The sequence below is a fragment of the Candoia aspera genome, chromosome 1, assembly GCF_035149785.1.
Source record: "Candoia aspera isolate rCanAsp1 chromosome 1, rCanAsp1.hap2, whole genome shotgun sequence".
Taxonomy (NCBI): domain Eukaryota; kingdom Metazoa; phylum Chordata; class Lepidosauria; order Squamata; family Boidae; genus Candoia; species Candoia aspera.
Window position 1 is genome coordinate 295,723,772 of NC_086153.1, and position 144,179 is coordinate 295,867,950.

At 38.5% G+C, this 144,179-nt stretch overlaps 6 protein-coding genes and 1 long non-coding RNA gene across 10 annotated transcripts; 3 read left to right on the plus strand and 4 right to left on the minus strand.

Annotated features, from left to right (window-relative positions):
• Positions 1 to 6,286: 6,286 nt before the first annotated feature.
• EIF2B2 (eukaryotic translation initiation factor 2B subunit beta) lies at positions 6,287 to 16,754 on the plus strand. The gene is made up of 8 exons (XM_063290117.1): positions 6,287 to 6,517; positions 9,204 to 9,324; positions 10,041 to 10,189; positions 11,298 to 11,461; positions 11,775 to 11,870; positions 14,662 to 14,799; positions 15,534 to 15,600; positions 16,486 to 16,754. The coding sequence occupies exons 1-8, from the start codon at positions 6,352 to 6,354 to the stop codon at positions 16,641 to 16,643; spliced, it is 1,059 nt and encodes a 352-aa protein (XP_063146187.1). The 5' UTR covers positions 6,287 to 6,351; the 3' UTR covers positions 16,644 to 16,754.
• MLH3 (mutL homolog 3) lies at positions 16,649 to 42,953 on the minus strand. 3 transcript variants are annotated; one of them, XM_063290115.1, is made up of 13 exons: positions 42,764 to 42,953; positions 38,699 to 41,976; positions 37,301 to 37,399; positions 36,583 to 36,653; positions 31,959 to 32,063; positions 31,641 to 31,713; positions 30,898 to 30,969; positions 30,061 to 30,169; positions 29,524 to 29,683; positions 28,792 to 28,815; positions 27,758 to 27,836; positions 22,209 to 22,360; positions 16,649 to 17,769 (listed from the first exon to the last, which is right to left on the minus strand). In XM_063290115.1, exons 2-13 carry the CDS (start codon positions 41,904 to 41,906, stop codon positions 17,665 to 17,667), a joined length of 4,257 nt encoding a protein of 1,418 aa, XP_063146185.1. In that variant the 5' UTR covers positions 41,907 to 41,976; positions 42,764 to 42,953; the 3' UTR covers positions 16,649 to 17,664. The 3 variants fall into 3 exon arrangements, 2 of the variants coding, with proteins under 2 accessions (XP_063146185.1, XP_063146186.1); XM_063290116.1 differs by lacking the exon at positions 37,301 to 37,399; XR_010066922.1 differs by lacking the exons at positions 16,649 to 17,769; positions 22,209 to 22,360; positions 27,758 to 27,836; ... (1 more) ...; positions 29,524 to 29,683; positions 31,641 to 31,713 and having other exon boundaries at positions 30,065 to 30,169.
• A 3,508-nt stretch (positions 42,954 to 46,461) lies between these two features.
• ACYP1 (acylphosphatase 1) lies at positions 46,462 to 48,285 on the minus strand. Of its 2 annotated transcripts, XM_063290119.1 has the most exons (3): positions 48,025 to 48,285; positions 47,669 to 47,764; positions 46,462 to 47,220 (listed from the first exon to the last, which is right to left on the minus strand). In XM_063290119.1, exons 2-3 carry the CDS (start codon positions 47,750 to 47,752, stop codon positions 47,005 to 47,007), a joined length of 300 nt encoding a protein of 99 aa, XP_063146189.1. In that variant the 5' UTR covers positions 47,753 to 47,764; positions 48,025 to 48,285; the 3' UTR covers positions 46,462 to 47,004. The 2 variants fall into 2 exon arrangements, with proteins under 2 accessions (XP_063146189.1, XP_063146188.1); XM_063290118.1 differs by lacking the exon at positions 48,025 to 48,285 and having other exon boundaries at positions 47,669 to 47,957.
• A 1,722-nt stretch (positions 48,286 to 50,007) lies between these two features.
• On the plus strand, positions 50,008 to 53,131 carry ZC2HC1C (zinc finger C2HC-type containing 1C). The gene is made up of 2 exons (XM_063293640.1): positions 50,008 to 51,331; positions 52,286 to 53,131. Exons 1-2 carry the CDS (start codon positions 50,084 to 50,086, stop codon positions 52,595 to 52,597), a joined length of 1,560 nt encoding a protein of 519 aa, XP_063149710.1. The 5' UTR covers positions 50,008 to 50,083; the 3' UTR covers positions 52,598 to 53,131.
• A 2,866-nt stretch (positions 53,132 to 55,997) lies between these two features.
• On the minus strand, positions 55,998 to 90,006 carry NEK9 (NIMA related kinase 9). The gene is made up of 22 exons (XM_063290120.1): positions 89,583 to 90,006; positions 85,226 to 85,403; positions 84,513 to 84,568; positions 82,610 to 82,680; positions 81,437 to 81,542; positions 78,111 to 78,242; positions 77,603 to 77,713; positions 75,597 to 75,661; positions 72,257 to 72,307; positions 70,774 to 70,966; positions 69,061 to 69,205; positions 68,342 to 68,542; positions 68,044 to 68,090; positions 67,139 to 67,294; positions 66,680 to 66,788; positions 64,407 to 64,568; positions 63,902 to 64,072; positions 63,423 to 63,485; positions 60,800 to 60,990; positions 59,899 to 60,063; positions 59,056 to 59,265; positions 55,998 to 58,079 (listed from the first exon to the last, which is right to left on the minus strand). The coding sequence occupies exons 1-22, from the start codon at positions 89,769 to 89,771 to the stop codon at positions 57,957 to 57,959; spliced, it is 2,895 nt and encodes a 964-aa protein (XP_063146190.1). The 5' UTR covers positions 89,772 to 90,006; the 3' UTR covers positions 55,998 to 57,956.
• On the plus strand, positions 61,993 to 65,452 carry LOC134487967 (uncharacterized). Its single transcript, XR_010066923.1, has 3 exons — positions 61,993 to 62,165; positions 64,360 to 64,549; positions 65,315 to 65,452. It is a non-coding gene; the product is annotated as an uncharacterized LOC134487967 (long non-coding RNA).
• Positions 90,007 to 94,828: 4,822 nt separating the features above from the next.
• Positions 94,829 to 112,012, minus strand: TMED10 (transmembrane p24 trafficking protein 10). The gene is made up of 5 exons (XM_063290137.1): positions 111,728 to 112,012; positions 107,858 to 107,978; positions 102,397 to 102,470; positions 99,088 to 99,214; positions 94,829 to 95,212 (listed from the first exon to the last, which is right to left on the minus strand). Exons 1-5 carry the CDS (start codon positions 111,956 to 111,958, stop codon positions 95,091 to 95,093), a joined length of 675 nt encoding a protein of 224 aa, XP_063146207.1. The 5' UTR covers positions 111,959 to 112,012; the 3' UTR covers positions 94,829 to 95,090.
• Between the last annotated feature and the right edge of the window lie 32,167 nt (positions 112,013 to 144,179).

Below are 144,179 nucleotides of genomic sequence, written 5' to 3' on the forward strand. Positions count from 1 at the left end.
TAATTTTATTACCAATTTTTAAGCAAAAAGATTTTTTGAGCAAGATTTCCATTTAATTTCCAGGACCTGCTTCTTTCTATCTATCTATATGCCGTTCAATCACGTCCAATCCTTGGTGACTGCCTGGACTAGCCCCTGCAGTTTTCTTGGCAAGATTTCAGAAGTTTGCCATTGCCTCCCTCCTAGGCTGAGAGAGAGTGACTTGCCCAAGGCCACCCAGCTGGCTTCACACCTAAGGTGGGATTAGAACTCACAGTCTCCTGGTGTCTAGCCTATTGCCTTAGCCATACTGGCTCTCTTCCTAATATTAGGACAGCATAAATATGTCCCTGTTAAAAGATTCGTAGGATAATTTTTTAGGCATAAATTCTCGAGGCATAAATTTGCACAATCAGTTGCCAATATCAGAAAGAGTTACACTAGGAATGTTGCTATTATTTTTTTTATAGTTGAATGCATGATTGTGCCTCTGTGGATCAATCTAAAATTATTACTTTTACATAAGAAAAGCTGTGGTACTTCAGACCAAAGATGTATCTGATCCATTAGGTAAGGAGATGCATAAATATAAGACATTAGTGATAGAGCTGCCTTCTGTATTTGTACAGAAACTTATATACAGAGACATATTGATCTTGATAGTAGTAAGAAGTCATTATGAGTAATGGTCAATATTCTGATCTACTGTATATTTGAATAATCCATTTTTCTAAACTAATATAAATACACTTCATCCTAGACAATTCCATAATTTAAGTATGTGCTGTAAGAACAGATACTTCAGCTTCACTGAATGATCCCCCAGATTCTGGAATTACAAGAGAGAAAATCCTTTCTCTACATTTTTTCATATCATACATATGTTATACATTTTGGTTGTACTCTTTTAAAAAAATTAAACTTCAGAAACATTTAAATTAATATTCATTAAAAATATTATAGTATTGTATACTTATATAACAACACTTAAAGTATTGTTTAGAAACAAAATAGCAATATAACTATATAATTATATTACTGTTATATAAAAATTATATACAGGTAGTCCTCACTTACCGACTGCACTTGGGACCAACAACTCTTGTTAAGAGACGTGTTCGTACAGTGAAACAGCATGTGACTGTGCTTAACTTATGACAGCAGTTTGTCATTTCCAGCTGCGGTTGTGAAGCGAATCACCACAGGTCGTTAAGCATGATGTCACGTGACCATGACTTGCAACTTCCTGCCAGGTTCCTCCCTTGACTTTGCTTGTCGGAAGCCAGCTGTGAAGGTCACAAATTGCAATCACATGACCGTGGGATGCTTCAATTGTTGTAAATGCACAGTTTGCCAAGCACCCAAATCATGATCACATGACCATGGGGAAACTGCAACTGCCACAACTTTGAGGACCACTCATAAGTCCCCTTTTTAAGTGCTGTCTTAACTTTGAATGGTTGCTGAATGAATGGTCAGTAAGCGAGGACTACCTGTAGCTTCAAAAATAAAGTTAACAAAATATTTATACAAAAGTAGAATTATATAATACAATTATACAAAAGAAACTATACAATGAAGAAAAAAGAAGAAAAGAAAAAAAAGTAAGAGCACTATATTAAACTACCTAGAGAAGAGTGCAAAAAGAAAAAGAAAAAAAAACCCTAGGAAATGGGAGAGATAGTGAAAAAAGAAAAGCAACTAAACAGACAAAAAAAATCTAAACTGTCCTTAATTCTCTCTCTCCCCAACCCCCCAAAAAATCATGAATTGCTGTTCTTTGTCATGTTTTGCAGTTCATCAGCAGTTCAGATATTTCAAAACTAATAAACCAAGCAAATCTCTAGTGCCCTGGAATAAAATAAAGATATTTGTTTTGTTCAGTAACATAGGCTATTGCAAGGATAATTTGGAAAGCGTGGGATGAGTCTTGAGTTGTATCTCCCACCCATAGCTTCATCTTGGCAATTCTCAGGAACTTTGTTTTTTTTTACCCATAAGTCTGTTTGGTGTTCCTTGATCCAGACAGCAACAATCCCACGATTTCTCATTTGAATTAGATTTTTGGAGGTCATGCTGCTTCCTTCGCATGTCCATGGAAAGCTTCTTGTACATCTTCTGGTTATCTAGAACCTGATGCTGATTGGTAGGATTTGCCCTGTCTAAGCTGCTTTATTCATTTTCCTTGACCTTACAAATAGGATGCCACTTTGACTGTCTCAGATCTGGACTCCACATTCTAAATTTGTCTTGCACCTAGCGTCTTCCCTAATGGTTGCAATATCAATGTTTGGGTCTGAGAGAGTTGTTATTTTACCTGAGGGAGGCAGCTTGAGTGTGAATTTTATTTCAAAGTATCTGGGGTAGTCCCAGGGAAGTTTTTTTCAGCAATGGCACCAAGTCTTATTTAGAAACGAAAGGATTGTGATGAGGCAGTGAGAAGCAGTACATTGTTCTTAGACTTGATTTCAGATTACTCAAACTGAAATCATAAATGCAATGAGAAAAAGTTAGCCATAATTTACTTGTCCCACTCATTTTGATGGGTTTCCTCAAGGTATTATTTAAGTCAGGAACCAGTATGTCATTTTAGATAAGGACAAGGGCAGTTTGTTCCAGACACTTATCACTATAGTTATAATTTCGCTCTTCATTATGCTTAAGTAACAAACTTAAATTAGCTTCGCTAATTTATTTACTTATTGTATCTCTATCTGCTTACCATTCTCCCCCATACTTGTTGTTTATTCGTTTAGTCGCTTCCGACTCTTCGTGACTTCATGGACCAGCCCACGCCAGAGCTTCCTGTCGGTCGTCAACACCCCCAGCTCCCCCAGGGACGAGTCCGTCACCTCCAGAATATCATCAATCCATCTTGCCCTTGGTCGGCCCCTCTTCCTTTTGCCCTCCACTCTCCCTAGCATCAGCATCTTCTCCAGGGTGTCCTGTCTTCTCATTATGTGGCCAAAGTATTTCAGTTTTGCCTTGAATATCATTCCCTCAAGTGAGCAGTCTGGCTTTATTTCCAGGAGGATGGACTGGTTTGATCTTCTTGCAGTCCAAGGCACTCTCAGAATTTTCCTCCAACACCACAGTTCAAAAGCATCGATCTTCCTTCTCTCAGCCTTCCTTATGGTCCAGCTCTCGCAGCCATATGTTACTACGGGGAACACCATTGCTTTAACTATGCGGACCTTTGTTGTCAGTGTGATGTCTCTGCTCTTAACTATTTTATCGAGATTTGTCATTGCTCTTCTCCCAAGGATTAAGCGTCTTCTGATTTCCTGACTGCAGTCAGCATCTGCAGTAATCTTCGCACCTAGAAATACAAAGTCTTTCACTGCTTCTACATTTTCTCCCTCTATTTGCCAGTTATCAGTCAAGCTGGTTGCCATAATCTTGGTTTTTTTGAGGTTTAGCTGCAAGCCAGCTTTTGCACTTCCTTCTTTCACCTTCATCATAAGGCTCCTCAGTTCCTCTTCGCTTTCAGCCATCAAAGTGGTATCATCTGGATATCTGAGATTATTAATGCTTCTTCCAGCGATTTTAACTCCAGCCTTGGATTCCTCAAGCCCAGCATGTCGCATGATGTGTTCTGCGTACAAGTTGAATAGGTAGGGTGAGAGTATACAGCCCTGCCGTACTCCTTTCCCAATCTTAAACCAGTCCGTTGTTCCGTGGTCTGTTCTTACTGTTGCTACTTGGTCGTTATACAGATTCTTCAGGAGGCAGACAAGATGACTTGGTATCCCCATACCACTAAGAACTTGCCACAATTTGTTATGGTCCACACAGTCAAAGGCTTTAGAACAGTCAATAAAACAGAAATAGATGTTTTTCTGAAACTGCCTGGCTTTTTCCATTATCCAGCGGATATTGGCAATTTGGTCCCTAGTTCCTCTGCCTTTTCTAAACCCAGCTTGTACATCTGGCAATTCTCGCTCCATGAATTGCTGAAGTCTACCTTGCAGGATCTTGAGCATTACCTTACTGGCATGTGAAATGAGTGCCACTGTTTGATTGTTTGAACATTCTTTAATGTTTCCCTTTTTTGGTATGGGGATATAAGTTGATTTTTTCCAGTCTGATGGTGTCATGACCTCGTTGCAAGGCACAAAAGAGCCTCACAACATAGATCATGATCATTAAGGAATAGAGGAAGAAGATAATTAAACCAGGGATTAAAACAAGCACCCAAAGCACCCACACCCATGGACCCATGGACCCATAGATGGCTGAAAAGGAGGACATCGGACGAGCAGAGATAAGCCGCACCTGGTGCCCTCGAGGACACTCCCGATTCGAGGGGACAAAGGAAGACACCGGGAAAACGCCCATGCAGCCATCAAGGATCCCATCAAGAGGGATTGGGACAATGAAGGGTGGAGGAGCCCGGGGCCCTACGAGAGGGTATAAAAGGGGCACCTCCACACCACAACCCCCGTTCCCGTTTTTCGTTCTGTCAGCCATCATTCCAATAAACCAGAAATCCTTAATACCCATTAAGTGAGTCTGTGTCTTATTGCGAAGCGAGACTGACCCTGACAGATGGCCATTCCTGTGTTTTCCAAATTTGCTGGCATATAGCATGCATTACCTTGACAGCATCATCTTGCAAGATTTTGAACAGTTCAGCTGGGATGCCTTCATCTCCTGCTGCCTTGTTATTAGCAATGCTTCTTAAGGCCCATTCAACCTCACTCTTCAGGATGTCTGGCTCTAGCTCACTGACCACACCGTCAAAGCTATCCCCAATATTGTTATCCTTCCTATACAGGTCTTCTGTATGTTCTTGCCACCTTTTCTTGATCTCTTCTTCTTGTTAGTTCCTTGCCATCTTTGTTGCCACTAAACTCAAGGGGTCATTTGTACATGGGTATCGAGGTAGAATATAATGTGATGCTCATGAGTGCCAATGTTCCCGATAATATTTCATTTAGTACCTGACCATGTCCAATTTTATTTTATATTATTTTAATGACAAATAAACAAACAAACGAGAAACTACAATTTCATAAAGCAAATGAATCATCTTTTTTCCAAGAATGCCTGGGTCCCTCATAAAACTGCTGAAGGCATTTATAGAAAGTAAAAATGGATGGCTGCAGGCCAGTGCTTTGGCTGGAAACAGCTCTTTCACAGAAAAAGGCAGAAGTGATCCAGAGGCTAGACAGTAAGAAGGATATCATCTTCATCTGTTTCACTTATTAAAAAAACTTATGGTGAATATAATAATATATTCTAAAATTCCAGATGTATCCCCTGGCAAAAAAGTTTGAAGATCCCTAGAATATAAGATTTTACATGTATTGCTATTAATTATAATTGAAGTAGTAAAATTTCAAATAGAAATAGTTGCTGCTAAGTTGTGAGTTCCTTCTTTAAAAAATTGCTTTCTTTGGGAAAATTGTATCAAATATGCCGAGAGCTTTCAGAGCAAATAAGAACAAAAATACAGTCTAAATGTATTGTTTAAATACACAGTCTTTCACTCTGCTGCCAATTCCTGCACAGGTTCTTTGACCTTACCTTTACCATTATCCATGCGTGCTTCGATAGATGCTTACTTACATCCACTGTTCCATAAGAGAGCAGTGTGGAACCCATAAAATGGCTGTACTGTTCTTCAGTGACTGTGCTCTCCCAGTGACTGTACTGTATGGTTTTTTAATTGTTTTAACGTTTTGTATTGTATGTATAGTTGCTTTATTTGTTTGATACTATTAATGTTTTAATTGTAATCAGCCCAGAGTCACGAATGTGAGATGGGCAGCTATAAAAATGGAAAAAAAATATTTTTTTTTAAATTAAAAGCCCCCGTTTCATCCTTGTTGTCCAATACAAATTCTATCAGAACGAGGACGGGGGGAGTCAACACGGTGTAAGGGGGGTAAGAGGGAAGGTTGAGATAACACGCAACTGCAGTTTTTCCATCATCTGTCACATAGATCTTGACAAGCTGCAGCTGTCAACATCTCTTCAGATTCACAAGGTTTGAAAACTGATGGCGCCCCACCTTTGGAACCGACGAGGAGGTGATTGGCTCTTTCCGTGTTTAAGTATTCAGGAGCAAGCAAAGTTGTACTGTGGTCATAAGAGGCTTAAAGAGAAGCCACCCCGTAATCAGAACTTTTGGGGCACGATCTCACGAAATTAGAACTCCCCCACCTCTTCAACTGATGTTTAATTTCCGATTGGGCATGAACTACGTCTAAAAGGGCGGGGCCAACCAGTTCTTCTGTCCAATGGCTGCCCACCTCCCCGGAAAGGCGTCCTATGCTCTGTGAAAGTCCGGTCTGCAACAAAAGCCCCTTTTTTCGTTCCCCGTTGAGATCGTTATTCTCCCTTCAGCTTTCATCTTAAATTGCGGGGATGTCGGCCGTGACAACCAAGAAGGAGTCCGAACTTTCCGGCCAGATCGAAGACTTCGTGATGCTCCTGAAACGGGGTGGAAAGTTGCCTCGTTCAGGGGAGGTGGCCCGTCGGACGGTGGGGCTGCTGCGGAAGATCGTGGCGAACTGGCGCTGGGACAATGCTGGTGAGGAAGCGGGGTAGGCACAGGTTTATCTGCCCTCACATGGCCCACACAGGCTGCTGGATTCAGTCTTTTCCCCTTCGATCCGGCTTTACCCCCGGCCCGGCATAAAACGAAAAGCAAGGCTAATTAATTTCCAAGACAGAAAAAGTGAAAATACTTCTTAGGTCTCAATTCGGTCTGTTCCTTTGATACTTCTCCAATAATAGGTTACATCAGCGAAGCATACTATTGTTTTAGTCTACTTCACGACGTATATTCTTCTTTCCGCCTAGAATACCCAGTTGCGATGGAAGTCTGCTCTGTAGAAGGACTAATCGTAGAATTCCGGCGTTTATTTTCTTTTTCCAATCCCTAGGTGACAAAATGCAGTTGTCAAAATATTCTCTAGTATTTGGAGCTGATGCTCTGAAGATGGAGGAGTTATCTGTGATTTCATTGGCATGGACAGATCCTTTTCTAATGAATTTCAGACTATGTGCTAATATCACCCTTTGCAGAGATGGGGATGGACAGCTTAAAGTGGCCCACCCCAGGCACCTGATGGATCCCAGTGTTTTCCTGAATGTGCTTGGGAAGTTTCCTTCCCCCTTTATTGAAGCATGGAACAGATGGTGTTCTTAACCATAGTTTACCAAATTAATCTAGTTGCTTGGATTTGTATTACACACTGAATCATAAACTAATCATATGGGCTGGGCTAGGTTAAATCTAATGTAGCTGGCTAATTTGTGATTAAAGATATTATGTGAATATAGTGACTCCCAAATGCCCTCTCCATCTTATTTTAAGAGGGAGGTGAGGGAAAAGAAACTGAAGAAATGATAAAATCTCAAAACAAAGTATATTGAACATAAGCTAGAATTCAGTTAAAGACCTACTCCCAGGTAGTGAGGGTAGCAAAGAAAGCTTGTTCTTTTACCATCATAATGACTACGTAGAATAAATTAGAAATTATGTTTTTAAATATTTTGAGTCTTTTGACATCCTCCTGATCTCCATGAAGTTTCTAGGAGAGATAATTCATAGTGAGAAGCCATTAATTTTATCTAATGTTAAAGAAAAAAACTGATATGGAAGTTTGCCAAAGTTGAATAAAACTCTTGCTAGGGCTGTCTTGTGATAGATGCTGCCAGGCAAGATGAAGAAGTTGGTGGTCAGTAGAAAACTGGTTTGGATATTTGAATTCAGCTCAATCTGAAAGTAGTTCTGCTTTCACTTAAAGATCAGCTTCATAGCTTGGAGTGCTCCTGAACTCTTTGCTGCCCCTTGCCTCAGTGTGGCAATGGGAAGGACTGCATGCTCCTGATTACATTTAAGACAACAGGTAAAATTTGATTTAGCAGCAATTGTGCTTAGGTTACCTCATATGTAAAATACTGCAATACAAGCTCTACATAGGGCTACTCTTGAAAAGAATATGGAATTTTCAGTTACTGCTACATATTACCCCAATATTGACAACCTTTCATAATTGCCAGTTGTCTTATTTGCTCAGTTCAAGATTAGGGGCTGGTTATTTAAGGAACTACTTGTCACATTAAATTAATGACTGCATTAATAATTATATTAATGTCTGGCTATTAAAATCTGCAGCAGAAGACTCTCTGAAGGACATGCTGTAATGGTATGTGGGAAAGACCTTGGGGAGGTATGGGGAGAAGAGATGCTGCCTAGGGAACTGTCAGATAAGAGACAGCATAGCCCGCAGTTGGATAGCAGGTGGGGCAAGAGGCTCAAAAGGGACCCACCCTAGTTTCTTGGGCTGTAAAGAAGACGGTGGGAGAACTGCACTTTCAGACTTGCAAGATTCTGTTAACACAGCTTGACAATAAAGTAGAATTAGTTTATCTGGTCATGCTTCTTGTCTGGTCTACCTCGTAAGGCTGACATGTGTGCTCTTTTGTTCATAAATGAGAAATATTATCTTTTAAGTACAATGATTGTACCAACTCTTGTGGTTTGTAGAAAAGATGTTAAGACTGTCCTCTATAAAGTTTTGTTTTTGGTTTTTATTTATAAATATTTATTGAACATTGCTTGTAGTAGCATTTTAACAGAAATACAGTATAAAGGTAATGCTTAAAGGGTACAGAAGTCCAGTCTTCCACTGTATTTGGTCACCTTCTCATTCATTCATTCATTCATCATATTTATATAGCCACCCATTTCACAAAATGTGACTCTGGGCAGCGCACAGTAAAAAAATTAAAAAACAATACCATAAAAACAATCAACAATTTAAAAATTAATATTACAATTTTAAAAAAGGCAAGGAAAGAGCAACACATAACAACAGTGGAGCCACGTCAACAACTCTCCATTCCCTTGGGGCCCTTAAGCCTGATGACATAGCCAAATCTTGAGGGGCTTGTGAAAAACTAACAGGGAAGGAGCCAGCCTGATCTCTCATTATGCCGCTCAACATATAAACTTACCTTGATTGATTAGAATTAGCAGGAACAGTGTCTGGTTTAAAACAATTGAGCCATATATGGACACTCCTATTTAGCTAATTGCACATACCTAATGCCATAAACACTACTACAACTCCAGTTTAAAGATGAAAGGTCCTGCTAACTGAGAAGATAGAGGAATCAAATATATTTTAAATATGTACTTGGGGGAAGAGGTAGATAGATCTGTAGGTATATAATGAATTATCAGAAGTATCTCCCTCTCATTTCAGGAGAGCTAATGAACCTGATTCGTAAGGAAGGTAAGAGAATGAGTACAGCCCAACCATCTGAGACCACTGTAGGTAACATGGTGAGACGAGTGTTGAAGATAATTCGTGAAGAATACAGCAGGTGAGTCTGCTTTAGCTTGTCATATTTGCCGTTTTGGCATCCTCTGAGAAGATATTTTCTGTGTAACATTAATTTTGAAGAATCAAAATCAGCCCAACCTCCACTTATTTTTCCTAATATTTTTTAACTTTGATGTTGCAAAAGAACCATCCACATTTCTTTATAGGAAGGCTTTTGCAACAGGTATCCTTGTAGGCTGTTAAACCTTCAGGTTATGTCCTAACAAGCAGGAACCACGCCGAGACGAGGAATAGGTCTCTAGTGTTTTATTACTGCTACATTAGACAGAAAATCCTAACAAACTGAAGAAGCGTGAAAAAACCCAGACAGATAAACCCCGAAAGTCAAGGCGGGCCTGTTCTGTGTCTCTCTGAATGACGGCTCAAATTCTCACTACCTATGCATGCGTTTTCCCCCCTAGATAGGGGCCCCCTCCTGCTCACCCTCAGTGCTCATGACAGGTTACTTAGGAATGCACTGCTTCCATATGGCTCCTCCTCTACTAAAGCTGTTCTCTTAAGCACATTTTGTTTGCTCAATATTCTCTTACCGTTTAGCTTGAGCAACGTTCCTCCCAGAGATAATGACTTTTAAAGGTATATCTAAATGTCCTTAAATCCTTCTCTGAAGGAACCACACGTCCAGCAGATAGTGTAGTCTTCCATCAGGATTACATTTTCTCTGCTTTGCCTGGATTGAAATGATTTGTTCCATAGGCTCCGAGGACGTAGCGAAGAGAGTGACCAGCAAGAATCCCTGCACAAACTTCTGACCTCAGGAGGTCTCAGTGAGGATTTCAACATCTGCTATCAGCCACTAAGGGCCAATATTATTGATGCTATTAGAGAACTGTTGCTTGAACTGGGTAAGAGAAGCCAGTGGGAGAACAGAAGGAATTGGAAATTAGATAATTTCTGGTAAAATAAGATTTTTGAACTTACATCCTAAATCACAGCATGGACCTGTCTTCCGATCAGTAGGAAGATCTCTTCCATTCAGATGGGAATGCTGTAGGAAGACTTTAGTGCTAGTTACATTTTAAACAATGCAGAGGCAGCGTAGCCTGATTTTTGAACTGGACAATACTAAGAAATAATTGCCTTGTATGGAACAACACTTAAATATTTTGTCTATGTAATCTGAAGGAATTAAGCAGATTGTACATAATAGCCTCTTCTCCAGTTTTAATTGCAAAGGCAAATCAAGTTGGGCAATCTAATGTGTATGTATCCATTAAAAACTACCAGGTTCTCTCTTGATTTTAAGTAAGATGTTGGCATATTGCAAAACAAATTATCAGCCTCCAAATTTTTCATCATTTCCAAGAATGTTCCATAGTCATTCTTAGGAAATAAACTATGGAATTCTGGTCAGCTGGGAATTCTGGGAGTTGCAGTCCACACATCTTAAAGTTGCTGAGGTTGAGAAATACTGGTATAGAGCAATCCAGAGGTAGGGTGGATGGATAGTAAGATGCCATGAAACTGCCTTCATAATGTGTCTACAGGTCAAAATACGTTTTGTGATTGGCCATGCTCAATGGGATGAGTTTTTAAAATGTGCAATACAGCCAGCAGCTATTCTTTAAGAAAGCCCACATCTTAATCTCAAGACTCTCTTGTGCCCATCAATGCCAAAATGTTGCCTATCCCTATCTTACACATTCTGTCAATGAGTACCTAGGTGGTCTTTTTTTAAACTTCTTTGCAACATTCTACTTCAGCCTTTTCCAATCACTTTTAAACACTTTATTCCAGTTATTCATGACTATTGATTCTGTCAATTGAGAATTCTAGGAAACATAGTTGCAAAACAGGATATTCTGTTAGGCAAATCTTTATAACCATTTCAGTTAGAATTAGTCAATGTAGAGATTTATGTATGGGAAATTATGAGCAATGTTGAATGATGTCTTCCAGGGAAATTTGTATCGGGCCTCTCTTCTCCCATGACTAGATTTCTTTTCCTTGCAGAGAGCACTACTGAAAATATTTCCACCCAGGCTCTGGAGCACATCCATTCCAATGAGGTGATTATGACTATTGGTTATTCGTGCACAGTGGAGGCTTTTCTGAAAGAGGCAGCACGTAAAAGGAAATTTCATGTCATTGTGGCTGAATGCGCACCCTTTTGCCAGGTAAAAGCCTGTTCTGTGGGCTGCACTTGTTTGGTGTTGATGTTTAACACAGAACATTATTTTAAATAAAAATATGCTATGATAAAAAGTGTAGACTTTGTGACGTGGAAATACATTGCAGCTTACCCCATAAAAATTACTCTATCAAGATATCTCACTGCAACTTCCTTCTGCTGAACTTACTGGAATTGTTTGTGTGGCCTAGCTTGATAATATGCATTCAAGAAGCTTCATAATATGTAGCTCACAATGTTTGCTTGTTATATCTCCCCAAATACTAATCTTCCCACATCCTTTTTTTTTTCTTTTGCAGGGCCATGAAATGGCTGTCAGTTTGTCTAAAGAGAATATAGAAACCACTGTCATGAGCGATGCAGCCATCTTTGCTGTTATGTCTCGAGTCAACAAGGTGGGCTTGGTGGGGTTGAATTTTCCTCTTCAAGGCTAACATGTTTTCTTGTAGCTGGTAGAACACCAGATCATAGATTTACATACAGAAAAAAACCAGAAACCACATATATGTATTTGGCAGTTGTCTTGTTGCTGGTGATACAGTATCATACCAATTGTATCTTTACTCAGCTTCCTTTTTACTTCTGCTCATCAACTATGGCTTCAGAATCCTCATTCCTCAAATTATTATGCAGCCTCTCTTTACATTTCCTCCAAGAATGGATCTTTTCCTTTTCAACCTTGTTTTGATGCTCTCAATATCTAGCTTGATGCAAGAACGTGCTGCTGTATTTACATGTCCCATAATGATCTTACTCCAATCCTTGGGCCTTGTGTTTTTTTCTTGTGTCCCTCATTATTTCTCCCTTCCCGTTAGCAGTATTTTTTTTCTCTCCTTTTTTCTTTTTTTTTTTTTATTCCTTTTTTATTTTAATGGATATTTAATAGCAAAACCATGAAGAAGGAAAAAGGGAACCAAAAAGAAATACATTTTGCATACTGTCTAAAATTGAACAAGAATTTTCAAAATAACATTAAATACTACATATAAAGTAATTTTGTTATTGGAATTGGATCAAAGTTCAAAATGAGCAAAAGTAGCCAATATAATAAGAATCATCAATCAGAATAAACAATAAAAAATTCTATCAAATTAAAAAAAATCTCTTTATTATGACAAAACTGAAGATGACCCTGAGAGATAGGCCTCATCTGTTACCAAATGATTAGGGGAAAAATATAGCTTAAGCCCAAAACAAGCAAAAAAGTATGCAGAAATGGCTTGGACATGGGTATAAGAAGTGGAAGAGGTATAGCACAATCAGACTTGCAAGAGTCTATTACTGCAGTTTCTCAACCTTGGCAACTTAAAGCATGGCTGGCTGAGGAATTCTGGGAGTTGAAGTCCACACATCTTCAAGTTGTCAAGGTTGAGAAACACTGTGTTGTTACAACCACTCTCAATAAAAGTAGTCTTAGCCTTCCTGTGGAGTTAATTCCTGCCCTGGTCTACCTGATGGGGCTGACAATCTTGCAAGCCTCATTGTGCTGTACCTCTTCCCTTTCTTATACCCATCTGAATTAGGGAGGTGTCTCTCTGAGCCATTTCCTCATACTTCCTGCTTATTCTGGACTTAAGCTATGTTTTTCCCCTCGTTGCTTTAGTAACGGATCTGGCCTATCTCTGTCAAGGTCATCTTCCTTGCTCTCTACAAAAACAGATACGGTATTTTAAAACCTTAACAGAAACCCAAATTTCAGCTTTTGTACAAGTCTGTGTGCCAAATTATAATCCATATATATAATTTCCAAGTAAAGTTAAATTCCGTATCAGACTTCTGTCTTTTTAAAATTGTTTTTGATATTGATGCATGCTCCCACAACTTAGTACACTGTTCTTCTAGAGAAGGAATTTTGTGTGATTTCCAGTAAAAAGCATAAAATATCCTGGCAGCTATTATCATATACAAAGCCAACACTCTATACTTTGTAGGGCTATAGGATTTGATGATGTTTAACAGAAAAGCAACTGAAAAATAGGCAGGAAAGAAAATTAAATCTTTAAGATTTGTTTCATTCTGTAATGAATCATCTTCCAAAATTGTTGAGCTTTATAAGATCACCACTTAATATGCAAAAATGATCTGAACTGATTATTGCATGTCCAGCAATTTTTGGAATATGAATTATCTAATTTGGCAGTCAATACTGGGTTAATATAATACCAGCATAACATATTTTGTATCATTTTTCTCTAATATCTGCAGTAAACTTAATATTTGTCTTCTATTGATTTTCCCATTGTCACATATCAATTGTCCTGTTTAAATTCTGCATCCATTTGATCATACAGGCATCGACTTGTTCAATTTCTGAAGCACATTTCAGTAACAATTTACAAATAAGCCCCAATAATTGTTCTGAATTCTGTCTTAGAATGTTTTCAAATTCAGTCAAGTCTCTAAGAATTCCTCTTCGATTTTGTAATTTCTTTTGAATTATTTGAAGATATTGAAGATATTGAAACCAATGAGATGGTTCTGATCATTCCAGGGAGAGAATCTCAAAAAAATTTAACTTTATTTTGAAAGTTTTCTGTCACTGTGTTCTTCCCCATTGTGCAAGACTTAAACTCTTTTTCTTTGCAAGCTTTAGGTCTAGTCCCAGCCTAAAATCTCAAAGAAATGTAACCTTTTAGTTCCTGAACCATAGTCTCAATTGAGGTTTCTTGAGGTTTCTCCATGGATCTTTTTCAAATTAAGAATTGAAAAAGATTAAAGTATCTTCTCCTATTTACTTACAGGACCATGTAGAAAGATGGAAAGATGTGATACAAAAAGAAAGGACTTGCAAGCTAAGAGGAATTTTGATATTTACATATGATGACTCCCAAAATATGTTGGGTGAAACAAAGGCATAGAGCAAAGGGAAATTACAGAGTAGTTAAACATATTCCAAACGATAGACCTTTTGTATTTAGTTCCACCTTTTGCAGAGGTAAATATATCCTAGCTTGGCCTATAATAAAGAGAAATTGACTGGGTATACACCTCACACTAACCAAAAAGAAACAACCTATATTATAGCATAGTGTGACATTTAAACTTAGCTGTTTTCTTAGTCACTATGAATAAATATAACTCTTTTTATTATAAATAATTAGGAATACTAATCATAAGATTAGAAATATTTTTTATTTAAATCCTTGTTATGATGACTAGTTGTCATTATCCACTTGTATTTTGCAGGTTATCATTGGAACAAAAACCATCTTGGCCAATGGGGCATTGTTAGCTGTCAGTGGAACTCATACTCTGGCATTAGCAGCCAAACACCATTCCACCCCTCTCATTGTCTGTGCACCTATGTTCAAACTCACACCACAGGCAAGTGCAGTGATTTTTGTACTATATCTTTGGTGGGGAGAAATACAAAAGAGCCACTGTGGCAGCGTAAAAATAAATAAGGATGCATTGCAAAAAATGGAATCCTGCTAATGCTCTGCAAACAAGCAGTGTACCTTTCAGAGAAGAATCTCTACCTTTGTCACTGATGAGCCGCATGATGCATTTTTCTGACAAAACTTATGGCATACAGCAGGGATTCTCAAACGGTGGCTGTGATCTCCCCTCCACCCCTCACCCCCAACCCCACCCCCGAGGGTTGCTAGCAACTTACATGGTGGGATTGCTACATTTTAAAAGGCCGATCAGGCCTGGGCAAGCAAAGCGGGAGTGCTGTTAGAACTTTCTTCAGCTTCAGCTGTGCAAAGTGACAGTGTGCTTGTTTAGGCAAAGTGAGGGGTAAATTCCTGGGTGAGTTCTGAGAAATGGCTAAATCTTTGGATCGAGCCATTTATCAAAAAACCGGTGCACAATTAGAACAGGTTTTTGAATTCATTTCTTTTGTTAGTTTTATTCATCACAAAAAGTCATCTCTCATTTCACGGAATTGTGGTATAATGAGGTTTGAGGTCCTCTGGCATATACTACAGACAGGGGAATATTGAGTAGTCTGAGATTATGTCTAATTAATTGTTGTTTTTAAAAATGTAGGCTTGAAAATGTGTATGTGAAAGTACAGGCAATCCATCTCTGTCTCTCGCTGTTTTTACTTTCAGTTTCTAAATGAAGATGATTCATTCCACAAGTTTGTCTCCCCACAGGAAGTGCTGCCTTTTACAGAAGGTAAATTCCTTTGTTAATTAAGAGGTATGGAGAAATTAGTTTATAGGTCCCTTTTCGTAACTCAGGAATCCCAATAGTCCAATCCTGCATTTTAAATTTTTAAAAAAGTAGTATTACTGTGTTAATGGGTTTTTTTTCCTAAACATGCAAAGGATTACATTCTGACATAGAGTTGCATGTTACAGGCACCAGTCTTATCCCTTAAGATCCTACAAAATGGGGATCCCGACCCTGTCCAATTTTTCCAAGTGTGATCCTCAGTATATTGTGCAAAACTGGTGCAGCCTTCAAGGCACTTGCTTACTCTGGTTTCCAGCCTGGACTTTTGAATTATTATCTTAGGATATGTAGCATCCAACCTTTTCTAATGGGAATCCTCATCATGGAGCCACTCTGGAAGCTGGACTACTACATAAACAAAACTAGCTAGATGGAACCACCAGTGACAATGTATTCACTGGTGTTTATGCCCCAACACTTGATGTTTCCTGCTGTAAATCAGTGGGAGGGAAAGTACTTCTGCTAGTCTGAGGGGCTGTTAGATATTCCATCCATTCCCAAAGCCTCAAGGCAAATAGAAGCTTTAGATCAGCAGCCTCCCTCCTCATAGCAATGCCTTGTTTTAAGGCAGAATACCAGTGCACATAGCTTTATGCCTGTAACTAAGTTCTCAATTAGTTGAATGTATTTACATTGAAATCAGGAGGGCTTTAATGAATCGTGACTACTTTTTCAGTGATTCCAGTGGGATCTAAGTGCAAATAATTTACTCTAAATTATATGAGGCCAAATTGCTTTTTGCTCTGGGTTGCCACGTCGCCTGTCACCCATCTCTCTTTCTGTGCTATTGGTCATTTTTCAATCACATAAAACTTTTTCTTTCAGGAGAGATTCTATCAAAGGTCAATGTTTACTGCCCAGTGTTTGACTACGTTCCTCCAGAACTTATCACACTCTTCATTTCAAACATTGGAGGCAATGCTCCTTCCTATATCTATCGTCTCATGAGTGAACTTTATCATCCTGATGATCATGAACTTTGAAACTCTGAGCTGTGGACTTAATTTATTCCAGCATAAATGGGTGATATAACAAATGCCAACCTTTTCATTGAGGAAATAGTAACTAAATCAAATAAACTACATAAAATGAAAGTGCTATCTCCAGAAGCAATTTTCTTTGACCTGTGCTTTCTCCGTAAGCATGAGCACTCCTTGTGTTCTAGATGTGTTCCAACAACTTTATTAGTAATACCCCACAACCTCCTAAATACATCATAATCCAATGACATACTAATTCAAGAGTAGCCAACTTGATGCCCTCCAGGTACTTTGGATTTCAGTTCCCATAAACCTTAGCCTTTATGGTCAGTGACAAGAAATTGTGAGGACTGTAGTCTATAAAACATTTGGAGGACACCAGAATTTCTTATCTTTGACCTCAGCAAAGAAGGAATTGCTCTTAAATTGTTGAAAAACGTTCTCTATAATGCATAGAAAAAGCTTCAAAAAGGAGAATAAAATAAAAAACTGACAGGAATTGTAACATGGAAGTTACTTTGCTTCTTAACCAATAAAGTAGTACCTTATTCCCACTTTCGTTTTATCTAAAGGTAATAATACTTCAAGAAAGTTATGGTAATACATGCTGCATGTTAGCAATAACAAAAAGGTGGAGGGCTGTTTTTAAATAGCAATTCATTAAAAATTATAGCCTGTACTAGAAATCAGTACCTAAATTTAGCTCACTTTATGAATTGATACGAAAACACCAGAATTGTTGTCTAAGTCAGAGTTTTGCTGAACTTACTGCACATATGTGAAACTGTTTTAGTAAGAAGAGGCAAGGATGCAATGCTTTTTAAAAAAAAAATTAAAAATAAGTAAACTACTAAGACAGGTCCAGTGCACATGAAATGTTCCCCAGGAGAACAAATCTTTGATTCTGGCTCCAATATAGATGATCCAAAGTATTAGAATCCTTCTTTCAAATTACTGAATTTTCATCTTCCATAACACCAGGGAGTTCGTAGTACAAAAACTATTGGTTACATAGCACCAGTATTCATAGAACTGCTGAGGCTTCATCTTTCAGAGCAGATTCTTTTTCTTTCCCAAAGAGTTTCCAGGCTTTAACTATTTTTCTTAGTTTTGCCAGATTAGGTTTCAGCTGCAGGGGAAAAATGCCAATGATTTAGTGACAATAGTTAATTAAGACAATGACCCAGTCAATCCTCTATTACTAACTGGCATTCAGATTAACAATTTTTTCAAATTTGTGGCATATTAAATTATTTTGGCAGGTAATACACCAATCAACTTGCAGGCTGCATATGCCCCTCCTAAGCCTTTTTATGGTTTCTCCAGAATTTACTCTTAAATCACTGTCTAGTCCACAAGGTCCATAATGTAGTTTGCTACTGAATTTTGATGGCAAACAAAAACTGCATGGTTGAAAAACTTTTAAATTGTAAAGGAATCCTCCCAAAAGTTTAAATTAATTTCCCCAAACCAGAAAATACCCTTTGAAAATTATTCCTTTTAGCAATGCAGCTATATCTATTCTGTAACAATAACTACTGGACAGATAGAGATGGAAATAGAGATACCCAGTGCAGATTATTTTAAAGTGAGTGTTAATGCTCTGTTATTGATGACAGTAATTAGTGATAATGATACCAATATTTATTGATTATGTGCCATCAAGTCAATGTTGACTCTTAGCAATTCTATGACGATCTGTCCCTAACCTGGTTCTTCAGATCTTTCAACAGCACACCCATCACCACTGTAACTGAGTCCATTCACCTTAATGCTCGTTATCCTATTCTCTTTTCTTCCACTTTTCCCAGCATTAGAGACTTCTCCAGAAAGCTGTCTTCACATGTGTCTGAAGTAGAGTAATTTGAGCTTGGTCATTTGTGCCTCAAGTGAGAAGTCTGGGTTCATTTGTTCAGTGATCCATTGGTATCTTTTCTTGGCTGTCCATGGTATTCTCAGGAGTTTCTCCAACACCAAAAGCATCAATAGATTTTCTATCCTGCTTCTTCAAAGTCCAACTTTTCCTTCAGAAAGTGTCACATGGAATACTGTTGTTTGCACTATTCTGATCTTTGTAGGTATAGACGCACCCAGCATCTGAGTATCTTTTCCAAGGCCTTCATTGCTATTCTAACAAGTGCTAGTCTGCAGCATATTCCTTGACTGCTGTTCCTTTACTGTTAATAGTTGATCCTAAAAGGCAAAAGCTATCTACAATATCTTCACTGTCAGTTCTAAGGCTAGTTATTGTACCTAGTTTGGTCTTCTTTAGTCCCATTTTTAGTCCCATTTTTCACTGTGTTCCTTGACTTTTATTACTAGAGCTTGCAGATCATGTGCATTTGCAGCTATCAGAGTAGTGTCATCAGCATAGTGCAGATTATTTATGTTCTTTCATCCAGTTTTAACACCATGTTCATTTTCTTCCAATCCAGTTCCCTTAATATATATTCAGCATATAAGTGATATAAATAATGATGATAATAGTCAGGATTGTCTTCAGGGGGTTCAACAGCATCAAAATGGCAGGTATGACTGGGGCAATCAAAGCCCCATCCCTTTTTAACATGCAGTGCAGGCACCAAAAGCATGTAAAAAAGGGGAGAGTTTATCACCTTATTTGCACCCACCATTTTGATACTGTTGACCACTGCCGCTGTACTGGTATGTGGGAAAGACCTTGGGAGACGGGGGGAAGAGAGGCTGCCTAGGGAACAATCAGGTAAGAGAGGGCATAGCCCGCAGCTGCATAATGGGCAGAGAGAGAGAGACAGGAAGGATCTTCCCTAACTTCTCAAACTGTAAAAGAAATGGCAGGAGATTTCAGACTTGCAAGATCCTATTAATGTAGCCTTACAATAAAGTAGTACTAGTTCATCTGGTTGTGTTTCCTGTCTGGTCTGCCTGGGAAGACAGACAGCCGCAGACACCCCTGATAAGAATAACCAAAGGAATGAAACTTACAGAAGTAAGGATAACAAGGAAATTAATATCTACATTGTTTTGCTATGCATATAGCCTTGTTGCTTGCTAGCACTTAATACCAATTCTTAAGAGTAATGTGTTTGCTCCTTGTTTAATTTCAATTTCCCTTTTATTCCTTTACAGGAATTATACAAAAAGAAGCTTGAGTTTGTATAGTCCCACATAAATGCATACACAAATAATAATGATACTGAATAATGATACTGGGTCAATTGTCCTAATTCTCAAATGAGGCCCTAGTACTTTCACCATTATTCTTAAGTTTTTTGTTCTGCACCAATTATGTTCGTTTGTTTATTAAATTTATATCACCGCCCAACTCCCCAAATGGGGGACTCTGGGCGGTTTACAATAAAATAACACTAAAAACATAACCACCTAAAATTATCATTAAAATATAAATAAAAACAAATGTAAAATCCAAGTGGAGATGGAACACAATCACTAAGAGGTGCTATGGCGCCAGCCATCCCCAGGTGTAGCTATCACTCTCCCCCTCCCAAGCAAGGCGGCAGAACCAGGTCTTCAGTTTCTTCCGGAAGTCCGAGAGCGAGGAAACCCGTCTCAGCTCCGGGGCAAGATGTTCCAAAGGGCGGGCACCACTGCAGAGAAGGCTTGCCTCCTGGACCCCGCTAGATGAAATTCCTTTACTGATGGGGTCTGTAGCATGCCCTCCCTGCCTAACCAGGTGGGACGGGTCGATGTTAAGGGGATGAGATGGTCCCTCAGATACCCTGGTCCCATGCCATGTAGGGCTTTAAAGGTGATAACCAACACCTTGAATTGGACCCAGAAGCAATCTGGCACCCAATGCAGCTCGCGTAACAGTGGTGTCACATGGGCTGATTTTACAGCCCCAATAACTGTCCGCGCAGCCGCATTCTGGACCAGCTGAAGCTTCTGGATGCTCTTCAAGGGTAGCCCCATGTAGAGCACATTGCAGTAGTCTATATTGGAGATGACAGGGGCATGAGTGACTGTTCGGAGGGCATCTCGGTCCAGGAATGGGCGCAGCTGGCGCACCACCCAAAGATGTGCAAAGGCCCTCCTGGCCGCGACTGCCACCTGCTCTTTGAGCAGGAGTCACGAGTCCAGGAGGACCCCCAGGTTCCGCACTGGCTTCGAATGGGGAAGTGCCACCCCATCCAGAACCAAAGAAGACAACTTCCTGGAAACTGAGGGGCCATCAATCCATAGCCACTCTGTCTTACCAGGGTTCAGTTGAAGCCTGTTGTTCCCCATCCAGGCTCCCACAGCCCCCAGGCACCTGGAAAGGGTGGAGACCGCATCACTTACTTCACCCTGGATGGAGATATATAACTGAGTATCATCGGCATATTGATGATACCTCATCCCATGGTGACGAATGATCTCACCCAGCGGTTTCATGTAGATGTTGAATAGGAGAGGAGAGAGGACTGAACCCTGTGGCACCCCACAACGGTGGGGTCGAGGGCCGTCTCTCTCCTCTCTTATCACCACCGATTGGGAATGGCCCTGGAGGAAGGAGGTGAACCAGCACAAAACTACACTGCCCACCCCCAACCCCCTGAGCCGCCCCAGAAGGATACCATGGTTGATGGTATTGAAAGCCGCTGAGAGATCCAAGAGAGCCAGGATGGATGCACTCTCCCCTTTTTTACATGCTTTTGGTGCCTGCACTGCATGTTGAATTAATCCTCGTTCTTAATTAAGAGATTATCAAAATTGTACTTTTATGGGTATTCTGGCATTTTCCTTAGTTGATTTTGCATGCAAAACCTGAATATTAGTTCACTATAGTCCCATTTTATACTCAGCATAGGATAGGTATATGGTGTACAAAGCACTATTCAATGAATCAATATTATTTTTAGCTTTTCATTCCCGGACATCCGTATCTAGCTCAAAAGTCTTATTATAGAATTAATCTTGACTCTTCTACTTAAATATATACTGTACTATGAAAAATAAGAAGGATATATTGTTATGCCTCAGCAGGTGGCAACACCTAGCCAAAGTTGGCTGATCTCAAGCTATACAGGGTTAGCCCTGGTTAGTACTTGGATGGAGGCTACCTGGAATTCCCATGCTGTTGGCTAAACTGCCAAGGGAATTTGAAAAAATCATTTCAGAAGAAAGCAGTGGCAAATCACTTCTATAACTCTTACAGGAAAACTTAATGGATATACTCACTAAGAATGGAGTTTGAGTTAAGGGCCTTTTTACCTTTACATTTTCACATGACGCAGGCATAAAAATAGGAAAAACAGCTATCTACTGACATGGACCACACTGTATTTCCTACACATACAGTCCCTCAGAACACAAGCTCTTTGGGCAATATCATACTTTGGCATCCTTTCAATTGCATCTTACAGGTAAAAAGAACAAAGCAAAGATCTTCAGCTAACATTAAATACATTAGAACATTCAACTCAAATAAGGGATTTTATTCATTTTTATGTACTTATTAAACAATTTCTATTGTTACCCATCTCACAGCTGTAATTCTGTTTTACAAAGGCCCACTATAGGTGAGACTGACATACATGTAGCAGAGTAACAGTCAATAGTGTGCATCTTATGTGCTCTGTGGCTTACCTGACTTTCCTGCTGCAAATGATCCACATCTGCAAGAGGCAACATGGAGGGTCTCCCATGTGCACACTGGAAAGGCAGCTGACAACATGACAAAGAAGCCATAAGATGGCAACTTTCCTCTAAAGTCAAACTGTCATTGAACTTAACAGCACCTGAAAAGAAAGAAGAGTATGAGAGTTTTGCTGTAAAATACTTATTTCCTCTTTTTTCCCAAACAAATCAGGTGGTTCACAGCATTAAATCAAGTATAGAAAGCAATAATCAGCAGAAAGAAGACAGAAAATTAAAAAAAGTTTGCAACTAATAGCAATTGTAACAAAGCACACAATGTTTCACCTTATTTATATCACAGAGGTATACGCTGTATGCAATACTCTTCACTCTGTTTCTACATTCACCCTTTTCTAGTCTGCACAATATACAGTCATACTCCAAATGGACTAGTTCACATAAAATACTGCACTGCAAAAACAAAGTTTAAAAACAACCAAATATTGCATGTGCAAATGCATCTGCTAGGTCCTTAACTAATCCGGTTGTATGTACACAGCCACCGGGAACTAGGATATCTTCGCAACCTGCTAAAACTATAATATATACTCTAGGACTGGCCTAGGTTTCCTCCCATACTGGGGACAGACAGAGGGCAGCCATGGAGTGCTTGGTACTCTCTGAGCCTTGTTGTTTTCTTGCAGATGTTTCATTGCCAGGCTAGGCAACATCTTCATTGCAAAGAGGGAGTGGGCCTTGCTCTCAGTTTATATACAGTGGCTTGCCCTGCTTGTGTTGGTGGGGGTGTTACTCTCTCCTTGGGAGTTCCTTGATTGGGCTGTTGTTTGCTGCTGGGTTGATTGACTGAGTTAATGGTTCCTTGATTATGGTATATTGTGCTGTTTGATTGTTCATCTGGTGTTAATCCTAGTGTTGATCTTTGCAAAGATTGCCCTTTGATATGACAACTATCCAAGTTTATGCTCCAATCACTGATGCAGAAGAAAAAGAGGTGATGAGTTTTATGGTCAAGTTCAAATTTAAGTCAACAGAACATGCAAGCACAATATGCTGCTTATGGCTGGAGACTGGAATGCCAAAATTAGAAATATTAAAGAGAAAATGTAGTTGGAATGTATGGCCTAGAAAACTGAAATGAAGCAGCAGAATGAATTATCGATTTCTGTCAATACAATGTTTTTTTTATTGCTAACCCAGTTTTAAAACAACCAAAACAATGCGAAACAATATGGACATCACCAAATGGAATCTACAGAAATCAAATTAACCATCTTCTTGGTAGAAAGAGGTGGAAGAGCTCAGTTATAGCATCAAAGTCATGGCCAGGTGCTGACTGTGGAACAGATCGCAAATTGCTCAGATGCAAGTTCCAAGTAAGGCAGAGGAAGAAAGCCAACCAGTTTCCATGATATGATCTTGAGCATATACCAATCATTTTCAAGGAGAATATCAGGAAGTCCTGAACTTCATTGATTGGGATGGGAACCAGAGGAATTGTGGAATAAAATGAAATAAGTTGTTATGGATGAATGTGAAAAAGACTCCCAAGACCAAGAAACAAGAAAACAAACTGGATGCCAGAATAAATTGTGAAAATTGCCAAAAAGAGAAGCCAAAGCCAAAATAGATAAGGACCTCAAGAAGGAACTTAACAATTTCAGACAGCTGTTATAAGATACAAGCAGTATTACAACATCAATAAAGACTTCAAAGATGGAGACAGACATGGAAAAACAAGGGGAAAAAAATCTCTGAAATCAAGAGGAGGTTCCAACCTCAAATTGGTATGCTAAAGGATGCCAGTGAACAAATAGTAACTGATTCCAATAAGATCACACAAAGATGGAAGGAGTATACTGAAATTCTGTATCAACGAGAGCCAGTTTGGTGTAGTGATTAAGGCATCAGGCTGGAAACCAGGAGACTGTGAGTTCTAGTCCTGCCATAGGCACAATACCAGCTGGGTGACCTTGGGCCAGTCACTCTCTCTCAGCCCTAGGAAGGAGGCAATGGCAAACCACTTCTGAAAAACCTTGCCAAGAAAACTGCAGGGACTTGTCCAGGAAGTCACCAGGAGTCAAAAGCTGACTTGAAGACACTCACACACAAAGAGATCAACATTCAAGTTACCTTAAAAGATATTCTCTACTTACAAGAACGTCTAATATTAGAAGATGAAGTTAATCAGCACTCTGGTCCTTACCAAGTTGGAAGGCTATAGGAATTGATGGAAGATCTACAGAAATATAGCAAGCAACAGAGGAAGAATCTGTAAAGACTGTAATCAAACTATGCCAGCAAATCTGGAGGATGACACAGTGGCCAAGAGATGGGAAGAGGTCAGTCTACATACCAATGCCAAAGAAAGGGGACTTACAGTGTGCAAACTATTGTACAAGATCCTTAATTTTACATGCTAGTAAAATAATGCTTAGGATCATCCGACACAGAGTAGAACCCAACATGGAAAGGGAGATGCCAGATATTCAAGCTGGCATTAGAAAGGGCTGAGCAACATGAGACATTATTGCTGATGCATGCCAGATAATTGAAAAAGCTGAAGAATGAAAAAAAAACCCCACCCCAATATGTGCTTCATTTATTATAGAAAGGCTGTGTTGACCATGTCAAGCATTGGAATGTCCTTAGGAAAATGGGAATCTCAGAATATACTTTCCCCTTATTTATTCAACCTATACGCTGAACATATATTGAGGGAAGTTGGATTGGAAGAAGATGAGGAACTGAATAATGAACATGTATAACATGTATAACCTGTGCTATGCTGATGAAACTGCTCTGAAAGCTGAAAATGCAAATGATCTGCAGGCTCTAGTAATGAAAGTCAAGGAGCACAATTAAAAGATTAAATATAGATTAAATATAAAGAATACCAAGCTAATGACATCATATATAGAAACCAGCTGACAGTGAAAATACTGATTTTTCTATATACCATGGCTGTGTGAATATGTATGTGAAAACTACCAAACAGGTAGGAGTTCCAAAAGAGGCCCCAACAAGCTCTAGAAAAAGAACAATGAACAATGTGGAGAGAGTTAATTGACTGGAAGAAGGTGACTTAAGACTCAAACAGAACTGTCTTAAAGGTTTAATCTAACACTTTAAGTGGATCATTTTGCAGACTGAAGGTATATGATATACTGACATCATGATCTAATTAACATGCAAATATGGTCATTTATGATTAAAAAAAACTTCTAGAAAAAACTAATTTAGCCATTTGAATCATTTATGAATTTCTTAACTGGGTGCTTCTCATTAAAAAAAATCCTAAAGTTGTTTAGAGTTACCACAAACCAATACCAGGTAGGCTAAAATCAGCTTCAAACAGAGTAAAGCAAGTATTTTTCTAATCCTCTAATCCTTCCTTGGCTTCTGTCATGGGTTTTTGTGAATGTACAGGATATGATGCAAAACACAGTACAAAATGCCTCTTGCACATTTTTTCTCTTTTATTAAGACACCCAACAGCATTATTTTAGGTTTTCACAGTCTTTTGTGACAAGAGTTGTGTTACAACTAGGTAACTGTATTCACCCTCTGCTTGGCTGATAATCTGCTGTGGGTTGACTTTTAAAATGGATTAGGGATTTATTTTCCTACTGAAATAGTATGCAACGTAAGTGTTCTCTACCTGTATTGTACGCATTAACACACACGCACACAAACACACACACCTCCCCACCTATTTTCTATTTAGGGACAAGAAAGGGTAAACATACTGGCTAACATCTGCTGTCTCTCAGGCTGACATCAACACCTTTTGGCTGGTAGAACATGATCTCCCCACATTCCTGGGCAGTTTTGTCCCATGGTAGTTCCCGATTCTTTAGTGGGTGTTCAGTTCACCCTACTTATGAACACTTCAAGGGTCGTGCCCTGGGCCCTCCTCAAGCCAACAATTCTTCAGTATTGCCTTGCCCAATCTAACTCAGGATCATTAGCCATCATTGCTCTTTACTAAGGTAAAGGTAAAGGTTTCCCTTGACGTAAAGTCCAGTCGTGTCCGACTCTAGGGGGCGGTGCTCATCTCCGTTTCAAAGCCTTGGAGCCGGCGTTGTCCATAGGACACTTCCGGGTCATGTGGCCAGCATGACTCACGGAACGCCGTTACCTTCCCGCCGAAGCGGTACCAATTAATCTACTCACATTTGCATGTTTTCGAACTGCTTGGTGTGCAGGAGCTGGGACGAGCAACGGGAGCTCACCCCGCCGCGCGGTTTCGAACCGCCGACCTTCCGATCGACAGCTCAGCGGTTTAACCCGCAGCGCCACCGCGTCCCTCTTTAGTTCCCGATTCTTTAGTGGGTGTTCAGTTCACCCTACTTATGAACACTTCAAGGGTCGTGCCCTGGGCCCTCCTCAAGCCAACAATTCTTCAGTATTGCCTTGCCCAATCTAACTCAGGATCATTAGCCATCATTGCTCTTTACTAAGGTAAAGGTAAAGGTTTCCCTTGACGTAAAGTCCAGTCGTGTCCGACTCTAGGGGGCGGTGCTCATCTCCGTTTCAAAGCCTTGGAGCCGGCGTTGTCCATAGGACACTTCCGGGTCATGTGGCCAGCATGACTCACGGAACGCCGTTACCTTCCCGCCGAAGCGGTACCAATTAATCTACTCACATTTGCATGTTTTCGAACTGCTTGGTGTGCAGGAGCTGGGACGAGCAACGGGAGCTCACCCCGCCGCGCGGTTTCGAACCGCCGACCTTCCGATCGACAGCTCAGCGGTTTAACCCGCAGCGCCACCGCGTCCCTCGCTCTTTACTAAAGCAAGTCATAAATACTCAACAACCAATGTTTTCTAGAACCATTTAGAATTGCCATCCATCACACCTCTTCCCAGTTCTTTATTTCTCCTCAGAAAGTTCTTCTTCACAGCAGACCCCTTGTTGTTGTTTTTTAAGTTCCTATTGCCTTTTGTCAGTCCAGCAGTCACCCCTCCCTTTCTCCAATAAGAAAGATCTTCTATGGAAAATAAAATCACCTTTTATACTCTCAGGTTCTACGTAGCAGTTACAAAAGACCAGAGGTCTGTTTGGGTGCTTGTATGGATATGTGGCAGTCTTGCAGGAAGGCATGAATTCCTGCAGGCTATCACAGTTTCACTTCTTCCTCCAAAGACACTGAAACAGAACAGGGGTGCCTCCAGAATATGCTATTTTTGTGCCATCACCTTATCTCCTCTTAAAATTTTACAGATTGTGTGGGCTCAGATGATACTGTCTTCTACTGTGTTTCTGCACTGTAGCCTTTCACTGAGGAATATAGTAATTATGGGCTGTCATGAACAAGATATAATGTGTAATGGTGATTCTGTTTGCCTCCTGATTCAGAGTTATTCAGAGCATTGTCACACGTCTAAAGCACAACCACAGTGTAAATTATGTTCAAAATTCTTCAGCAAGAAGAATAATGGATCCCAGCTGTTCTCTTTTAATGAAGTTACTGCTGACTTTTCAGTGATAGCATGTTTGCTTCAGAACAAAAAGGCATGAGACAATCTGTTCCTTACCGTGGCAGGCCTGGGAAGCTAGCACTTTCAGAATGGTTAATGGTAATGTTGCTTGTGTCCCACCAGTTGCCTGTAGTAACTGAAAACAGAAGGATATTATCTGACTTTCTAAAAATGATTAAGAATGAAAAGTCCTAGTAGTTAGATATAATGAGAAGCTACAAGCTCAGAACAATACAACCTGTGATCTTTGAAAACCTTAGCTATGGTGCCAGAGCTCCTCCAAAAGCTGCTGCTGAATTTTAGTTTTTCACATGATAGAGAAAATAATAATAAAAAATAATAAATATATGGGAAGTATTTAATTAAACTGGAGTTAACTGTATTTAATTTGAGTTTAATAACATCAATTATAATTTTAATGTACCTACATTAAATTTATAGAATTTGTTTGTCCTGGATCTATCAACTTGTTTCCAGCATGTTAGTCAGAGGCCCTTGATCTAAAAAAGTTGCATGCATGCATTAAAGTCACTGATCTGGAATCATGTTCAACACCAGCCAACAAGTAAATTTGATATATCTCTTTATGCCCGATGCTGGTTTTGTAATTGTTTTCTCTCATAATTATTCATATTATAAAATGAGAATCAACTCTCATTCACTGATTACTTTTTTAATGAAGAAATATATAAATTTAAGTCCATTTTGGAATCCTCCACAATAAAATAATGATCCATGTGGACCATGGCATGCTTTTTTGACTTGCTTACAGAAATTTCCTTTGATGGCTAATATAGAGGGATTCCCTAATGAAATAATTTTATTGAACTATTCTGGAAAGTTCCTGCTTTCTGGATTTATGCTCTTTTAAAACTAGAGAATATTTTTTTTATAGTGAGCAACATAATGAATAGCCTAATTCGAGTGCCTAAATGCTGCTTTGCCTATTTTGGCTACTGATGAAAAAAGGAACCTACCCAGGACTTTGAAATGTATAGGTGGAAAATCAAATACAGTACATATTCTCATTTTAAATTTAATATGTAAAATATCTCCATTTCACAGCTCTTTTAAAAATACAAAGACCGTACCTCAACTTGTTCTTGAATGAGCTCCTAAAAAAAAAAATACAAAAATTATAAGGTAAGTGAAAATTCAGTTTCTTCACAATGAATTTTTTTCTTCCACAAAAGGATTATCAGAAGTATCAGAATACAATGATACATACTTTTAGGATAAACTTTGACAGGTACAAGTTCTAAGTGGATTCTTTGTAAAGCCACTGTCAGGGTTAGAAACTGATTATACTCTTCTTCCAAAGTAAACACACAAATTCTGTGCCAATATACACATAAACCAAATCGTTAATAGGGTGCTTAACTATATGGATACTTGTGAGTTGGTGCTTATTGTACTCTTTCTAATAAAGAAGTGAGGTATGAATAGTTAAGCACCCTATTAACAATTAAGACTTCAAGACAATTCTTGAAAGTGCTTTCTTTTTTCATCTGGTAAACGAAAAACCTAAAATTCAAATGATTGCACAGCTTTTTCAACGATCAGATATGCTACATGAGAACATCTGATTTCCACATACCGTACTGGTCCAGAACTGCCAGTCATAACTTTACTCGAAAAAAAAACTAATTAAAAGCATGGGCTTTCTCACTCTATATGTTATTTTCCATTTTCAGGATTTCACCCAGACTTCTGGCATAATAGTAAAATACTGAACAACAGCAAGATAATTTTTTATGTAGATAGAAATTCCAAACTGTCTGATCAGTGAATCAGGACAGGCAATACCTGCATCCACACCTCACCTGCACAATTCTCTTAGTCACAGTATGTCTTCCACGCCGCAACTCATTAGCCTCTCTCTCCACAAAACACAGTGGCACTTTCCCAACAAGAATCTGAGAGGGATTGTTCTTTGGAAACGTCAATTCAAGGCCCAAGTTCTCTAGACTTTTATGACAGCACCTGCAAAATTAAATGAAAAGTCTGAAGTGGAAGATCAGCCTCAGATATTCTAGTTCTCCTCCAGTGTTGAAACTCCTGAGCTACAAATTACTTCAAATTTTCAAACAGATGTGAGAGCTAGTAAAAAATGTTCCCAATCACTTCTTGAGTTAAAGTTTGTGGAGGATCTACTACAGACTGTTTACTCATTGGTCAGTTCAGCAAGAAAAATACGTTTTTTATTTTATTGGATCTTATCCAATCCAGAATATTTTTTTAAAATTCAATTCAGCAGAATAAGTATTAATATAATGATTTCACAATAAAAGTCTAATCTGAAAGCATCCTTATTTTTTGAAAGAACAGTCAATATGTTGGGCACCCTGACTAGTACCAACCACAAGAGTCTTCTCTGATCCTCTGTTATTTCAATCTCCAATGGGGGACACAAAGTGGAAGCCAGTAATTTCTTCTTGCCCAATGCTTCATGCTGCTTGTCATAGGAATCTGATAATAGATCAACAAATGCACTATTCTTTATGTTTGGAAGACAGTATGTATTCAGTAAGAAATTAAATATTATTTCACCCAACAACTGATGGGAGACTTATACTACAGTAAGAAATATTATTTATCCTTGGCAGCAGTCTTGTTAATGTTACAATGTAATTGCCAATATTAACCATGGCCATCCTAAGAGGCATCAATTATTATAACAATTCCATCAACAAATGATCATCTCTGAAATAACAGAGCATACTGTTGTAAGTATAAATGACTCCATTTAAAACCTTCAATAAACACTTTTTACAGTCCCAGAGATTTTTTCACATTCTTGGCCAATTTTTGCTGCCAGGCTACAACCAGCAAAGTTTCTCTTGGACTCTTCCCTTTAGGAAATTCATAGCTCTTGTTTACATGGAGGTCAATGAACTATTATAGATAAAAAGATTTGCTGCTATGTTTTAGAATTATGGCCAGATTTTTGTAATGCTCAAAAAAGTCGTATTCTGTGCTAGACAAAATGGAAATTATTCATATTCTGCTAAAATATTTACAGAACCCCCCAATAAAATCTATATAGTAATTGCTAATCATCAGTGACAATCAAACTAATGTCATATATTTATTCTCAATTATTAATGTACGTTTGTATCTCAACAAGTTTGAACTTACAGCTTTCAGCTTACTTTAACAGCTGTAAAAAAAATTTCTTTGACCATCTGAACCTATACCTGTGATAAGTTGCTCAAGACGGACACGCTCATGGGCTGCATGCTGATCCACTAGCACAAGAAGATTCCCATCTAGATCCAAAAAAAATAGAGTCTTCATCATCATAACAAATAACACAAGTTCTAAATTTAATCTCACTTTATCCTCATCTTGTGAGGTAGGTTAGAATGTGAGACAGCAATTTGGTCAAGCTTATATGAGAAACTTCGAATGAATGGAAATCTGAACTGGAAATCTTTCAGTTTAGCTTCTTTCTTCCATTGAGGGAATAGAACAACTGCAGGAAAATATTTTGGCGCTCACCTAATTATGTTATTTGATGTAAGACTGAAATTTATGAATCAATATTACCAATGGAGTCAAATTATATAAGTTGTTCTGCATTTCATCACAAGCCACTGTGCACAGTTATCTTCCAATTAGCATTGTACTGAATAGATACATACTGTATGCATATTAAGAGGTTGCAATTTCATAGTAAAATACATTCTCTCTCTATAAAAGAGTTGCTGGGAGTTGGGTGACATGTAAGTTTAGTAAATTATTATTATGAAAAGGTTCCAGTTTTATTTTTTAAAAACTCTATTCAGTGAATAAATTGGGATGAATTAAAATGGTTAGGAAATAACATAAGCAACATTTTGTTAAATTGATTTTTTTTCTAGCAGCTATGGAATTATCTCATGTATAGTTAAGTTTTACAAAATCTTTTAAACTTTACAAGAAGAAATAGCATTTTTACCTGCACGTTCACTCTCATCTGCCCTAGTGTTGATTAAACAAGCAATAAATTTATTGTCCACTTGATTAAGGACCTGTAAATTATTCAAAAATAGTAATTTAGTTTTTAAAAACTGAATAATTCCATAGTATAAATGAAAATACGTGATTTCATTAGATTTTGACATTGTTAACATGTACCTGTACTGTAAATTATTATTTGCTAACAGCAGCACTCATTACTATATATATTGTTACAGCCCAAAATAAATGTATACAAGTGTTCTCTTTCAAGTGATAGTTGCAACACTGCTATTTACATAAATACTAACACATTTACCTGCAAAGAATCAATCATCTTTTTAGTGAACCGATAAGGATAGAGGATGTTATGTATTTTCACAGCAAGAGTATCGGCCTGCCCACTGCTGACATCCAGGGCAACCTATAAAATAAATAACCATTCCTTAGGTTGTTACTAGATAAACAAATGGCAGACTATAAAATCATATTGATACTTAAAATAATTTAAATGATACTGCATTCCCATTCAATCTTGTCAACCTCAATGGAAAGCTGAATATTAGAAGGGTAGAATGCTCACCAAATGGAAGGCAGAAATGATTTTTGATAGCAATCACAACAGAACAAAATGGAAATATGTCTGATGTTTAAGAAAAAATGCAATAATTTGTTGTGTGCATAACTCATGGTTCTGGATATGGAACTTTCCATTTTACTTCCAGACCACCCAATTCCAGCTATTCTGGGGCTGATTTTGCACATCCTCACTGGTAACCAACTTTAGTATCAATATGTTTGATATGAAGAACAAGTAAACCATATTGTAATTAGTTATCACTCTATAAATAGATTGTGCAGAGATTCTCAACTGGCTCTGAGGGCCAGAATTAATGATCCTGAAATAGCCCAATTATCCAGGCTCAAGCCAATGGTGCTCATCCCAATTTATTCCTGGTTCTGGAGTGTGTTTTGGGTAATGAGGTCCACTCTTGCTGGGAAGATTCTCCTTGTAATCATTTAAAAAATAACTTCCCTCTCAGAAGTATATGTTTCCTTTTTTAATGGCAAAACTGGTTGGGATTCAGCCACTGCAGTTTTGCTAAGCTTCTCTTTTCTCCCTCCTGGATGCTCAACTACTTAAAATTTCTCTTGGAAAGATAAATTTTAGATGCACAATCTATGGCCATTTTGTGGCTTTTCAGCATATCTTCTGAAGGGCACAGAGAATCAGAAGAATTACAAAAAAATTGGAGGCAGTTGTTGTTTTGGGGAAATTTAATGGATGAAATGAATGTCTCAAGTATTGCAGTCTTTTAGGCATACACTTCACTCTTTAAAGGGCTACACCCAAAAACAATGGGTCAATTTTTCCCATGGGGGGGGGGGAATTAGAGGACAAAATGAATACCTTAGTAGCCATTTTATTATTTAACCCTTCCTTCAATAAAGCAGCACCAAAAACTGGGCGGAAAAGTTTGATCATACACAGTCCAATAATGTTTTTAATTATATGGCCCTAGGCTGCAAGAATCCCCACTAAAGCATCCCCACTTTAGAAGAACTCTGTATAGACAGGCTCAAGGCTAAGGTAAGCCTCTCTAGGCTACCTGTACAGCATGCATAGTGCCTATTAGAAGGGAGGGAGGGAGGGGCTACATTCATCTCCCACAGATCTATCTTGATCACTTCCAATCACTTTTTCTGGGGATTGCCAACTCCAAACTGACGTATCTTCCAAACTGTATTGCAACTCTTGGTCTGAGTCTAGCACAATTTATTATTGGCATTTCATACTGAACTTTGTTTTGTTTTTTGACTACAAAAAACATTTGCTGAAACTACTATAGCATTCCGAAAACTTCCAGGAGTCTTTTATTACTGCAATTTAACTATGATCTGCTCTTATCCACCCTTAACAACTTTGGTGATCATCCCGAACTGCCTAGTCTTCCCCAGACTAGGGGACCCTCTGTCTGAGAGGGTCTGTCCCATAATTTTGCAGTTTAAAAGGCCAAATGGGGGTGACCAGTGGTAGATGTACTCATAAGAGTTATTTGTGACTGAGGACATATTTGTCACTCACTGAATTCAACACAGTCTCCTTTTAGTCAAACATGACTGCTGGTCAGTTCATAGATATGTCTATGCAATTTTCTTGCCAATAATATTTTTATATAATTTTTACTAAAATTTTTGATAGTAATAAAAACTAATACAAACTAAAATTAAAGAAAGAGAAGACAATAGGAAGAAATAATAAAAAGTGCAAGAAGAAAAGAAGAAAAAGTGAGAATATAATAAAGAGAAAAGAAATATATAAAGAAGTGACTTCCAACCTTCACTGCAACAAGTATAAACAAATTTGGTAGTCCTCCACCCCTATAAAGTTACAAAAAAATAGCCTATATCCTATCCCTTATCTATAGACAAATCCAGAAAACATCATCTTTTCAGTCCTGGTGTCAGTAGAAAGTCCATAAAGGGTTGCCAGAAAACATATCTTGTTTTAACCTTGATCAAATAAACCAACTTTATAGTCCTTCCTTTTAGACCTAACAGTCTTAATCTTTAGTTCATTCAAATACATCACACAGAGTTCTTCAAGTCTTTAACAAGCCTCTTTTGTAAATCCAATATGAAAAAATTATCACTTTCTTGATTTATCATTTGTATTTCCCTTTCCATTTTTAAAACATCAGCCAGTTTCTTTTGTACATCCAGTGAGACATCCTTTTCCAAGCTGTTCTTTTGGCCTGTCATTTGTAGATCCATTTTTGGTACCATCTCTATCTTGTCAGATAAAATTTGTTCTACATCTGTAATTTCTTCAATAATACCTTTTGGACATAGTCTGTCTATAGAGGCAGACATCATTACTGACACTGATGATATTGGGGCTACTAATTTCTGGCTCCATTCTTCAAAAGTCTCCTTTAATATTTTCAACGTTATAGTGTTGTGTATCATTTTGTTAAATCCCAGTAAATAAAAGCAGGCTTGTATTTTTTTTCCCTCTGCTTAGGAACTTTAATCCCCTCTAGTGTCCAGTTTCTAAAATCATAAAATTACTTACCTTTGTTATGTCTTACAATAACTGAAACAAATCTGCTTCCCATGAGAAGCTGTTTATTCTTTACAATTAATTCCAAAATCTTATAGTAAAAGTCAATATTGAAAATTTATCTGGACCCTTAATCCATTTAAAACTTTCTTAGATCAACATCTTATTTAGCTTTTTGCTGTTTATTTCAAATTGTTTAAGTTCTTAAGCTTATAATTAATTTTTCTTTTGTTCAGAGTTGAAGGTTTTTTTTTTTAATCGTATGGCATAGCAGTTCAGTATTCATGCTGCTTTTTCTTGCTGGCAAATCCTTGTGAGGTCCAGCAGCCAGATTCGTAGACTATTTATCCCTGACATGTTGCCCGGGGTGCACCACGAGGAGGCTAGTCTACATTGCACCGAGTTGGGCTGAGAGAAAGTGACTGGCCCAAGGTCACCCAGCCAGCTTTCATGCCTAAGGCGGGACTAGAACTCAGAGACCCCTGGTTTCTAGCCCAGAAGCTTAATCACTAGACTAAACTGGCTCTCAGAGTTGAAGATAAACTCACCCGATGAAGACTTTTCAAACTTGTCATTCCGAAGGTCTCTAATAGCTTTAACAGAGTTAAACAGAGTTAACACTTCCGAAAGTGATTAGAAAGTGAGGTTTGTGAACCTAATGTCCTTTAAAAGGCTCCGCTGTGGTTGCAAGCAAGATGGCTGATCTCGTCATCTCCTGGCACTCAAACCCATGGAAAACCAGTGTCCTGCAGTCTCCTTGTGAAGAGCAGCCATCCAGAGTGCATGTTGGCAATCCCCCACTGTCTTTAGCCAGAAGGATTCCAAGGAACTGGTCTACTCACCAGTTCCTTAGTCTTTGCCACAGTCGTCAGCTCCACTTTCACAGAGACGTCTTCAGTTCACCATACCTCCCCTGGAAGTCACAATTTTCTTGCCAATAATATGAAAATGGTTTGACACTGCCTTCTTCCAGGATTCTTTTCCCCCCTGAATTCCCAGTTTAGCCTACAGCCCTGGGATTTCCTGGTGGGTCTCCCAGGTCCAGCCCTCTGTTTTTTTTTATCTCAGCCAGGTTCAGCTAGGAAGTAATATACCTTTACAATATGTGCTTAGCCCTACAGAATTAGCATACAGCCATACAGTTTCCATACACAGCTAGGGAGCATACCATTTAATTGCCAGGATGGATTGAAAAGGTTTTTAGGGGACAGGGCTCCACAGTTATTTTAGATACAAATGGGTCCTATAATAATAGTCTAGTTATCAAGTACATTGGGGGAATACATTTGGAAAATTATGAGTAAAAGTAGTATAAATGGCAAAATGGCAGACTACAACAAAATAACGTATCATAGATGCAATAGTAAAAAAAAAGTCTGGGGTTTTATCTCTGAGCATAGGTTACATACAACTTCCCCCCACTTTTGGATTGCTTTGAACAATGAATATATGGTTTAAAACCTGCATCAGTAAATAAAATAATAGCAGGGATAAGTTTCATCAGTTCTAAAATTATGATGTAACATAAAATCCTGAACAAATAATAGTATTATGGAATGTGTCTCTGAAGAGGGAGGTGATGTGGTAGATTTCAGTAATGCTGCTGGTTCTTAGGAAGGAGGAAGCATATTCCAAGGAGGAGGGCAAGATAAAACACAGTCCGGGGGTGGGATGTGGGAAGACTAAGAGGTTCAGGCTAGCCCTGCCCTAGAGCCTTCCCAGATTATTTCCCCTTAGGTTAGGTAGAGTAGCTTTAGTCTGGCAAGATTCTGTCCATACAGTGTGAGCAAATAAAGAACTGAAGTTTGACTGGATTGATTCTTTGTCATTCTTGGGCTGGGCCTGACAATAATACCATATAATACATAATACCACCTACCTCTGGACATTGAGCAAACACAGGATTGTCCCACTCTGAAAGCAGGTCCTGAAGAGATTCTTCTTGTGTATCTAAGGGAAAAGATACATGCAATCTTGAAACTATAAGAACTATGTCATGTATGACATGTTTACATTAAAATAAATTATTCCACGTGAAAACAGTCTCCAAGAGAAAAAACCACGCCTGCTGCCAAGGATCAAGTACAACATGAGATTGTATATATTTTTTACAAATACCCAGATTAGAATCTTACACTGTGTGTTAAACAGATTCTGAATCTTTTTCCAATCCAGTGTACATTTTAGTACACAATACAAGTACTCCGTTATTAAATAATGTTTGAAGTCATTCCATGTTCTATTTTAACTGGAAAAACACATAGCAGAACAATGATTCAGTATTTTGTGGTTGATAAAGATCTGAAAAATTAAACCTGCTGTTTCTAGAATGAAACAATTAAAAGGGACTGAATCATTCTTTTTCAAACCACTGATATTGTTTACATAGAATTGAACACTTCATATTATCCAAAGTAATACTGCAGCTGACTTTGATCCTAGAAGAGCTGTTTCCATTTCTACACATCATGTAATTCATACAAGTTTCATTGTTAATAGATCTCAAATTGCACCAAGTTTCTGTTGGGACAGTTGCAGAATTATTTATTTTGTTATTATTTAACATAATATTTTATGCCCTGGTAAACTGGGCCTACCTCTGAAATCCTGGCTTTCCAAACTCCTCTCTTTCTGTGCTTTTGGAAGGAAGGGCACAATAAGCTCACTTCGAAACGGATGACACCTGCACTGAAACCCTAAATATTTAACAGATTACTTTGGTATATACTCTTATAATTACCTCTGTATATGCTCCTACATGTTGTTACAATGCCCAGTCATTCCATATTATTAAAAGTTCACAGGGAAATCATACTATAAAACTAAGCAGAATTACATCTTGTTCAGTATCTTCAAATAACGAAACACAGACTAATGTACACAAATAGACATTAGTAAGGAGAATAAATATGTGGTTTTCAAACAGCATTGTAGCCTTTTTGCAGTAAAGCACTAGAAACCTGGGAAAAGCACAACAGTTTAGGAAAGAAAATATCCTAAGCAAGCAGAGCCAAAGATACTTTTCTTTCAATTGCAGATGTTTTGTGATGGAAAGTATATAATGAAGTAGGAACCCGTAACTTCTATATGCAGAATTTCCATTTAAGTACATTTCTAATTATGCAGACAATTGGACTATCTTCTGTAACAATATCCACAATTTTGATACAGTAAACTGCACTGTTATTAAAGCAGCATTGACAAATCAATTTAATGGAAGCTTATTGTTTTAAATAATTCTTAAGTACAGAATGAAGCCAGAACTATGTTCAGGCAATTCAAGAGTATTAGAAAATCATTGCCTTAATTGCTTATTGGGCAATCAAATTTACATGAATTCTATAAATTCATTTAACATTTCTACCTATATATGCTATGTTAAGTCCCATAGAGGTGGGCAAGATTAAAGAAGCAAGTACTATACAGATTTCAGGAAGGTATATTTAATATTAGTCTGAGCTAAATACATAATCTTGGAAACAGTAAGATGAATTTCTTACCCTTGTTTATAGTGAGTTAATTAAGATGGAGTCTCTTTGAATAATATATTTGCACTTCTATCCCACTGCAGTCTGACAGCTCTTAGCAGCTTACACAATATAAGGACATTATTAAAACATCTACGGTACATTTAAAATTCCTATTAAACAACTAAATCAGAAAACCCATTAACAGCATATCAAGCAATAAGACTAAGAGAAATTAAAGTACAAAAATATAAAAGACACCACAGTACATATGATTTGAAATGCTTCTTCTCATATTTATTTTCACCTGGGCTGATCTCTCATTTATGAGATAAGCTGTCAACTGACTTATCTGCTCTCTTGATGGTTAACATCTGCTCTCTCTTCCATTCCTTTTCCAGCCTCTCCATAATTTTTTAAAGTGTATTGAGGCTATTGCTATGAATTATTATTTAAGATTTAACTCTTGATACAGCCATCCTCTCCATGCTATATTGGCAGTGAAAAAGTTATACACCACGTACTTACCATTCTCTATGACGTTTACAGCTATTGTGCTTAGATCTTGAGTACAAGCTACAGGAGCTTCTTCAGGAGGAGCTCTATAGGAACTCAACCCACTCATTTTGTTGATGTATACCATTCTGCCCAATGATGCATCAAACTGATAAAACCACTTAGAGGGACTGGGTTTTGGTTGTTCACTCTCACTTACGCTTGAATCATCTGTGGCATCTTCCATATTTCTGGGCAAGTTTACACTCTGAAGCTCATAGCCTTTCACAGTTTGCTTTGTAAATTCACCCATAATGCTTGCATCTTCACAAGAAATGTCAGTATCCACTTCTTCGTTGCACAGAACTGATTGTTTATTTTGGGAGATCATGTATTCTCCATCAGTGTCAATGAAACAATGACTAGCGCTCTCGTCCACATCCGCTCTTGCACTTGATGTTCCCATGGAATTACCTTGCTCATCAGAGGCTGAAGCAAAACAATTATTTTCTACCCCTTCTTCTCTTAGGGAAGGGCAATATTGAGGTTTTTCATAGGTACTTTGCAAATGAGTATTTCTAGATGTGAGATGCTGTACATTTTTATCTTTGGGATCTGAACACACTTGAGTTTGAGCTAAAGATTTCTCTATGGGTTTTGTACTTATAGCATCCTTACCACAGTCTTTCATTCTTGACACTTTAGAGGCAAGTGTCCTTGTAAATTTAGATCCAGATAGAGATTTCCTTATTATTTGAGAATATTCTGTAGTGGGACTTGTATTAAAACCTTTTCTGATTGACAGAGTTTCTTCTGGGGAATGCTGAGACTTTTCTAAGAGGAGGCAAGTACAGCTACTATTATTAGACACAAAGTATTCTTTTGTTGGAGTTTCACAAATATTACAATTCTGGAGATCTGTTTTCTCGCCAGCCATAGATCTGGAACAGACCAGTTCTTCATTACTATTTTTTATTTCTGTATCTCTTATTGATGCATTCCTTTTTAAATTCCCGTAATATTTCCTAAATCTATCTAGTGATCCCAGCTTTGGATGGCAACTTAATTTTGTTGAGCCACAGTATTGAAGCCTAACAGAAAACTCATTTATTTGTCTACTGCTGTTTGTACCACCTAGATGATAAGCTGTATCTGCAGGAACCCCATACATACATTTTTTCACATGTGATATTACAGAATCCACAGTACTGTCTGCAGGAAGTGAGGCTGATACATTCTTTTTCTCTCGCCATTCCTTTGTATTTCCTGTATGTATTATATGGGTTTTTCTCATATATTCTTGAGAACTTGCAATCTGCTCTGAAAACTCTAGCTGTTTTTCAAACATATCCTTGGCACTTACTGGACCCAGTTTAGCCTGTCTGTTTAATAAATTATTAGTTTCTGTTGTTTTATATGGTGGCTGATTTTGCAGTAAGTGTGTTATAATGCTTGTGGAACCCAGTTTCAAAGGACTGTGTTTTACTATCAGTCCTCTAGTAGTATTTAACTCAGTAGAGGATTCTCTGCCCTTTTTTTCTGACTCATATTTTCCCATCAAACTATGTCCAACAACACATTTATTTTTAAATTCATCAATATGCTCTACAGTTTCAGTGCATCCCACAGTGGTTGAATCAGGACTTCTTTCCTGGCCTCCTGTATCTTGTTGACTATTTACATCTTTCCCATGCTTCTCAGTACAAAGCAAAGTACCAGAATCCTGGTCTGTTTCTGAAACAATTGATTTGCCTTGGATGCCAAGTTCTTCTGGGCATTTGGAATTTGTATTCTCAGTGTGTGGTTCTGACTCCTCAGGGAGTTTATTAAATTTTAGAAAATCAGAAACAATGTCATTTTTATCAGGCAGAAGATGCTGTTCTTTACTATTTCTCAACTCATGAACAGGTTCAAAACCAATTACATCTGAGTAAACACCTACTTCTGTCACACTGTTAATAGGTTCTATATTATCTGATGTCTTCTTTGTCAGAGTTACTTTCCTTCTGACAGATTTTGATTGCAGATTAAATCTTTCATAGGAATCCACAATATTATCACAAGCTGTTTTAAAACTCTCCTGCACATCCTTCTCTTTGGGGAGAGAAGGCTTTAAAGCTATTATGTTACCTAAACAAAAGCCATTATTTTCATTAAATTCTGTAGTATCTTCACCGCACAACTCAATAAATAGGTGTTCTTGCTTTAAAAATGCTTTTACTCCTTCTTCAAAGCAGGTTAGGACTGCATCCCATCTGCGAAATTCTATTAAAGTTTTTGCAGGTTCCAAACATATATCATACTCATCATGTCGACATTTCACATTGATAATAAACACTCCATAGAGTTCTGAGCCAGAACGATAGCGAGAGGGACTTGATATCAAAGACCCAGTTTTTGTTTTACATATAAGACTCTGTTTCCTCAATAGAAAATCAATAAGCTTATGCAATTTTGTTTTTAATATCAGTCTATTATTTACATACAAAAACTGAATATTCTTATTGTAATGTCCTTCAGAACTGATAAAGCCCATTATTTCAAATCCTCCAGACATATAGTTTATACCTCGTAATTTCTGGGATTTACCTAGACCATAAATCTGAGAAAACCGTGAGCACATATCTTTTGTCTTGGGTAGCTGAAGCACCATTGAACAGGAAGCTTCATTCCGTAAAGAAAAAGAGACACATGGGTGAACAAGTGATAGAGCCTCTACCTTATGTCTCACTCTCTCAAATTCCAGTGTGGAATCCATGCATTTTCTCCTCACAGGTAACTGATGGTACAAGTTGTACAAAGTCACTGTTGTTCCAAGACTTGGCCTATTCAATCCTGCTTCTGAGACTTCAAGACCTTTTCCATTGTGAAACAGTTTCAAGAAGGTTTTTGCTATCTTACTTCTCTTGGATGATATTTCCAATATACTGGCCATATTTGCAATGCTTGCCAAAGCCTCTCCACGGAAGCCATAAAACTTGAGATTTTCTAAGTCTTCCAATGAATAACATTTACTAGTAAAGTATCTATTGCCTACTTTGTTGAGGTCTTCTCTTCCCATCCCACAGCCATTGTCCACCACCTGGACTTTAAAGGTATCCAAATCCACTCTAATGGCAATACATGTAGCTTTTGCATCTATGCTATTAAGGATAAGCTCCTCAACACAATGTCCCACTGAGTTAATGGCCACTCCAGAGCGCAGACTGGTTTGTACTTCTTCAGGCAAGCATTTGATCATTGTAAGAGCAAGATGACTGAAACCTCAGACTACTGGTTATGCATTGCCACTTTCTTTTTCTCTAAGTGTCCTGTTAAAAAAAAACAGACAGAGAATCCAATGCTCATTTAACTTTTTTAGCCAGATACTTCACAAATCCCTTAATATTTTCCCTAGTGTGTCCCATGGTCGTTTTGTATTTTAATTAACAAAATCCAATTCCATTTAGAAACATATTTATTTTGTTTAAGTTCAACCTAGATATGTTTAGCTAGATTGACTGTAGTTCAAATTGCATGCTGGAACTATCAGGAGGAGTGATGTTAAAGCTGCTTTCCCTGTGCCTCCCCCATAAAAATGGCTCCCTTCTTCGTGGGGATTTAAAAAGTTAAATCCTGATTCTCAGTACCCAATTAATAATTGATCAGGTGGGTAGTGGAGAACTTGGACAACCTATTTGCAAACTACACCAGTGAAAATATTAGGAAAAACTGGCAACCATGAGCTAACTCACCATTCTTCGATTAATGCTATTGTAACTTTTACTATGATAACATATTATATTTATAAGTAAACTGGTGCAATAGTTAACATTCTTAAATTTGTAACACCACTCATTTTCGACTTCCACTGTGTTGACATTCAATCTGTCACACACACACCTAAGCTATTTCACAAGACTGTTGTGAGGATAAAATGTGGTAAATGCCTTCCACATACGCTAATCGGGGTAAATACTGTACCCAGAGCAGCTTGGAAGAGTAGAAAATAAGATATAAAACAGGTAAAAGAATTTTACAATGCACGTTTCGATAGAAATACTGCACTGCTGAGTCTATTTTAGTAATGGACGGTAGTGAAATCGGAAGAAGTCCCACCTTTCTGCCAGATTTAAGGAGGGAACTTTTGGCTTCAGGGTGACTGATGACACGCGGGAAAGAGGGAGGAGGAGGGTACTGCCGTCCTCATCAAGCAGTTTCTGGATGTTGGTCGGTAGTTCCGTTTTCTTCCCACCGCCTGTCCGCTAAGTAATTACGGTCTCTGTATCCTCCTTTCTTTCATTCCAGGCGTAGTCAGAGCAGCCCCGTTTCTCTTCCGTGTGCTTCTTCCCAGCCAGAGAAAATCACCTCAGTGGGACCCGACCCAACTCTCACATTCCGCCCCTCCAGTTAGCTTTATTGCCAATCACCTTAAAACAGCTCGGTGCCGAGGAAGGAAGGGGGCCTGCTCAAGTGCCTCATATGAGAACTTAGGTTCCCAGCGTACATCGAAATATATTGCAATGCATTCTGGGAGCTGTAGTATTTTCGTGATCTTTACTTACAAGGCTGGTCGAAGTTTTCTGTTAGCTGCCCAAATCACTGTACTGTAACTCCAAACAGATTTGCTGTTGATCCTCGTTGGACTTCCTATGATCACCTATTTCTAAACAAACTTTCCGGGGTAAAACAGCTGCAAAATAAATATTTTTGGCCAACGGGACAAGTGGCGCAGGAAAAATAGTGTTTAAATGTAGATGGATACAAATCTTCGACTTAAAGTTTGAGCTGTAATAACGATGTACATCAGAAATATCGAATTAGATGACCCTTGAAGCACTGGATTTATGAGTTTTGATCATTTGATAACACAGCACTCAAAGACTCAATTACAGGGGCCTGAAAATAAATGCTGGTCATTATTTCCCCTAAAATAAAGGTAGTGACCCATACCACTTCGGGCATTGTTCATTTTGAATTACATACAGCAAAATGAAGATGCTATCAGTTGAGAAACATGCATTCCTTCTATTGCTTTTATTCAATGAAGTCAAGAGTTTATAAATTGTATCTTAATACATCATCGGCTGAAATCAAAGCAGGGCATGAATACTGAATTTGAAACATGCACAGATTGTGTTGATACATATTATAGATTGGAGTCTTTTTATACTGTCCATTGCCACTGAGGAAGCAACAGAAGTCCTCTTGTGGAGGCTATTGGGGTCTAGATGGAAAAAAAAACAGAGACTGAATCCTGCAGGATGGAGGTGCTGTTTGTACAGAAACAATTTGACAGTTCACATGCTGTAGTGATAACTCAAAATGAAGAGGCACTTCCCTCAAAGGAGAGGTCTGTATCCTGGGGATCTACCAAGGCTGACAGATACTTCTGGATAGGCAGGTGAAGGCTCTATCTAGCTGGGTTTTCGCCTAGCCTCAACTAGTGTCCCAGTTACAGTCCTTCCTGGAACATGATGCCTTGATAATGGTTACTGACATCCTGATAATCTTTCAGTTTGACTAGTGCAATCTAATTCAAAATGGGGCTACCTTCAAAAATTACCAGGAAGCTGCAATGGTTGCAGAATGCGGCAACATGCTTACTGTTGGGTGTGGTAACAATCAGTGCCACATCACACTGCTTTTGCAGGCACTGCATTGGCCTCCAATAGGCTTCTGAGTACAATTCAAAGTTTTGGTTTTAACCTAACCTGTAGAGATCTTTAGGGCTTGATAACTAGGTATCTGCAGGATTTCCTGCTTCAGGTAGATCTGAGCTCTCCAATTTGTTCATCCCAGAAGGTTCTGTTGAGAATCCCCCCCCAAGTGAAATCAGAGGACAGGGGTAGAGTATGATTAGTTTCAAATTATGCCCATACCAATACTTACTTCCAGAGTTTCAGATGGTACCCTCTGTCAGAAGTTTCTAGAGAGCAGTCAAGATGGAGTTTTTTTGTAGAAATGTTTACTGTTAAGAAATATAGAAGTCACTCTTGATGCCAGTAAAGCCAGACTGCTCGCTTGAGGGAATGATATTAAAGGCAAAACTGAAATACTTTGGCCACATAATGAGAAGACAGGACACCCTGGAGAAGATGCTGATGCTAGGGAGAGTGGAAGGCAAAAGGAAGAGGGGCCGACCAAGGGCAAGGTGGATGGATGATATTCTAGCGGTGACGGACTCGTCCCTGGGGGAGCTGGGGGTGTTGACGACCGACAGGAAGCTCTGGTGTGGGCTGGTCCATGAAGTCATGAAGAGTCGGAAGCGACTAAACGAATAAACAACAACAACGTGATGCCAGAGTTTGTTTTGTTACGGGTGAGAGTTTTTAAATGAGTCTGCTGGGAGTCTGATGTTGATGGTATAGAAATACCATAAATAAGTGCCCAATTACAGTTTATAGATCGGCTGAAAAAAAGGAAGATACAAAAGGCAAATGTTATGTTCCAGCTAAACCACAAGTGGTGCTGGTCTGCCACAATAAGCCTACAGTATTCTAACTACATTCAGACATTCTGCATTAATGGCTCTACATCAAGTTGGACACCAGAGTCCCCCGTATGAGGGAGACGGGCGGTGATAAAAATATGATAAATCAATCAATCAATCAGTAGCCAATGTGATCCCCCAGGGATCTGATCTTGGGGCCAGTAGCATTCAGCATTTTTATTAATGATCTGGATAATGGGATTTATGGGCTGCTTATTCCATTTGCAGATGATACAAAATTGGGAGTTCTGGCCAACATCCAGAAAGACAGAATGATATTGCAATCTATTCTAGGTAGTTTGGAAGAGTGGGCTGAGAGGAATAAGTTGTCCTTCAAGAGCGTGAAATATAAGATATTACATTCAGGGAGGAGAAATATAGGGCATACATACAAAAGTATATGGCATTCACACAAAATGGCTGCCAAAAAAAGGGCTTAACTATTCTCAAAATGGTTGTCATTATGAGCATAGGTAAATACAAAATACCTATTTAGCAAAAGACAAAATTGTAAGATTGGTCCATGTCATCCTCTACTCCTTTTTTCTTGACAGGGGAACTTTGTTCCAAACAAAGTACTACTGGGCTACATTCACCCACCTTTATTTCCTAAGAATGCCTGTGGAAGTTATATTAAGCCCATATTGCATGCCACTTTTTAAAAAATTGCATTTAAAAATTAGAAAGCTGTGGCCAGGAGCCTAGAAGGTACCAAATTGTATTTGGCAGAGACGTAACTTAAATGCAGTAAACAAGTGGGAAAATTAACAGGAGGCAGAAGTATGGGCAAGAGTGAGCTGGGGTGTGCAAAGAAATAGGGCCAGTTGGAAAGCTTTAAAAAAAACCCTGATAGGAATACTTCAGGTTGCCGAGGAGATAAAAGGAATATTGTTGCTAAACTAAGAATATGCTGAAAGTTAAAAAAGACATGATACAAACAGCATCTGGACAGGTTCTGAGAAATATGCTGAGCAACACTTTTAAAGCTGTGGCTAAACAGCTACAGCTCTTTTGATGAGATCTATCATATTCCAAGGAAAAGGAGTATGTGCTATATGAGAGACTATGTATGAATATAAGTGGGGACTACAATTTGTTTAATAAAACTGAAGGATGTACTAAATTTAGGTATTTGTCTCATGCTTGGGTTTAATATCCTGCAGTACAGGATTGATCACTCTTACTTGTATAGTGAAGTATCGGTTAAAGAGAACTGGTCCTTAATTATGTGCATAACAGTTCAATGAACAACACTATGACCCCCACGCTGCTACTGTATTCCCAGCTGTTTATCTTCATGGTTTGTTTCTTGATCATACTGAAGTATAGAACAGTAAAAATTATTTTAATATATATTTTGCACACTACAGCATAACTCTCAATAAGAAAAATAGTCGTTTATACTCCTTAAAAATAAATATTTCCTTTTCTTTTTTGTGTATATTTACCCTTCATATCAAATTATTTTACGATTTATGAAATTTTAAAAACCCTAAAAACAAACTTTCATTTAATAAAAATTTCCAGTGGAATTCTCTAATTTATATGCTGTGGGAATTAAAAATGTGCAAACTAGTTCTTTCACTTGCAACCTTTCAATATGTTAATCTCATTTTTGCACATAGCTCTGGTTATGATGCAGCAACCATGCCTTTATTAACAATCAAAATATTAGGACATCACAGTCTCAATCCAGGAAACTTTTATCTTAAAACATTTAATAGTTGCTTCATAAATAAATAATAATTACAATGGAAGGAATATGCATGTGACCAATTACTAGAGAATGAAAACTGAATGAATGGCTTTCTTCTAGATGAGTCCATCGTTGACTTTATAAATCCAGTGCTTTCTCTTCCTCAAGCTGTTATTTGATTATGCAAAAGTCACTATGCTCTAAATGAGCAATTTTCTTTTCATTGCGGAATTCAGCTCTGTCAATGCGAGACTTGGGACTTCCTGTTTTCTGAAGCCATTCCTGAAGGTGTCGCACTTTGACAAGAGGGCCTTGGATTTGTCCTTGCACAGTGCCATAATTAGTATTCTGGACCCAGCCAACTACACCCAACTTTTTTCCTTGTGCCTAAAAATAACAATGCACATGCACATTTTAAAAAAATCACGCACGCAGGCACAAATACGATTAATCTGAATTATATTAAAACCTTTAGAATTCCTAATATACCCCCACTAAATTACTGCTGTTTAATCCAAACTTCTTAATCCAAAGGTAAACCAAGACTAATTGGAAATATATTGTAGTTAAAAACAGATGATAATATAAAGGGCAATGGCATCTTATAATAATAGAGGCAAATACAGCCTGCACCTGTCTATTCTACTGACTTCAATGGTATAACTTCATTCAGGTTAGGACTGCTCAGCAGCCCAAGCAAAGCTTCCACAGCCCTCACAACTGCATGTTCACCAGTCTGGAGCCAAGTACAGCAGAGAAATGGGGGAAAGGGTGACAAAAATTGCCAGTTTAATCTATTATTTGCCTCGGGGAATTACAGCCTGAGCCCACTCACCTGGGTATGTTTGCGGAAAAACACCCCTTGCACTTTCCCAAACACCTCATAGTCCACCGAAACGAGGCCGCCTCCCTCAGCCATGGTCGGGGGTGCCTGGACCAAAAGCAGAATTGCAGTCAGATACGAAAGGAGAGGCAGGTGCCATACCTGCAGGGACAATGTCCCCCGAGCAGCCTCCAACGACTGCATTGTCGAAGCAGCCCACCTTCCGGCGCCCTATACAGTATAGCTAAATTAACCTGACTCCCACTTCCCTCCCCTTCGTCCTGCAGGGGAAGTTGGAGGGCACCGCTCCGACAGGCCCCTCCCTTTTTTGCATCCCGATGGACATGAAAGACAGAAGCGCCTGAGACCTGCCGGGTCAGGTTTTGCCCCGCAGCCAGGAGCTTCAGCTGCCAGCTTCGCAGATGGCTGACAAAAGGGACCCTCCCCCTACAGCCGAACGGATGCGGCCGCACCAACGGCTACTAACGACGAACACAACTCGCGAGACAGGCCTCAGTGCGTAGGACCGAAGTGAAATTAATAAAGGAATTAATAGTCGAGCACTGCTGCCTTTTATGGCTAACAGCAGATAGGCTTGAGCCATAGCGGCGAAGATGCCAGCTACTAAAACACAATTACGAAAAGGTGGTAGGATTCTCACAGTCTCACCCACCGAAAGCCGCTAGAGCGGAATCGGATGTAGCGGGCGCGCTGTCGTTGCTAGGCAACAGCACTAAACCGCCGCCCTAGAGTCTGGTGGAGCCGGTAAGAGAAAACAGGCAGGCGGGCGCGGCGCGTGGTTGTATTTCTGGAGCAGGTGGGCAGGCTACTTTGGTAGGTGCGTGAATTCAAGTTGTAGTAGCGACAGAAACCCCATTGGTATCCTCTTCCCTGAATTGTATCAAATTTCGAACCGGCATTATTCTTTGGAAATGCACTGGAGGCAAACAGGAGATTCTGAAGGATATGGTCAAAAGAATCATAATGGCCGCCACAAAATAAAGCTCAGCCCATTTTTTATGTGCATTGTACATACTCCACACTTTAAAAACAGGTGGAGCTTCAGTCACACCATCTTGGCCACCATATTGATTTTTTTTTTAACCTATGGAGGCAGAAAGTGAGCAACTTGTTTCTTCCAGTGTTATGGAGGAGACCTTAAAAAGAACTTGTCTGATCTGTCTAGAGAGTTCTTATACTTGTGTTCCAGTTCTGGTTTCTCCTATTCATTTTTCTCAGCTCACTAGTAACCCAAAGGGTTATTTGGCTCTGCAAGGGTTATGGTGTTAATCACTTAGGCCATCTCCATATTCTACAGATCATCCAGTGCTTCAGCTGTATGGCTGACAGACAAGGTTGGGAATTCTTCCAAGTACATTCAGGAAACTATTGGACCATAATCCTTGGTCATACCGTTTTAATTGATCTTCCCTTCCTGCAGAGGATTATACTGACCATCAGTCTAAAATTGACTAGGCAGTGATCTCTCTATGACAATTGAGTAACAGAAGGATTTCCCATTTTCAGATTGCCAGTCATTCAGAATATTATTATTAAATCCTGAGTGTGCCCTTTTACATATGTGGGTCAGATACGAATTGGAACAGACCTATAGTAATCAAGGGAGTCATGAGATCTTGAGGTGCTTTTTACTGGGCAGCTTCAGCATGGACATTGAAATCCCACAGGACATGGAGCCAAGGATAGTCTAGTACTACACCTGAGATCATCCACAAGAAGAGAAGCAGCAGGGAAGTTGGTACAGTAATAGTATTATCCCCACATTGTCCCAGCCATGTAAGTGCAGGGTATGAATTCAGCACTGATAGACTGATGATGCGCACAGGGTTAGCAAGTTGGAATTCATATAGACCAAGTCCAGTGCACCTCCCCACTGACTAATCCAACTTGCTGTATCATGGAGTAGCCAGTTGGGCAGTGCTGAAAAACATGAATGCATCCCTTTCCTCTGGGAATCATGTTTCTATGATACCCAAGCAAACACTTTCATCCAGGATTAAATCCTGCATATAGACTTGGCATGGAAGAGCAAGACCTTTAGGTTGTGTACGGTACATTTTTTCCTACAAAAGTAGCTGTGTTTTCTACTATTCTGGGGAATCTAATAACAGTCCTGCATAAGATTGGTGAGTGAGGGCAGCTTTTATGCTTTCCACATTCAGATTGTGTGGGATAAACTGTGTGGTACAGTACTGGTAAGATAGGCTTTTATTTGTGTACTTTTTAGTGATCATGGCTGAAATCTTATGCTGATTTTGTGGGAGGACAGCATCCACTTAGGACATTTACTTGCAATCAGAGCATATATTCTCCATCATAATAAAGGAACAGAATTCTAGAATGAGAGCTAAAATTATAGCATGTATATAATTTGTTGCATTTCCTCAGATTTAGTGGAAATGCTGGATGGCTCAATTGCAGCTGGCTGTGTGTTCACATATGGATCCAATAGCATCCAATTCCAGTCTTCCTGCAACAAGCCAGGAAAGATGTCATCCTGAAGTTCTTAAAGAACAGTCCCAGTTAGAACACCTGAGGAATAATATCCAGCAGCAACTTGTGTGCTGCAAAGATAAGAAACTGAAAGATCTTCATGTTTCCAAAGAGCGGAGCTCTTCCTGTATTCAGCCTGCAGAAAATAGTCAGCTGGTCTTAGAGAAAGCAGGTTTTTATTCTGCTGGCCCCCATAACTGGTGTTTCAAAAGTCAGGCCACCACTGTGCCTTCCCACTGGAGAACTAAGCGGAGAGAAGGTGTGGACAGAGCATATCCACTTAAGCCAGTCTTTCACCAGAAATCTGGGAATGGTCTCTTACCCAGTTCTTGGCAAGTTGGAAATGCACCAGCTAGAGAGATTCCTTCCTGTGGCATTAGCTCAGAGAAAATAAAAGTGTCACATGCAGTGAAGGCTCGGCCTGTAGGGGTGCATTCTCCTTTTTCTGTACAACCATCTAATAGAGCAACTTCTCATTCACAAAGAGCAGACTCAGGCTATATTCAAAAACTGGAGGCTGCTGGGCGAAATTTGGAGGAGGAGATCCAGCGAAAGGAGGCTCTCCTTAGGGAGAAACTAAGGAAAACAGAAGAAGAGCTCCGTAAAATCCAGTGGAAAAGACAGCAGGCTGAGGCAGAAGCAAGAAGAGAGCAAGGAGGATTATGGATGCCTCAGAAGAAAATGACAGCCATTTCTCAAGATTGTGATTCCAAATCTATAGCACAACTACATGATGTTGATCAAAAAGTGCCAGAGACTGTGATAGCTTCAATTGGGACTGCCCTGCTTCCACAGACGCTTCATATGGAAAGGCTCAAAAAGCAACGATTGATAGCTAGCAACAATAAAATTCGAGAAAACCTCTCCAATATTTCTTCCACTTGTAGCCTAGAACCGGCATCTATACACAACCAGTCTTGTTCCCCAACAGACTCAGTGCCAGCAGAATCATCATATATAGAGGTTCCAAGCAATGTAGAAGATTGGGGAGAGTGCAATTTTTGTGGACGGAGACTTTACTGTTCCAGACTGGAGAAACACATAAATATTTGCAGCAGGAATCATGGATCCAAGAGAAAAGTATTTGATTCAAGCAAAGCTAGAGCAAAAGGCACTGAATTAGAGACATATCATCTCTTGAAGGGCTCGGATATTTCACAGGTGATGTGCATACTAATTTATTGTATATATCCTACTTGTTCTTTGGTTTATATTGTGGTTCTTAAGGCATTTTCTAACTCATACGCTTTCCAGCCTTAAGCCTGTTGAGTAGCATCTGGCTAGGATACAGTTCAGTCTTTTTCTCCTGAAATTTCCTTAAAAACAGATGTATTTCTAAATAACAATTGATGAGCCATAATTAGCCTTTAACTTCCACTCCATCATTTGAATGCAGCAATAGATATGATGAGTGCTGAAAACAATGCTAGGAAGAGACCAAAAAATAAGGTGAAACATCCATTAATGTTTATTTAAGATAGTGGTACTTGGCCTAGAAAATAAGAGCAAGTTTAACATTATTTTGTTATCTTTATTATTCATGAACAAGGAGGCAATGAGAATGTGAAAACAGATGGTCAAAACTGTCATATTACAGAATCCATAACCAGTGTTCAAAAGTCACTGCACCAAACAGAATGACAGTTGGTTCTAGAGGAAACCATAATGATGAAGGAACAATGTATATTTAAAATGATGAAGGATCATAATGTAGTAGGATCAAAAATTGCCTTATTTCACAGTATGTATCCAATTTCACTGAGTTAACCTTATAACATCCTTGCTGGTGCAGTAAATTTCATTCACAATCCAGTTACAGAATTGAGACAATTTAATGCTGGCTTGGATTAAATATGTGATGTTATCAGTCTGAAATGAGCACAGGAGGAAGGGGAAATGACTTTAAAAAATTAATGAAGTTTGTCCTTTATATACACTTTATAGTTCCAGATACCTAACTTTATTTAAAAGATTCAAAATGTATGGCATTAGAAATAACTTACTCATACATATGACAACTTAATTTCCATTTAAAAAATAGTTACAGGATTGATCACAATATGAGCTAACAAAGTTGCATTAATGATTCTTTCCTGCTTCCCCTTGTTCCTACAGAAAAAAACTTCCAGCCAAAGTTCTGAGGCTTCCAAGCAAAGCAGTGCTATATCCAAACAAAGCAATTGGAGACAGAAGCATGACTCTTTCATCAAGACATTGCGCAGGGCCCGTGAAGTGCAGCGGATAATCTCCAAAGGGGGAAAAGCCTCAGATCTTCCCCCGGCACCAGCCATGGAAAACCCAGACTACAAATTGTGCCCATATTGTACTCGTCAGTTTGCACCTAAGGTTGCTGAGAGACATATTCCCAAGTGCAAGAACATTAAGAACAGACCACCACCACCACCACAGCAAAAAAAGCGTTGCTAGTAAATGGACAAGATGACAGCTGCAACTGGTGTAATCATAATTAGGTTTCTTGCTATTTTTCTCAGTTTGATGCTACAGAATAGCAGCTTCAGTATAAAACTAATGAGAAATCCACAAACTATAAATGGATCATTAACCCCTTTATACTACAGGTTAGGGTCAGGCACCTAGATGGGCAAAAAGTAGCTTTGCCTTCATCATCTTGAAACTTGGTAGTCTGTAAAAATGCTTCACTGGGATTCCTTGCATATTTTGCAGTGGAATTTTTGTCTGTTTCTTAGAACGTGGAAGAAGGGCGTTGCAACAAGGCCCTTTAAAAAAACGGAAGAAAATATGATATTTTTATAAATCATGACTCTATGCTTGTGACTCTTTGATGGCACCCAAGATCAGCTTTTTCTTGTATGAGCTGCCAAATAACTGAGCTCTCATGAAATAAAGTTCTCAGGCTATGCAAATTCCCATTCCTATGTTGAGTTCCATAACAAAAAGTACCCATATTCTATAAAAATCACATTTTTAAATTTTAGAATGATAGCTACTTCATTGTATCACATCTAGCTGGGAAAAGCTTTAGTTTTATTTCCTATTCTCTAGTACTGCATACTAGTTAGTCTTTCCCACCTCAAAGTAACCTGCAAAAAATTGCTGTAAAAGAAAAAAGAAAGTTGTGGATGGATTGTACTGTATAGCATAATTGTAATAGCTCTTGATTTTCAACTCTATGCAACTTTAAGATCAGTGAAAGGGAACTGAGATAGTTATCTGGAAGTGGGCATTTGGTTAGCTCTGCCTATGCTAACAAATTAATGATTACAATATCTGGGAATAGGTCAACCAGAACAGACAATCATCAAACAAATGGAATAAATATCTTTATATGCAAACTAGCTGGCATATGCTGATATGTGCAGTCTTCCGGCAACAAACTTGGTCTATAATAAAATATGCAGAACGTAATTTGCTTGCTGTGGCGAAACTGTTATTTACTGAAAGTGGAAATGTGTGGATGAATGTATTTTTTGGCAAATATCAATCTCATATAGTGCACTGTTTACAGTATGTGATTCACAAAAATTCCTAGATTTCATCTGAGCCCCAAATCTTCAACAATCTGGTGCTGATTTAATACTCCAAGAGAACTGAAAAGCTTGGTTTTGCAAAAGTACAGGGCTTGAAATTTAGACTTTCATTCATTTGGTATGAAAAAATAATTGTTGCCCATGCTCCTGATTTTGTTTTACTAACAAAATGTCAAATGGATTTAAGCTGGAAACTTGGCTTTCACCAACTTCTTGTTTTCTACTCAGCTTCAGCAAGGAAGGTTTTTAATAACTCTTTTGCACCATACATAGATTTAAATTATTAAAAATGACAGAAAATTGAGGTCCTATTTCTTGAGTAATAGCAATTTATATTATTAAATCAAGTTTTATTAGAAGTGGATGAGGTAAAAATACATCACACTTAATCAGTGCTGAATTTTGTGCTTATATTTTACTTTTGGAGACGTTTGCACAAAGAATGATAAATTTGTCATTAATCCTGGTTTGCTATGAATTGGTGCTAGTGTATGCAGGTCATTTATTTTTGAAAAACGAAAATTGTTTAGTACACTACCTGAACTTGCAATTCCGACTTGTGGCTCACATTCAAACAAGACAATAAACACAGTTTGTTGGTTTACAAATCTTAGCTTGTTTGTATAAGCAAGAGTACTGTGTTAGGATATCATGGTAAGTGAACAAGTTGCTTGTATTAGTAGGAGAACCCAATGATTGCTTTTTATGTTTATGGTTCTGTACAATGCAGCTGTATACTGTTGTCTTCATATCTGTTGGGGAGAAGACAGTGGTTAACTTTATTTTTCTTGAACCATGTCCTTGTCTTTTAGAAAGTTGTCCTGTAGTTTCAATTTGGGTAAGTCTAATGTGTATAGTGACAAAAAATATTCTGCATGAAGATCTGTTTTGTATATATTCTAAGACTAAGCTGAACTTTAAAATGTCTTTTAAAGTGATACACCATCTCTGATTGCACGTATGTGTTATATGTATATTCGCAACTATTCAATAAATAGGCAATCTTTTTAAAGGTATATTTTTTATAAGATGGCACAGGTTGGTAATAAAAAAAGTCATTAGCAGTGGTGCTTCATAATTCTAGCATGTGTTGTATGAACTCTTTGATAAATTGTATTGAGAGCTTTTCTCCTATTCCACATTAATTTTCATGTTCTCTGTTTTCTGGAGTCGCTGAAAACAAATTATTTACTCATTAACATGTAAATTTCAGTACAAAAATAGCCACTGAGCTAAATGCAGCATTATATTGTATTGGATTAATGAGCCATGTAGTTTAATACTGGTAATATTGTGGGAATTCCTTCCCAGTTTTACTTGGAGATGCAGCAATTGAATTCTGAGATCCTTGCCTGCAAAGCAGGTGCTTTGTTGTTCTCCACTGTTTGTATTTTACATATGCCCTAGTAAGAAATCCTATTTTAAAGTTACTCTTTCTTGCTTAGATTCATGACTTCAAGATATTCTCTAAAGTCATAGGAATGTGCAAGAAACTTTCCCAAGGAAATTGTGTTCTGTCTTTTCGCTATGACCAAAACTAATATGCAGATGCATCAAACTATTCTGATTACTATATTTTCCTCAAAGGTGTATTTCAGCAATGCTTGACTACTACTGGTTTTTCTAGTTTTTACTAAGCTTGTATATCCAATAGCCGGGAACCAAAAAGTGATATGTACTCCTCTTACCAATCATCTGAATACGATTTCCTTCTTTTTCAAGATACAGTATTATATAAAAGAAAGGTGCTCATATCACTATTCTTTGTTCAAGCCATAATGCTATAGATGATCCCATCAACACCAAATGAATATAGCAATTCTTATTGATGTGTGTTTTCATCTTGAACATTATTGTATAATTGATATTCTTGATATATGTAGTCCTTGGTTATCGATGGTAATAGGGACTGGAATCTTCCATTGCTAAGCAATGCTGCTGTAAAGTGTGACATCATGTGACATCACTTAGTGACAATTCCAGCACTCCCTGTTACCTTTAAGTGAGGATCGCGGGTCATTAAGCAAGGCCCTGGTGGCTCACAAGCAGGCAGGTAAGTGGCTGTGGCCAGGTGGAAGGTGCGTGGGTGGCTGGCATAATAAGTAAGGATTTTCATATCTTGCAGTAGAATTTCTAAAAAGTTAAGCAATGCTGATTATTGAAAGGATTCCAAAAATAGTAACAGCAGCAGGAAAAAGGTAAATGTTGGACTAAGTTTAGTGTGTCTGATCATGGCAAACGTAGAACAAAGTAAAAATGTTTTCCTTGACTTACAAGTATCATCAATTTCTATTAGAATTAATCGGGCCAGAAGCAAATGAGTGTCAAAGTTTATTTAAACAGAAAACATCAAACCATTCCACTACTGAATCTTAGAAAGATAGATAATGACAAACTAGTTTTCATATGTTGTATCTCACGATAATAGATCAACAGCAATGCTAGCATGTGACTGTCATCTACAGCGCTAGCACTGCTGAAAAAGGGAGAAGGGAAATGGACTTCTCAAAGGCACTCCGGCCTTTTCCCTTCATTCTTTAGGTGGGACAAAATCTGTGCTTTGGTTGCATAGCAGGGCTGGGGCATATATCAAGGTCTGTAACAGGCACAGCTTGGACAGTGTTATCTTTAAAGGCACATGTATTGCTGAGTGATCACCACTCAGTATAGTGATCAGTACTTCATTCAACTGTAGAGCACGGAGGAATAAAAACAGTGCGCTGCAAAATAGCAATTCTTATCGGCTCCATGATTTCTTACTGGATGTGGCCCCATCATAGTGGTTCTTTATAACAAGACCACCTCTGTTGATGAAACAGTATTTTTGTATGGGGGAAAGCAAACTTCAGTAATTTTTGGAGGGCAGGAAATCAACCAAATGGCACAATGATCTATTAAACATTTTAACAGACCAAATATTTGGTTTAACATTCTCCCCCTTCTTCTTTTCTCAGCCTGATAAAATTGTAGAATGCATAAGGGATGTCAGAGATAGATATATGAGAGGTTGAAATTAAAATCAAGGTCTACCAAATAAAATAATAGACACAAGCATACAGAGCAATTTTTCTAAAAGTTAGGGTTAAGCTGTAATAAAATTCCAATCTACTATAAAGAGAAATGCAGAAATAATTCTTAAGAAATTTTATCTATGCCAAAGGTGTAGGATAGTGAGGTAATCCAATTAGCAAAACTATCAATTTCATTTTTAAATGTGAAAAATAGAGCATCATACCTCCAAAATTCTTTCATACACAGTTTAGGATTAATACTACAGTAGAAGTTCTGAAGTGATGTATGGTAATTGATTGCAGCAATTATATTTGATGCACGTACTTCGTTAAAACCAATATTAAGTCCAGTTTCATGAAGTATTGAAAGAAAGCAAAAACATTGATTTAGGGGATAAAGAAAGAGGTTTTCCACAGCTCTTATTGGAATTTGGGCCAATAACTGAGTAAGAGGAGTCAAGTCATAAATGCGTTTCTGATTTCAAATTCCAATCACTACTTGTATGACTTCAAAAGCAGTAACTGAATTCTACAGCTAGAGATTTGGAGTAGCTGAAAGAGTTCAGCCAGTTCTTTTGCATTTGAACAGTGCCTGGTGGGAATGAAAAGAAAAGGGTGCTTGATGTCCTTCCCCAACATCCCTAAAATTATAAATAAGTTATCTGCAGGCTGAAGAATATATGACTAGAAATGAATCTAAATAGAAACTTTTTTTTCCTGTTTGGGATCCTTTCATCCACTTTCAGAAACTTTGTTTTCTGCATTTCCCCTTCTTCAAACTTCTTTCTTAGAAGCTGAGATGCTTCTCCTTTAACTTTATAAGCTAAAAGTAACTCAGAGCATTTCAATTTGACTGTCAATGTTGGTGTTTGCTTGTTTTCTTTCAATAATTTTTTGTCTTTGAATTGCCTGAAGATGACATGAACACTGTTGCAGATGCAATGCTGTTCTTTGAAAGTTGGAAAATAAATGAAGGAAGTGCTGCTGCTGGAAACATTCCTATGGTGGTGTTACCTGACTCAACAGTACACTGAGAGAACTCACCACTGTTGTATCTGCACAGACACTGGTTTGAATTTAGGGCTCTGTCTCTCTCTAAATTCCCTCTTAGTTTCATAGCTTAAGGCAGTACAGGAATACTTGCATACATGGAGGCTATGGAGATTCTGACTTCCTTGTTCACAAAGGACCTGAATCTAGGAAAGCTGTTCTCTGCATTTGGTTAATGCTGTGTGAAATTGGATAGGCTCCAGCAGATATGAAAGACTACAGGCTAAAGCGGCATGAGTCAGTTCCAAGGAGACACCAGGAGTCAGAATCCAAGTCAGGCTTTGGATCTGGTTCCATCTCTTCTTTGGATGTTTGTGTAGCTTTGGAATGAGATTCCAGCTGTTCAGATTAAAAAAAACAACATACAGATATTCACAACTGAACAAAGCTACAGGTGATAACTATAACATGAAGTGTGTTCAACTGGATATTCTGTTTAACCACAATTGCTTTCTAAACTCTCATTCCACACATGTACTAAGAATAAAATGGCGGTGCAAGGACTAACAGCCATTTGCTCAGACTGCCAAGGAAGTATTATTGAAACATCTGCTTCCCATAAACCTGCTGAGTTGGAACTTATTTTTGAAGTAGTGTCTCTCTTAACATTAGCTATCTATTCTATGATTTAAGGGTCTGAAAAGGAGCAGAAAGGGGAAAAAAGCAAGTATGTTTTCTTAATTAAAACATCATCCTGACTATCAGCATCCAGGCTGTTTCAGCAGGGAAAAAGAAATGAATGTGATGTAAAGGAAGTCCCACTTGCTTCCAATTAGGCTGAATAAGCATCCAAGCCTTGTTTAAAGTAACCTGGGACCTTCTGGGGAGACCTGGTTCAGAGGATTACTTGCAAGGTCTGTCAGACAAAGCATCTGTCAGATAAAGTTGGTCAGATTTGCTGCAAGTTGAACTCCAGCCTTGAAGTAGGTCCTATGGAGGTGACTGAGGCTCAATCTGACTTGGTTATCTAGGAGGAGTCTGATCCTGTTAATCCTGATGAAGTGGACAGAGTTCTTGGGACTACTATGTATAGTATACTCTATATAGTATATAAAGTATAATATATATAGTATAGCCATGGCGAGGAGGGGTTTTGCACAACTTTTGTGTTGTGTGCCAATCTGTTTCCAGTCACTTGTGCCTTAGTCACCTCCTGAATGGGCTACTGCAACATGCTTTACATGGGACTGCCCTTGAAGAGCATCTGGAAGTTTCAGCTAGTTAGGGTGGTTGGAGCCCCATCAAATTTGCTTGGAGGTGTAGGTATTGTTACTCCAGAATGTAATCTGTTACCTTCTCCCAGTGAAAAACTTACCTGGTGTGTTCCTTCTCTCTTAGAGAGAACTTGCAACTGGGCATTAAGACGGGTAGTTTCTTGCTGTAATTTTTCCTGATCTGCCAAGCACTTTGATATTAAACTACTCAGACGCTCCACTTCAGCCTGCAGGAAACTGCATTTACATGCAGATGGTTCCACAGGCAATTTCTCTCTATTACAGGATTCTACTGAATCCAAGACTAGCTGCTGTAAAAAAAAAAAAAGCGTGTATAAAAAATTCAAAATCAATGCTTTTCCAAGTCACTATAGGTAACCATAGCTGGAAGATGAGATTAAAGCTACTAAAAGCATAATAGATCAAAATACTAGTAAAAGGAACTGAATTCTAGAATAATTAGCTACCACAGAAATCCCTGCCAATGTTCTAGCTATAAACCTGGCATATATATATATTCCTTGGGAATAAGGAAGACTTCATCATTTTTGTTACCCTTTCTGTTTCTTTTAGTGCTGTTTTCCATTTTTTTTGTCTTCCCATTTTTAATCAGAGTTTGTGAAACAGTGACTAGGTAAGAGTAGAATGAAATGCTCCCTAACTATTAATGGCCTTACAGAATTCTTAGAAAACTTTACTCATAGTTTTGAAGGGGTGGTTTCTATCATCCAACCTTAGAAGCTTACACACTCTCACACACACCAGTTTGAATTTTCTTTCTCAATTTTGTAGATCCTCTTAGTCTAATAATTTCATGTATCTCTTCCTTCTCTGTCCTTAGATGAACATTCTTTAAGTCTTTCATTTTGCACTTTATTCATTTCTCCAACCCAGATCCCAAACTACAGAGACAGTTTCCATATATTTATAGAAGTTTACATTACCCAAGACCCTGACTTGGATTCGTTAACGTCAACTGGTGTGGGCGAAGGCATATGGAGTCCTTTCAGTTCATTGTAGGGAAAAGTTTCTTTGTCAGATCCAGAAGAGGCTAAGCTTCCAAGAGAAGGGGTTTTGGGCATTGGGATGAACTCTGCATTCTCCAGCTCCTATCCCACAAAGAGAGCAAGCAAGCAAGAATATGAAGATATCTAACTTGCCTACGTTGGATGTCACAAAAGAAATAAGAATGAGAGACGTACTTTAATTATTAAGAACGTAAACATTTTCCTTTAGCTCTGTCTAATATGCTGAGGCTAGTGAATGTAATTGCTAATGATGTATTAGATATATTGGCACAGTTATTAAGAGCACATTCTTTGAGATGTATTCTGAATGCAATGGAATTCAATATCCCTTTCCTTTTAAAAGAAATACAGCCTACAATGAATATTTCATGATTATAAACACATCTAATCTACATAAACAAATACTGTACACAATAGTATTAACTTGCTTCAGTTTTTCCTCAAAAATTAGAGAAATTTTAAAAAATGCCTGTATCTCCTTCAATATTAGTTTTTAGGGTAGTTTAAAAATTTTAAATTACAAGCAACTATCAAACATAGTATTAAAATTGTTTTATTCTAATGATTTAGTTCAAGCACACATTTGGATTTGTTGCCTTCCAAAGAATTAAGATGCCCATTCTGACCCTTATTTCATTGAAAAATTGTGAAAAAAATCTGCTGTCAAAAATGGAAATTCACTGCTAAATTTTTCATTATGGTTTTTAAAAATGCCAACTGAGGCCATTCATGTTTTGGAAGAAACCAACAATTCTAAGACAGCTATTAGAGAAAGTTTTATTTTTCCTTTTCTCTAACCATAGCAACAGTGAGTTACCTTGCGCAGCCAACTAGGACAGGAGCTGCTAGCGGCACTGCTATCTGCAGCTACTTCTGTTGTGCTGATCTGATCCCCCATTCTACAATCTGCTTCCATGGTTCTCCGGAAGCCTCTGCTGTTATCAGGGCTCTCAGAATCCTGCTCAGTTTCTTCTTCCTCACTTGGTTCAGCTGTAGAGCCCTGGGCCACTAACAGAAAAGAGTAGGGAATTAAAAACCTTAAATATTTGCTCATTTCAAGAAAATCTGAAGTTCTTGGAAATGCATACATTGTCAGAATTCAGAATGGAGATGATGTGAAAAGAAGAAAGTATCCTAAGGACAGAATGCATAATAAGAAACCATTGACTCAGGCATACAGGTAGTCCTTGCTTAATGACTATTAGTTCAGGACAGTTTGAAGTTGTTATGGTGCTGAACAAAGGGACTTACAACTGGTCCTCAAACTTCTGGTCATTGCAGTGCTCCTAGAGCCACGTGAGCAAAATTTGGGCCCACCTCCATAACTGACTGCCCCCCTGCTGGCCCTCCCAGCCCCAGCTGACCATCTTTGCCTGCCTCCCCTCCACTGGGCTCACCATCCCGGCCATGCATGGGAGAGGCGCCATGGAAATGTCCTGCAGACCGATGGGTACGTGTTGCACTGCAACCAGCCAGGGCTTCCTCCAGACATACATTTCTTGTATTCTACCAAAATCCTAATACTCTCATATGTTAATGTTATATTAACTGCTTTTCCTGTTTTTTAGTTTAAAATCATCATTCCTTTCTATACCAAATTGGGTTGACTTGTAAGGGGTAAGAAAGAAGGCTGCCACAGATAAAATAGAAGTTCTGTGAATTTGCTGAAAGCCATTGAAATGTATAGAAAAAAAATTAGCTTGTCTTTAAGAAGATGGGAAAAACAAATCCAACATATCGGCCTGATGAGAATAATAGTAATAATTTATTAAACTTGTGTGCATGATCAAAGTTCTCTCACAAGAACAGTATATTAGAAACTATTAAAAATTCTGAGAAAAATAGCATGCGTTTGTGTGCGTGTGTGTGTGCAGGAGGAATGGAATAAAGACAATTTCTCTGAGAAATTGAGAGAGGAGGATGGAGAGAGGAGGAGGATGGAGAACATTTATCCTAAAACCTCTTCCTTTCACATTTGAACAAAGCGCTTGCTCAGACAATACTGGGAGAACAGTGGGCCAAAGCTACAGCCAGCCTAGCACTGTTAAATCACTCTTCCATTGCTGTTCTGCTCAGGTTCTTGACCACTGTCATCCTCCCTCAAGAAACAGTTGAATTGAGAAGAGACTGAACTTCCTTGCAATGTCATACTGGGCAATGATGCTGCACTTTCTCAGCACCAGGTAGCAGGTACTTGCATACAGACAACCACCCAACCTTAATTAAATACTCGTAAGCCACCAGAAACAACAGGAAGATGATGCTAACATGGGGACCAACCCCTGCAACAAACCTAGATTTTTATGCTGTCTCCATATTTACACCAACAGCATTATCACAGGCCCCAGCAACTTTACACTCAAGATTACAGGCACCTTTATATGCTCTTCCTCTAATGTGATATATGTCATCAGCTGCTAGAAATGCTATGTTGGATTCCATGTAGGACAAACAGGCCCCAGGTTTTGTGCAAAAGAATTAATGGACCACAAGTGTGACATCAAGATTAGAACAAAGAGAAAATAATAGAGCATTTAACCCCTCAGGGCATTCTATTACAGATTTCAAAGAAATGAAGAAACAGCAGCACTATTGAGCAAGAGTCTACTGAACACACATAAATCAAAAGATTTCAGGCTATCTCAGAAGGTCTTAAATACAATGGGTTTTTAACACATTACAATTGTTAAGTGATAATGTAGTCTCTCCCATGTTTGACCTGTATCTGTATAATTAACCTGTCTTTCCCTCCCTTCCCCCCACCTTATCCCACTTTAAATCCTGCATCAGTTTAGCTACTTTGTGCAACTGATGGAGTTAGCTATAGCTCATGAAAGTTTATGCCTTTAATAAAATTTGTTAGTCTGAAAGAGAGCTACCAGACTCCTAATTTTGAAGATCCTTGCAAATGACTGTGTGACCTATAGTATTATAATGGCTAGTTTCTCAAAATGTCAGTTGTCTTCCAAGAGCTGATGGCCTGCTACTCAAATCTGGCCCTATTCTTCCCAGCAAATTGGACTTGCTTAAATGCAGCTTAATGCGATCACAGCGTTGGCATCATATCTGACATACTGTATTATTACACCAGATTAGTCAATGAGGAAAGGCCTTCCAATTGTACTATTTCATTTACTTTCCAATGAATGAAATGAAGGCAAAGAACAAGCTGCTAAAGTGAAGAGATTTATCAGAATAAATTCTGTGCCTTGTATAGTAAGGCCTTTGGTCCATCTAGCAGTTGTATCTTAGCTCATTACAGTCCACACTGTGATAATAGTGACTCACTGTGATAACAGTGACTTTCAAAGCAACATCTTTCCCAGCTGTCCAGGCCAGAGATTGAACTTGATACATTTTTATGCAAAGGATATGCTGTTCTTCTGAATACTTTCTACTCCAATAGAGAATTATGTAGTACTAATAATCTGATTACTTACCAGCCCCAATGGACAGGCCACTGCTACTGGAGCGAAGGATGGTTTTAGAATTTATAACTTTTTCTGGAGAGAAAAAAGAAACATTTTCTCAGTTCAAGATTTAAAGAATATGGGAAATCTGATACATGCTCAGATATGACCCACTCTTCCATGTGAATCTGTCCTAACAGCCAGGAAACACGCTGAGACAAGGAACTGGTCTCTTATTGCTAGTACTTAACAGGAATCCTAACAAACTGAAGAAGCGTGGGAAAACCCAGACATATAAACCCCAAAGGTTAAGGTGGTCCCGATCTGTGTCTCTTTGAATGGCTGACCAATTCCTCAGTGCTACGCATGCGCTTGACAGTCTGGATGGGAGCCCCCTGCTCGCCATCCTTACTCATGACAGAATCCAAGTAATGCATTGTTACAGTTAACAGTTAGAAAAAAAGACGAATTAATGATCTACCTTCAGACCCCAGCATTTTTATACTCACCAACAATTATTATAGTATGCCATCCACGGCAAGATAAGTCTGGGACATAATGCAGGGAGCCAAAAATGGGGCGAGGCCATGATGTACAAATATCAGAACTGTGAGCTCTCTCTGTTGGTGTCATTGCTAAACGGCCATTCCCTCCATTACCCCATGCAAATATATGGTTATCTGGGAAATAAAAACGTTTATCAGCTTAAAGTCAAGAACCCCACACTGCCTTTGAAGGATTTCCAAAAGATTACATTTATTTCTACTTAAAGATCTAACAATCAAGACCAAAATAACACTTTAAGTGAGTCCTATAGGAATATGGTGTTTTGTGAGGCTTTATTATATATTGTTAGCACAAAAAAGTACTTCTTGTCTAGTAATATATGTATTGTGTGCCTTCAAGTCAGACTGGTTTTTTTTTTCCTATTATCATCTCTAAGCAAACCATTTCTGATTCCTTGCAGACCCAGTTTAAAGAAATTCACACCAACCCACTAATGCCTATCCTTACCATCAGTAGCAGCTATGGTGAACTCATCACCGCAGGAAACTCTGATGACCTGTTTTCCCCCAAGAGGCCCTCCTAGCAGATTAATGCCCAGGTGCTTCTTATAGTCCCCAACACCCAACTGTCCACACTTATTGGAGCCAAAGGTAAGCAGACGACCTCGCTCTGAAACAAAAACAATGATGTCATTAGGGACTAATAACTCAGAAAGCTGACAAACACTGTTGAAAAATGTGCTGTGAGCTGTAATGCAGGACATCTTTATCATAGTTAGTTCTAAGGTTTTAGATTATCTTTCCATGGTAGCATGGCAACAGATACATTTATCTAAGCATACAGTATGTATTAGCTTATATGCATCATTTCATCATATCTTCACCAACATACATGAATTTCTACTAGTGTTGATTAGGATCAAGATAATTTAAGTCAGAAGCAGGCACATCTGGAATTTTGAAAGCAAAATGGCTCTGGCCCATTGACAGTGTAGGTACAAGACTCCATGATCAGAAGACAGTCTTACTAGAGAGAATCCTGAGGTTCTCTGCTATTTCCTTAGCTGCTCCTTATGATGTTATGTATAAACTCAGATTACCCATCTTTTTTTTCTCCTGGTCAGGTGGAAGTATTTCCAGATAAGGACAGAGCTGCAATCACTTCTATTTTTGTTGTCGAAGAATGCCTATGTGGCATATGTATATTTCAGGAGAGTTCTTCTAATAACAATCATGCTACAAGCTGATGTCTTGCTTTTCCATTTATTTATTTATTTTAAATGTAAATTAGTATTTTAAGAAATTAAAGTTAACATTAGGGAACCAGGTAAATGCAAGGAGACAGGAACCACATTGCCTATTCATGTTTATTTAAGAAGAATTTTTGAAAAAATCCTGTCCCTTTCTCCCCCACAGGAGCCAGTATTCCCCCTGTTCAAAGTATCTGCAATTGGAATAAGGCCATCTGATCATAGAATGGGACACGGGTTTAGCAAGGAAGGAAGGAACACCATAAACTGAATGTCTTTTTATCTGAGGTAACTATTCCTTACCTCACCTACCCTATATCCTATGTATTCCACATGCTCAGGGGACTCCCCTGGATGACTATGATCTTGAAGGGTCTACTAGGGGGCACAGGTGTCTATAGGGGGGATAAAAGATAGGAAACTTTCCTTCCATGAATTTGCTTAAGTTATTTTATGATAACTTAAAGTCTAAAGCAAACTCAGATCACTCTGCAATTATTCCACCAGCATCTTCTAGCATTACCCGGCCATCATTAAGGCAATAACAGATCTGTCCTCATACTGTTATATTAGCACAACAGTGGTAGGATGACTTAAGGTGACATTAAGATGACATTATATGTCATTAGTGTACCTAACCACAGAAATGCCAAGTTCATTACCCTATCTCATTCAATTCTCCACTGCTAGGAACTTCAGAGTTAACATTCAGGATTTTATTTCTAATCCAGTAAACTAAATTTATTTGCTGGCTGCAGTGGTCTGAAATGGTTTATGGAGCTAATTTAACAGGGATGATTTAAGATATATTATTAGATGAAAATGTGCACTAATTGTAACAATTCCACCTTTCAAATAGTTAAAAAGGCAAATACACAGTGGGTATGCTTGGAAGAAGAGAGAACTGCAGGAAGACATAATAGCTGTCTTAAGTATCTGAAAAGCATTAGCGTAGAAGATAGAACAGAACTGTTCACTGTTAATTCAGAAAGACAGGACAGGAAACAAAGAGTTTAAATTACAAGGAAGTAAATTTCAGTTGGGCATCAGGAAAATGTTGCTAAATGTTAAGAGTTGTTTAACAATTGGGCAGACTGCCTTGGAAGGTAGTAAAGTCTCCTTTGGTGCAAATGTTTAAAAGGAGGTTAGACGGCCATCTTTCAGGGATGCTGTACTAGTGCCTTCCTGCACTGAACAGAGGATTGGACTAGATGATCTCTAAGGTCCCTTCTAACTTTTAAGTGCCATCACTCTACAACTCCTAGTGGCTGTATCAATACAGTTACTTGTCAGTGCTACTGAAGTGGTTCGCCATTGCCTTCTTCCAGTGTCTTGTTTTGTCTGTAACTTCCCAGTTTAGCCATTAGTACTGGGATTCCCAGGCTGTCAACTATATGAGTAATAACCCAGAACTGATACTGCTTATGTTCTGAGATCAGCCTGCTGCCACCTACTGAAATTGTAGGTTAGTTCACCATTATCTAGAAATGAAACTACATCACAAGATGAATGCAATATAATTAGACCTTACCGTCAATGGCAGCAGTGTGTGTCTTTCCTGGGGCAATAGTGCGAATCTTGTAGAAGGAGAGTTTCTTGGCCAAAGTGAAAGTAGCAGTATATGGGATTTCTTGGTAAGCCTATGAGAAGAGATCCATCTTACAAAACCAATGCCATGATTCTGTACATGCTCACACTTTAATCAAGAACCATCTATGCAGAGCTTGATAAAGTCTTAATATCCTAAGACTCTGTCTTTCTAAGACAAGCAATATCTATTGGTCCTTGTATAGGCTTCCCAAAAATATGTAGTATAGAATTGTACAACATAAAATTATTTCCAGAAATCATAAACCATACTCATTTGGGTTTTTTCCCCCTTGGTTCTTTTTAATCTGATAACAAATATTTGTTATGAATTTAAAAAATCATATTTACAAGCATGTTTCATGAAAACATTATTGCCCTATTTTCATTCAGTGCCACTCACATCATGATTAATGATCCCTGAAGTGCACTGGTTCAGGCCTAGCTTGTTGAATTCATTCAGACCACAGGCCAACACCTTGCCAGTCTGTGTGAGCAGAAAGGTTCCATCGCTGCCACACTGGACTGAGACAATATTGGAAGTCTTTTGAATTTCTACCTAAAAAAGAAATACATAAGATACCTCAACAACTAAATGCAATTGCTGCAGAGTGCCAGCCAACAGAGACTTGAATTTTGCATATAGAAGGTCCTAGTTTCAGTCCCTGGCGTTTCTTGACACCTGGAGGGGGAAAACAGCAGTTGTGGAAAGAATCAAGGCCCTTTTTCCTAGTCAGTTAAATGACAGAGAAAAAGATTTAGTGACAAGAAGTCAAAGGCTTTATTCTTTCTTTCAATTTATTTTTGAAGTTTTCATTGTATGAAAGAAAAGAATAAAAAAAGAATACAACGAAGATTTACAAAATACAGTAATTATATACAGTATGTTAAAAGAAAAAGGAAAAACACTCTACCATTGTTACAAGTAACATTGAATTGGAATACATATATTAAAAAAAACCTCATATCAGTTTGGCTCTTTAAGAACTGGTGTTTCCAATTTAAAAGAAAACCAAGGATAGGATAAACCTTTGTCTAACACCATGGAGATATGCTGTTAATCAGAGTAGATGTGCCAGAGTAGATATGTAAAGCAGTATTTCTTCTATCATCTATTTTATATAGAGGAAAGTAAAATAATGCCACATGGTAAGGTGCTGTTGTCAGAATAAGTTTATTCTTGCCCCTTGTCTGTATTAATTTACAAAACCTTAACAAATCTTTGTTTTTAATATGCTGAACTGGAAAGAAATGTCTCAAGATCATTCTAGAAATCCAGGAAATGCGGTCAAGTTCAATCAGTTTTACCTTTTGTGGGATGGAGTGATCCTCTTCTGAATCCAAACCCAAGCGGCCTTTATTTGGGGAGAAACAATAATGTTGAGTACAGCTAATAATGTTCAGATACAAAGAAGCTCTCAATTTCTGAGAAAACAGGTCTGTCTGAATATCAATACAGATTCATAGGTTCAAGCATCTACCTTTCCAGAAGTACAGATCCTTATTTAATCTGGTCTATCATGACAGTACTCCAAGGAAATTTACTTCTATCAGTCATTAATCTACCCTTTGCCAACGATTAAAGACTGCATGTAGGGTATCCTACCATATTCTCCACAGCCCCATGTGTAGACCTCATGATTTCGTGTCAGCACTGCCACATGATTATCTCCACAGGAAACCTGTTCCACTGGATTGCTGAGGAAAAAGTTGAGCTGCTGGGGCTCTAGCACCTCAGAGCCAAAAGCCTTGTCAACACCAATGCAGCCATAGTAATCTGAGCCAAAGGCAAAGGCTTGACCTTCATCTGCATGAAAGCAAGGGATACATGAATAACATAGTATGTACTTAAAAATCCAAAGGGTGCCTAAAGCCAATGGTCATCTTCATCTTTAATAAAGGGAGAACTTGACTACAGTGTAATCTAATTACTTTGATCAAGCCAGGTCTAATATGACTTAATCTACCACAGCATCCAACAGTCTGCCCCATATTTGTATTATATACATAAAGACCACCAATTATAATCTATTTTTAATCTTTGCTTTTGTTTTATTTCACTTATTTTATTCACTCGATCATGAAACCTAATATAATGGGTGATATAATGACATTTCAAGGAACACAAAACAAAAATAAATATACATTGGCTTTTGGAGGTTGTCCTAATTCCAGCAGTTGCAGGCTTGTCTGCCTTGCAGATTTACCAATACCTGAGTATTTCATATTCTCTTGTATGCAATGAGTATTCTCTGTTTTAGTTAATACACGATTTCAGTTCTTCCATAACATTTTTGGTACATTTAACCTTAACCTCTCTCTCACCTGTAATGCAGACTGTAAAGTCATCACCACAAGATACTTGACGGATAGCTTTGCCCTGCAATTTTTCCACGTGCTTAGGCTGCCGATAGGAAGCTTTGTCTCCATGCCCCAGTTGGCCATGCAGTTTAGTGCCTCCCTGCATGTTCTATAAAAAAAACAGGTTTGATAAAGTACTCTAAGAGCCAAGGAATATTGCTAGTGAAAAGAAACTAAATAAGAAATAATATAGACTCTGTCTAGGATCTAGAGCAGTGTTTCTCAACCTTGGCAACTTTTAAGATGTATGGACTTCAACTCCTAGAATTCCCCAGCCAGCAAGGCTGGCTGGGGAATTCTGGGAGTTGAGTCCACACGTCTTAAAGTTGCTAGGGTTGAGAAACACTGATCTAGAGAGATTTCTATGTTCCTCTGTGCTCAGACAGGATGAAGTGGCCTATTTTTCCTTCAGCATCTAATAATAAGTTTTTTTGTGTCCTATGGAGTGCTGGTCCAGGTGACCATCCAACTTTTGGGGTGCTTTTTGGAAGAAGTAGGAGGTGCCATCTTGAAGGAGCTGAAAACCTCTTGATCTTTGGAACCTACCTTGTAGTAGGCAAACTCTCTGAATGAGGAAATACCACTTATGTACCCAGAGATGGAGTAAAAATAGACATGTACATTTTCTGCTTTTCTATCAAGATTATGTAATGGTATCAGACATCAACAGTGATACAGCGTATATAAAAACATTAAACCTAGGAATTCACTAAAGAAAATCCTTCCTTGAAACAAACTATATTTAATGTGAGTTAAAATCCATTTTATACTGTCTTCACACACAAACTCTCTCATGTCTTCTTCTCCATGGATAAGGCTACTAGTTATAATGGCTGAATATTATTTCCAGCATTAGACTAGCATCTATTTTGCATGTGGTCCATTCTGCCTGAATTCAAGGTGCTGGTTGTAACTTAAAGCCCCTTACAGATTTGACCATTAGCACCTCTGGTATGGTCTCCTCCAGGTAGAATCTGCCCACCCTACACAGTCTAGCCAGAAAAAGATGCTAAGGGTACCCGCCCACTGAAAGATCAGGAGATTGGGAACTGGAGAACAGTATTATTAGTGGCAGCCCCTCACCTTGGAACAGCTCGCCCCATGAGATTGGATTAGTCCCCACTCTTTTAGTTTTTACAAAGTTGTTCAAAATAGTCTTCTTTTGCAGGACATTTGGTTAGGAAGATTTTAACTGAAGGCAGCAACAGTTATCATTTTAGGATTATAATTACAATAAGTTTATGCTTCTTAATATACTCTTATTGTAAGCCACTTACAGCTGCTCAAATAGGTGGCATACCAATAACTGTAAAAAGTAAATAAAATATTAAACTCTATAAATACTTAATTTCCCCCAGCTGATGAACTTGGCCAAAGGCTATTTCCCTTTAGTTTGCAGTTCCACTTGGAGGCAGTTGGAGCCTCATGAATTTGGGACATGGATGGAAACATACATACATACATACATACATACATACATACAGGGATAAATGAACTCCCTGTAACTGCTACTTCCTTGCTCAATGGATGGGGCCCATGTGATCTCTCAGGATGACCTCCTTGGAGTGCAGGATGCAAATTCCTAGTAGCACTTGATCCTTTGGTTGATGGCAGATGCTGGAGAATACCTTTTTGGAGAATTCCCTCCCAAACTTTCCAAATTCTTTCAACACTTACCACCCAAGTATAGAGCTCTTTCTCCACTGTTACCACTGCAAAGTGGGTGTTTCCTGCACAGACCTGTCGTGCACTGCAGCCATTTTTAATAACATCCAGCTTCTGAGGAGTGGACTTTCCACCCCCCCATACATATACTTCACTAGTGCGTGAAGTCACCACTGCAATCGGTGCTTCATTCATGGTACTTGTTCTGTAAATCACAAGAGATCTGTATGGATACATTGTTTACCATCAGCTGCTTTTCTAAGCCTCTAAAGAGAAGATAGATAGGAAAATTTTAATTTCCAGATTCCATGCAGAAACAAGTGCTAAGAGTTTTCCATATATATAAATATACACAGGCATGCATTAGGTTCAGAGGCTATGCAGACAGCATGGAAACATGGAAGAAAGCAGCATGTTGTACAAATAAGGCAAATAAAAGCAGAAATCAGTGTGAAGACACATATAAACTTAGGAGAAAGTGCAAATATTTTGACGATTTAAAACACTGGCATTTTTAACTGTATATGTAAAGTGTTCAGCAATACAGCACTATTTGTAAATGGAGATTGATGTAAAGTAAATGGAAATCTAAAGTGAATGATGGGCATGGTTAACAACAAAAGTAAAATCTGAAGCCTTAAAGTCTGTGAAATATAATTTACCACAGTTTAACTCTTGCATATTTTACAATGAAAATGTCTTAACAACAGTATTCTTTTATAGCAATTACCTACCAAGAAAAGTTATGCAAAACATTCAGTGAGAAACAGTCAGGTTCAACTGATCTATGCTTGGACCAAAATGCTTGCCTCTGGTCTGTGCCCCGACCAAAGCACGCGTGGGTACAGGCATGGACCTGCCACATGTATATTTGGCCTGGGCATGCAGCCAGAACACACACATTTAGGTACCAGTGTTCCAGGGTGGGAATGGAGGAAAGGCAAAGCTGTTGGCAGTGGCACAGAAAGGGTTAGAAAGGTGCTAGGAAAATAGGGCAGGCAGCTGATTGGATTACACCATTCTTTAATTCAAATTTGATGGCAATAACTAAGAGAAAATAAAGGAAGACACCAAGAAGATTGGAAGAAAAGGTAGCTGGCTGTTTGAGTTATGCTGCACTTGAATTGGACATGCTGCAGTGGAATTCAAGCATGGGAACAGCTATGGGGAGGTAAGGAAAGTATGGTGCTGGCTGGTGCAGAGGCCATGAAGAGGAGGGGAGAAAGAGGACAGGTGCGTCAGCTTTGCCTACCTACCCTGCAAGATCCCTCCAGATTCCTATTATTATCTAGATTGTCCCCTTCCAGTGTAAATGTTGTCTGTATAAACACATGTGTGCACAGATAGCTTAGGAAAGTCTTTGAAGCAGCAGAGGGAGCCTTCCAAAGGACACACTCTTTTAACACTGTTAGGAAAGGTGCTTTGCTCATGCTAAGATGCTTTGCAGAGCCCAACTATTTTCTTCTGCTTTACTCTTCAACACATATTCCTTTACCTTGGTCGTTTGTTTGGGCCATTAAGCAGCACAACCTTTTCCTCCATGTCCCTGCCAGGATGAAGAATAAGCAGTAAGAATGGTACATCAATACAGCTTTTTTGACAGGAATTGTTATATGATTTAAAGATATTGCAAATGACCCTTCAATAAAATTGTACTGCATGCCATTTCAGTAATGAAATACAAGGAACTCTGTCTGAAGTAAATGTTATAATTTCCACATAGCGAACACTGTTACTCAAAGCTTATAGTATACAATATCCAGAATATGCACAGAGTAATAAAGTTTGTATAAACAGTGGGCATGCTTCAGTGTTGTGTTGTAACTATGTAAATTGGGTGCTCTCATAGACAGGAAGTGGGGGAAGTAAATTTGCCCTTCTCCTCCGTCCCTATGTTCCCAAAAATCTGTTCCCAGAGATTGGGGGAAACTTTGTTGCTTGAGAACTGTAGGGAAAAGAAGAAATTGACAAAAACTGCCATCCTGCATTAAAAAGCCTCTTCTGGAAAAGCGTTCCCTCTACAAATAGAAGGGTTATGTTCTGTTTGTATAGGGGCTAATCTGGACCAAACTTAAGAGTCTATTTGTAAGTTTCATTTGGAGTCCAGTACTGGATTTCTATATTTACAGGCAGAGAGATGTAAACAGGTGAATCTAGCATAGGGCCTGGAACATGAAACAAACAAACAAACAAACAAACAAAAAAACCAATACTGAAGATCATGACACAAAACAGTGCCAGAACCATAGCACAGATGATGCTGTAAGGAGGATTAGATCATCTGAAGGAATACAAGGGAATGAAAAGCCCACTGGCCAAGTCATTTTGCTTCTTGAGGCAAAGCAGCAAATGGACCACCCATCTTCCTGTCTAAGACAAAGCGAACAATTCCTAAACCCAGCCAAGTACTTTTGGCACAAAAGACAGAACATCTCACAAGACCTCCCCCATTCATGGAACTAAAAATGTAATGGCAGCTGAATAATTAACTAATAATTTGCTGCCTCACAATACCTAATTAGTAAGTTGGTTGTGTTGTTAATTCAATTATGCAAATTTGGTTTACTTTCTCCCACTGTAATTTAGATTTTTTCAAGACTGTTGCATGAAGGATATATATCACTTCACACAAGCAATCTGTTTTTCTACTTAATTATTTTCTACTTCATATATTATCTGCTTTGATTTTTTTCCAAACAAAATAAAATAGAGGATACAGTAATCTAAAAACCTCCACTGTCCCAGTTTTGCAACAAACACAAATTCTCAATCTTGCATTTGCCACCAATATAAAAGTAGAGAGTTTTATATTATCTCTCTCTCTCTCTCTTTTCACATACATACACTGAAGGCTTAATATTCTTAATTCTCCACTTTTCTTCTGCAACCTTTGTAAATGGTATAATCAGAAGGAATAAATACATTGTTTTAAAATGTTGAAAGGAATTCACATATAAAATAATTAGAATAACCACATAAAGTCATTATTTTTGCTGTCACTACAGTATCAGAGAGAGAGACTGTGTATGAGTATGTGTGTGTTTTGTCTGTTTCTGCGTGTGTGTGACAGAGAGAGTGAGAGGTGTTAGGAAGGGAGATAATCGCAAGGCAGGATGGCATGTTTCAGGTCCCGTTGGCTAAGGAATGCCAGTTGGTTGGGCCTAGAAGACGTGCCTTTTCTGCCACAGTGCCCACCTTATGGAACATTGTTCCTCTGGAGATGAGGATGGCCCCAAACCTGCTGGCTTTTCGTAAGTCCTTAAAGACCTGGCTCTGGGCCTGGGCCTGGGGCCCTTTAGTCATTATGATGGGTGACTTATTCTCGTCTATGAATTTTAATTTTTGAATTATTTTGTTTTTATTTTTTAAATTTTGTTCATCACCCACTTGATGAGATGGGTGGCCATATGAATTAAATAAATAAATAAATCTCAAGCAATGCTGGTCCATGGACAGAAAATTTGAGAAATGTTTCTCTGCAACCTATCCTGTTCCCTCCTTCTAACCAACGCAGGACTGTTACTGTTTCTGAAGGAAAAAATTCTACATCAGCTCAGGTAGCACAGGTAAGGATTCGGATCACTGGGGCTGGGGGGGGGGACTGTGCAGGGAGTGGAGGAAATTTGGATTCAAGGCATCCAAAGCCACTGTGCTAGCCCCATGATCTGCTATCACTATGAAGCCCATCAGACATCCACAAAGCTCTACTGCAGGAACAACAGTTGCCTTCGCAGAACAGGCACTCCAACTAATGGATTCTTTTTGGCAGCAAAGGATTGCAAAGGTGTATCTCTTCCTAATCAAATCCCTCTAGCAAGTTAAGCCTCCTCTGGCTTAGATTTTTACACTAACTAGTAGAATTGATTGATTGATTGATTGATTGATTGAATTTATCACCGCCTATCTCCCAAAAGGGACTCTGGGCGGTTTACAATACAACCTGAATAAAAATATAAAACTGTAAAACACTATAATACACAATAAAATAAATATGATATTTTTGTATGAATTACTATCTTCCATTAACATTATGGTAACTCCTATGAACATCTGAGAATATCCCTTCTTAGTTTGTTGTGAAGGTTCACCCTGCATTTGCTACATGGTAACATAAAAAGCTTATTTCAACATTTTAAAAATATCTTACTACTTCAGATCTTAAGCATACATTAGAAAACTGCTATCTAGAGTACTGGCTTGATTACATATTATTATAAACATTGTAGGAGGAGAGCAGTGTTAGTCTATGGTGGCAAAAATCAAAAGGAATCTGGTAGCACCTTTTCCAACTAACAAATTCTATTAAAAGACATAGGTTTTTGTGATTAACATAAGCTTGCACAAAAACTTATGCCTTTTAATAAAGCATGTTAGTCAGAAAAGGTGCTGCTCCTCCTGATTTCTACTATTAAAAATAATTTTATGAGCAAGAGTAATCAGAGTATGTTGCTCCACTAGTACCTTTCAGCACGCATGTATTTCTCTAGACATAATCCAATATATTTTGTATACTGAGATAGAAGCCTGAGATAAGCCAGGTAAAACTGAGGGAAGAGAAAACCTGAATACAGACAGCTCAGTTTCAAAGTTAAACGTTCTATACTTTTAGCATTCTTATTTTTAATTCAGTGCTGCAAGGAACTTGTGAATATCATTTAATCTTTAAAGAAGCAGCTTCGCTCAAAGTAGGACTCAACAGGCAGTCTAAGTGGCTGCATATGTGAAACACCATTATGATCAGGCAGTGCAAAGTTCTGTGGTTTCTTCTGATGTGCACACACACACACACACACACACACAACCTGTTTGTGTCTAATATATGCATGAACATTTACCTCCTGCGCTTCTTGATAAATGGACTCTCAAGTATCTCATCAGCAGTAGGCCTCTTCTCAGGATCCTAAAAGAGGTGAGTGACAGGTGACTCCCTAAGGAGAGGGATCATTTTTCAAATCTTTAAGTCTAGGGCAATGAATAAGTTACATCTTTGTGGTCTCTTCCCATTCCCCAAACACAGCAAATCAAAAAGGCCATAAAATGAGCAGAACATTCAGAGGCAATACAAAGGTAGTTTAACAGCTCTCACATTACTGCAGTATTCAGGGAGCCAAAATTATTAGATGTACGGAGTTCAAAGGCATAGCAAGCCCAGGAACTTACATCTTCACACAGGACATTTTACTTTGAAGCTAAGTGACAACAAAAGTGGAACTAGTTATGACTGGTACTCAGCGGAACTCTGAGGGTAGACCAACCAACGACATCTATTTCACTGCTCTTCCTCTCCTCTTACAGATTTCCAAACAACGCATGGCAACTTTTTAGTGTTTAAATGAATTGTTTTATTTTAGCAAATAAACCCAAATTACTCCCTCACTGAATTCATAAGGGCTGTGTGCTCTCACACTTGTTTTTCTGCTGAGAGAAAAGAGAGATAACTTCCATCTCTTCTTACAGCCAACCCATTCCTCCAAAAGATTTGCCAACCCAGTTTGCCAAGAACAGTGAGGTCTCATGCTGACATCAAAGTTAACACAAGCACCAGGCTGGTGACTGGATCTGTGGGGGAGGGGAGGGAGGAATAACCCCAAGATTTGACATCTGCTAAAAGAGATAAAAACTGAATGTTTCTGCTAGTTTACTATAGCAACTTTCCTTTTGCTCTTTTACCATAGACATTTCCCTTCCACCCTGACTCAGTAAACCAAAGTAGATCTCCATGTGAAAAAAACAGACTATGGTGCATTTGCTCAATGTATAACTATTCTGCAGAGAAAACCCAGCCCCATCCTGACAAAGACAACTCTGTAGACAAGCCTAGCCTCAACCTGGCTCATAATGCTTGATGACTTCAGAGACAGATTCCTGTTCAAAATCTCAAACCTGAAAATAAAAAGAAGGCATTTTTAACCTGAACTTGGACTTCTGTGTGTGAAGTAAACTTAAATCTCATTTTGTTCATTTCTTTTTTAAATATCATCTTCTGATTGTTATTTTTTTTTAAAAAATGCATTTTTTCCTATTTAAGGTAAAAGTCCTTCAAGATCAAACTTGATTCTTGGCCACTTCATAATTTTTATACTGAAAGGTAGCTGGGCCTAGAAGATGAAGGAGAAAATTCTTAATGAGGTGGGTTGCTAAAAACCAGTATGTGTTTATATGCCTTTGTGGTAGGAAGGTACATTTCTTTTTTTATTTCTGGGAAAAATTATATAGTTTTGCTTTCTTCATGGAAAAAAACAAACAGCAGAATGTGGGGTGAGAGAAAAAGGAAGATAAACATTATGTGGCTTCTCTCCTTATATGACTTTTAAATGTACTAAGAAAAGGGAGGGAAATGGGGAAACAATATCAAACCATCCAATCTAGAAAAAAAAGAAAAATATTCAGAATTGAAAATAGATCTGCTCTTCTAACAAAAACAATTCAGTTGTCACCCAGACAATAATTTAAAGCTACACTATTAGTTCTTAGACTCGGGTAGCTGGCTCAGGTCGACTCAGCCTTCCATCCTTCCAAGGTTGGTAAAATGAGTACCCAGCTTGCTGGGGAAGGCAGTGGCAAACCACCCCACTATAGTCTGCCAAGAAAACGTCACGAAAGTGGCATCCCCCCAAAGGGTCAGACATGACTCGGTGCTTGCACGGGGGACCTTTCACCTTTCACCATTAGTTCTTTTAATTGCCTGCTCTTTTAATTGCTCTGCCACTAGCAAGTGGGCTAGTTAAGGAGTTTCAGTGTCTGACAGCTCGTGAAGAGTTTCACAGGCTGCAATCTCGCTTTCTCTCCCCAACCCCAACCCCCAAAATCACAGAATAGAGGTAAACTGTATCTCACCAACCTGATGAAGGCAGGAGTGCACCATTTGGATGAGATCCACAGAGTACATGCTGGAATCAACCTCCATTGCCCTGTTTCCTTGCACAATCTTCACACAGAGGTTCAAGGGATTCTAAGACAGACAAAGTGAAATGATCTAAATCAATATTTCTCAAACTTGGCAACTTTAAGATGTGTGGACTTCAACTCTCAGAATTTCCCAGCCAGCCATGCTGGATCTAAATGGAATAGGAGAAGCTTCCTGAGATTATGTTCTGTGAAACTGTATTTTTAACTCTGTCACCCCTGAATAGGTTCCAATTTTATCTGCAGTCCAAGATAGCAAGGAACTTCAGAAGTACAGTAAAAAGGCAAGGGGATCTCTAAACAAGAAATCCACAGTTCACCTAGAACTTTCACCATCATATAATACCTAAATTTGGAGTCACCCTCTCTTAATCACTCACCATAGGACAATGTAATATAAAAAGGGTGATGCAATATTAATCACGACCACAGGGGTGACTTACCGTTGCATCAAAAGTTCTCTTCAGTGTAAGGAGCTCAAAAGCAACACAGCCAACTGCCCAGATGTCAGACTTGAAGTTATATTTTACTCCCTGGCAGAGCTCTGGAGACATGTAGTACGGAGTTCCTACCAACTACACAACAAAAATATTAAAGATATTGTGCCAGCTACTCCATATCAAACAGACACAATGTAATAGTTTCCCTGTAAGTGCTAATTTGCTGTCCTTTTATCCTCTCCCCTCCCAAATGCTCAGACTATGCTTTAGCATATTGTGAGAAAAGTAATGATTGAACTTATCACGTACATTATCCTATTTATAATCTAGAGTTATCTGTGCTTTCTCTTAATTACTTATTAGAGCAAAATAAAGACTGAATTTAAAAAAGAGCAAATTGAACTGAAGCAAATAATCAAAACAAAAAAGACATCAAACATTTATCTATCTATCTATCTATCTAATTTGTCACCACCCATCTCCTCCCACCAGAGGGACTCTGGGCGGTTTACAACAAAATAATCAGTAAAACAATAAATATACCCTACAATTACAATATATAGAAATACACTATATAAAATACAATTACAAATAACTAATAAATAAAAATAAAGTCCAGATGACTATGATCCAATTCAGTCCTTGCGTTGGAGGAGCATTTTAGGGCGCTAGCCATCCCCAGACATAACTATTCCCATCCCCACCCCAAGCCAGGTGGCAAAGCCAGGTCTTCAGATTCCTCCAGAAGTCCAGGAGCAATGGGGTTAACCTCACCTCCAGTGGCAGGATGTTCCAGAGGGCGGGAGCTACTGCAGAGAAGGCCCACCTCCTGGACCCCGCCAGATGGAATTCTCTTACCGACGGGGTCCGCAACATGCCCTCTCTGAATGATTGGGTGGGACGGGTTGATGTAACAGGGAAGAGGCGGTCCCTCAGGTAGCCTGGCCCCATGCCATGTAGGGCTTTAATTATTATTATTATTATTATTATTATTATTATTCTAAACAAATAGGCAGAGAAAAAAAAAGATTTACCAGTATAATGTGAGGGCCAACATTAGAAGCTCTAGCCCATTCTACCATTAGATGTATAATTTAGTCATTTTGTTATTTCTTTCAAACCAAGTCTTGGGAATATTTATTTATTTAGAGCATTTATGTGGCCACCCAACTCAAACAATGTAACTCTGAGCAGCATATAAGTTATCAACAACAAACACAAAACACAGAGGAAACAACACATAGCATTAAAAACAACTGAAACAACTAATATATCTTAGTTCTGGTCACCATTTTATTGTTTCAGTAAACTCATCCAATGGGGACTCTGCTCATCCTGACCCAAAGGAAAGAACCAGATCTTAACTGCCTTTCCAAAGGCCTACAGGGCTGGGGCCAACCATATATTGAGGGGGAAATTGTTCCAAAAGGATGGGGCTACCACTGAGAAGACATGCTTTCAAGGTCCCATGTGACATTGTTTCAGGAAGGGCCCCGGACTGAGCCCTCCCCGTGAGAGTGTATAGGGATTCTTCAAATAACCCAGTCCTTTGCTGCTCTGAGTTTTATAGTGATAACAACCTTGAATTGCATCCAGAAGCCTATTGGGAGCCAGTGCAACTTGCAGAGTAGAGGTATCATGTGGCATAATGGAGGAACACCCATAACTATCCACACTGCTGCATTCTGGACCAACTGAAGCTTGCAGATGGTATTCAAGGGCAGCCCTATGTAGAGTATGTTGCAATAATTCAATTGGGAGATGACTAAAGCAGGAATGACCTTAAGGAACTCTCTCTCAGTCCAGGAATGGGTGCAACTGGTGCATAAGACAAAGTTGTGCAAAGGCCCCCTTGGGCACAGTTGCCACCTGCCCTTCCACCAGGGCTGTGAATCCAGGAAGACCCCAAATTGTGTACTGAATCCAAACAGGGCAGTGCAAACCAGCTCAGAATCAAGGATGAAATCTCTCCATGTGGTCCAAAACTTACAGCCACTTGGTCTAGGTAAGATTGTATCTAAACCTGTTTGGCTCAATGTGTTCTTTTCCAGAAATGTAATGAAAAGAATATGTTTTTTTCAGAAGGGTGATGAAACTGCAGATATGCTATAAATTAGAGGTTGGCAAAGCATGGTCTTCCCCCTTTTTCACAGCCTGCAGAACCTAATGGAATAGAGGCTTGAAAAATGGTGGCATCATCACCTATAAATTTTTCTAAGAAACAACACAAAATAAATATATAAACTATTGAAATAGTTAGCGCATCTAATAAAACCAAAGAATTCCTCTCCTCATAAAGCTCAAAACACACCTTGGAAAATCCTACTCCTGTCCACTCGTAAAACACCATCACTGTATTCACAGTGACCCTCAACAGCTGGATTCCTGGCTACTGAAAGGTTGCTTATCTCTGCTAAACAAAGACTCTACCTGTAAGACTCAGGCGTATACTGTAGTTCCTTTCTGGAAGAGACTAGGCTGGAGTATTGCTTGACAGATTTCACATGCAAACTATTTTAAAACTACCTTTGGAATGACAAGTATATTACATGAAGACATTAATTAGACAACCAGAGGTTTTCATCAAGGAACCAGGATCTGCTACAGCTCTCTGTAATGCATTCTGCCCCAAGCATAAGTTCATATTTGGTTGAAACTTACTTCCACAAGACATTTATACATTAGGCATTTCACTAATGGAAATCACACAATGTTCTAGATTCCTTGTTTGATAACTTTTTCACTGATAATAACATGTGCAGTAATACTGAGAAAAGAAAAGTGAGAATATTATACCTAAAAGCTTATAGAAAAACTTTTATGTGAGAAGCTAAGGGTGATCTAGATGTGATGGTGCAGTTGAATCACTGGGGTAGGCTATAAATTTAAATACAAAGCCTAAATCTCTCCAAGGTCAAGCAAGCTAATTCCTATGATTTCAGCTGAGGTCAAATAAATGTTATGGAGTAAGAAATAAAGGCTTTAAACTAAAAGAAATTATACATACTATTAAGCATTTAAGTGATATACTGAAAGAAGAGGAGAACTCATTATTCAGAAATACAACAAACAAAGAAATATTCAGAAATACTTTTTTAAGCCTAGAATTTTGAGAAGTAGATATATAGGGCCAGGAAAAAAAATCTACTGAAAAGGTTCCAGATGTGAATTCAAAGAATTCAAATGTCTTATTTGCAAATTCTAGATACTTTTATTAGAGATAATTCAGAAGAGGAATAAGTAAGAAATAAACAGTTGATCAACCTATCTCAAGTATATAAAGTCCTAAACAGCTGAATCATCATCATCTTAGTCCTGCAGCCACTTACAGTTTCAGCCATGGAATACTCAGAGTTCAATTTTTTTGCTAGACCATAATCTCCCAGTTTTATGAGGTTTGCTTTGGTGAGGAAGATATTCAAGGTCTTTATATCTCTAGAAAAGAAAGAGATATAAATATTGATATCAGCAGACACAGATCTTTTAAAAAGTTAACATATCCCCTTTATTAATATTCTGAAAGCAATAGCATTCTCTTCGTCATGTTAACAATTTCGGATTTTTGTTGCAGTATCCTTAAATTAAACTTCATCGTGTGATGGAAGGCATACATTATATTATATATAATATAAATAACAACAATAATAATTATTAGTATTATCTTCTTCCCAGTTTAGCCTACAGCCCTGGGATTTCCTAGTGGTCTCCATCCAAGAATTAACCAGATCTGATCCTCTTAGCTCCTTTCAAGATCAGCTAATTTTGTTCTGTCAGTTTAATTTCTTTTTGTTGCTCCCTATATGCATTTGAATTACATATCAATGGTTTAAAAACAGGAGCACAACAAAAATGGATACTGCATGTTTCTATAAGGTAAAAAAAAAATTACAAGCTTAGAAAGATACTTGTTCTGTGTCAATTACAGTATACAATACCAGGAAGCACTTGCTTCTCTTTCTGTATCTGAACAGCCATTTTATCACCAGGAGTCCCAACTGAAGCATCATTTAAAAATATGGATTGCATATAGTATTTTATGGTTAATTTCATTTTTTGTTAAACAAATTTAAATATTAGCAAATCAGTTACATAATACAATATGAATATACAGTACATGTAAGTCTATTTTCAATTAATATATGAGATTACAGACTATCAATTTTATTAGCAATTTTTGTGTTCATATTGTAAAAAATATGAAGTTAGTAATTTTTCATCCAATTAATTCACACCTTTATTATAAATGTATTTTCATTCTTAATGATGCAAAATGCCAAAGGCAGTTAAAGGCGTTAAAAGATATATGAAAGCACAAAACTGAAAGGGGCCAATGAAGAAATCAGAAGATCAAAAAATGTAGTACAGCAAATGCTTAACCTCAGAATGAAGGTCTTTGTGCAATAGCAGAAGGCCTTTAAGATAAAGGCAGACTCTATCTCACTAGCCAGTGGCTTCCATACTGGGCACACAGTCCTGAAGAATGGTCCCTAAACATAAAGTACCTGTGAAGGATTCCTTCTCTGTGGATACAGCTCACTGCTGATGCAATCTGAAATAGGTACCACACCACCATCTGCAAAAAACAAAAGTTCACATAGAAAAAAAATTGAGATTGTTCCCTCGGATACAAACACAGGAAATATTCTAACTGAACCTTCCTTTAGAAAGTGGACTTTATCATTTCTTTAAGAATATCTCAGTACTGAGCACTTTTTTACAAAGTTATCTTTCCAGAATAATTAGTTCATATGGTTTCCAAATGGAGGATAGATGCTAAAGAAATTCATGACTTAATAACAAAAATAGTTAAGGGTGTGAGCTGAGGCTTCAAGCTGCTGTATAAAAATCACAGTGGTCTTTTATACTCCTTAGTCCGATGTTTCAGCTATCACACCACAATTCTATACTTTAGATACTTTCTTTAAACAGAACATCTATATTCTCTCTTTGAGTAAGAGATGTAAAATACTGGGCAACTCTTGAATGTGCATCCTTGTTTATTATGAACACCAAAAACATCTTATTTTAATAAGATGGCTTTTGTTTTAAAATATGTTTTAAAGTGCTAGGGCTGTAATTCAAAACCTACTTTGAACAGAAAGGAAGTCTCACTGGACACAGTGAACATATATGTAATCATACTGTAAACTGATGTAACAACAGCTTAACCATTGTATAAATAAAAAGGCATGCATTTTTCTGCTTAGCAATTAGTTTTAAGAATGCAGAAAAAATTGTTCCATTCTTTTAAATATGAAATGGAGGCAAAAAGTATTCTGAGATTTGTGGCAGAAATAGCCAAATTCTATATTAGAGCTCTTAGGCTATGATTTGTTCTGTCACAGTGGTCAAGCAGACGTATAAATCCCTTAGGAATAATAAGCCTTGTCATGCTGGGATTTATAGTGAAAGGTGAAAGGACCCCTGTGCAAGCACCGAGTCATGTCTGACCCTTTGGGGGGACGCTGCTTTTGTGATGTTTTCTTGGCAGACTATAGAGCGGGGTGGTTTGCCATGACCTTCCCCAGTTGTCACCTTCCCCATTGAGCTGGGCACTCATTTTACCGACCTCGGAAGGATGGAAGGCTGAGTCGACCTGAGCCGGCTACCCAAGAGAGAATCCAGCTTCCGCTGGGATCGAACTCGGGTTGTGGGGAGAGTTTTGGTTGCAATACTGCCGCCTACCACTCTGCGCCACACGAGGTTCTGGGACTTACAGTACCTCACAATTATTTAAAATGGACATGATACAGATATCCCTGTTTACATTCTTACAGGTCTGAGTGCAAGGCAGTGGCATAGGAGAGGTACCCTCCATACAATCAGACTGGAGTTTTTCCATCTCGCTACGTAACTAGATTGAAGTATTCATTTAGGCCTACTATTTCCTGTGAACTGATACATGTGATGTCATCTGCTTACTCTATGATAGTTGGTGGAGGGTGACACAGCAGTGGCTGCATGACATACAACCCTCTTGATGACATTTGCAGAATCCCAAAATTATTTTTAAAAAAATCTCAGAAGATTATCAAATCTCCTAAGATCTCAATATGCAAGAGACTTTCCCCCAAACCCCTAAGAATTCAACATTTCTACACAAGTACACACAAAATATCAGCATTCTCAAAACTCATATGATGTGATGATCTTACGATGTTTGGGTCATTTTTTTTTAATGAAGAGATTGTGTTCATATTGCTGCTATACAGTTTGCTGACTCCCCCTGTAAGTGTTGGCCTACAGTTTCCATAATTCCCATACTGGCTGGAAATTATGAGATCTGTAGTTTACATGCCTGGAAGAAATCTGTTTGGGGAAGACCATTTTAGAACCAAATTCAAAGCCAATCAAGTGCATGAAAGAGAAGTAGACTGCCCCTTTGTGACTCGGCATTTTCATTACCTCTTCTTCAAACAATGTGTCTTTTTGTCGCAGGATCTTATCATAAAGGTTTCCCCCTGCAAGTAAGAAAGAAAAGTATAAATTTCACACATTCCATCTATGTGTTAGAAATCCCTCAGAATGTTAATGTTTTCCTATTTTTTTCTATGGACAAAGGGACTCTAATTTCTGCTATATTCTTTGCTGCTGCTGCAAAAGATCCCAAAAGATGCTGCAAATAAAGGTTCAGTAAACTTGTGAAAGTAAATGAAATTTAAGTGTAAATCAGTAATGATGTCATTTGATTTTAATATTATTTGTAATGTTAATTAGAACAACAGAGTTTTGCAAAATGTAATCCAAACTATTCAATAAGGGAGAAGGAAGCACCATGCAAGGCTTAAAATAAAAAAAAAGGATTATTTGCCACTGTGCTTTTAAATTTTTTTAGTCTGTTTATTCTGCAAATCTGCCTCTAATTTGCTGTACGTTTAGTACCCCATCTTTCCTTCAGGTAGTTCTGATCCTAAGTATCTCTTACTCAGCAAGTACATTACAGAGTATATATCTCTGAAATATAAATGGCAGTCCTCCAAGGTGAATCTGGTTTGCATTTCTCAATCTGCCATCGTAGCTAAACATTTATAAACAAAGCACAGACTCTCTTGTTCCATCTCTCCCTGCAGAACTCAACATGGAAGATGTGCTTATTGTTTACAAGACATTGTTCTCACCATTACAGTACTCCAGCTCAATCAGCAAAGTGGTGTTATCCATGAAATGATTGTAATAAGCAATGATATTATCATGCTGCAACAGAGCAAGAATAACGATCTCATTCAAAGCATCACGACGCTCTTTTTCTGACAGTCTGGTAAGATCCACTTCCTTCCACACTACAAGTGAATCGTCCTGCAATTTAAGAAGTCTACTTAGTTAAATGTATACTCAAGATGATTTAGAAACATTTTAAAAATAGTATTTATTTCCGGATTCATCCAGAAGTTATGGGATTCAAATGGCCTTTCTTTATTTCTGATGCCAAGAACTAACATTTTTTTCCTTTTCAGTAATGATTGCATATCATCAGCTTTTCAGGAGGCAAATAATCTATAGTGCGTAACAAGACTTGATGAGGGCGTAGGAGTTACCTGTTACTCCAACTACAGCTTTATACAGGTAAGAAAAACTATTTGGTATCACTATTTTGTATCAATTTCACATTCTTGTGGTAAGATTCTAGGTCATTTTATGCTTTTATTCAGCCAATTTATTAAGTTTGGTAGCCACTGAAGCTATGTTAAGGATTTTCAACTACTCTTTAATATCCTATTTAAAATATCATTATTTTAGCTGTTGCATTCCAAAATCATTTCCCTCATAGGAAATGCAGTTGTTAGTAATGTAATATAATTAACAGAATGTAACTGCATTAAGAAAGGTAGCAATCAAAGACCTGCCTGGAACTGTTTGAGTTGAAATCACAGACTATACAAAACATTTCCACTTTGACACTATCTGATGAACTGATTCTACCCTGTGCACCATTTTTCTTAGGAAACCAATGAGAAAGTCTTGGTAGGCAAATCCACATAGCACAAATTTATCAGATTTCACCCTTTTCCCCAGATCAGAATTTATCTGCCTCTATCATGCAGATTCAGTAATAATCTTATTTAAAACTCCCTTCTTAAATGTTGTGCTTGCTTTATAGTTTAGCCCTGAACTCTGCTGAAACATAATGTGCACTACAGCTTTTTCCTTTTCTATCCTTTTTTTTTCCCTCATGCAGAGGAAACTGCTGGAAAGGAAGCAACTTTCTATATCTTCAATATTTTATTTTCAAATGCCCCAGTTCTTTCATTTTCTACTTGCAAAATTAAAGAAAAAATTATGCTAATGGAGATTTTCTTCCTATGCTAAACAACAGTTTGGGAAACAATTTAGCCAGGCAACACAGCACAAGAGCAAAATGTATTTCCCCATTATTTGAATTTGTCATGGAGCAATTATTTTCAACTGAAAATAATCATTTTCATAATTCCAGCTCCATTGAGCAAGATCTTATTTCTTCCCTTTGTACCTGAAATAATCAATTTAGTCACACCAATTTCAAATGTTAACTTGGCTGAAATTTTTGAACCCTCTATAAGCAAAAGCCTCCTGAGCCAAGTCCAGTTTTTAATATCATAGCTATCATAATAAGCATATGTGCATTGTCAAAACATTTCACAGAGCTTTGTTTTCTCTGCTGCAATCAAGAGTTGCTATCTCTACTACATGATCTGCAAAGTTATGAAGTGCCATGTGATGTACCTTTTATTTGAGAATACATATTCCCTGACAGAATCTATGTGTTATTTATGCATCCCTGAACAGCCTATACTGCATTACCAATTGAAAAAAGCTGTATATGAAGTTTTGGGGCAAACTTTGGGAATCCTGTATAGTAAAGAAATAAAGATATTGCTTTTACAAGCCACCGAGAGTCACATTTTTCAGGTTGGGTAGCCATATAAAGTCTTTAAATAAATAAATAGTGAGGGCATTGTATTTACCAAGGATTCACTAGGCAAAGAGAGAGCATTTTTAAAATAAGTTCCGCAACCGCGTAATTCCATTCCTGTTCACTTTCTATGCTATCTGAAGATACATTTGTTCACCAAAACCTTTCTGCTGCTGAATCTTGTGTTTTGCTGTTGATTTCTGTTTGATAGGGTTTTAAGCTATTTTATAGTTTTAAAGAGGTAGATCTTTTTACAGAATTTCTATTGTAAAATTGTAGTTATTTTGTCATTTTAATCTTGTTTTGGGATCAGTTTATCAATGTGTGGCACATCTATATATATGTATGTGTGTACACACACAGACAGATATAACTGCGGGTATGTATATGCATGTATATATATGTAGTATATATTTTATAAATAAATATCTAAACTCTTCTATTTAAATACAGTACTAGAAATGGTAAGATTGGATCTGGGCCAAGGCTAGTCTGGACTTTGTTTTAGAATGCATCATGTACAGACGTGATAACAACAACAACAACAAAAGACCCCTAATATTAGTCCCTGCTTAATACTTACAACAAAAATGGTGTTTTAGAACAGAAATGGGGAGGGCAGTAAGTCCCAGCAGCTCTTACTTTAGGCCTTAGGTACAAAATTCCCCATACAACACAGGAAAAGCCTGATAAAAATCCACCAAAGTTGATAAAGGGAAAGCAGACAGGTATGTCTGCAATGTCAGTAGAAAGTAATGAATACCTATTGTGGAGTAGCCAGAAGAGTTATGCTAGACCAGACCAAAGGACAATATAACCTCGCAAGCTCCTTCCACAGTGACAAACTAAATGCCAAAGGAGAGCCAACACACCCTGCAGTACAGTAGAATCTCCAGTTCATTCCCAGCAATTAAATTAAGAGCACTATTGCCTTCAACATATGGCCATCACTATCTACTGACAGTTTTATCCTATATGAGTTTGTCTAATTGGTGACCACCACTTCAAATTATGTATTCCCTGTGACACTCTATGGAAGTGAAAGCTCAACTTTGAAGAAGCAGAACAGGAAGATTGACACTTCTGAACTCTGGAGTAGACTCCTGAGAATATGGTGGATAGCCAAGGGAAAAAAAACAACAACCAAATGGTTCATTGAACAAATCAACCCAAAGTTCTCACTAGAGGAAGAAATGACCAGGCTTAAATTATCCTACTTCAGATACATGATGTGAAGACCCAACTCTCTGGAGAAGGCTCTAATCCTGGGACAGGTGGAATGAAAGAGAAGACAAAGACCAGCAGCAAGGTGGATGGACTCAGTTACAGTGGCAATAGGTGCAGACCTGGTGGCAATGAATGAAGACCTGAAGGACCAAGTTAGGGACAGATTATCATGGAGAAAATCTATCTCTGTGGTTGCTAAGAGTCAATGCTGACTTGATGGCCCATAATCAATCAATCACCAAACAATCTGGTTATAAACTCTGTACTTTAGCTATGTGCTATGCCCATGGGCTAATTATGGAAAAAAGTGCTTCCTTTTATCTGTTCTGGATATCCCAGCAGTTAATGAATTAATTAATTCTAGAATCAGTTAATTATTAATGCTAGAATTTTGAGATGGAAAAGTTTCTCTATGCTCCAAACTTTGCCCTGTTTTATCTACCTCTATCATTTTTATATTTGCCAATTTTCTAAGTTAAAGAGTATCAAGCATTTATAGCCTATCTCAAAAGGAAGTGGCTTCACTCTCTTAATTATTTGGTTATTCTTCAGCTTGACAGTATACAGGATTCCAAATCTGGGCAAGCTGTAAGTTTGAATAGCAACACTATGAAATTGACACTTTCATTTTTTGTTCCTTTTGTAATGATTATCAGCATGGAATTTGTGCCTTTTGCAGCAATGAAATGCAGGATTGGTTTTCCAGGTGAAACCCTTTTCCTATGCAGTTGCCACCAGCTGAAATCCCACTCCTATAAGTGTTTATACAGATTTGTCTCAGCATGCATCTCTTTACACAGTACTTGTTAATAATGGATTGCACTTGTTATTATAATAGCCATTCCTCCAGTTTGGTGAAATTCTTTGGGTATTTTGTAATACTTTCTGAGAACTTTGTATCAGATTTGAAAACTGAGGGAACTGCAAAAGAAGTGATTTTCCTGCAAGTAGATATAAGACCTTTGAGCACAATACAATTTACTGCAAAATTGTCAGCCCCTTCCCCCACCCCCAATTCTTCACTTCCAAAACGTAAGACATTAATGGCCCACTTCAAAGAAAGGAGGCATTTTAACAGTAAGGCAGAGGCAAATCAGAAAATAAGTGAGGGAGGGATTTGATGAAAAACTGGCACAGCATTTGGTTCAGATTTCTTTATGCAAATCTAAGTTCTTGATAACAGACGAGGCAGAAAATCCAATTCCCCTGAAGGGTATCTTGGGCAATTAAAAAAAACAACAGTTGGTATCCCGTAGATTATAAAGCCAGGATCCAACATAAAAGGAAATAAAGAACCAACAGGATTTGGGGCCTCGATGTATGCAAGGAAGAAGAAGAGTAACAGGGCACCGACGTACCTCAGTCCGGCGATACAGGGTGGCCTCGCCGAAGGCTCCCCGACCCAGAACCCGTATAGGAGCATAATGCAATTCCTCCTGCTCGCCCCCCAAGCCCGGGCCAGGACGGGGACTGTTCCTGCTGGACGAGTCGCTCCCGAAGTCGGAGTTGATGGAGTCGTAATGTCTCTCGTACTGGTTCAAAGACATGGCTGCCCCGCTACCGCTTCCCCGGGATCTAAGAAGGGAGCAGAGGCGGCTCGTCTACGACCAAGGCTTGCGGCCCCCCAAACGATGATGGTGAGCGGCTTCCTGCTATTATTGCCGCCGCCGCTGCCGCCGCCAATTCAGCGGCGCTCCGGCTGTGCGCAGGCGCGCACCCCCCTCTCGGCCTCAATCTGGGAGAGACACCCGTACGCCGGACTGCCTCTTTCGCCGGCTTCCCCGAAGCTCCGCAGCCCCCAAGCGCAGCAGGTCGACTACGGCTTCCACTGACCCGGAACCATTTCTGCCCCGCCGCGCGCCCTCAGAGACGGAAGGTCTCTCCACCGAGCCCTGCAGCGCGAAGGAGAAACGGGGCAGCCGGGAAAGCGGGAAGGGAGAGGGGCGGAGAGTTGAGGAAGCGCTTTGGGAAAGCGAGCTGGGCAGCGTCCGAGAACTTTCTCGTATTGTCAGAGGCTACTGGGACCTCCGCCTACCTACCCGCCAAGAACGAGGGAAACTCTGGAACTTGTTATGCCTCAGCAAGATGTCTCGAAACACACGCCAAGAACGGCGACTGGTAACAATGGGAGGTGAGAAAGCCACTGGTCGTGACTGAACTCCGTTGAAGTCCAAGTAAAGCAAGAAGTAGAACCTGAGAAGGGGTGGAATGGGCCGGAGGGAGACGACGGAGAGGCTGGGAGTGCTGTGCTCCAAAATTTGCAGCTCTTGTATTAACAGTTTTCACTCCAAAATGCAAGACTGAAGTGCCCATGCTTAGGAGGAGGAGGTAGAGTGGGACAAAATAGACTTTGGTAATTAACACTTTCAGAACTAGAAAGTCCGTTTCAGAATTCAGTGATTTTTAGCGAAAACGATCGCAGTTGTATTGTCATCTCAGTGAGGCAAGTACATGAGGATTAACTTCAAAGAATGAGGTATTTAACATGAACCTTAATAACCATTTATAATTAAAAGTGCTAGTTACTACTACCACAGGATTATGTACCACCAAGTCATTGTCGACTCTTAGCAGCTACATAGATAAGGTTTTTCTCCATGATGGTATGTCCCTAATCTGGTCTTTAAGGTGTTCCAACAATGTACTGTAACTGAGTCCATCCACCTTCTGGTCATCCTCTTCCTCTCTCTCCTTCCACCTTTCCCAGCATTTACAGTCTTCTCCAGAGAGCTGGTCTTCAGGTAGTGTGTCCAAAGTGGGATAATTTGATCTGAGAACCCTGGGTTTTGTTCAATGATCCATTTGTTTTCTTGTCTGTCCAAGGTATTTTCTGGAGTCTTCTCCATCACTAAAGTTTAAAAGCATCTATACTCTTCCTATCCTGCTTCTTCAGAGTCCAACTTTCACTTCCATAGTCTCCCAGGCAATACTATGGCTTGAACGATTCTGATCCTTGTAGGTTTGAACACATTGCCACATTTGAATCTTTTTTCAAAGGCCTTCATGGCTGCTCTAGCAATTGTTAGTCTGATGTATTTCTTGACTTCTTCTGTAACATGTAGTTCCATTATTTTATCAAAGGGAGTTCTTTCTCAAAAGGATAAATGTATTTTGATATACATACATTGTTCTTAATTAAAACAATCAAGAGATTGACTAATATTGAAAATTTTTATTACCATAAAGTAGCCATAATTGTTTCACAAGTTTAAAATTAGTTAAGATACATATATTTTGTAGACTCAAAAATGGCTAGTGGATTTTCCACTGACCTTTAATTTACTCTGATACCCCAAAATTACCTAAGTCTGTCAAGCTACAAAAATACTATTTTTTAATTACAGGTAGTCCTCAACTTACAGTGGCAATTGGGACCAGAATTGCCATTGCTAAATGACGCAGTCATAAAGCGCAACATCATGTAACCGTGTTGCCTAGCTATGGCAGTCCTGATTGTTGTCATTAAGCGAGGACCATGCAGGTTGTTGAGGATCTCATGTGACCATGACTTCCAACTTCCTGTCGGTTTCCCCATTGACTGCTTGTGGGAAGCCATCAGGGAATGCAACCATATGACTGCAACTCATTGTGACAGCGTAATTTGCAAGCTGGGTGCCTGGATCGTGATCACATGACTGCAGGGGTGCTGTGACAGCCAGAACTCTTAAGGACCCGTCGAAGTTCCCCTCATTCAGCACCATCATAACTTTGTACAGTTGCTGAATGAGTGGTCATAACCTGAGGACTACCGGAAAAATAGGTAAATCAACACATCAAAACTGATATATGGAGGGATTGCTGCTGATTATACCAAAGAATACTGCTTTTGGGATTTTAGGTCTTCCCCTCTCCCCCTCCCGTGTACCTTAAATCAGGGTTTTAACATGAATGTTCCCCATTCTTGAATAAAAATTGGAGGTAAATGGTAAATTTTGGGAGTTGCAGTCCCAGTATGTCTGAAAGAGTGCCAGGTCAGGGAAGACTGCTCTTGAAGCAGTCTTCCCTGACCTGGCACTCTTTCAGACATGCTGGGACTGCAACTCCCAAAATTCTCATCCAGCATGGCCAAAAGCAGTCCTTTTACATCTGGAAGGCACCAAGATAGGGAAAGCTTCTTTACATACTTCAAAGGGTTTGATTTTGGTCCTCTTTCTTTGATAAACTGCTGAGAACAGGTGCTGTCTCATGTTTCTGTGGCCAGTGAAATAATCATTTCGAAGAGAGCCAGCTATAAACTCCTGAGAAATTTCTAGCTAGTTTTCCACAGAAAGAAAACAGAAGGATTAAAAACTCATACTCCATGGAATTTGAAGTAGATTCCTTATTCAGCTTGTTACTATTAGATAATTAGTTTTGCAGTTTTTACATGCTTAAATATTCAAGCAAATAATGTGATTGAATATATTGAGAATTCACTTTCTTAAAGATCTGACAGGTGGTATTTTAAAGTGAATTTACATTTCACTAAAAGTTTACACTGTTCAAAATATAGTTTCACAGATGGGCCTACAGATACTGACCTTCACTGCTCATCATGTTACCTTTAACAATGAATGAATAACTTTATTGATTAGTTACCTTTAACAATGTAATATTTTCACGTTTATACAATTTTCAACAGAATCTTCCAATACTCTAAAGAAGCAACTGTCAAACACTTTTAGACTTGAAAGACCATTTAATTAAACAATTATGTGTATCTAGACTTTATTTAGAGCTTGTGCAATGTTTTGATTTTGTTGCAGCTTCTCCAGATTCAATTTACTGGTTAACTGTAATCTTTCTTCATGAGGCTAGATGAAGTCTGAAACATACTAGATGTAAAAAGTGAAAACAAATCTATTCACTTCACAGACTGTGGAATGAAATAGTCAATTAGATGAAATGTAAGAGTTCAATCAATTTACAGAGACACTACTTTGAAGAATAATTTCCCCAAAAATAATTTTATTGAGAAAAAGTCAAAAATCCCCAACCAGATTACAGATAAAATTAAACTTGCCTTACTTACTTTCATCTATACCACAGGAGCAAAGACACTAATGTCATGAAGGCAAAATTACTGCATATATGATGTCATCATGTCACCTACCAAAAGATGCCAATTCCTGATTTGCTAAGAAGTAATAAAAGAATGAATAAGAGGATACCACTTCCAAAAGAGTTCTTTTTAAAACGTTAAATTTCCTACTAAAATCTAAATAAGGCCCATCTGAGGTAAGTACTTCATCTTCAAAAGCATAATTTTCCATCACATCTCAGGTTGTAATTCCTTCCAAATATTTGCAGAGAGATCTCCAGAGAAAGTGTCTTCAGATCTGAACCTAAAATCTGTGAATGCTTGCAAGCAAAACTCACAACACAGGGAGGAACGGGTCCAAGAAGAATATTATTTAAAATACTAAGGCTTTTTCATATTAGTGTGATATCCTACATTTAATATAGTTTTCTTGAGAGGACTTTATTTTTGCACCATATTTTGAATACTTAAAAAACAAGTTATTTTTGCTTTGTTGTCAAGAAAGTGGGATTTTGGGAGAGGAGTGGTAAGGCGTCCTTCAGTTTCTAGAATCGAAACAGGGTAGGAGAAGCCTTTTTGTCAATTTATTTAGTAATTATATTTTCTAAACCAGGGGTGGGGTTTAGTAGTTAAGACTAGAAAAGGATGCTGTGACTTTTAGCCTAATAAGCTGCTGTCAGTTAATGAACTGAAATTTTTCTGCATAGGAACCAGAAACTGCATAGCATTTAGAAGCAGGTTCTTACCCCCACTCATTTTTTTAATGAACATGGTGTTGTGCTGGCCATATAGAATCAACAAGTGGGATTTAGAACTATCATGACAAAACATATTTTTGCCACTGTTCTAAGTCTTGAAACTTGTAAAGCTTAGGAAAAATGCAAACACTTTGAAAAAGAACTACAGATTATCTGTTTTACCTTATGCAAACTGATTGTTCTATACAGGATATCCCAATACATGGATGCAAGGCTATAAGCATCTAACTATAAGTGGATTTAAATCTGTCCAATGCAAGTCTGATACAGATCACGTAGTAGTTTTACTTTTATTTTTGACAGAAGACGTGCTGGATGTTGAAAGGAGGAAGTAAAGAAAAAAAAAGCATGCATTTCAAGTATATGTCAGGGAGAAGCTTATTATGATTAAATAAATGATCTCTTACAGTACTCAAGGTGCTTTTTCAAGAACTGTGTCACTTTAGCAGAAATTATGTCAGAGTATGGGATAGGAAACCTGAAGAGGCTATACCTCAAATCCTTCTTCTGCAATTTAAACAACACCACCATTTCTGTTATGTCCTTAGGAGTAACATAACAACATAAATATCAAATATTTTCACAGAAAGCTGTCACTGGTCACTCCCCCTTCTTCCTGAAATGTGGCTCCTGATCATTTGCAACCTCTGTTTCTGTGAAGGTCTGCTCCAAGTACATCTGAGCCATTTCCTCACCAAACTCCATGTAATCACAAGTAAGACTGGTTCAAATGTATCACATTCTGTGTATTGAAGTGGCAAAGATGAGCAGCTTAGTGACATGTAAGATAACTTCATTTAACTGTACATACAAAGAAAAAAAAAAGACAGGTCTGAGACGATTTTATTTAATTCCTGTCCAAAAATTCTCAAAATCGAAGTACTGCCCCTTCCAATTCTATCCAATAATAGTTCCAAGTTTCCTCCTCAGTTTCTGTGCCAACATTCCCTTCCCTCCATCCCTTTGGTGGGCAGCTGTAGAAAACGTTCATTTTTGCAGGTCAACTCCAAGATGGCTCTCAATCGCCATTGCTAGGTCTCTGTGTTCTTCCCTGGGGTGTCAAAACAAGGGAAAATTACCCCTCCCTGCTACTCAATCAATTTCTTAGCCTTGAAGAAACGCCGCAGGTAAAAGACTTGCCAAGTTGCCAGTCCAATGAGGCAGAACATTGAGAAAATGCTGAAGTACAGTACCCGAATGTTGGTAGACTCTGAAACAAAAAAGCCCATTGTTAAAAAAAAAGCCCAAGAAAATTTGAATCCCACAAACAGTCTACTATGTCTTCACTAGAAGCACTGATACAAAAATTATCACTAAAAAGCTGCTACAGTTGTTTGGGTTCAGTGGACACAATATAATTAAAAAAGGTTCTGTTTTCATTCAACAAAATACAATTCATAATCTTGGCTTTCATAGCAACTGCATTTGATAATGACACATGCATTGTTGATAAATTGTCCTCAAAATTATGCTTTGCTTATATCCATTGCCTCGCTGATCCTGTATCTCTTCTACTGAATCACACTCCTCTCTAGAAAGGGAAACAGTCTAAATTCTAGAATAAAGAATGAATTATAGAATCAGATATAAAGCATACTATAAATACAAAAGTCACTGCATATGTTTCATTATTTTTATTATTTTGATCACTCATTCCAAATACAGAATTTGACTGTTCTTAGAACTAGATATGAACACCCCTGACCGTGAGCGATATGGAACATTTTCCACTGAAAGTGGCAAAAGAAATAGGTTATACTGATACAGCAAAATAAGAGTGCATTATAACAGAACATGCAGAATGGAGATGTCTCTGTTCAGGTAATCTCAGGTACGTGATGGTGAGGGATTGTGAAGAGAAAATTTCTAAAAGCAGGATGGCTGTGGGTTTATCACTCTCCTCTATTAAGCACCTGCTGTTAAAAAACTGGTTGGTTCACAGAAAAATGTTACTTCAGAGGAGGAAACTGATCTGACATATATTATCGAGACCTGTGTGGTATAGATTTGACTCAACTCTGCCAACTTGTTTCTTAATGAGCAACAACCCAGGCTGGGGAATATGAGGAATCACTGGGGTCCATTGGAATAACTCATTATCAGAACATTTCTCCAAACTGGGGGAAGCTGATGACAATCTTTATCTGGTTTTGATTCAAAGAAACAGACTAAAGATTTTGCTGGTATAATATCCACTCTGCTTCCCTGACTCAGCTTGCAGAGACATTCACAGGTACAGTATAGTGCAGGAGAATTTCAGAATAGTGACCCAGAGGCACTTCAACATTCATGTTAAGGCTGCCCTAGTAGTGTCAGCCTAGGTTTTCATGGTCTCTGTTACAACCATGGGTCACTGGACTAACATATTAAGGTACTGCATACTCCAAACTCTTTTAACCTCAAGATATGAAGTGAATGGCTTGGAGCTTTGGAGTGGAAGGTATAATCAGGCCATCCTCTGGTAAATTTTGGTTTCAAAGCATAATTCCCTTTCTGCAGGAATTAGGGACACTTAATGGTACCCTGCTTGGAGAAAGGGATTCTTGAATGCTCAAATGGAATTTCCAGAAGCCAGAGTTTTTGAGCCTGCTGAGACTTTTAACTTACAGAATGCAGAAAGAGAATGGGCTACAGACATAGTAATCCATAAATTCCCTATTCAGTGCTGTAAAACTCAGACTTTTTAAAAGTTCCCTGGGGAACTCTGGGTGACAAAATGGGCTAGGAAATAACTCAGAGTGTAACACTCATCATGGGTCTGACTGGCAACATGTTAGTGCACATACTAGTGTCTACTTCGTGACAGTGAAGGCTGCAAAGAAGGCTTACTTTGGTGCAGTTATTTACTTATTTAATGTATTTCTATCCCACCACAATCCAAAAGACTCTCAGAAGCTTTATTTCATTTTCAAGTACCTGCTGAACAGAAATCTTTAACCCTCAAGCTTACAGGTAGTCCTCACTTAACCAAAGCAATTGGGACCAGAACTTCCATTGCTAAGTTATGTGATAGTAAAGCGTGATGTCATGTGACCACATTGCTTAGCAACAGTAATCCCAGCAGTTGCCACTGTTAAGCAAGAATCACGGATCCTTAACTAAGGACCTCTTATGACTGCGACTTACAACTTCCTGTTGGCTTCCAACAAGCAAAGTCAGTGGGGAAGCTGGTAAGAAGTCGCAAGTCCTGGATGGCTCGCAAGCAGGCCAGTGGGCAGGCAAGTGCTATGGAATGTAGCTGGACGGAGGGGTGGCTGCTGTGGCATGAGCATGGTCGGGCAAGGGGTGGCTGCTGTGGAGTGAGCACAGGAAGTGTAGGCATGTGCAATGGAGTATGGGGGTTGCTGTGGGCAAGAAAGTGCGGGGGGGGGGTGCTCCATACAGGAAGTGAGGGCATGTGCTACAGAGTGTTAGAGGGTGCTGTGGGCAGGTGCATGCTAATCAGTACAAGATCCCTGGGATCTCACGGGAGCAACTTACAGGAGCAACTTGCGACCTTTCCTTACAGCTTCCCCATTGACTTTGCTTGTGGGAAGCCAGCAGGGAAAGTTGCAAATGGTGATCACGTGACTGCAGGATTCTGCAACTGTCGTAAGCGCAAGTTAAACACCCAGATCACAATCATGTGACCGTGGGGGTGCTGGGACAGCTGGAACTTCGAGGACCAGTTGTAAGTACCACTCATTCAGTGTCATCTTAACTTAGAACAGTTCCTGGACAAGTGGTCGTGAACTAATGACTACCTGTACTTTTATGTACCCTGGAAATATCAATAATGAAGCCTTCAATGCTATGCTGTGACGAATTTGCAAGACACTTTGATGATAAAAAATTGTCCTCAAATAAACTTTTCTGGGTAGGAACAGGCCAACTACAGCTTATACTTAGATTTCTCTATCTCATTTTTCTGGGGCAACGCTTGAGACTGGTTCAGAAACTGCATTAGCACATAAAGGAATACAATCATGCAAATACTATAGGACCTCTACTAATGCAACTATGCTGGATGATGATAAACAAGCAAGCAAAACCGAATGCTTTGTTTTGATATATAAGGTCCCAAACAACTTGGGATTAGATAACAGACAGACCACCTTCACTAGTATAAATGTGGTCAAGCATTAAGTTCACCAAAGACAGAAGTCCTGCTGCATGTGCTAAAACTGATTTTGGGGTCCTGCAGTTACTATACTTGTGGGTGAGCCTTCTCTATGCTGATGTCTACATCCTGGAATGCTCTTCCCCACTCAAATTCATCAGGTGCCTACTATTACATCTTTTAGAGACCTCTTTGCCTAGTCCTTCCCTAGATGACTGTCAGGTGTTTATATTTTCCTTTTCCTCTTCACCTTTTTGATAGATAGATAGATATTTGTTTGTTTGTCAAATTTGTCACTGCCCATCTCCTCCAAGCGGAGGAACTCTGGGCGGTTTACAATATAAAACAATAAATACACAATAAAATTTCAATATAAAACAGATTATAAAACAATTTCACAGAGCTACCAAATATAATAAAATCCAGATGGCTATGGTCTCATTCAGTTGTTGTATAGGAGTGGCACTTCAAGGTACTAGCCAGCCCCAAGTACGACTATTCTCCTCCCTGCCCCAAGCCCAGTGGCAGAGCCAGGTCTTCAACTTCCTCTGGAAGGCTAGGAGCGATGGGACTAATCTCACCTCCAGGGGCAAGATGTTCCAGAGGGCGGGTGCTACTGCAGAGAAGGCACGCCTCCTGGACCCCGCCAGATGGAATTCTCTTATTGACGGGGTCCATAGCATGCCCTCTCTGCACGATCAAGTGGGACGGGCTGATGAAACAGGGAAGAGGCGGTCCCTTAGGTAACCCGGTCCCATGCCATGATATCTTTTGCTATTGTTTTAATTTATTGTTTTAATTTACCTTGTATTTCCAAACTTTTATTATAAACTTTGAAATGCAACTGTATGGGAAGTTATATAGATACATATTAAATAAAATAATACAGTAGTGGAATAATTACGTTTTGTTTAAAAAAATTAATTATTCATATTCTTTAGGCAGAGAGACATATCAATGATACTTGGAGATCCACAAGTACATACCATTAGTATCCCGCATCTCTTCTTCTCGCTTCTTCATGTATGCAAAGTCATTAACAATAGACTCTGAAAGATCCTCCAGTCGTCGCAGCTCCAGCTCCAAAGGCTTCAGCTTTTCCACTTTAGCAATCTGATAAAAGAAGAAATTATGTATCACTGATCCAAAAGGTACCAACCCATTCCCATTCAAATGTGGATCTCTGTCCTAACAGCCAGGAACCACGCTGAGACAAGGAATAGGTCTCTAGTGTTTTATTACTGCTACATAAACAGAAAATCCTAACAAACTGAAGCGTGGGAAAAACCCAGACATATAAACCCCAAAGGCTAAGGCGGGCCCGATCTGTGTCTCTTTGAATGGCTACCTAATTCCTCAGTACTACGCATGCGCTTTACAGCCTGGATGGGAGCCCCCTGCTCGCCATCCTTACTCATGACATCTCTATTAGAACATAGCTCACTATACCAACAAATAATACATGGTATACCATGCTTCTTATTAACATAATTTTTGGTAAGTACAGGTAGTCCTCACTTACCGACCACAATTGGGACTGGCAACTCCCATCACTAAGCGATGCAGTCATAAAGTAAAAAGTCATGTGACCACACTGAACTAATGACATCCATTTGTCAGTTCTGGCTGTGGTTGTTAAGCGCTTCACTGCAGGTCGTTAAGGGTGACATCACATGACCATGACTTGTGACTTCCTGCTGGCTTCCCCGTTGACTTTGCTTGTCGAAAGCTGGCTGCAAAGGTCGCAAATGACAATACATGGCCACAGGATGCTGTGACCATTGTAAATGCATGCCAGTTGCCAAGGGCCTGAATTGCAATCACATGACCATGAGGTCACTGCTATGGCCGCAACTTCAAGGACCAGTCATAGGTCTCCTTTTTCAGTGCTGTTGTAACTTCAAACAGTCGCTGAATGAGTGGTTGGTAAGTGAGGACTACCTGTCTGCAGCTCTTTCAGCAGGCTTCTAGGGCAATAAGGACAGCTGACAGAATTATTACATGTTTGTTTATGCATACGTGGTACAAACATTTCCTCCGCTATCTACTGAGTAGCAAATTAATTTCAGATTATTTTCCAGCATTTCTGAACTAATCCCATCTACGCCCCATCACTAATATGAAGATTTCTGATCTCAAAATGCAGTTGGGTTATTTTTTTTTAAACCTGAAACAGACAAAGCTGCCTTAATTGAAAGCAGACAATAGGTACATCTGGATCAGCACTGTTTACTCTGACCAGATATGACTCCACACATCCTGCTACTTGAGATTCTTTTAATGCCAGAAGCCCACAGCCAATACTCCCTCTTTTGCCACAATTAACAGTCCAATTCTGCTTGGCTGTGATCAGATTATAAAGAATCCACATAGAATGGGAAGGGCAGAATTTCAGGATCCCTAAAATCCCATTTCCTATCCTTCATCACCAGACACAAATGTTCATAGGCACAAAATTGGCACAAGTAGTAGCTCTAATATCTGGAAGTAATTCTATTGCTAAGCAACCAATTCTTGCCTGAAGCCAAAATCACTTTCTTTTTCCTATCTAATATAGTAGGCAACTCTGGCTGAATACTAGAGGACGGCAACCAATCGGAAAAGGTACAGCAAATCAACTGCTTGATGCTGAAAGTACAAAACATATTGACTACCCAATGTTTGTTTGGTGCAAACTAATTACAGTTTCCTTTTTTAACTAGAAGTGTAATATTTCATCAGTCAATTCCGATAGATGTAGACACCTTAATTTTTTGCCCATTCTGTGTGGCTAGCATGGCCCACTCTCCCTGCAGAGCTATCACCTTGCTGGAATCATGATGAATATGGGAGGTTGAAAACTCAGGATCACTCCACCTAGTAATACTTCACAGATGGTGACCTGGTCATGACAACTGCAATCTGCCAACATCAGGGATACTGCGTTATAGATGAAGATTAACAATAGCTCCAACCTTGAAAGGGGAGTAATCTTCTACTCATTTCCCTCAACTTCATGCATAAATAGCACTTCATGAGAAAGACAAGTATCTGTACTTTCCTCCTTTGTCAACTATTAAAAAAATAGTTCCAGCTGCCACAATTCCCATAATTTTCCTCCCTAACAGGAAGAACATTTGACTTCTTTCACTTACAAGCCAAAATTTTAATTTTTCTATCCTGACAACAGTTTAGTGAGCTCTGGTTTTTACCAAACATCTAAATAATTGTTAATAATGTTAAATAATTTTAAGGTACATTCATCTCTCAAATGGAAATGAAATCTCATATGACCAGAAATGTTACATGGGAGCAGTAGAAATGGCTTTAAGATTTTTAAGTTTAATTGCAAGAGGATTTTGACTGGAATCCTAAATATACTCCTACTGAACATTTTCTAAGAGTTACTTTGCAAGCAAGCATTGTTAACATAGCTGAGCATGGAACACGCAATAGTAGATTTAAACTACCATCAACAGTTTATTGGAAGACCACAAGAGGGCAATCAAACTTTGGTGATTGCAAATATTATAGCAGCTTTTTTACAGAATTTCACCTAAAGGAAGAAACAGGGCCTAGAAAGATATATTACCAGATTCTAGTACAGTTGTGACAGTTTCAAAACAACCCCTACATATAACAGTAGACTTTATATTAAGATGAAGGGAAAAAAAGAAAAATGTTCTGTTTTATAGAATATGATCAATGTTTAGTAGAAAATGTATAATGACTAAATAAACCTAGGAATCTCCATTCATGACATTTATAGGAACCACATGTTATGAAGCCAGCTGTAGGTATACTTTATCAAGAGCTTTCCTCCTTCTGAAAGCCTTGGGGAGAAACATTTATGAACTATCATAAACTGCAGAATTTAGGTCTAAATTGCAGAGCATTGTGCAACATTTACGTAAAAGTAAATCCTACTGAATTCAATAGGGTACTTCCTCTTAAATGTCTTTGGAGTAACAGCCTTAAATGGAATGTTTTGTGAAATAATACAGGAACTTCTTTTAAAGTAAGATTTAATGTAGCTTTCATTAATAACGTGTTCTTATAAAAATTTTACAGGAATGAACAAATGTTCTCTAAACAAGTCCAATTTAAAGAAAATGATCCAATTTCACCCATTTCAATGGCTTCAGCAAATTTTAAAAACTTCAATAGGTACAAGCAATAGCCAGTGAAGTTAGATAGTGGGCACAGCATAAAAATGGTGTGAAAACAGCATCACACTTTAAGCCTAAGGACATAAACAGCATCACATGAGTGCTAGAAAAAAAGCAGAGACAAAAGCAGCAAAAGCAGAGATATACCTCCTCATAGTTTTTTGCTTCCACTCCGTGCTTCATGTTCAAGGTCACAAGCTGGTCTGGCATCCGCCCTGTTCCTGGAAGTGCAATGAAAGGATTCATTGTATGCAGTACTTTGGCTGCCAGGAAATTCCCAGCCCTGCTCCCCATTATAGAGGGATTTATAGCTCTCCATTCATAAGCCTCTGAACAGCTAAAGAGGGAGTCAAATTATTACTATAATCACAGAAAAATCTACAGATAGCACTGGCTGAAGGAAGAACTCCCAAAAGTAATAAGAAGCTGTTACAACTATGCATGTGGAGAATGCAGGACACAAGGCACTCCGATTTCCTGGTCTTCAGTCCACCCACAAGCAGTAAGAAAATATACAAGTACCATTTAATAATGCCAGATTAGCTAGCTGGAACTAAAAGGCCAATTCTATCCAAATGGAAAAAGTAGAAAGCCAAATGGTATATTAAATGGAACAGATGAAATTACTGACTTTGAAAAGCAGACCACCTAGCCAACTTCTAAACCATCTGGGAAATTGCTAAAAATACTAGCTTGTTCTCTCTTCTTTCCTCCTTTTTCCCAATTCAAGCTTTACCATTAGCTCCATCCTAAAGAAACTATAAGCGACTGGACTGGCAAAGAGAGCTTTGTCATTAATCCTCAATGAATGTTGCTAATAAATTACATGCAAATGTATGCTCATAGGTACAAAAAAAACCCAGCTTACCTTCAGCTCAACTCCAGGCATATTTTTGTGCCCATGTATAAAAATCACATCCTTAATCTTTTACCTTTTATATACAAAGCTTTCTTGTTGTACACAATGCAAGTAACTGTTCAATCTCCAAAAGACTCCAAGTATCACTGATTTATCTGCACAAATGAAGCCTTATACTAATCATTTACCTATCCTAAAGCAGTGGTATGATTGCTTTTCTGATAATGAAAGGAACTGACACCTCTCTTAAGAAATCCAATGGAAAAATGTTTTTTTGCACAGTTTAATTCTACATAAAAGTGTTTGGTTATGATAATTCATATTCTGAGTTGTGGAAAAAGGGGAAAAGATGGAAGATCTGCCTTCCATTGAAATCTCTGTTCAACAATACCTTGAATGTAAATTACAGCATATTACCAAAGTCTCATAGAATTTAACATGGTTCATTTTCATTCATGCAGACATCTACCTAGAAGAAACACCTTCTGAGAAAAAAAAATGCTCTAGTTCCAAACATGAATAGGATAGGGCTACATACATCAGATGAGATAACACCTTATTTTAGTCTGAAGAGATTTTTTTTGCTTTTCCTCTTTCATTCTGGGGGGAAGAAAAGATAATTTCTACTTTAAGATAACTTTAGGTAACATTTTCCCATATTCCCTGATTCCAAATCACCTGTTTTTTTAATATCCATTATTTCTAAGAACATGAGTTTAGGTTTTAAGTGGGAAATCTGAAAAATGCAATTTGAAGCCTGATGTATTATGGCAAGGAGCAGGCAAGCAGAGCTATAAGCAGACACAGCTGCATATACATCTGGGGGATCCACAAAGTTAGCTGCTATGGGTTCAGTGGAGGAAGCAAGGAAATTTTACCCCTCTGGCCTGCTTCTTTTGCTTATAATAAATTCTGAGAGTTTTATATGATATAGTTGTTTCGCAGAATGCCAACATTTCTGTCTTAAGATGGAAAAAATATTGTTCTATTTCACAAATAGATGGCAGCACAACACAGTAAGAAATATTTCGTATGGAGAAGAGAACAAAATGCCTTCCTTCAGTTGATGGAACGGTACTGCTGCTAATAATAACAATTTCTAATATACCAAAATGTAGCTTTTGGAATACTAGAGGATAAAAAAAAGAGCCTGCAATCTCTATCTCACAATTGCTACTTGTTCCTATGAAAATGAATTCCAATTACAGCCATGTAATCTATTTGGACATACCCATTTAAGAAACAAGTCTTAAAGCTGCATTCATATCTGTAGTCAATAAACATGACTGAAATCAGCAAGGTTTCCTTTTGAATTAATATACAAAGAATTGCATTGCATACACTTAAACTCCAGAAATTTTAGCAACCTTTGGGTCCTTAGGTTACAACAGTAGAAATTCACAAGAACAGAGTCTGGGAACTACTAGGACAAATAGATAAAAACAGTAGGATCTATCAGGATAATAAATACCTATGGTACTTTCAACATGTTATGGATAAATACAAAAACACTTAAAAATTGTGTGAAAAAAATATTCCGATGGACTTCAAAAAATAGAAATCCACACTGTTGATGAGAAAAGTTTCTAAAATATCCTTTCCAAATCATTTTATGATTCTATGTTGCTATCTTTATTTAGGTCAGAAAAATGGTATTCAAAATAAAAGTACAAATAAGGACGTATAGTATGTTTGATGGGTAAAATTACAACATAAGCAGATGATTCTTTCCACTTTAAGCAAACCAGAATATCCAATAACTTGTTTTGACAAGTTTTTTGCCATCACAGAAAAGAACTACCGGAAGACAGGATTCATGTCAAAAATAGTTTGCAAAATATTTTTTCCACAAATCCTTTCTTAATCTGTATGGAATTAATGAGTCCTATAGAAATCAAAATGGGATCAGTGCATCATTAACTGGTAGACCATGGGTAGAATTAACTGCCACATTATTCCCCTGTAAATCGCAGGAGGATTAAGAGCATTTTCAAGTCTCAGCAAATACACTAACCATAGTACAGATGTTGCTTTCAAAATGCACATATAACACTTTCAGGTACAGTATACAACTGAACTACTTTCAGTGCCACTCTAATCCACCTTCTCCTCAGTTGGCACCAGATGTACAGGAGCACTGAATGCTGTTGGGACTCCTGTGCTTTTCTTCACATAGCCTTTCTATAGGCAAAGATTGGGAAGAAGTGAATGTTAGGTGACCTTTCCTAAAAGCATACTGAGTACCTAGAGCAGGGTTTCTCAACCTTAGCTACTTTAAGATGTGTAGACTTCAACTCCCAGAATTCCCTAGCCAGCAAGCTTGCTGGCTGGGGAATTCTGGAAGTCAAAGTTCATACATCTTAAAGTAGCTAAGGTTGAGAAACCCTGACCTAGAGTGTGCAGTACTTAAGAATGAGGTCTTAATTTCCTTTCCCCTTCCATCTTTTCATCAGGGGCTTTCTCTGTATCTATCATGGGCTGCAGCTCCAGAACCCTGGAAGCCAGAGAAAAGACAGTCCTCCTCACTGGCTCTAGATCCAGGGGGAAGAATCTCTCTGAAACCTTTCAGCAAAGTATTAACAGAAAAACAAGATTAAAGTGTGAACAACAACAACAACAAAAGTCTCAGATCTGAACAATGACTGAATCTTTATATAAGGGTTATTTTTAAAGGCAACCTGGCCTGAGGGACACAGGAATGCATTTAAGACTAATTAATCAAAATTGATCTGATAAATGTGATTTGTACATATGTCACTCCTCTCAAACTTCAGCATATGGTAGACGTATGAGGAAAACCTGCAAAGATAGGAGTGACTTTGCAGCCTAAACAGCATAGTAAATGACGCAAGAAAAAATATTGTGTTAGCAATTCTGCACTTACTGTGAGATCCCCTATAAGTCTTGCAAGCCATCTCTTCCCTCTATGGGATATTTCTGAAAAAAAAAAGTGCCTTTCACTTCCTCTTCCCCATTTTTGTGGCTACAAGCTTGAGAAATCCCAATTGCTCAAACTCCACCTGGCTCAACGGCCCAAATAACTGTTGTCTTAGTTCTGGCTTCCCCAGGCAGATATAACCATACTACTGCTACAATTGCCAAAGGATGTTCATCTACTTTACAAATAGCACATATAAAACTACTGACATTCCTAATAATCTATAATGCTCAGATTGTAACAAATATCTGTTTAGTGGTATTTCCTTTCATATAGACTACTGTGTTGATACAGAATTTGATATTAAGACTGTCAAGTATGAAGTTCTAAAAAAAGAAAGTTTTTGTAGGGTGCAGACAATTCAGTAAATCCTTCAAAAGGCAGAAATACGTAAGCAAGAATTCTGATAAAATCTCAGAGCTTCCCTCAGTTCTGAGTGCACAACAGTATTTATGAGCTTATAATACAGTATAGGAAACACAATACTTAGAAAGTTCATCTAAGGCAGTGAGTACAAGAAGTTTCTTCAAGCCTCAAGCAAACCTTCAAGTGCTATCTATCTCTGATCAGAAGCAGTATGAAAAGACATAGAGGACTATGCAGTACCTCTGCTGAGCTCTGATCCTGTCATTTGACAGAAAGATGGACAAATATATCACTTCTCAAGGAACCTTTAGCTCTAAGACTTGTTGGGCAACTGTCCACCAGATCTGAGTACACAACCAATGCCTTGTACACTTCTTTTTTCCATATATAAGACAAAGCAAAGCACCAATGCAATGGATTCTCAACCTTTACAACCACACGTCATGTATATATCAATAAAAGGTCTTCCTGCCCAGCTCAAAGATAATAGCAGATGTCCAACAAATAGATCAAATTCCATCCCCAAGGATTATAAAATGCTCTAGTGTTCAAGTATCACCAAATTTGGTCTAATATCAAATGGAGTTCCTACAAAGCAAAGAAGGAAAAGATAAAGTGCAGGTAGAATCTTTCAACAGCTCTTATGTGAAGAAGTATGTGAGGCAAGACTAGAGGAGAAAAGATATAATATCTACTTCAGGAAGAAATCAGAAAAGCAAGCAAATTTATTTATTTATTGAATTTATATAGCTACCCATCTCGCTTGCATGTGACTCTAAGCAGCATACAAAATTAAAACAAAAGCTAAACATTCAATATAATTTATCCATTAAAACAGTTAAATACAAATAAAATCAATGCCCTCTCTGTTTTCTCCTGCATTTTCTGGCTAGAAATGTTAAAAAATTATTGGTTATGCTCATATTTTGTGAATTTTGAATGTGAGTATTTTTTTCAATGATTGGGTTAAGCTAATTTTTTATTGAATAAATCACTTGGTTCACACAACATACTAACACAAACTGCGGGCTACAAATAACAAAGGCATTTCACAATACATTAAATGTAAAACAAACTACGTATTATAGTTTAGCACAATCTACAAACCAGTCCAAGCAGCTGAATGAGATTTTCTCTATTGCATACTTTTTTTGTAACACTGTTCTTGTATTTCATATTGTAAATTGTTTTTCTATCCAGGCAATTATAATTGCACTATTGGTCAAGTGCAAGCATTTCTGGGAAGGAATGCAGAAACTAATCTTCATCAGTAATTTTAGAAGCTTGTGATTAAGTATTCTTATGTACTTCATTCCAAAAGATCCAAAACATTTGGCAAAGCAGATACTCTTGCTTCATACCCAAAGTTATCCTTTTAATGAACTCTACAAAGAACGTAAAGAGGAGCTTGTCAAGAGCATCTCAAGAGAGTTCTTCACACTTACCCACAGGGAGTTTGCTTTCAAAGCAAGCCTCAAACATGTCATAGTCCTCTGTGGTGAAAGCAAATTTGCCCTTAACAGCATCCTCCTTGATATAAAGAATGTGTCCAGCTGTATCAGTAATCTGCAAGAAAAATTAAGAACAATAGAAGGAAGCAAGTTAATAGCTAAATATTGGGAGGAGGGGAGAATCTTTCAAGATGCAGTCATTCTTTCTAGATGAAGATTTTAGTTTTAATTTCTGAGGAACTGTGATAGTCAAAAAAACCCTGTGTAACTATCCGCTATCATCTTAAAGGGTTTACATTAGTGTAACAGTATTCACTAAGCAAAAAGCAGTTTCTCAAAAGAGTGTGATGGGAGAGCTCATTCATTTCATTTAAAGTAGATTATCAGCAGCTCTGGGAAAGGCAAATGGTATCTTATACTTAGACAACTGCACTAAATTAACTTGGACAAACTATATGTGTGCTTTTCCCCACTGCCAAAATAGCAATACATCAAATAAGATTAAAGTATTCTTAAAACATGTTAAAATATATTTAAAGTCTGATTTTGTGCAGTAAAAGGTTATAAGAATTTTCAGATATGGTTCTTCTAGTACAAAATAGAATCACGCATGATGTTCTGAACCAGATCTTCCTAATGCCTGGCTGCATCTACAATTCTATTAATCTGGCAGCAGATGACAACTGCCTATATACCACTAGGCATATTGCTTATCAAACTATGGGCAAACTGCTTAAAAGTCAACCCACACAACTGTGGGGGAACAACCAGCCTGAAAGATGTTCCACAAATGCTTGTGCAGTAACCGCATCAGCTCCACCCCCTCCATCCACAAACATAGTGTCAGCCTGAACAATAAGTGCCCACACAAGATTGGGACAAAGTGGGATGACAGCTAAAGAACCCCCTCTAAGCAGCCAACAGTTACATTGGATAAACTCCTCCAGAATCAAAAGCATAACTGTTAGTCTTGAGATGGCTTGATAAATAAGTAAACATAGCAATGAATTAATCCAAACAAAAATAACATAATGAAAAAGAATTATAGTAGTTAAAAACTTTCCTGCTCCATACACATGTTCTTTTATACAAAACTGTTCACTGTGCAGTCTGGAATTTATTATGTGATCACTAGTAACTGGAAAACTCAGCAATGACTATTAAACTGTTTATGTAACCAGCTGCTCCAAAGCTTTAAAAAAAACCCTACTCTGGATGAATAAACACCCTATATTCTCTGAAGCTATCTGGTGAACCACCAAAATTGGGAAATAAAAACAAATTGGTGGTGCACAGAATCCCAGTGCACTATTGCAATCTTCTGGAAAAAGAAAATCCCTAAAGCAGGACTTCAAACAAAGCTAAAACGTATTTGACTAGTATGCTAAACATTTGGATAGGAGATAAACTATTGCTTTTTTTTTTTTAATCCATTCAATCGTGTCCAATTCTTGGAGACTACCTGGACAAATCCCTGCAGTTTTCTTGGCAAGGTTTTTCAGAAGTGGTTTGCCATTGCCTCCTTCCTAGGGCTAAGAGAAAATGACTGGCCGAAGGTCACCCTATAAACTATAATAACTATTGCTACAACAACAGAAATTTACACTTTCTGAGAACTTATGGCCATAGGCTCTCTCAGTAATGTTAGACAAAAGGAAGTGTGTTACACATGGATCTCTTAGAACTACCAAAAATGTTCACTGCCTTGTTGTCTTAGATATGGTTAGAATGTTTTAATATATTTTATTTTCAAGCATCTTTATAATTTATACATCATCATTTGAACATATTCAAAATAATAAGCATCTGTGTAACTCTGTCAAAGCAAAAATTAAATTGTGCCAATATTCATCCAGTCTGAATCATCTGATGATTTGGAAAGCAATTCCGAATAAACTATGTAAAAAGAAGATATGATATGCTTCTCAAAGTTAAGCATAATGTACCTTGTTTAAGAGAGAAACAGAAGTACCTCAGATTAGCACACTAAATGCTAAATTATAAAAACAGCTGGCTGCCTCAACTGCAAAAAATTCTGATAGAATAGAACACCGGGTTTATTTTGGATACGGAAGAAAGAAGATGAAGACTCCAAGTCATGCTTGACTCCTGGTGGTTACACAGATATGTCAATTCAATTTTCTTGGCAACAATATATAAATCGTTTGCCAGTGCCTTCCCTCAGTGTTTGTTTTAAAACTTCCAAGCCCTGAAATTCCTAGTCTGACCCTACTAGCCTTGTTAAAGATCAGCCAAGGTCAGATACCTGGATAAGGAATGCTTTGGTTCAAATCTCTCTTTTACTCAAAAGGAAAATTGGATATCATGTTTCACCTTGACTCTCTTTATTCAATTATTGTGAGAACGAGTCAAAAAATAGCCAGCACACTGGTGTAAGTCTGCAAAAAATAATTATAGGCACATTATGTTTTCTACATGATGGCCAGTGCTCCCTTGTTTTCTCTTTATCCATTTCACTTCTCTTCAACAAAATACCTAAACAAGGAATTAGTCATATCACAGGAGCCATACTGCTTTTGAATACAACTATGCCATTTTTTTAGTGTTGCACATACAGTTAGGTGAGGGGGTTTGGTTTTGTCATCTGACATCTCAGATTATGCATTTCACAGTTCTATATACATAGTGAAAATTTCATCCCATCCTGCCTCTTACCTCCACTATTTAGCCTCACTAGTGCTCACTTAGAGTCTATCCATACACAAGCTTCCAAGCCATAGAACAACTTCGACTTCATCTACACAGTTCCACTTAGTTCAAAAGCATTTATAAGGATGATTCAAAATATAGTTGTACAAATATTTCCCTTTGCATTTAGTAGTCATAATGTGAGATAGCCAAAGATCCCAGCAAGTCTTCATGAATGCATTTTCAAATACTGAGAGAACTATGCTTGGAGAAGGAACAGCATGCTCATAATGAAAATAACAGACTCAACCAAATTTGCTCCAATTTACCTAGCACTATGGCTTTTTTCTGTAATATGGAATCCATAAAGTAGGGATTACCCCCAAACAGCCCTACCACTTTTGGTAAGAACACCAAATTCTTTGAAGCAAGCTTTTATATACAATATTGGAATTTCTTAACGCTTTGGAATTTTCAGAGCATGGGCTTAGTCTTGGCTTCATCGCATCTCACTGCAGTCAATTTAAGACTACAAACTTCTGCATTCAACAGCCTCTTCTCTTTATAGAGTTAAAAAAATATTCATCCTTTTGCTATTTGGGCTACACTTCCTATTGCCATATTATTCTAAGAACCCAAAGAATAATTCCTTATAGTACTGTGTGTTGGACAATTACAGCATGGTTAAAACTCCAAAACAGTGGGATGGTTGAGACACAGGGAAAAGCTTAGCTATAAAATCAGGAATGAACAAGTTGTAAGTATGTGAAAAGAAGATTCAGGGAGGGAACTGAAACAGAGGACAGCCTTTTTTACATCCCGCGCTACTGAGAGCAAAGGAATTCTTGTGAGGGCCTGGAGCCACTATGGGCAGTGTTTTTCCCAGTGAGCGCACAAAACTGGCCTATTTCCTCCTTCCGTATTCAGCCTTTTCAGGACACACAGAGTACGCTGACGTGTCCCAAGACGCGGAAGGGAACGGGAATACAAGCGCGTGGCCGGCAACACGCTGGACCAAGGAGTCCCACGCGCTGCCTGCAAACAGAGCCTCACGCCCTGACCGTGGGGAGGTGCCAAGTACCACGCAGAGAAGGAAAGTATCACATTAGGGCCGGTCTTGCAGCGTTTCTAAAGACAGAGGACGCCCTGCCCGATCAACCCCCGCTCGCTCCCGCCCAACTGCCCCCCGCTCGCTCTCTCGCCCGGCTGCTGCACCTTGAGGTTTGCGGACGGGCCGCTAGACGAGCCCGGCGGGGGAACCACCTCGTACTCGCCGGTGACCAGCTTGTCGCGGTGAATCTCTTCCCGCAGGCATTTGCGGGCCTTGCCCGGCAACTGGAAGGAGATGGGCTGTGCGGGCCCCGGCAGCAAGAGGAGCGTAAGCAGGGACGTCAGGAAAGCCGGCCTGGGCTGGAGGCGGCCACGGACCGGTGAAAGCAACAGCATGGCGGCAAATCCCACCGACACAAGGCCGGACTTTCTGCCTCCGCCTCCGGCACGTGACCGCCGTCGCTCGTTGCATGACGGGAGGTGGGAAGCCTCGGGGCAGTCACCGAGATCAATTGTGCTAGAAGCGCCAAGGAAAAGTTCAGCGGGTTGGGGGAAGTAGAGGTCGAGGGCGTCATTCGACGCCGGTGTGTCCGCGCAGTCCCCGAGAGTGAGAGTTGAACTCGATTAGGCGGAGTCTGCAGCTTTTTATTAGCAAATAAAGTCCGATTCATGATCGAGAGAAATCCTCTATGCTGTCTAGTGCCGCGGTAGTCACTGTCCCAACCCCGTTCCGACTACTTTAAAAAATAGAACCGAATAAAAAATCCACAGCATGACGGCAAGAGGCAGTGCTCTTGATTAATACCCGTCTCAATGAACTTGCACTCAGGAGTGCTCCCACTGATTTCTGATTTGACCCTTGTCCATATTTTATGGTTTTCTCTGAAATCCTCTTGATTTTATTTTAGTAGCTATTTAAAACAAAATCAAGAAAAACGAAATAAGAGAAACAAAAAGAATAGAAATTTACAAGCATTGTAAGACTAAAAATTTTAAAGCATTAAATCAGTGCTGCACATTAAAGTATTATGTATCAGTTTAGAACTTCATTAAAGTCAATATGGAATAGTTCACAATCACCAGTATAATATTTGTTATAAATCAAAATGAGAAATTACAAAAATACCAGTCTAATCTAAGATTTTATCATTTTTTCAGCAAAAACTTAGATATTAGTTGTAAAAAATTCTGAAGCCCTCTCATTTTGAAAAAGTGGTTTCCTGTTTTTCCATATCAACTTGTATTGACCATCCCATTTGTTGAACTCTACAAATACTGAGGGGTAAAGAGTTCCACAAAGTAAAAATAAGCCTTTTCTTGTGAGTTTTGAGGGTTTTATATAGTTTTCATAATTTGTACTGACCCCTTTGGACTAATGTTTTCAACGTATACCTTGATCTTGGTTTTATATTGATTTATTGTATTTTGTTTCTAATTATTTGTGTTAACTGCTTTGCTTTTTGAGGGAAAAAATTAAAATATTTGAAATAAAAAGACATCGAAATATTAATAATTCAAAATAAAAAAGAGGTTTGATAAGAAATGTATGTGTAAGGAACAACTGAATTCTTGAACTACACTAAAGCCAGTATATGGACTGCCTGAGTCTGTAGACTACATATGTGGCTTGAGTTTCTGCACAATTCCTTGTTATAAAAGTTTGGTCTAGTGGTTAAGGTGCTGGGCTAGAATCCAGGAAGCTGTGAGTTCTAATCCCATTTTAGGCATGAAAGCCATCTGGGTGACCTTGGGCCAGTTATTCTCTCTCACCCCAATTCACCTCACAGGGTGGTTGTTGTGGGGAAAATAGGAGGAGGAGGAAGGAGTTATTAGGTATGTTCTCCACCTTGAGTTATTTATAAAAATAATAAAGGCAGAATAAAAAACAAACAAACAAACAAACAGTGAATCTAAATACTTAAACAACCCATCTATTCAAGGTAGTGGGGGATTCACGTTTGGTGCTAAGTGATAGTTTGTTTAACTATACTTCGTTAAATAAACTACAGTTGGCTGGGCCCACATAATTTGCTAACTCATGATTCTAAACTACAATAGCTTATCTAAACCAAAATCAAACTACATTAATTCTAACAAGTACAACATGAGAACCTTGCCTACAACCTGGCTTGCACAATATGCAAAAGCATACTGTAGTTTTGTTAGGCTCAGGATGTTATGCAAGCCCAGACCATATGTTAATTATGGTTAGTCAAAATTTGAGTCACAGTTTGCCATCTCTTTCATTGCCTAAACCATTATGCTGTATATCACCCAAATCCAGGCAGATGGGTTGACCTATGGCTATCTCTTTCTTCTATTATTTAACTCCCCCCAATGTGCAGAGGGTCTAAGAGAAATACCATGGGAGCAGGGGGTACCTCCATCTTCCCACATCTGATGGTTGTGTAATGGTTGCACATCTGATCAGTATACCACAGGTTTATGGGTGGTTTTGCCAAAACATGTAAATTTAAAAACTAAGTGTCACCAGGCTGGCCATCTTAAAGGTGGCTGGAATACCAAGCCACAGAAAATATGACTAGCTAACCATGGGTTACCCTAAAGCAAGCAAAGCATATTGTGCAAATATGCCCTATATATAAGTGTAGTTTTTGGTTACAGCACAGGATATATCATCCTAATGGTAGGGCTGAGCTTCTGTTTCTCAGAAGTCCTCTGAGTTTTATATACCCTGGCCCTGCTTTCTGATTTAGTGAAGCTGCTTGCCAGTTATTGCTGGTGCCACCTTTCTTTTGGAAGATGCCTTTGCCTGCTGTCCTCCCCCCAACCCCAGCATGTGAGAGAAGCATGACCCGCACAGCCAGTGGCAACTACAGAGGAAAAAAGGATGATAAAAATGGAATCAATTCTACAGTGCCATTTCCTAGGCCTGAAATGTGAAGCATTTGACTAAGGAAATCAGCCCCCACCCCCGCTCCTTTGGAGATAGATCAGTCTCACACACAATAAGTAAAATGTCTTTATTTAAAACAAATAATGTAAAAATTCATTTTGTTGGTTTAGGTAGTCACATGCAATATATTCAGCGGCAAAGGAGATAAAAATAGAGGGCTGCTCAAAACACAGTAAGCAATTTGAAAAGGATTTCCCAAAAGAAGAAGATAGATGAGACTTTAAGCTTGGGACAAATTGATGGGTCTGCTGCTCATAGATCCCAAGAGGCATCAAACATACAACTGGGCTTAGAGATACAATAAACATCTGAGATAATGGAGATCTTAGCACCACACAGAAAAGAAATAAAAATTAAAGTTATGCAGTATAAATTTGTTGGATGCTTTTTCTTATCCTTCCTGAGGTTATTGTTGCTTGAAACAGATTTCCTTCAGCCTCAGTTATTCCTGGATCCCTCCTCCAGATGAATCGTGAAGATTCCAGTCAGATAATTTCTGAGGTTTCCCAACATCTTTTTAGTTTCAAAAGACAAAGGACTTCTATATCCATCTGAAAGGGAGAGGTTTGGGGTAATCTACTTACATAAGAGACCCAGAGCATCTATCTGTCTCTCTGAATTATATGAATTCAGAATTTCTGAAGTTTGTGTGGCACGTAGCTGACTTTCTGAAATCCTATGAAGGCTGGCATAAAAAAATCATTCTTAGTTTGAAATACTTTTTTAAACTGCTACAATTTTAGTGTACAATCAATTAAAAGTATATTAATTCTACAAAGTGTATGCATGAACAAACAGTAGAGTTACAGTACTGTATGTATGTAATCAGAACTCACCTTTGAAGCTTCTATTGGAGCCAAATTCATTGCAAACAAATAAGTTATTATTCACCTTAAAATTACCTTGCTTATTGTACCATTTGTATGTGACACCAGAGAAATTATCTAAGATGTATACAGGTACTTCAAGTTAATGTTGGAAATGTGAAAAACATGAAGGGACATTTTACCATGCATGGTGGACTTGTAAAAAAGCTATATATATAGGGGTGGCAGGAACTAGAGAAGATGTGGAAAGTGAAGGCCAAAGTGGTTCCTGTGGTGGTAGAGGAATCTGGGGCTGTGACCCCCAAGCTGGGAGAGTGGCTCCAACAAATCCCAGGAGCATCATCAGAGCTCTCTGTCCAGAAGAGTGCAGTGCTAGGAACAGCTAAGATACTGCGCAGAACCTTCAAACTCCCAGGCTTCTGGTAGAGGACCCAAGGTTGAGGAAGACACATACCACCCATAGGAGTGAGAAGGGTATTTTTTTTTAGGGGTGGTGATAGATGTAGCGGTGCCAAGTGACAGCAACATCAGGAAGAAGGAGTATGAGAAGCTAGAGAAGTACCAGGGCCTGAAGGAGGAATTGGAGAGGATGTGGAAAGTAAAGGTTAAAATGGTCCCAGTGGTGGTGGGAACACTTGGGGCTGTGACTCCCAAGCTGGGAGAGTGGCTCCAACAGATCCCAGGAACAACCTCAGAGCTCTCTGTCCAGAAGAGTGCAGTGCTAAGAACAGCTAAGAGACTGCACAGAACCCTCAAATTTCCAGGCCTCTGGTAGAGGACCCGAGGTTGAGAATGACGCATAGCACCCATAGGGGTGAGAAGGGAATTTTTTTTATTGATATTGATATTTGGATACAAATACATATGTTGATACAAAGAATTTTAAAGATAAATATTGAGATGAAACCAGAACTTTTCTTATTTCGGACTTATGGATAATCATTTAGAAAAGACTTATGGAAGATTGATTTTATATATGGTAACTGCAGCAAGATTATTATATGCACATTGATGGAGAAATACTGAAATATGCACAATGGAGGAACGGATTCTAAAGATGACAGAATTAGCATAAATGGCAAAACTGACCTATTTGGTCAGGGATAAAGCAATAAATATTTTTATAAAGACTGGAAACCTTTTATGGATTTTTTTTTGCTGAAAATGGAAAAAAGTGAAATGGTGATTTGTGGATTTGCTGATTGAAAAAGGAGTTGAATATGGGACAGAAGGGATCTCTGTAATGTAATTTGAATGAGGGAGGAATAATTTTATTTGTAACCACTGCAAAGATCAGAAGTCGCTTCTTTAATTATCTTTTTCTTTTTCTTTTCTTTCTTCAACTGTATTGCTTTCTTCACTTTTATCTTTTTTCTTTCTCTAACTTTTCTTTATATGTTTTCATGTTTATCTTTTATCTATCTAAATTTTTTAAACCAAAAATTATTTTTAAAAATTACCTTGCTTATTCAGCCATGTAAACTTGAAAACACACTTGCAGCAGTCCATGAGCATTTACTTTACAGGATGTTGGTCAAAATCAACCAAAACTAACTTCAAAAAGAATGTCTTATCTAAATAGTAATTTCCAACAATCTGTTTCTTGCAACTTGCAAAATTAGATTGATTTTACTAGAAAATCAACATTGTGGAATCTGTAAAATATTTATCAGATTCAAAAAGGGAAGCACAGTACAACTTAACACAATGCAGTTCTTTTGTTGGCAACAGTTTTGTAGTACTTTCCCCACTAGATAATGTTGTACATGACTGAAATACATGTTATCTTTAGTTTTATTGGCATGGAGTTTAGAGAAATTCAGGGTTTTTTTCCTTGATGCTTTCTAATTTAGAACAATATTATACTTCTATAACATAAAAGGCATATGGAGACAGAATTCAGTACAATATTGCAGCTTTGTGCTTCGCGCCAAGATCCTGCAGCAAGGTACTAGAACCAGCACCAAATTTAGGTGGGCTAACCATTACAGTAAGTAATCTGAAAATCTAAATGGTTTTACTTTAAAATTAGGTCCCAGAAGTAATAGTCAAATAGGCTTCTGGAGAAAAAAAGGCCAAGGTGGCTTTGGCAAAATGGGCTTTCTGTAGAAGAGAGCACACTAGAGATTTATGACAAACCATTAAATATATATATTTAGAAAAATTGCAGATTGAGAAAGGTGCAGAATTTGAATATAACAACTCCAGAGCCCATCAACTTTGTTGCTTTCTTAGGTTTTTGTGCCAAGCATCTAACAGCCGGACTTCAAATTCACTTCTTCCCAGCACTCACTTATAATTTGATTTCATTTTTAGAATTATCTAGAGGACTGCTTTTCTCCTATATGTTAACTGTCACTAACTGTGATCTTTGAAAACAGCTTTCCTCCATATTCCTTCACTATCAATTAAAAGAGTTGATCCGGACTGCTATCTTCCCAGAGAAATACTTTTGGCCCTTTATTTGCCTTTACTCAACAAATGATTGTTTGGTTCATATATTCTCCTGCTATGTGAGTCATGTAAAGATGCAGGATAAATAGTCCCTGTTCACAGTAATTCAGATTAAAGGATTTTAATCCCTTTTGTCTGGAAGATTTTCTAGTGCAATACGAGACAAAGACGAGAGGCAATGTTTTAGGGAAGGGGGAAGTTGGCTTGATAACAGCTGACTAAGCAGGGCATATTAATATTTTGCAGAGACCAGGGTACAAAAAGGTAGGAATGGGAAGCAATGAATGAGCACAGGAAGTCCCCTTTCCTCCTGGCACAAGAGGAAGGCACCCTGACTAACAAAAAGAATGGCATATGGGGTGAACAGTATTAATATCTTTTCTAAAAGAAGACTTCTCTAGGCACAGTGCCTCATCCAGACCACAATAAGGGTGACTTAGACCAGATGGAGTACTTCTGCATTCTCAAGTTCCGTAAGGATGGTCAGATTCACCAGCTGGGTTGGTCTGAGTACAAATGCCCTTGAGGACACAGAATACAAATAAGGAGGACAAAAATTGCAAAACTAACTCATGCTGCATACTGTCAGCAGAGCATGTACTACAGCATCGCTAGTAACAGTGCCCTGTGATTGATTAGCCTTTTTTGTAAAAGACTTTTCCTGAATAAGGGCCTTAGTTGAAGAATTTTCATGGATTTGTTGATCTGACTCACACATCACTACACTAAATCAAGGTTTATTTAAATTATGGCTTCTCAACTAAGCCACAATGAGCAGGGTTCATACATCACAAAGCCAACTGGAATTTATAAACTACAGTGGCTGAGATAAGCAAAAAAAATCAAACCAGCCATATTATGGCTTAGCACAACCCTTGTGTCTCAGATCTTTGAATGGTAGCCATGTGTTACAGTCAAGAAGATGTGTGGAAGTCAAGATGAACTGTCAGTATAAGGACTCTCTACTGATCTTGCTAAGGTTGCTTACTGACCGTTTTTCTTCTGGCTCTGGGACCAAAACTGAAGAGTGGAAAGCTGTCCTTGACTTAACATGTATGCCCTACTTAGAGATTCACACTATTTCAGATATGTGCAAAAGCAGCTGTCTGTGTATTTTTGGACAGGAGCTGATTATCCCTGCTGGAACAAGACTGTAAGGATTGTTAAGCCTGAGAAGACAGTGTCTGTGCTGACACAGAACTTAAGCTTGTTTTGCTTCAATATTTATTAATTTTGTAACTTCATGTGTTCTGTGAACCTAGCTCCTATGATTATGTTTCAGTGTGTCATGTAAAACTCAGAAAATTGAGTTGAGTAAAGCATGGTTAAGAAAACCTCAGGTTATGAGAACATTGTCAAAAGAATGTTCGGATCCACAAAATTGGTGCTAAAATGGTCTGAGCCAAAGTGTGTGACTGGGGACATCTGTATCACACTGGGATAGTATGTTCCTGAAAAAGATCATCTACGTTTAAGAATTTAATGGAAAAGAAAATTATTCAGTACTGTAGTTGCATCCATAACACTGTAGCTTTGTAACAGGAAAAGTACACTTCTGAGCACAAGTTTGACTTAAAGATACAATCTTCCTCTCAAGGGTCAGAACAGAATAGCCATAACTCACTTGCCTTCAGCCCTCACTCATTCCTCCTAGCTGTGTCCTGAGTCATCCTTAGAGGTCACAGATGCTCCACAGTCTGAGACAGAGGGCAACATTTAATTTGTTTAAAACTGCAAAAAACATAAGAGTCAGGCAATCATTTTTTTTTACTGGCAAGAATTAGCCCATTAATAAGCAATATTAAATTAAAAGGCTTCAGGGATGAGGCATTTTGATGTGGGTCTGCATTGCAGAATCTCCTCCTATAGGAAATACAAATGGTTCCATCATGGTTAGTTTTTAAGTCAATCTAAGAAATGTTTATTTCAATCTAATTTTTAAAAATTAGTTCAAGGAGTACTGGGAGGCACAGGCACACTCTTCCCTTCTAGCCTCTGCAGTAGCCATTTCTCCCCTAGCATTTGCCTTCTCTCTTAGCACTTTGTTTTGAGTTCCTCTCATAGTCATGACCTCCCCACTTCCTTATTTCTGACACCAACTTCTTGCCAGGCTTTCAACAGGGGAGAGCAAAGCAGAGCAGAGCTCCACTATTTTTATTTGGGGAAGAAGAGGAGTCACACTTGTGTTATTTTGCTTTAACACTATTCTAAAATGACAAGATCTCCACTATTCCATTTGCAGAAGAACAAGAAGTGTTTTTACATTATTCCATTTTTTTAACATATTCTGAAATGTATGTTTACCTTTACAAGCAGTAGTGTCACTTTTCCTCATTCCTGTGTGCAAAATATAAGGAGGGATGATAAATTGGACTTTTGTTATTTATTTTCCAATTTATTTACTTTGTTCACACACACACACACACAAACACAGACCTGCTTCCCTTGATGCAACAGTCCACATTGCCCAGCAGTTTTTATGTTCAGTCATTTTGATCTACAGGACCAAGTCAGTTGCACGTCTATGTGAGGATCTGTACTCTTTCTCTCCTTTAGGGCTATTTCTACCCAACTTTTTTCTCATATGCTTCTTCATTTCACATTATCTTAATTTGGGGGATACCCAAATGGGGTGTGGGAGAAGGATAAACTTTCCTAGAGACTCCTGGCAGCATGCCAAATCAGATCCTTCTGCAGCACCCAAGTTGGTGGATGTTTCCCCTTTCAGGCAGGAGACATAGTGAAACTAAGAAGCCAAAGGAGAAAACCGATCACCTTGCCTATGATGACTACCACACTCACAAATCTGGATGATGGCAGAATAGATGCAACAGGGATTGGCAATGGGGACAAAAATGTTACTGCATTTGGATGGCATTTTAACACTGCAGTGGGGAAAGGCCCCAAAAGGAGCACTATGCCTCTTATTTATGTGGTTATAGTATTTTTGATACTATCCCACAATGGGTTCTCTGGGTGACGCCAGCCTAGTGTAGCTAATTAATTCTCCTCTCTCTGTTAAACAAAACAAAATACCTTTGCTGAAAAGTCCAATAGCAACCATCCACTTGCCTTTTGCCTGGCCAGAGCATGCTGGGAGTGCTTTCATGGTCAATAGTATGTCACCGCCCTGTCCAGTAGTTCCACATAGAATTGCTCTGTTATAGATTAGGGGTATGCAACTGGGATTGCAAGGTCATGCACAACCTCCAAGCACCGTTTTTGTGGCTTCTGAAGTATCATATCATTGATACATGTATGTGTTGAAGTAAGCAGCAGTTTCCACCCATTTTGTGGTAGGAAATATGCAAAATATATGAAAACAAGAGTTGAAGCCTTAAAGTTTAAAGTTTTAAAACAAAATAAAAAAACCTCACTTCAACAACTCAGAAAAAAAGCAGAATTCTAACCCACAATGACTTTTGCCCCAGCAAAAAACAGTAACTGTGATACCTTTCCCCCAACCATCAAAAGTTCACCTACACCTATTGGAGGTATAGGTCCTCCTATTTGGCCACATCACAATTTTTTGAAGAAATTTCAGAGCAGAGATTAGGATTAATGTCCCACTCCTTGTTTCTGTCTGAATTCATAGGCAATAAGGCATTCCAATTCTTCTGCAGCAGTTGTACGCATCACATTTAAACTATGCATTTCCTGTATGTTGGATTATCCCCCTCCCGCCCCCTTTTTCCCAGAGGTACTCCTGGTTTGTGTCATAGGCCAAATTTGTATTCTTGCTTTTCATCAAAAGTAAGCCTGACATCTTCCTAAAATTATCTGTTAAAGTGAAACACGTCTCATCACAAAATTCTAAAATAATCCTGGAAGCAACAGGACATGGAAAGCTTTCCAAATCAGTTCTAACTGAACAGATATGGCTCAGTGGGGATCTTTTGAACTGTGCTGGAGTAAAGGTTTGGGTAAGCAGCATCTACTGTGAATTGCCCCATTTTGTTTACTGTTTTTTTACAGGCATTCACATTATTTTATAATTGAATTAGTTGTTTTCCTAGTGGTTCTCCTTTTTCCCCCCCAAGCTGTAGAAAATCTTGGAATTTATAAAAGGAATAGAACAATACTTCAGTCTCCACAGGTATAAAATATATCTCCTGTCTGAAGAAATATGGTTTTGAAATGTGCAATAAGATATCTGAACCTGTTGGTGCTTAGCATACTTCCACTATAGCTTTTCTACTGGATACTATTTTATAGCATTCCATTTATTCACTATGAAAAGATTTTGTCATTACACTAAAATACTTACAGTGTGCTTTTTGACATTTAATGTACAGCAACTAATCCCATTTAAAGGAATAAGCACATTTGTGCTATTTTTGTAATTTGAAAAAATCACTTGAGAGGAAAGGGTTTTTTAAAATGGCCACTGGTAAACTGGACCTACCCCATCAAAGTAGCTGATTGATTGATTGATTGATTTATAGGACTTACATGGCCACCTATCTCATATGATGACTCTAGGTGGCTCACAACAATCCATACAAAACATAGTTAAAAACAAAAGTACCCTTCCCCCCAGGCGCCAGACCAATCATCCTTGCAGCTCAATCCCCATCCTAGCCCAATGCTTGGTGGTAGAGCCAGGTCTTCACAGCCCTCTGGAAGGCTAAAAGGGTAGGGATCCCTCGGATCTCAGGTGGGAGGCTGTTCCAAAGGGCTGGGGCAGCCACCAAGAAGGCATGCCTCCAAAATCCCATCAGGTAGCAAGGTTTAAGGGAGGGGACCTGGAGCACACCCACCCTATCAACAACAACATGTTTATTACAGCCCTAATGCCAGATACAATAAAAATATATAATAGTAACAATCTTACACACACACACACACACACACACACATATATATATAAACAGAAAAACAATTAGTATGATGGGATCTAAAATTAATTAAGAATAAAAATACTAAAATATTTATTTATAAATATTTATTTATTTATCAAATTTGTCACCGCCCATCTCTGACCGGAGGAGACTAAAATACTATGTTAAGAAATTCTAAACCTAAGTAATGGTGTGGCATATTGTGCAGATGGTAGCACAGAACTGGGCAACCTGGGAGGATATTTTCAAATCCTTGTCCAAAAGAAATAGCATTAAATAGAAATCACACTCCCTGCCTGGAAATTTCTTCAATATCGGATATATAAGGATATTTCTAGAGTCCTTATATAGGGAACAGTATAAGAACATATGGCTTAGGGTTTCTATTCAGCCGTCACCACATGGACATAATCAAAGGTGCATAGGAGTACCCTTAAAACGTCCAATGCAGATCATGCAGCAGTGGTTTCTGGACCAGTTGCAGCTTCTGGATGGTTTTTCAAGGGCAGTTGTCATGAGTACTGATGGTGAGCAGGAGGGGGCCCCTATCCAGGGGGGAAAATGCATGCGTAGTACTGAGGAGTTAAGCAGCCATTCCAAGAGACACAGATCAGACCCGCCTTAACTTTTGGGGTTTATCTGTCTGGGTTTTTCCCACGCTTCTTCAGTTTGTAGGATTTTCTGTCTAATGTAGCAGTAATAAAACACTAGAGACCTATTCCTTGTCTCAGCGTGGTTCCTGGCTGTTAGGACAGCAGTCCCATGTAAAGTGTTTTGCAGTAATCCAAACAGGAGGTGACTAAGACATAGGTAACTGTGAGCAAGGCCTCCCAGTCCAGGAACAAGCACAATTGACACATAAGATGGATTTGTGCAAAGGCCCCCCTGGCCACAACTGCCACTTGCTCTTCCAGCAGAAGCTGTGAGTCCAAGAAGACCCCCAAAGTGCGCACTAGATCTGTGCGGGGGAGTGTTACCCCGTCCAGAGTCAAAGGTATCAACTCTCCTGACCCCAGAGAGCCAACAAGCCACAACCACTCTGTCTTGCTAGGGTTGAGTCACAGCTGGTTTCTCCACATCCAGGCCCTTACAGCCTCCAGGTACTGAGACAGCACCTGAAAAGCATCATCTACCCTGCATGGGATAGAGATGTATAATTGGCTATTATCAACATACTGATGAGTGATGATACCGAACCCCATGCAAGTGGATGACTTCTCCTAGTGGCTTCATATAGATGTTAAACAGGAGGGGAGAGAAACGTGAGCCCTGAGGCACCCCACGCAGTAGGGGCCTAGGGCTGGATCTCTCCTCCCCATTAGCACTGGTATCAGCCATGGATAAAGGGGGAGAACCACTGCAAGACAGTGCCTCCCACTCCCAGTCCCTGGAGCCGTTCCAGCAAGATACAATGGTCAGTGGCATCAAAAGCCGCTGAGAGATCCAAAAGAGCCAGGAAAGACACACCACCCCTATACCAAGTCCTCCAAAGGTCATCCACAAGTGTGACCAATGCTGTCTTGGTATGATAGCCTGGCCTGAATCCTGACTGAAAAGGGTCCAGATAATGCCTACTAATTAACTTATGGAAAAACTAAAATACCTCCAGAAAGCATCAAAGTCATCTTACTGTATTCCACTTTTACAGCAAGAGAACTATGAGAAGTCATCCATCTGGACTTTAACGTCATGGCTAGCAGATGGGAGAAAAATGGAAAAGGCATAACTCTGTAGCTTTTGAAATGTTACAAATTATCAATAATACAGAATATAGGGAAATAGTTAAGAGTTTATGCCCTGGTGCAGGTACTATGCAGACATCTTTTTGTTAATATTTTTGCAAGTTGCTCTGAGTCAGCCAGACCACTGAGGCTGTGGGGATTTCCAGAAGAATTATCAAGACTAAAATCCCCTTGGATGTTCAATATTTGGTCTGAACGTGCAATGGGCCTTTGCTTCCTCTTTGTGCAGGAAGCATCAGATGCCATAGGGAGCTATTTTAGGGAATAGGACCAAATTTGTGAAGAAGCCATGTGCAGTGCAGAAGGTTTAGGAATGAGGCATTCAGATTCCCCAGTTCCTCTTTATACAGAAGGGTCATCAAACCTTTATGTCACTGTCTACTAAAAAAAAAAAAAAAGCTGAGATTCTTGATGAACTGGTGAAACGTGCTTGATCCCAGAGGGGAAAAGGGTTCGAACAGCCACCAAACAGTTTGATTAACATAATTGCCAATCAACATTACTGTCAATGAAAGCCACGCAGAAATTCTCCTCATGCAGATAAATTCCATGATAATATAGCTTGTGTACATCATCCTATTCAGTGTCAACTCAGGAAACTATTGTTTTTTATATAGTGCTGCTTATCCTGGTAAATAAAGGATTACAGTACATTGATCTGAGAGTAGGCCACTTTGAATTTAATGAAAGATTTTTTCTGAGTAGACGTATAGTGATGTACTGTTAGCGTGCTATTGGCCATGATTCCCAGACAATGTTAGGGACAAATTCATACTCTGTCCCTTTTAATCCTATGCAATATTTGTGGAGATAACTATAAGAAGTGGATTCATATTGGTAAACTGATTGCTTGAGAAACCATTTTGTTTAAAAAAATCTGTTTATCCTCTCAGCTCAGTTAGGACAGGCAGTATTTATCAAGGGATAAAGGTAAAGCTGAAAGACTTGGATTGACACATCATGCAAGCAACAGCTTAACTGAATAGACCATAGTCAGCTGTATCTGCAGAACATGATAGGCCACAAACCATAGTTTACAAACCACCACAGATTCACACAACACAGTCAGAAACAAACAAAATTATGGCTTAGAGCATGTGTGAATCAGAACAGAGAGCAGCTTGCTTTCAATGTAGTGTCTGGAGGCAGGACCACTTCATTCTCAACTTAAAGATATTGGACAGTACCATGGGTTGATTAGGTTCCTATTGTTCACTAAGCCACAACACAATTTATTTCGTTTTTGCCAAAATGATTTATACATCATAGTTTATTGCTTAGTGGGTTGTGTTGGCTTAGGCACTGAGAGAGACTACTGGTCTAACTATCTCACTACTGTCCACAGTTCATTCAGTATTTCAGACAGAGGTCACTCCCTCTCTTTCTTAGAAGCTCCTAAAACATTTATATAGCTACCCATCTTGAACCAAATTCTGGACAGCTCACAACTCAGAAATAAAACAGTATCTATCTACAATTAAAGACATTAAAACCAAAAGACCTGGCACGACAGCAAAACTTTCCCATGCAGCCCACAGGTTGATGCCACCAATCTCACCCTATCTCACACTTGGGGGAAAAACCAGCTCTTAAAGGACCAGTCACTCTCTCTCAGCCCAACTCACCTCACAGGGTTGTTGTTGTGGGGAAAAGAGGAGGAGGAAGGAGTATTCAATATGTTCACCACCTTGAGTTATTTATATAAAAAAATAATAATAAAGGCGGGATTAAAATAAAATAAAATAAAATAAAATAAAATAAAATAAAATAAAATAAAATAAAATAAAATAAAATAAAAGCTTTTCGGAAAGTTAAAACTCAGGGAGAGTTTTTACCTCGGGGGAAGAGTGTTCCATGGGTCAGGGGCTGCCACAGAAAATGCATGCTTCCTGGGTCCCGTAAGTTGGCAACATTTAAGGGAAGGGACTAAGAGACTGCCCACCCAATCCGATCTGGTAGGACGGGCAGTTGTCCTTAGCGAGAGGCAGTCCCGCAAATAACCCGGTCCTGTGCCATATAGGGCTTTAAAGGTAATAGCTAGCATCTTGAATTGCACCCAGAAGGAAAGTGGGAGCCAGTGCAGCTCGTGCACTAAGGGTATAACGTGAGTGAACCTAGAGGCACCAATCACTGCATGCACTGCCACATTCTGGACCAGCTGAAACTTCTGGGTGGTCTTCAAGGGCAGCCCCATGTAGAGTGCATTGCAGTAATCCAAATGAGAAGTGACCAAGGCATGAGTGACCATGAGCAAGGCCTCCTGGTCCAGGAAAGGGCGTAACTGGCACACAAAACAAATCTGTGCAAAGGGCCCCTAGCCACAGCTGCCACCTGCTTCTTGACATACTCTCATCATTTGCTGCAGATAAATAATTTTCTGCAGATAATCATTTTCTGCAGATAAATCTTTCCCCCCATATTAAAGACAAGTCATATGTCCTTAGACACTGACTTGTCTAAGGACACAGAGAAATCCATACTGACAAAGGCTCCCTAAGAGTTATAGACAGGTTTTTAATAACACTTATGCTTAAGCATTATGCTGCAGAAAATACCAGTTTAATGCTAATTCTGTTGCCTAGGAGTTCTGTTGCCTAGGAGCCAATTGAAGTTAACTCACTCTATTTTAGAAAGCAGTAAGGCCAACTAAGAAAAAAGTTTGTTTTTTAACAGGAATACTCAGAATAACTTTAAAAGATCTGAGAAAGATACATGATGCACTTATCCTACTCAGGCTAGCTCTTTTCATCCTTTGGAAGGGTATTTCAGCAGATTCGGTGAGAAATGGGGAGAAAAGGTTTGATGGTTTTATCTGTTGCTAGTTTCTTGCTTCTATGTACACTGAAGCTTTGAGCATTGGAACTTTGTACATTTAAATTATCAATATGTATAAATAAATGAAATAAGCATGATTGTTCCTCCCAGTTGTACCCACTACAGTAGAACAAATATGATAATCATACTTTCTTAAACAAGAAAAGATGTTTCATGGCATTCATGTATCTAGTGAATGTTCTGAGAGAAGCAACAATACAAAAATCAAGTGGTGACACTGTCAGGATAGATGGCTATGTAAGTAGTTGATTTCCTCCCCTCTCTCTGGGGAAACCACAGAATCTGGAAAGACCCTCAGCTATATTAGGCTGTCCTGTATGAGTAAGACTCTTTGCTACTTTTTCCACCAGCAAATGCAGCTGAACACTTCAGATCATAAGACTTGTTGGCCATGTTTATATCAGCATGCTGGAAATGGAGAGTGTCTACTTTTGCACATTTTAGTTAAGTGGAAAATACAGTTTTTATTTATTTAAACACTTTATATGGCCATCTATTTGCCAGAGCAACTCTAGACAGCTAGCAAAATATTAAAAACAATAATCAAAAAAATTAAAAACATACATTCTGGCTGGCTACCACATCATCCATCCCCAAGACAGGTACATCTAACATCCTGACCCAAAAGCCTGGGGGGAAACCAGGTTTTTAATGTTTTCGAAAAGGCCAGCATAATTGGGGCCAATCAAATATCAGGGTGGGGGGATCATTCCAGAGGGCAAATGCTAAAGCCATTAGTGGACAGCTAGGACCACTGAATGGAACAGAGCTTAACACAGCGAAAGATGCGCACAGAAAAAGAATATTATTGTCCTTACTCATGACAATTATCTTAAACAGCATTAATGAGCACGTTAGAGAAATATTGGTTATTGATCTAATACACTTAGGCTACCCAAACATAAAGAATTACACACTTAGACAAAGAAGGTTCAAAAGTAAGTAAAAGAATATCTTACTCATTTATTTGGTCCAGTTACATCATTCAGGAAAAGATTATTCTTGTTCTTCTTTTAAACTGAATTGACCCTCAGCCCTCATTGCTGCTGAAGGCTGCACGGAGAAAGGGAAAACCTCCTGAATTCTAGGCCCACCACATGGCCCAAGATGAAGAGAGCTGCAGCCGCATGCTCCCTTCCAGGATGGTGAAGAAGGAGGAAGGGAGATAAGGAATGTGGGAGGGGCAACAAGCAGCTTCCTCCAGAAGCACATAAAAAATTTGCATCCTAGAGCGAACTCATCCACATGCTAATGAGGCATGCTGATTTGCTTGGACCTCCAACAAATCTACCACAGAAAAGGCATGCTTCCTAGGTCAAACTGGATGGCATTGATGCAAAGAAATAACCTGCAGCATGCAACCTAAAATAGTGTGTGAGACAGGAAGACCGGAGATAAGCAGTCCTGTAAAAAAAACCCAATCCTATACTACATAGGCTTTATAGATGATGTCTAGCACCTGGAGTTCAACCCAGAAGACAATCAGGAACCAGTGCAGCTTGTGAAGTAGTGGTGTTACATAACACATCATGGAATGCCCATAACTATCCGTACCTCTGCATTGTGGAGCAATAGCAACTTCCAAATGATCTTCAAGGGCAGCTCTATGTAGAGTGCATTCCAGTACCCCATCAGGAGATGACTAAGGGATGAGTGAATGCGAGCAGGGCCTCAGTCCAGGAACAGGTATAATTTGAATACCGGCTAAAGTTGTGCAAAGGCCCTCTTCATCATAGCTGCTTCCTACTGAAGTCCAGGAGAATTTCCAAATTACACACTGATTCTGAAGAGTACAACCCATTCCAGAACTAACACTGGAAAATCTCCATTCTAGGATTGGAGGGACACAAAGCACAGCCATTTGGTCTTGCTGGGGTTGAGTCAAAGCTTAATCCTCCCCATCCACATCCCCACAGCTTCCAGACACTGAGACAGCACCTTGCCAGCATCACTTGGTCAGCCCAGAGCAGAGAGGTTCAATCAAGTATCATCAGCATACTGATATTTTACTCCACACCAACAGATGACCAGTTTCATGTAGATGTTAAAGAAAAGTGGGGAAAGACGCCTATGGCTAGACTGTTCCCCTCCCACCAATACTGACTAGAACCAATCACAGAGGAAGGAGAACCAACATAACAGTGTGCCTCCCACTCTCAAACCCTGGAGTTGGTCCAGAAGAATACCATGGTTGATGGTACTGAAAGCTGCTGAAAGGTCAAGGAGGGTTGCCCACCATAAGTCATTGGCAGAAGTATACTTTCCAAATAACAGAAGTAATTGTTTCACTTTATTCTGTTTTGGCCAAATCCCACCTTGAGTACTATATCCAGTTCTGAGTACCATGCTTTAAGAAGATTCAGAGAGGAAGAGACTACCAGATGATTAGAGGAGTAGAAGCTAAGTAATATGAAGGAACAAAGCTGGGTATGTTTAGCCTTAAGAAAAGGTTATAGAGAGGGGATAGGATAACGTTCTTCAAATACTCAAAAGGATATCACATAGACAAAAGTAATGATCTGCTTTCTCTTGCTCCAGAACGCATGCTATGGAATACTGAATTTAAGTTAGGACTTCTGGTGAGATGGTGATGCAGGAGGCTGCACATATGTGGGCACCATCTGATAATTTTAAATTTTATAACATAAACATTGGGTAGAAGTTTTTTTTAATTGAAGCACACAGCACCAGTTTCAGCTTGTGTTTGACTGCGACAAACTAAATTATTGCAGAAATGTGGTACGCCAATAACAAAAGAATGTAAACTAAAGGTGGAATTCCAAGTGTCTTGACTCACAAAAACTGTTTTAGCTCTCCCAACTATAATACAGGCAGCCAGTTAGTAAAGCTGAGAGTACTTACTGCAGGAGGATGGAAGAATGATTGAAAACATAATGAGAAGGAGGGCTGTTATTATTATTTAAATGCTTAAAATGGTCCTCACAAGAGGTGGCTATCGCAACTAGGATTAGAGCCAGAGACTAGTGTAGCAGAAGATTATAAAGAGGGAGGAAGCCAAGCCAAGATCACAGATTTTTTCCCTCCAACAAGACCCTCACCTAACTCTTTTTTAGACAATTTGATTATCCGTAGTGAAGTCCTCATGACTGGTCATAGGGCCTCACTGTATGTTTACACAGAGCCAGTCGAAACTGGAGTAAATCTAGCCAAAGAATTTGCCCTCATGGATCAACGATCTCACCTATTGACAACAAATGACACTCCCATAGAGAGGTACTGGACTATGCCAGGAGGTGAGGAGACTGAGGATATAAGTGACCCTTCAACTCCAGGCTTAACAATTGGAAATTCTAATAAATCATTAAGATTAGGTTTGCTAATGTTAACAGACATATTTACTAAACAACAACAGGATCTAAATAGTCTGGCGTACATTTGGGCGCAAGAAATCTCCATGATGAAATCCTTTTCAGCAGAGAGTAAAGACCTACTACAAACACTGACGGAACTGACACTTAAAGCAATAAATAGAAAAGAACATAGACCAGAAGACACCCCAGTGGAATATCCACCAGCTATAGTAGGCCATATTCTCAATCTTGAAGGAGTGGAGAGAGAAATAATAACTGGGAAACAAAAAACAAAAACACTCAAGGGAGGCATTAAACTAAGAAAGAAGGCTAATAAAAAGGGAAATCAAGTCAAGAAAAGTAAGAACGTTAAAAACTTGGAGTCTCACAGATGAACGAAGAAATTCAAGCTAAAGAAGCTGCTGCATATCATGTAAACTGAATTCAAAAAGGGAAAACAACTAGAGTAGTCTCTAATTCAGGGAGAAAAAAGTGCAAACACAAGGAGAATAAAGAGAAGCAGATATCACAAAACAAACTGAATACAAAGAATTGTAGGGGCAAACAGGTAGGCCCCATCCAATTAGAAGCAGACAGTAAATGCATAGAATTTAATAAACTTAATATACAAGTTGATTCCATTGAAGCTTCCTCTTTTAAGAACTATCCAATAAATATTGAGATTGAACAAAATATTTGGCAGAGTCATTGTTTATGAGATGGGCAGTAAAGAACTATGACAAATAAATACAATAAATAAATAAATTTACAATTGATCCCTGCCAAACTGACCTTAATTAACTACCCCAAACCTAGTGGGTTTGCAGACCCAGTTTGATTGGAAAATATACTTTGCCCATCTTATGCAATCTTTAGATGTAATTGACCTCTCAAGAAAAGATATAAAGTTGAGTATTTATTTTATACCTATATAAATGCCAGAGCAATCGTAACATTTGAATCTACAGCAATGGCTAGTTTGGTGACTAAGAAAAAGTGTGTGTTAAACTAATTTTCAATAGGGGTAATGAGAAACTTCCAAAACTACACATTCTGTGAAGTTTATAAAAACAGCCTGCCTGAACCAATTAACACCGGGAATACAAAGCACTGAGGTTCCATATATATATCACAAGTGGAGAATATTGAACATAACAACCTGGCTAAGGATAGTGAAAGAATGGAGCTGGGGAAAAGCCTAATTAGTGCAGAAGTCAACCTCCCAATAACACAGGTGTTATCAAAAGAAATTGCTCTGGCAAAGCAACATACAGTAAACACTGTTAATGATCATGAAGGGAGTTATACAAATGGACATAATCTGGAACAGCTGGTGATTCACAGAGCATCAAGAAATCTATTGCCAACTGAGATGGGTAAGTCAATGAAGATAAATAGTGCAGGAGTTTACAAAACTACTGCAGAAGTGCACAGAACAAAGCAACTAGAATTAGAACTCAAGACCCTTCAAGGAAGCTCAGGATGCAACATACAAGCTTACACCAAATATTGCTGGAGTTAAAAATAATTGTGTTTACAAAGATACTCAAGGAAATTTAAATTTAATCGAACAAGCAAAATGACCAGAGGATGATTCAAACACTTCAAAGGAAGAAAGGACCAGAGGCCAACAGATATGCCATACTCCAACACAACAACTTTACAGGAAAAGTAGACAAAATAGTCATTAGAGCTAAATCCAAAGTGAGGTTAATCAACTGAGTTGACAAAATACTAACATGAAGACATCTACAATTAAGTGTGTATCCTGGAACATTGCTGGTTGGGCAGGTAAATGCATGGATGGGGAATTGTTTATTTTCTACAAAATTCTGATATGATTTTTCTCCAAGAAACTTGGTTGATGGGAAATAATGTGATAGCTAGCTACAGATGTTTTTATAAACGGGCCAAGAGGGACTGAAAGATGGGGCGTGTTAAAAAAAGGCTTAATGAGCCTCATCACAGTACATCTCGATGTGAGAATAGAAGAAATGGATCCTGGAAATTATGATATAGATGAAATTCAAATACTGAGGCTGAAATCTAAAGGGAGAATGTTAATATGTGTTAACATGTATGTGCCACCCAGCCAGCCCCAGGTGAAATGCTCCATAACCCCATGAAACAAAGACAAAATGGAGCTACCCTGTCCCCCACTTAAAGCCCACCTCAAAGATGATTTTTTCTGCTCCTCATTAGTATTTTGGAGTTTGATGCTTGCTGACCACTATCTAAATTGACAGCTTTATGTATGATTGACAAATCAGATCTAAATTTTAAGTTTTTTGTGTCTGAGTCTTTTTGGATGGGATTTTTCCCCATCCACTATAGCAATGCACAATACAATTCTGCACTATGGCATTTTATTTACCTGCAATAACACATCTAATCAGAATCCAGGCTGTAGGCTTTATCCGGTTCTTCAATCTGAAACAAAGCTGAAACTGGAACATTGAGATTCAGATTTGACATTTGATATGTACCCATATATAGGCACTTAAATAAGCTTTGACCTCAATTTCTAAAGCAATTGTTTTAGACCTAAAGGCATTAAGAATTATGGCTAGCATCTCTGAAATAGGCCTTAAACACATTTATATGACTAAATATAAATCAGAATGTTTAATATTATCTCTAGCATGGGCCATTTTACCTCATTTTCTTTTGCAATATATTCAGAATTTGCCTGCTGCTTTTCAAGATGATGCAATTTGCATCTTTGCCTCTTCCTTAAAAGTCTTATCCATTGCAGGGATCCTCATCCTGGAACAGAAGGACTATCCTGATTAGAACTAGCCACTACCACCATTATGTCTGCTGCAGATTCCAATCGGGAATCTGTTTTATAGGGGCAGATTTAATCAAATGTCCTTAATTCCAATGTAGATTTAATAAAACATTTCCAATCCATAATTTCAAAATCAGTGTGGTTAATGTGCAGTTGCCATTATTTTGGTACATACTTGATATAAGTAGCACAATTTCCTGTGTTTCTCTGTAACAGGAATGACTACACACCCTGAACTTGTCCTTTTCCCCTTCCTTGCCTTCTGAGTTCATGTACATTTGCCCAAGTAACAGATTCTGTCTGAAGTCTCAGCAGCCTCTCCTGCTTGTGCCAGAGCCCTGAACCTGGCTTTTTCTGTCTCCCTAGAGCCCTTATGTAGACGTAAGTGCACGTCACCACCTGCTCTAATTTTATCCATGTCTGATGGAGGAGACTTAACTGAGCAGCAGGGAGGCAGCTATTTTGGTTACTCTCTGTGGTTCTGGGTTATATAAAGGATCTAGCCATGACCCATATTGCTCTGGAGCAGCCTTGTATTATCTCTGGCTCAGATACAGCTCGCAGCACCATATATTTCCTCATATTTTTTTTCTCACCAAGGCTGAACAGTATTCTTTGTGTGTAGCACTGAAGAGGGATGTATTAGGGCGTCAAGGCCAAAAATATTGAAACTCTCTGTCTCTCTCTTTTAAAAAACACAGAACCTTTCTCCCAAGCACAGTTGGGTTCAGTCTGTATAGTTTACTCTTTACTAGCTGAATAAGCATTTATCATTATAGTTTCAAGCAGGTGAGCAATAAAGCAGACATGGAATAAAAATTTCAATTAAAATCTAATTAAATAGAACATATTTTACCATATAATTCCCAGTTAGTTTACAACTGCTGTCAAAAGACTAAATTCCCCAGAGCGCTGTCCAAAGGTTTAATCTACCGCATCGTCACTAAGTCAGCCTTTCTTTTTAACTTTGGAAACTAGAAAGATATTGCATGAACAGATGCAATTTTGTCATTTTAGGCTCTCAACACCTTCCCTGATGGCTATCTGTCCTCTCCATTCACTTCACCCTTGTTGTGTTATGGAGCCTTTTTGCTTATTGTGTTCATTGGGGGCTGGTATGTCTGTCCTAGATGTCCTATACTAACAGCACATCTGATCATGAATGGGCCTTAGTCCTGATGTACAGTATAGTCCCCAGACCACCAAGGTATTCACAGTCACCTCTGTTTTGTGCCTGCCAATTGCCATCTTTTTCATTTTAAACAACGATATTTTGATTTTTAAAATGGGGAGCTGATGTATTCCAAAGCAATTTACCAGTCTCAGGCATAAATTGTTGTTTTCCCCAGAGAAGCCCAGAGTACTTTATGGGGAAAAAAACAATTAAAATTTCTTTCAACAAAGCTTTTAATGACAATCATTTCTAGCACTGGGGGATTATTCTCTTCCAAGTAAGGTTGCTATTACCACCTATATAGAGTATTATCTATAACATGTAGGCTTTCGGATAAGCCTTTTGAAGTCATCAATTTTGTGCCTGAAGACAAAGAATATGAACTTTGGGACCCAGTCTCAGAGTTTGGGACTGTTGGAAAACTTATCTCACTGGACTTTCCCTACACCTGAGAAGATCTTGTGGTTATGAGGACTGATATTCCTCTGGAACTAGCTAAAAGTTAGCTAGTGAGGTCATGCCCTCATGACCTCCTGTTTGGACTATTGCAATGTGCTGTACATGGGGCTGCCCCTGAAGAGCATTTGGAAGCTTCAGCTGGTACAGAATGCAGCTGCCCAGGCTGTAAATAGTGTTGGTTACTTGGCACATGTAACATGTGGAGCTGGATTGGTTGCCAGTGTGTTTCCAGGTGCAATTCAAGGTGCTGGTTGTCACCTTTAAAGCCTTTCATGGCTTGGAACCAGGTTACCTGAGGGACCATCTTTTCCCAGTTGTTTCTACTCGTCCAATCTGGTCAAGCAGGATGGGCATGCTCCGGGTCCCATCAGCCAAGGAATGACAGCTGGCAGGGACCAGAAGACGTGCCTTTTCTGCCATGGTGCCTGCCCTCTGGAACATCCTCCATCCTGAGGTTAGAATGGCCCCAACCCTTTTGGCTTTTCGGAAGGCCTTGAAGACCTGGCTTTGTGCCCGGGCCTGGGGCCATGAGTGTGTGAAGGGCCCTGTTTCATGGCTGTGCTGGCACTGATGGATTTTAATATCTCTTGGCTGTGTTTATATTTAATTTTCTGTATTGTTTTAATTGTTTGACTGTTTTTCATTATTTTTAGCTGTCCAGAGTAACTGGTCTGAAATGGGCAGCTATATAAATTAAATAAATAAACCTAATATAGTAATTGCTGTTGACAATGCTGTATGGCAGTATGCTGGAGAGAAGGAAGAGATTGGGCTGTTTGGAAATAAATGGGTGCTCTGATTTTTCTCAACTTTAATCTGGTTTGTACTCTCTTTGCTGGTTGTAATCTTAAAGCACTTAGTGGGCTGCTTCATATGTAACATCATAAAATATGGAAATTATACTTTTAAAGTTATTTATAAAGGATAATGAAGTTTTATTTACAGGTTTGGCTTGATACTTTGGACTGCAGGCAGACATTTTCATATATACTTTAAAATGTCATCTTTGCCTGATCATGTTACAGATATTTTTCATTTATCATTAAGGTATTTTATTAGGCCATCAAATAATTAATATTAAATCTTAATCGTGGCATGAACTGTTTGGAAACAGGCTAAGATCAGAGATGGTAAGGTAGACAAATAGCATATCAGAGATGGAACAGTTGCAGAGGTGCAGCCCATTTTTTGCTTCAAGAATCTTCACATATGAGCTATGTCACTATCTCAATGGGTCAAATACTGCAAAAATAAAAAAATATTTCAAAAGCAGTTTTTGATATGCCACACTATGTTCAGTGGGGAAAAATTAAGATCCCACCAGGCATATCTGAAAGATGAAGATCAAACATAGATGATTAAAGACCTTGTCCAGATGGTCCGATCACATTCTTGGATCCTGCTTAACAAAACCAAACAAGCGCATGGGAGATATTTCCTTGAAAACTACTGCTCTCATGGTACCCAAGTCATAGCAGATATGAAAGTTCACAGTAACTTAGTACCTGAACACTGAGATAATTAATTTAGTTGTACTGCTGAAGAGAAAAGATTCTATGCAGAGCAAGAAAAAGCAGGAAAAAATGAAGATATTTTTTAAAGGCATTTGAATAGTGTTTTAACACATCTATAATAAAAAAATATAGTTTATCTTACTGTATGCTCTTTTTTTGTTTCATAATCATTCTTGTCCTGGTGTTTTGGCTCCTAATCCAGTTTCAAGTGGCCATTTAAGAGTTGAGTTCATATTATTTGCCATACAAATGAAATAAAGAGGTTTGTTTAAAAATTAGACATGATTGAAAGCATGAAATAGCAAAACCCAATCAAAAGTATTCTGTAAGCTGAAGCTGACTGGGACCAAGAGACTAAAAATGTAACCCAAAATAACACAGAAATTATGCAAGTATTGCACAAATGAATATGTAAATTCATATGCAAATATGTTTTCTGCTTTGGACATTGACATCTAGCAGCCCTAATTGCCAGAGCCTGAAAGAGATCCTGTAATGAGATGAGACAGGGTCTGGCAGCTTCTGTAAACTGATTCTGAAATCATTTACATCTGCTCCTATATAGTAATGCATTATCTTAAAGTACTGTATACTGCACGGTCAGTGATCCATCAAAATGCTTTCCATGATTTGGCTGAGTCATCAAGTCATACAATTGTCCCCAAAAATAAATGTTTATCGATACCACGTTTTGCCACTTCTCTCACCCTTCAAGTATGACAGACAACTTCAAAGTGACCCCTTTTCTTATATTTGTGGCATTCATATGTACCAGTACATTCTGTCCTCTATGCATGTACTTTCCCACAGTGAGTAAAATTACAGCCTTCAGCACTATTGGTGCTAATTGCTTCAGTCATGGGGCCAGACTTGTCTGGCCTGGCTCTCTGCCTGTTTCCCCTCTGTAGGCTAGTTTGGGTGGCTGGGGTCATCTAGGCAGATCTACACTTTCTGTTGGCTCACTGCTTCCCAGAATGCAGGAATGGGTGATTCCTTCTTCTTTTCACTGCCAGCCCTTGATGTCTTCAGGTACAACCAGGAAAAAGTCCAACTTGAAACACTGGAGGGTTGCTGCCAGTCAGTATAAACAATACCAAACTAGATAGTCCGAAGACTGATTTGAGATAAGGTAACTTACTAGCACACAGGACAATTTTCCTAAGCAATTATGTGGCATCTAATTTTTGAAAGAACTGGAGTTGTCAAAAATACCCAGTAGCACACATTTAAAAATGTGGCTTTGCATGAATAATTTACAATCAGATCCCGCCCTACAGTTTCCCTCCTTCCCACTTGTCCAAAAATTCCTGCAGACAGACCGCAACTAGGGTCTGTGTCACTCGGGGCAAACATGGATTCCATGCCCACTTTGGTGCCCCCCCAGCGCTTATTTTGGCACCCCCCCAGTGCGGCGCCTGGGGCACATGCCCCGGTTGCCCCCCCCTAGTTGCGGCCCTGCCTGCAGATGCCCATGTTCCATTGGTCCAGTCAAGGCAATCAGTCAGGTCCAGTCTAGTCAGTCAACTGGTTGGCATAACCTTGGCCCTTGCTTACAAGATCACTGCTTTAATAATAGAACTGAGTGAGCCACATGCTATACAAATCTTGTATGTGTTTCTGAACTTTAGTTCTGTCACGTCACCTTCTCTGAGCCTAGAGGATTCTTGAATTTCATCCTTGGCAAACATCAGCCTCGCCCGACCTATAATTCCAGTAATTTCCCTGGCAGAATTTATATTTCCTCATGAGATATTTAAAGGTACATACAATAATTCAATACCGTCAGATCATTTTTAAAAAGGCAGCTACTGGAATATCACTCTCTCTTCCTGAACGATGGTAAAGGTTGGTATGAGGGCAATTTGTTCTTGTAAAGGTCTTACTTGGGATTGCTTTAATTCACTCATTTACAATTTCTTTAGAAATATCTGACAGCAAAATTTTTGAACAAAACAAAGCCTCTTATTTCTGTTTATTAACACTTTTAAAATAATATTTTGCTGACAACCGGCTAGGGAATGAGCAAAAATTTATCTAAAATGCTGTTAGTCCTAATCCTCTCCCTGGTAAAATTGCCTCTATCCTGAATGTAAATTGGCTTTTTATTCTAGATGTAATGACTGTATTATTCAATCTGCCATCAAATTCGATTCATACATAATTATAGTAGAAATCTCTTTAATGGAGTGTAGCATACAGAATAGTGAAAAAGTTGCGAATGAAAGTTCCAGCATTTTCCCCAAGTTAAACAGCCCAATGAATTCAAACCCCCTCCCCTTCTCAGGCATGCAGCCCCCCTCTTCGTGCCAGTCAGTTCAGCTCCATGCATATCTCTTTAGTAGCTTGGCAGCTTGACCTTGGATACCAGCGATAGTCCAAACAAGATATTTTCACACTCCTGGCATGTTCCCCCTCCCAATTCTGCTGACTCGCAAGTCCCAACACGTGTTAACTCCATTCATGCATGCAAGTCCAATCAGATGTTCTGGGAACGTTTGATTGGGGAGCATGACTCTGGACTTGCTGAAATAAAAATTGACTGTGTTCTGGAATCTGGCCATGTTAAGCTTGTACCTCAAACAATTCTTTTATACAGTAAACTTTTCCAGTCACCAGCACTGAATTCCATTGTGCTATTAATTTAGTTCTTCCTTTTAATAACACTGTGTTTACACTTATCCTAACCACTAACATGTTTATAATTCCTTCCAGTTTTGCATCATCTGCTAATTTGACTCATGCAATGAATGTTTTTGCCACTGTCATTGCACACTGAATGACACCAGTCCCAAAATGGTTCTTCCTATTTATTTTCTCTTTCCCTATTGATATCAATCTGCTAATAATTCTTTTTATGATCAAGCAAAGGATGACAATTTTGTTGTTATCATTTTCATATACCATACTGCCACACCATAAATGTTTTATTTATTATAACCCTGACTGAGAAGGAATGTGTGGGTGTGAAATTACACAATAGCACAATATCAGCACAAGTTATGTCTCCACGGGGAAGTGTGTTCACTATTGGGGAATTCACAGCATGCTCTCTCAATTATTGCCACATAAAGCACTAAATAAGACTTGAAGAAAGATCTTTCCTAAGGACCCAGAGGTATAGCCAGGCTAATAAACCAAAATATATGTTATAAAATACACTAGTGAACTACAGATCTAGTTCACAGAACATGCTAAGGCCAAAGCAGACAAACCATGTTATGACTTACTGCACTCTGCACTATGTATTCATTATCTTAGGAGAGCAAAACAATGAAAAATAAAAAAAAAACAAATAAAAATCTACTTATAACTGGCTTCCAGGGGAGGAATGATGGACTGAAGAAGTCTCCACAAAAGCGGAGCTGACAACTGCGGCAAAGACCAATGAACCGGTGAGTAGACCAGTTCCTTGAAACCTCTCCAGATAAGGAGAGGACTGGAGTTTGCCCCCATGTGCTCTGCACAGTTGCTCCCTGCAAGGTCTCCCACAGGTGTGAGCACTGGGAGACGACGGGAGTAGCCATCTTGCTCACAGCTGTGGTCAGTCCCTTTTAAAGGACAATAAGTTCACCAACCTCACTTTCAAATCCCTTTTGGAAACTACTTTTAAGCTATTAGAGACCTTCTTAACGACAACTTTGAAAATGTCGGGTGAGTTTGCCTTCAATTCTGAATGAAAGAAAATTTTAATCATAAGCTTAAGAATTTAAAGATTTGAAATAAACAACAAAAAACTAAATAAGATTTTGATCTTAGGAAGTTATAAGCAGACTAAGGGTCCAGATAAATTTGCAATATAGAAATTTTTACAATAAGATTTTGGAATTGATTATAAAGAACAAACAGCTTCTTATGGGAAATAGAGCTGTTTTGGTTTTTGCAAGACATAACAAAGATAAGTAATTTTATGATTTTAAAAACTGGACACTAGAGGGGACTAAAGATTCTAGGCAGAGGAAAAAAACACAAGCCTACCTTTTGTGTTAACTGGGACCTACAAAATGATGCAAAACATTGTAACATTGAAAATATTAAAGGAGACTGTTGAGAATGGAGCCAGAAATTAGTAGTCACAATATCAACAGTGTCAGTCATGACGTCTGCCTTTATGGATAGACTATGTCCAAAAGATGTTATTGAAGAAGATGTAGAACAAATTTTATCTGACAAGATAGAAATGGTACCAAAAATGGACCTACAAATGACAGGCCGAAAGAACAATTTGGAAAAGGATGTCTCACTGGATATACAAAAGAAACTGGCTAAGATTTTAAAAATCAAGAGGGAAATACAAATGATAAATCGAGAAAGTGACCTGGATAATTTTTTCTTATTGGATTTACAAAAGAAGCTTGTTAAAGAGTTGAAGAAGTCTGCGTGATGGGATAAAGAAAAAATTAAGAGAAATCAGATCCTATGACACTATTTGAATGAACTAGAGATTAAGACTGTACATAATTTTGTTCATGAAAAAACACAACTTGAAATGGAACTTTGTACAAATGATGAGCATCTTATTAAGAAAATGTATAGAATGTTGCAATTGAACTTAGAAGATGAATATGTTAAAGACTGTATGACTAAATGGGCTAAGAATTATGGGTGCAATATTATGATAGAACAATGGTCGAATATGTGGAACAAAGGTCTGAAATTGATTTTGAACTATAATTTGAAAGAGAATTTTTATAAAGTGATGTACTGTTGGTATTTAACTCCTGATAAGCTGTCTAAAATGTATAATGGGGTATCAAATGTCTGTTGGAAATGCTCACAGGGGGAAGGAACTTTCTATCATTTATTTATTTATTTATTTATCCAATTTGTCCCCGCCCATCTCCTCCCTTCAGGGGACTTTATGGTGAACTTGTGGAAAAGCTAAGAAATTTTGGAACCAAACATGTAGTACTATTCAAAAGATTCTTTAAGTGGACTTACAAATTGAAACCGGAGCTGTTTCTCTTGGGTTTGATGGACCAACAGCTTGAAAAGCAACATGGAACTCTGTTCTTATATATGATAACAGCAGCAAGACTCCTATATGCTCAAAGGTAGAAGGATGCACAAATTCCCTCAATGGAGGACTGGATGATCAAGTTGATGGAATTGGCGCAAATGGCTAAGCTGACAGCATCAATAAGAGAAAACACTGTAACTAGATTCGTTTCCATCTGGAAGCCGCTCTTGGACTATTTGCTTGTAATGCAAAAGAATGAAGTCTTGATTTTAGGTTTTGATGATTGAATGGTTTGATTTTAGAGATACAAGGTTACTAATTGTTTAATTAATAGTAAGGGATTAAGTTTTAAGTAGTTTTATACCTGTGCTGTGTTGGAATTATCAGGGGTCAACTCAGCATTGCCTCATAAGCATAAGGGGGTCTTTCTAGTAAAAGCATCTCTATTGTGCTTGTGGGATGTTACATGGGTCACCTGATTTCCACTTCCTCCTTCTTCTTGGGTTTGGGGATTAACAATCTCCATTACTCTTCTGGCAGACCTGCAAGCAGGAAGTGCTGCAGAATGCAGCTCTCATCCTTTTCACCTCGCTTGCATGAAGACTTTCTATTTCCATAGAAAAGTGTCTACAAAGAACCAGTGATGACTAAATACTTTCTACTATGAATCTACCTGTATCCAGTTCTTCTGAAAAAAAGTAAGCTATCTCTATTTTTTAATTCATCTAACTACTGTTTGAAGACTGACTTTATTTCTGAACGTAATTAAGCTTAATGTTCAAGTTTTGGTTCACGCTTCTATTTTGCAAGATTGTTGTTAGCTGCTTAGAGTTCTTTTATTAACCTTTAAAAACTCTATCATGCTGAAAAAGGTCAGAAGCCACTGGTATGGTATGCTTCTTTGCTTATTCCTGAACCGGTTTAGTTTTCCTGTTTCTTTTTTAGACTTGTATTCTGTTGGTCTTATATTCTACATCATGTGTCTTAATTATATCTTGAACAATTACTAATTAATAAAAAAGGGAAAAAAGAAGTAAAAGAAAGAACTATAAAGTTGGTTTATTTGATCAAGGTTAAAACAAGATATGTTGTTACTTCTGGCAACCCTTTATGGACTTTCTGCTGACACCAGGACTGAAAAGATGATGTTTTATGGATTTGTCTATAGATAAGGGATGGGATATAGGATGAAGAGATAATAGTTTGTATTGTTTGTAGCCTTAGAGGGGGTGAAGAGCCACTAAATGTGTTTATACTTGTTGCAATGAAGGTTGGAAGACACTTCTTTACATACTTTATCTATTATATTCTTACTTTTATCTTTTCTTGCTTTCTTTTCTTTTTCCTTGCACTTTTTACTCTTTCTTTCTATTCTATTATCTTTAAGTTTAGTTTACATTACAATTTACTATTATAATCAAAATTCTTGATAAAAATTATATATTAAAAAATAATCTACCTATAACTATATGGAAGGGGAGAGTAAAGAAGCTTAGTAAATGTGGACTGCAGGGAAAAATACAAGATTAAAATAAGTACATCTGCATATTTACAAAAGTAACAATCATATATGATTTTTCAAAAGATACATGATATCTCTGATAGCTTAGATAAAAAGTAGAGGATATTTAAGCAGGGACAAATTGTCTATACCAGAACTGATTTCACCCCTCTCCTCTGACCTTGATGAACTAGCAAAATATTCAGTTTTGTTTGGATTTTGCCAAATGTTGGGCAAGTTTAGAAACACGACTAGCTATTACACAAGAAGATACAATGATATTGTGCGTCACCCAAATTACTTCTCCTTCTCCACTTCAGAACATCCTTAAACCACTAATGGGCAAGATCAACATGTTAGAAGGCTGCACAACACTGAACAACACCCATATGCTACATAGATAAGCCACTGTTACCTCCTTGCCCTATGGGAAAGTGATGTACCAACAGAAATAAGGAAAGTTTCAAAACACACAGACTTCCTCAATTTATTTGGAATGTCATATGTAGCAAGTTTTACTTAGTGATAAAATGTAAGAAATAATGATCTTGGATTAAGGGTGCTTTTATTTAATTAGCATTACCTAATAATATCATATAATTTAGAACAGTGAGAAAACGAAGTAGCCAGCTGAGTTGATACATAGGCTAAAAAAAAAAAAGGTTTGCTTCTATGCTTTTTGAAGAAACTTGGTCATCTTAAGATTAAGCTTTCAGTAGCATGGAAATAAGTATAATCCCTTATCTAAGGGTAACTAACCTGGAATCCTCCAGAAGTTTTGGAATATAATTCCCACTGTCAATGACCATTCTGGCTGAAGACAATAGGATCCAAAGTCCAAAGTTTCTGGAGACATCAGATTGTTACCCATCCATTTCTCTAATGCAGAAATGTATATGTATTATCAGTTACTTGTAATGCAGGAACCCTGCAATTCTTTCTAACCACATAAATGGGCAAATAATTACATTATCCTGGAAAAATATGCTTGTAACAGAGTTCAAAAAAGTATAAATTGCAAAGAATTTTTAAATTAGACCAAGGCTATTACCTCAAAGTCTACAAATTCATTCCTTTCCTATTTATATTTATATTTATTCCTATTTATTTTGTATCAGTCAAATGAGAATTATAGAGGTTACAAGATTTGGTCTATATTGTAATCTGGAAAACTTTTGACTGATTTAGGGATCATCTGTTTTAATTTTGGTCTGAATCTCTATTTAAAATGCTGAATCTCCATTATTTCTCTTTCACTATTTAATATCAGCAAAAAGCTATACTTTTGTTGTTA

Bases quoted from the DNA above. Each gene is read 5' to 3' on its own strand.
- EIF2B2 (XM_063290117.1), top strand. From the start codon at position 6,352: ATGTCGGCCGTGACAACCAAGAAGGAGTCCGAACTTTCCGGCCAGATC. The intron at 6,518-9,203 runs GTGAGGAAGCGG...CTCTCATTTCAG, and splicing joins CTGGCGCTGGGACAATGCTG to GAGAGCTAATGAACCTGATT. The intron at 10,190-11,297 runs GTAAGAGAAGCC...TTTTCCTTGCAG, and splicing joins AGAACTGTTGCTTGAACTGG to AGAGCACTACTGAAAATATT.
- MLH3 (XM_063290115.1), bottom strand. From the start codon at position 41,906: ATGATCAAATGCTTGCCTGAAGAAGTACAAACCAGTCTGCGCTCTGGA. The intron at 22,361-27,757 runs GTAAGGAACAGA...CTTTCTTTTCAG, and splicing joins AGCTTCCCAGGCCTGCCACG to GTGCTGTTAAGTTCAATGAC. The intron at 17,770-22,208 runs GTAAGCCACAGA...TTTCCCCTGCAG, and splicing joins ATTTGCAGCAGGAAAGTCAG to CTGAAACCTAATCTGGCAAA.
- ACYP1 (XM_063290118.1), bottom strand. From the start codon at position 47,860: ATGCAGTCGTTGGAGGCTGCTCGGGGGACATTGTCCCTGCAGGTATGG. The intron at 47,221-47,668 runs GTGAGTGGGCTC...TGTTATTTTTAG, and splicing joins TTTTCCGCAAACATACCCAG to GCACAAGGAAAAAAGTTGGG.
- ZC2HC1C (XM_063293640.1), top strand. From the start codon at position 50,084: ATGGCTCAATTGCAGCTGGCTGTGTGTTCACATATGGATCCAATAGCA. The intron at 51,332-52,285 runs GTGATGTGCATA...TTGTTCCTACAG, and splicing joins AGGGCTCGGATATTTCACAG to AAAAAAACTTCCAGCCAAAG.
- NEK9 (XM_063290120.1), bottom strand. From the start codon at position 89,771: ATGTCTTTGAACCAGTACGAGAGACATTACGACTCCATCAACTCCGAC. The intron at 77,714-78,110 runs GTAAGTCACCCC...TGTCTGTCTTAG, and splicing joins AGAGAACTTTTGATGCAACG to AATCCCTTGAACCTCTGTGT. The intron at 72,308-75,596 runs GTAAATGTTCAT...TCATCCTGGCAG, and splicing joins TTTATCAAGAAGCGCAGGAG to GGACATGGAGGAAAAGGTTG.
- TMED10 (XM_063290137.1), bottom strand. From the start codon at position 111,958: ATGCTGTTGCTTTCACCGGTCCGTGGCCGCCTCCAGCCCAGGCCGGCT. The intron at 107,979-111,727 runs GTGCAGCAGCCG...TTTTTCTTGCAG, and splicing joins GCCCGTCCGCAAACCTCAAG to ATTACTGATACAGCTGGACA. The intron at 99,215-102,396 runs GTATATCTCTGC...TTCTTTTATCAG, and splicing joins AAGCAAAAAACTATGAGGAG to ATTGCTAAAGTGGAAAAGCT.